General features: G+C 41.2%; 1 protein-coding gene across 1 annotated transcript; it reads left to right on the top strand.

The window, feature by feature from the left end:
- Positions 1-77868: 77868 nt before the first annotated feature.
- Positions 77869-129677, top strand: GPR78 (G protein-coupled receptor 78). Its single transcript, XM_089691518.1, has 3 exons — positions 77869-78935; positions 95610-95723; positions 128824-129677. The coding sequence occupies exons 1-3, from the start codon at positions 78268-78270 to the stop codon at positions 129059-129061; spliced, it is 1020 nt and encodes a 339-aa protein (XP_089547644.1). The 5' UTR covers positions 77869-78267; the 3' UTR covers positions 129062-129677.
- The last annotated feature ends 14502 nt before the right edge of the window (positions 129678-144179 follow it).

Here is a 144179-nt window from a genome sequence, read left to right as displayed (position 1 = left end):
TTCAGATTTTTGGTGCTGAAAGCGGTACCATTATTTTGCATGGAAATATGTAGTTTTTTTATTGTAGGCTGTAATTTTTAGGAATAACTGAAATCTGTCCGAACAAGAGTCTAGTAAACATCCCGGATATGATAAAATTTGAAACACGAAATCATAAATTATAATTTAATAAATAATCATAAATAATAATATAATAATAATACATTTAATTCAATAATATAATCAAACCAAAAACACTGAAATTTGAAATAGAGCGCCAAGTTCGCACATCACTGAGCAAAGTCGCAAAATCGTTTTCAGTGTCTGATGACGAATTTCCCCACGAATCATTATCACTCAATTCTGCAAGTGGTTCTGATTTACTATCGCTGTTCTCTAGCTGGTCTAAAACCGATTTTGACCTAAAGGGACACTTTTTGGACGCCATGGACGTTTCTCAGTTTCCAGGCAGAAAGAACAGACAAAATGCAGACGGGACAAGACAAATCACTAGGGACAATATGTATGTGAAATGGGTTGAAAGAGCAATGTTTTACTATGAAAAATGTGTTTTGAAAAAAATGACTTTTTTTAAATTTTCAAATTTCTCGCCGCTGGCGGCGCCCGTACGTCTCGACGTCACAGGGACCGGAACACAGAAGCCAGATGCCGGCATCGGCCGGAGGAGATGGCTGGGGATGCTGCAGGGGACACATCGCGGGAGCGAAGGACAAGGTAAGCTCTGCAGGGACTCCCTATGCAGCGCCGCTTGGTAAGCCCGAGTGTAGCTCGGGGTTACCGCTTTTGGCACTGACATTTTACCCCGAGCTACACTCGGGAATACCGCTAGGGAGGTTAAGCACTGTACAGGCATGTACTTAGCTGGGGTCCAAAGTACTGGCAAGCTAGGAATCTGATACAGATGCACAGTCTTCTGTCCTCCATGACTACTATAAGGGGTCATGCATAGTGGGTTCAGCACATCCTCATTTCTACTACAGGTAACAATTAACAGACATAGCAGGAAGATATGGAATGTTTCTCTTATTGGAACAGGCACAAACAACAAAAAGTTAAAAGAGAAGTGTGAGAATTAAAAAAAAAATAAAACAAACAATCATGTACACCTAGGTGGATGCAGCATCAATCCATGTGGTACCTGTCCCCCGCCAACACTAAGACCAAGAACTGAGTGATCAAAGACCATTGATCGATCAGTTCTCAGCCTTCAGTGAACAGAGAGCCAGTGACTGTCATTCTCTGGCTCTCTGCTCTGCCCTTTCAGCGCTTACTGGAGCACCACTTACTGGAAGGGCCAGGAGTGGCCGGCTGAGGCTCGCAACGGAATGCTGAGAGGCTGAGTCATCAGTTAATCCAGGCATCTGTAACTGCACTGTAAAGTCGGGATCTTTCCTGAGCCTGGACTGGCTGAGTGATGTCAGCTGACAGTGGGCTTTAGCCGGCTGTCTGCTGAAAATGAGTCACAGAAGTGCAGAACGAAGTGCACTCCCATGATTCATAGGAGAAGTACAACTAAAAGAGCTTTGGCCATACCTCTCCTTTTATGTTTATATTGCTCTGACTTCCTTTCTCTTATGAAACCCACACCCTGTCACTGCTTGCCTTGTTGTTACCAGCACCAGAAATGAAGGAATGTCTCCCCAATGGGGACACTAACTCTTATCGAAAACTAAAAGAAAGAAAACGAAGCATGCATTCTCACTGTTGTGATGAGTTAGCACATTAACATGCTTTGCATTAAGGCGGTGCATTCAACTGAATGAGCTGCCTAAAGCACCAAAACATATAAAAAGGGGATTGCATTACATTATGTAATGCAACTCACCATACAAATTAAGAATGAATAGCACCACAGTGCAACAACATATATAACACAGTGCAGCAGTGTGAACCCGGCCTAAGTTTTTCTGTTAAAGCATATGTAAGCGCTAATATTACATTTCTCTTATTTGCTACATTTTGGTTTGTTAAATATACCACAGAAAGTATTTTATTTTACCTGTTCGACAAGTACAAAAAGAAATTGCTACTCATCTAGTCAGAAATCTTCTGATCTGATAACTTGCTTTACATCCCAGTCACACTGATCCCGACTCTAAAAAATTGTGCAACTTACAGTGAATTTGCATGATTTTAACCAGATGCCGCACGGCCTATAGCCAGATGGCGGCCAGACGAACAGTTTGTCCCACCGGGTAGATGCCATATGGCATCCTTTCAGGAACGTGCATTGCGCATGCCCACAGGGCCACGCTGTGGCGCAATCTGTCACCGGCCGTGTACCTCGGATGCGGCCAATGACAGATCTGTGTACTGGCCCCATTGCCAGTATCATCTGACCTGCTGTGACCAATCACAGCAGGTCACATGACAGTTGTCTACAATGGATGGCTTCCTTTCATGCCATCCATTGTATACAAGTGTGTCTAGCTGTGAATGGTCACAGCGATCACATGCACAAGCTGGGCCAATCACAGCCCAGCTGTGTCATGTGTTTAGCCATGGACAAATCACAGCTAAATTAATCAGTATTCGGCATCCCAAATTACTACAAAATATATAAACCAAACTTGTGTAAAAATCAAATAATCCAAAAAAGTCACACTTTCACCCTTGAAAGTAAATAATATTATAAACCTTTTTTGTGTTAGTCAATGCGTATAAAATAATAAATAATGTCCAAAATAAGTAAATCCTCTGTGTCCAACTTCAGTGTTCCCATAAATCCAGATCAGGTGAGTATCTCAAAAAAATTAAACTAAAATAGTGTATTACCTCAGTAACATTGGTATATACTTTACCAACCAATAAACATATACTTATAACAAATACGTGCAAAAAACAAACCAAGATTCAAAAACGTGAGTAACAGGTTAATCGTGAGCTCACTCTGTGTACACTATAAAATAAATAATTAAATAAATGTGACAAACAGTGTACACTCATAAACCAAAAATAAACCAAAAATATATAAATATATATACCAAAAATAAATTAATAAATGAAATAAATAATAGATAAATAAATAAAAATATAAAATAAATAAAGTATATTAAAGGTGAACACTCCATGAACACTTCTACAGGGCAAAAATGCATACAATTACCCTCTCAAGAGTAATTTCAAGCCTTAACAGAGAACACTCAGGTATTGTAGTTAGTTCTCAGACTGCTACTCCAGAATGCTATGTATGGGATTCCAATCCTTAAGGGAAGCCCTTATCACTCCATCATCCTCATGCAATAAGAGAGAAGAGCCCATGTAGCACAATATAGTGGATAAATAAACATTTAATATTCATTCTTACATTAGGGATAGTACAAACCGTCAATCAGTTCCCATGACTCAGCCTGAGCAGCTTGCTGGAACATTATAGAAGATTTTGCAATAGTCAAAATGGCTGCTCCGCCACTTTTGGTTTGCGGAATTACGTCAGACGTCACGTCCACTGACGCGTTTCGTCATTTCCGGACTTCTTCTGAAGGGATCCCTTTTGGGTGGAGCTCCGCTTTAATGCATTCTATACATAAATGTAAAAAAACCTTCTGGCTGCAGCTCCCCCCTCAACTCCCCTTATACTTACCTGAGCCCCATCTCAATCCAGTGATGTGCATAAGAGCCATGGCTCTCCTGGGTCTCTATCTCCTTATTGGCTCACACAGCATCAGGGGCCATTGGTTCCTGCTGCTGTCAATCACAGCCAGTGAGCCAATGACAAGATAGTGGGGAGGGGGCCAAGATGTGCTCTGTGTGTGACTGGACAATGTCCATTCACAGGCGCATGGCTCAGGAGGCTTGCTATTGGGAGCACTTGGCTGGGGGAGGAGACAGACCGCCAGGGGACCCAAAAAGAAGAGGATCGGGGCTGCTCTGTGCAAAACCATCACACAGAGCAGATAAGTATAACATGTTTGTTATGTTTTTGAAAAATCACTTTAAAGAAAATGGACCCTGCCACTGCTGATAATGACAACCGCTAAGCATCTCTAGGCTCGTTGTGTCATTCCATAATAGCAAATGCTAACTCTCATTTTCTAGTAGTAGTAGAAGATTTAAGCTGAATTAAAATTGTTTAATTTGCACAAGATGATTGTATTTTATTTTTGTAATGAGTGGCCATTATTATTTGCATGAAAAGTAGTGAGTTTTCTATTAGGATTTTTCGCTTTATTAAAACTTTGTGTATGTCATATGCAGTATGTATATAAGTATATGTACCTACAGTACAGGGGCGGACTGACAACTCATGGGGCCCCTGGGCAATAGGGGATCATGGGGCCCCTGTGTCCTTGCCCAAACTCAAAAAAGCCTATGAAAAAGGTACCAGGGGCTTCCATTGGGCCCCCTACTGCCCCCGGGCCCTCGGGCAGTGCCCGAGTTTCCAAATGGTCAGTCCGCCCCTGCTACAGTATATTCATTGCATACAAAGTGTGTGTTTATTTGAATATTTCTGGGAAGGTGGTCCATAGCTTTCTTCAGATTCTTAAAAGGGTCGTGACTCAAAAAAGATTAAGAACCACCTTAGATATTTCTTTACAGGTTCAACTTTCTTTTCTAAAGTACAGTATACGTAAATCCTAACATAAACATCTGTAATTTGGGTTATTTTGGACTGAGAAATACACTATTGAAAGTGTTCTGTTACATCTATTCAATACATAATATGAGTCCTGCCATAAATCCATTGAGCTCAGAACTTCTGGTGTTCTTTGCTTGTCCTGCACTGAATCTCAGTGTCATGTGTTCTGTCTCAAGCACCGCTCTATGCACTGATATACCTCTTTTAGGCTTCATGTACACTGGAAGCTGCTAAACTCGAGTTTAGCTTTTGGCATTTTTTTGCCAAAGCTCCTAAACCCAACTCTATAAAAGCCTATGCGCCCATGTACACATAGGCGTTTAGCAGAGTTTAAGAGCTGCTGCGTTTAGGTGAAGTTAAACCTCCCTCTTCTGAACGCAAAAGAATCGCATTCAGGATCGGAATGTTTCGACCGCTGACCATGGGAAAAACGCAAAACCACAGTTGCCACGTTTTGCGTTTCCCAGCGACCGGTGGTCAGAGTAGGCTCGTGTACATGAAGCCTTAGACCTCGGTCCATCCAGACAGTATGGTCACCTGCTGCCTTCCTTCTGCCTATTTAGTAAAATTGCATTACTATGTTTTATTGGAGAGTTAAGCTGTCTGTGGAAGATGCTTATTTAGTAGGTGACCACACTGGTCGACTGAGGTCTAAAGAAGGTATTCGGTGCATAGAGTAGTGCTTGAAACAGAACATACAAGGGAGGTGTGCACTGCCAAACAGGATAGGTGTGGGGCATGTAAAGAATGTTATTTAGATTCTATACTGTACAATTTTTTTTATAAGTACTTACCTGTTCATACTTGATAATTACTGATAACCTCTGGTTATCCTAACAAAGCCATGTGTGAAATGCATCAAAGTTGGCAGCCTCCTGATCCTACCATTTAATATGATCCAGACTCTTAATATTGTTTTAAACTTGTAAGTATCAAACATTTATGTGGATTAAATAATGAAAAGTGGTGAGAAGGCAGCCACATGAGTTGTCATATAAATGTATTAGTAGTTTTAATTCAGATAATTGTTTAAAATTGCTTATAATATGTGCTGGAATCTTGTATTTGGAATGTGTGCTCTTCATGTCATGTCTTCATGTCTTTTATATTTGTTCTTTACAAATATAAAAACTGCTCTTTTAACACTGACTCACGGAGGCGTATCAATGCGGACCCCATGCGAGGGCCGTGATTACTCACACAGGGATGCACTGGTGCTCTGTGAATCCCCATGGAGGCAGTCATATTGATGTCTATTGAGACGTAGAAGCTGCATGAACACAGTCACAGCTCCCAATGTGACATCCATGTAAGTGCAGGGCCCCTAACGCAGACAATGTGAGTTCCAGGGCACACACCGTATTTATATGGAAGTCAGAGAGTGAGCAGTGGATGTGACCATGCAGCCACTGCTTCACAATAGTCATCAATGGGTATTTCTGCACAATGGTGCACGGAACATCTGTGCAGGTAAATTTGGCTCTCACACCAGATATGCATTGATACACCCCATGTGAAAAATGCCTAAATTATTTACTTACATTTTTTGGCACTCTTAAAGTTTCAGATAGACTTATATGTCTATAAACTCTCTTTTAGAATAATATCAGCAGGCAAAAACATAAAAAGTAAAATGTCTGAGTATGAATGCAGCCACTTCATGCAAGGACTAGTAAGCTGTAATATATTTCATTTGTGTTCTTGGGTTCAGAAATACTTTAAAAATGCCCAGAACACAGAGATCATAAATTCTGTCAGGACCCTGATTTGAATTTATATTTAGCCCTCTCATTTTGCTAGCTCATACATACTTGGCTGGAAGATCAAATTTTTCCCTTTGCTCAGTTTTGCTATTTTTCAGATGGTTTATATTTTTATCTCTGAAAGATGAGCACCATGGATGCGCAACAGATTCTCCCTACAGCTTGCCTTTCTCAGCAGACTTCTCAGAAATCTCCAGCATGCCTAAAATAAAAGCAGTTTTAAAGCGTTGTGTTATAAAGTGTACAAAGCTTGTATTAAAAATGGAACTGACAAAACAAATGTATCTCTTTTAGCCTAGGCCCATTCTAGAGCTGATGCATAGTCATGCATTTTTCAGTAGTTTTTTTTTTCTTGTAGCTTGTTTATTACATGCATTTTTGATGCATTTTAGTATCTCGTGCTTTTTTGTTAGGTGGAGGAGACTGTTTTTTAGGGTCTTGAGTAAGGTAGAACAAATGTCCTCATTCCTAATGTAGCCAGATGCTGGCATAAAAACCCTTTAAGGAAAGTTTAAGTGAACTGCACCACATTGTTTGTGGGAGAACAAGTTCCAGCATGTTTGATTGTTGTGATCCCATTGACTTTCTTATGCTCTCTTTGATTGGTCAGTACTGGATATCCAAGAGGAGATACTGAGAAGCTGAACTATGGGAGTTGTTTTATTAAACAGAGGTGGAACCATTCCTCGTTGGAAGGAAACTACAATTTCCAGGTGTCTGAGCAACCTGGGAGCAGGAGACGACAGAGTCCTTATGAACTGCCTGGGAAAGTCCAGAGAGGAGAAGAAAGCAGATGTCCAGGGTAGAGTGCTGAACCTCCCTAGCACTTGCCTACTAGCATGGCCTATTCACAGGGCCCAAACAACCATAGCTCCCAACTGTCCCTGATTTTGCGGGACTGTCCCTCATTTGGAACAAAGTCCCTCTGTCCCTCCTTCCTCCACATTTATCCCTCATTTTGGTCTGATCAATATAGTTGTATACAAAATGCACTATTGAACTATTAAAAAGTGTTTTACAGTGTTGAATCTTTTATCCAGTTTCTAAATTGCTGCATTTGTAAATTTCAAAGCCAATATACAGGAATAGTAGTGGTAAAAAAAAAAGCACTTGTGGGTCTAACCAGTCATATTTTTTTAAAATTCTCCTTTAAGGGGGGGTGTGCCAGGAGGTGTGTCCTATGTCTACATACTTTTACCTATAGGTGTCCCTCATTCCCATCTCAGAATATTGGGAGGTATGCAACAACACAGAGCAGATTTGACAGTCTACACTCTTCATCTGCAGAGTCATAGAGCGGGTATGTATGTATTCCCTGCATCTATAAAAGCGCAAAGAGGGTATGCTGAAGTTCAATGCATCTTCATTGCAAGTACCTATGGCCGAGGTGCAGGAATCTGGTGAGGGTTGTCATCCCATTTTATGTACTGTACAGCAGAACCGGCAACATTAGTTCATCACTGCCTTACTCTCCTGCTCCTTGGGAATCACCCAACCTATGCAGTCTCCTTAATACCCTTAATACTAACACCTTCAATGTGCAGAACTGCACCACTAACCTAGGATTTCCTGTTGACACGTCACCCCCTCTGAACTCACTGTAGTTTTCACTACTGGTTCATGTCTTACTATGAGTCAACCTCTTCAGTTACTTTTGCTGACAGAAATGACCAAGCTCCATCAGTTCTGCACCACGGTAAGCACCCCAACAAAGCTGGCAGAAGCAATTATTGTCTACCCTGTCCTGTCCTATATTCATCTACATAGACTTGCAATCCCAACATTATGTTTTAGGGATCCCCTATGGTGTGTACAGTAAAGTCTAGCAAGCAGACGTGAACCTAACTGGGTCATTTTAGAAGTCTGATGGCAGCATAGCTTCCAGAGAATTTGTACTATACTTGCCAAGTTGTTACTATTGCACTCCTTGAGATCCTGTTACAGTTTAAGCTGATTTGAGTGTTGGTGAATCCCAGGCCTGGTTATTCCTTGCCTTACTTTCTTCAAACTGCAGCATAGTAGGTCTCTATATAGAGTTAAGGTTCTCTACATTTCCTTGCTTGCTGATTGTGTTATTTTGCCCTTATACACAGTATGTGTAAGGGATTTCCAGCAAGACGAATCGCTATCGGAGATGCGCATGCGCATAGGAATTCCCGCAGGAAAATTGTCAGTTCTCCTTGCAGAATTGCAGAAATGCGCGATCGTGCACACGCACGCACACGTGCACACGCACGGCGGAGATTGGTGCCAGACGGCCTATTTAAGGAGTGTCTCTGCTCATGTTCAGTGCTGACTGGTCTTCAGCTCCCCCGTGTCCTGCTTGTTCCTGTGTGATTCCTTTGTTGCTGACCCGGCTTGTTCCTCACCTGACTCTGATTGCTCTCCTGATTGATACTGGTTCCTGACTTCGGCTCTGCTCCTGACCTTGTCTTCTCCTTCTGATTCTGTAACGTGCTGCCCGACTGTTGATGACCCTGGCTATTCCATGACACTGCTCCTGTCTCTTGTCCTCACTACCTGCGCTGCTCTGGTGCACGCCTGGCAATCTACAAATCCTGCTATGCCTACTACTACTGTGCCAAAATCAGAGGATCATCAGCCTTCCAAGGTCATCATCTGCAAGAGCTGCAAACAACAACTACTGGCGCTCTTGTCCCCCTGGGTCCTAGACTCCCTCTGTTCCAACTCCAGGGGGGTCAGGGCTAGTGACACAAGTGAGGCTGACCTCATCATTTCAGTCTCCCATCAGGTACGTGACAGTATGTACCATCCATTTCACTTCAAGTTGTTTATCTCATTGTAAAGGGGTGTGTCAGAGTGGTCAATTTGGTAAAACAAGTAGCTTGAGCACTAGATTAGTCTCATAGGACCTATCCATTCAGTGGCTCTTTCGGGGTGCGCTACACTAATAAAATTACCTGCTATGTCATCCCAAACCAAGTTTATTCACATACCCACCAAAAACCAGACCACACCAATGTTTGGATACAAAATGGCTATAGCAGCCTATTATTAACATGTAACAAAAATAACAAACCAATTCCTTTAACACAAAAAAATATATTAAGGTTGCTGATCTTTAAAAATACTAAACCTAAATCTGGTCATTTTGTATCTGCAGAACAATAGGCCCCCAGCTGCAACACACCTGCTCTGGGACAATAACCAAACTATCTGCAGAGACCTCTATGTCCCCAAATCCCAGTTAATCCACCATTAACTGGAATGCACCCAAGGATGCCATACCACAGATGGGTCCCCAACCAGATTAACACTGGTTTTTAACACCTCTAGAGATCACAACCGGCAGGCTGCTATAGTGTCAAACCTAGCAACCATACAGAAAACAGGGAGAATGGGTGGCAGTTCTCTTTGTCCAATGACCACTGACTGAGGTATCCATCTCTCTACCTCCTCCTAGCATTTTCAAAGCCTCACCTGGACCCATGCTTCTACCAATCAGGTCAGTGAAAACAACATACAAACCACGCGTTATACCCTTTCCACCCATGCATCCCCAGTTCACCCAATGATCTGTGCCTTTTGCTCATTTTTTTTTTTGCTTTGAGCCTACCTATTCACACTGCCCATACACTAAGGCTTGGTTAACACCTACAGGTGTAAGAGGACTGCTTCAGCAACTAATATGGTTATTTGCAGCTTACACAGTAGCTATACAAGAACATTCAGACCTAAACTTCAGCTTTAGTTTAAAAACTAGCAATGTCTATATGGTTTTTTTACACATTATTTGTGTACAAGCATTGCTCCTGGTGGATGCAGTAATTCATTATTATCTGTACCCAAGCTATATACTGTATTATCTGACCCATAGAGTTGCACTGTGTAAGGCTAAATTTACACTGGCCTCCAACTGTTCTCCGCTCACCAATATCCTTTTTAATCCCAATCTCCCGGATAGTCTGTCCCGAGTGCTCCCTTGGGTCGCAACCAACCTTTTCAAACTACGCCACTTGCTACACCCTGTAACTCGGAATCTACAACCATTCTCAGACCTCCAAAAAAAAAGATCTCCTACCTTCCCAACATTTATATGTTTGTCCTCAGATATGCCACTTCTTCTCTACCATATCTCCCTCATTGACCCTTGGGAAGCCTACTCCCTTTGAACATCTATGTATACAGAGCCCACATCAAAGGGGCATCATTTCTAATACATATAAACTCCTTATGGATGCTTTCCCCCTATCTAATGACACTCATCATTACATGCGCAAGTGGTCCCAATTTTTACAATGTAACATTGTTCTGACACTGTGGAAGAAAATTTGGGAAAGTGCACCTAGATCTTTTGTTTGCGTGGTTTATATGGAAAATACATACAAAAATATGATGTTGTGGTACAAAACGCCTTAAGTACTCCTTGCCTGTAACAAAAATGCTTCTTCTGCCTGCTAGCGCTGTGGGAAGGACTTTGGCTCTCTCTACCATATTTTTTGGACATGTGGATCAATTACTCCTTTTTGGGAAGAGGTTTTGTCGTTCTTACATTTGCTATTGCATACCTCTCTCTCTTTCGAGCCTTTATACTTTTTATTGAGCCTTCCATTTCCGGGCTTACCCAAATTGTCCAGGAAACTCTCCGCGCATGTTATGACTGCGGCCAGAAGAAGCATTCCTATGTGTTGGCTATCCTCTATACCTCCTTCAATGCCGACTTTGTTTAAAATTATTGCTGATGTAAGACAGATGGAATATTTGACCGCTATACATGCTTGTTCAATTGCTGTGTTTGAGGCAGTATGGAACCCATGGGATATCTTTATTTCTTCTCAACCTGCCCAAAATGTACGGTTTTAACAGCCTCTCCACTGTTATTTTGTGACATTATATGTTCTGTACCCATGCAGATTTCTACCATCAATGTGCTTCTTTCTCTTGTTCTTCTTTCAAATGTGATGTATGTATATATATACTGTATGTGAAAACCAATAAAAACTCTTAATTATAAAAAAAAAAAAAAGTCGCACTGTATAAGTTAAGTCCAATATTAAAAAAAGTGCTTTGGATTAAGAAATGCAGGTATCTAGTATCTATATTTCCCAGTATCACTGCCACCCTAATAAACCACATGAAGATCACTTGGTATTTAATACATGCTACCGGGGGGGGGTGGCATATAGGAAGCCTAATTAGCATATGCAATTTTACTTTAGTTCTACTTTAATATCATGTTTAGGTGTACTTTCAGCTTTTACAACATTTATGTACAGAATTAACATTTTTAATTTTTTTTTCTTTACAGGGATGACAGCATTATCCAATTATCGGAAGTTCAAAACTAACTTATAACTCTAAGTGCCATTTCAATGCAACTAATAATAAACTTTGCCCATTCTATGTGTTGGCCTTGACACAAGCATTGGGGTTTTGGATATGAAAGACCTTGGATGCGAAAGGCTTGTGTAGTCTTACAATATATACAGTATATATAATTTGAGTATGTATACAGAGTGCAAGGGACATTTTTAATAGTCAGTGATTCTCACCAGTGTCAGGAGAGGGGTTCTGGGGTAGTCCAGTTGGAGAGGAGAGGACTGATTTCAGTACTCTCTGAATTGGTAAGTCCTCATTTGGGACCCAGCATTTGGAGGCTCAGAGACACTCTGGGTGGGAAAAAGCCTTCAAACCCTGATTACAGGGGCTTTGGTCCTAAAAGGGTTAACCCACCTGCAAGGAAGGTTGAAAAGCTGCAGGAAGAAGTCAGCATATGTCTAGAGGTAGACTGGTTCATATGGACTACCAAGAGACCAAGACTCTTTTTTTCCTGAGCTCCTGCAACTTTTCTTGTGCCCCAAATCAGACAGGAACCTTAAAGGATACGTTCACCTTTGGGAACATGCTACATGTTCCACCCATTTTTAGGGTGGGACATGTAACATGCTCCCATAGCAACAGCCTGATGCCCCCTCCCCCCGCCCTGTAACAGATAACACGGGGAGAGGTTTCCCTGTACTATCTGTCACATTTGACAACAGCGCAGAAGAGCAGGATTTCTGTGAATGAATGAACTGCAAGTCCCGACAGCCTTAGCGGCTATTAGCTTGTAGTTTTCAATGAACTGTGGAGCACCATTGTAGTTCATTAACACTTCCTGTTAGTATATCTGCTTGCTCCTACATCCCATACAGTAAGCAGATATTCTGACAGGTCTGCAGGAGACCTGCATACATCAGCGATCTACTGATCCCTGGTGCAATACTTTCTAGACTTCTGTAGACAAACTGCACTTGCATTTATTATTTTTGTCTAAAAAGTTAACTTATCCTTTTAACCCAAGTGCGGAACTGGTATATTCGTAGTGTAATTTTTTTTTTTTAATTACACCAGGCTTATGGACTATTTGCTTTATTATTGCTGCTCTTTACTGGTTTTGAATGTCCAAAGAAGAATTTTACAAGTGACTGGCTTGTGATCTCGGGCTCTCCAGATTACAATATATATATATATATATATATATATATATATATATATAAAACCTGGGACATACTATACTGTCAATTATGCAAAGTACACTTTTTAAGAGGCATTCAGGACAATTAGAATAAGAAAAGAATTCAGGTTGACAGTTTTTGACAGAAATCTCCTGCCTGGTACCCCCAGTTCTCAGGTCTTGAAAGAGGCTGTGTGAATAGTGTTGATGACAACCATCTAAACTCCCTAATTGTTTGTAAATAGGTAAAACTAACATAATCAGAGCTAGAAAATATAGACAAAGATATAACACTAAAATAGAAAACATAATTGTTGTATTTGGTGCCCTGACATAGCCATATGTACCTACAACCGATAAATTTTGACTATGGCTTTTACAATACGGAGCTCGTACCTATTTGTGAAAAGTGCTTGGGTAAGGTGTAGTGTAGCAGAACAGTGGATTCGTTTTTCCAATTCATAGACAAAGGGAGTCACCCTATGAACTTTGTGATCTCTAGTATTAGGCAACAGGTATATGGACATCTTTATGTAGGGGCCTACACGGTTGGTGATGGATGGTGCCAACAATCACCAACCACCCTAATTGCTTACACATGACTGATCTTCTATATTCATGAACAATATGGTGAAGGAACATCGGGGACTTCTCATAGTACGCTGTCGGGAATTCTGTTTATGAAAATCATCATTATTCACACTAAGAGGATGGTATTAAGAAAAAGTCCTACAAATGAAGTAACCGTCCTGTAAAGAAGATGGAAAAATGAAAGGGACCTTTCCACTTGGAGGCATGTGTACCGAAAAGGGAGATATAAAGGAAGGATTGCCTATTCATGTCTTGAAGTGGGTGTAGGCGCCAAGATCACACACAGCAAACCTGAAGACCTTCCAGAATGTGTGGGTAAATTGACATCCATCTGTGTCTGCTTCTTGCTTTCAGAATGTTCTTTCATATAAAGTCTTTTTTACTAGTTTGTGAATATATGAAACTTTTTCACAGACAAGTCAAGTTTTCTCTGTTAAGTTCTGCTTTCTTAGCAGTCTGCTTCATAATGAAGAATAAGTGCTCAGCTTTTCCTTGAATAAAATAAACCAACTCTCCTATGGCCAAATAACACATCGCACTTGAAACACATTTTGCTGTAAGCTCAGTCACATCATCATCACGAGGTATGTGATGTTCACTTTGGGGACTATGTACAAATATTACCCATTGACTATTTTTTTTAATTAATAAAGAGACCTTTATTGATATGTACATACAGTATGTAAGGAATCTCATTATTTTTACATTTATGGAGCACAGTTACACACTATATACAAATGCAGCATGCAATAAGAATTAAAGTGGGTCTAAAGCCTATTCACACTTACAAATGGAGCCTACAGTGATTACATATGGGAGACACAGCGGGAGATCCCAGTGATTAAGTGCCCTATTGAAAGCAATTGGAAGCTGACAGCTCCTGCAGCTGATCACGGTCTCTCTCATGCAAACATTCTGGATGTGCAGGAGAAATTATTGGTCTTTTCTGTCATAACTGCTTCTCGCTCCCTGTCAGCATTTATGTGCACTAAGCCATGCATGCGCAGCTCAGTATACATTTACAGCACTGCTCTGTACTGTGATGATGTGACTCCTGTCTCTGTGCATGGGAGTGGCAACATCGTGGACCAGCCAATCAAGCAGCTGAAGAGTCTGAACCTGGAAGGAAGACTGGGAGAAGATGGAAGCACCTAAAACAGCCAAGATCACACCGTGACACCACAGCACTAGAGAGTAGTGATGGGCTGAACACCCCCCCGTGTTTGGTTCGCAATCAAACGATCAAACCTATTGAACATTTGACCATGAACATTGAACTCAATGCAAGTCTATGGGACTTTCAAAAGTGCCCATTTTGAAAGCTTATATGCAAGGTATTGGTCGCAAAAGGGGTATGGGGATTCGGGTACTGCCCTGAGGGACATGAAACAGTGAAAGAAAATTCAAAAAGTGCCATTTTTAAAAAGGCAGTCATTTACTATTGCTTAAAGTAAAAAAAAAAATGAAAAATTCCCTTAAATATTATGCCTGGGGGGTCCTATTACATTAACTGCTAAGTTGCACATCTGTACAATGTACAGAACCTGCTGCAGCAGGACTGACAGTTTTTTTTGTTAAAATGACGTTTTAATAATAAAAGAAAAAAAACAGTGTGGTGTCCCCCCCCCCCCCAATCCATACCAGACCCTTTAGGTCTGATAGGAAGGTTTGTAGAGACCCCACAGTAAAAAAAAAAATTAAAAAGTGCATTGGGTTCTCCCTAAAACCCATATCAGGCCTTTCAGGCCTGGTGGGATTTTAACCACTTGCCTACCAGGCACTTATACCCCCTTATTTACCAGGCCAATTTTCAGCTTTCAGCGCTGCCGCACTTTGATTGACAATTGCGCGGTCATGCAACATTGTACCCATATGAAATTTTGATCATTTTTTTCTCACAAATAGAGCTTTCTTTTGGTGGTATTTAATCGCCACTGGGCGCTTTACTTTTTGCGCTATAAATAAAAAAGTTGCAAAAATATGAAAAAAAAAAAAAAGTTTCTTTGTTTCTATTATAAAATTTTTCAAACAGGTATTTTTTCTCCTTCACTGATGTGCGTTGATGAGGCAGCACTGATGGGCACTGATAGGCGGCACTGATGGGCACTGATAGGCAGCACTAAAGGGCACTGATTAGCAGTACTAATGAGGTGGCATGGATAGGCGGCACTGATAGACAGCACTAATGAGGTGTCACGGATAGGCGGCACTAATATGCAGCACTGATAGGCGGCACTGATAGGTGACACTGATGATAGGTACTGATAGACGGCACTGACTGGCATCACTGCTGGGCACTGACTGGTACAACCCCTGGGCACTGACTGGTGGCACTGACTGGCAGCACTGCTGGGCTGCACTGGTGGGTGGGCACAGGTGGGTGGCACTGGTGGGCACAGGTGGGTGGGCACAGGTGGGTGGCACTGCTGGGCACAGGTAGGTGGCACTTCTGGGCACAGGTGTGTGACACTGCAGAGTGGCACAGGTGGGTGCACTGCTGGGCACAGGTGGGTGATCTGCTGGGCACAGGTGGACGGAGCTAGTGGGCGCACTGCTGGGCACAGGTGGGCGGAACTTGCGGGTGGCACTGCTGGGCACCGATCATCAGGGCACTGATCATCAGCGCCCTGATGATCGGTGCCGATCCCCGCTCTGACAACTGCCGGTTCTCGGCAGTACTTTCCTCACGATCTGAAGGCGTGAGGAAAGTGCAGCCGAGAACCGGCACTTGCATTTCCCTCTGATCAGCGTGTCATTGGACACCGCTGATCACGTGGTAAAAGGCCGCTGTGATTGGCCTTTTACCACATCACATCACGTGATCAGCTGTGTCCGTCATATGACGTCCACTCAGAACTGGCCGGCCGCAGTGCAGCGTCATTCGGCTATCTGCGGTCGGCAGGTAGTTAAGGGGAGCCCGACCCCCAAAAATAAGGGGAAGCATGGGGCCCCCCCTAAATTCCTACCAGACCCTTGATCCAAGAACAGGCCTGGCAGAGCAGGAAAGGGGGGAACAATCAAGCCCCCCCCTCTCTACGGCTTACCAGGCCACGTGCCTTTGGCACCAAGACACCCTGTCCAAGTGGTTGTGGAGGTCTGCAGGCAGGGGGGTTCATTAGCATCAGGGTACCGCTTTAAATAAGGGGAGCCCTGATGCTGCCCCCCCCCCCCCTTATGAATGAGTAAGAACATCGAACATTGAGTCTAACACTAGAGGATCGATTGGCAGGTAAGTCTGCCATAATGTGCTAATATGCTGTGCATACTGGTCAGGGGCCATTTTAGAAATGTTTTTAATGTTCAGGTTTATTCCATTTTAAAAGACTTAAATCTTTTAACCTATTGCTGACCATACTATAGCCAAAAGACGACTACAGTGCAGTCTTCCAGTTCTGGAAGGGCATTCATGGATATCCTCCTAGAACCCTGACTGTTGCACGCCCCCTGGGGCACACATCAAGCACACTCTGTGCACGCTATGTCCTCTGCCCTTTACAATGTGATCAGCTGTGTCCAATCACAACTGATCACATGTAAACAGACTTTCTGGTTGTCGGCAGTCCTTTCCTCACATGCTGTGTCTGTTTACACTGATAATCAGGGCACTGATCATTAGTGCCCTGATTATCAGTGAAGCCCCATCAGTGCCCATCAGTGTAGATCAGTGAAGCTTATCAGTGCAGCCTCATCAGTGTCCATCAGTGCAGTTTCCTCAATGCTCATCAGTGCAGCCTATCAGTGCTCATCAGTTCAGCCTATAAGTACTCATCAGTGCAGCCTCATCATCACATTTTTGGTGTTTTTTTCATTTGTTTATCAAAAAATAAAAAATCCAGTGGTGATTAAATACCGCCAAAAGAAAGCTCTTATCTGTCTAAAAAAAATAATAAAAATTTCATTTGGTGTACAGTATTGCATGACCACACGGTTGTCATTCAATGTGTGATAGTGCTCAAAAGCTGAAAATTGGCCTGTGCAGGAAGGAGGTGAAAATGCCCGGTATTGAGGTGGTTACACTACATCAAGCAGAGAGCAGTCATTGGAACAGCAAATGCTCTACTGGTTTATTTTGGCTTTATGCCCCAAACTGGTGAGGGGTGGGGGAAGGCTAAGTGAAGGGGGTCTGGATTTTTTTTGCAGAAAGGCTTCAATCATTCAATTATACAGGATAAAATACTGCATGTGATTTAATTTGGTTAAATCATTTACTGTATATAATCTTGGGAGATAGAGAGAAGTTAAATTGGAGGATTAGAAGACAGCTATAGTGACAGTAGATGATCTCTTTAATGGTTAACTAATCCTATTTCAAGCTTTCGGTATGTAAGTCATGAATGCAGTTTATTGTATAATATCCTAAGTGTTCACACTGAGAAGCTGCAGTGCCAAATATATACATACAAGAATGGCCTTTGTGTTTATACAGGGCAAGTGCATTGTGTGTGTATTTTTTGTTCTTTTTCTGACTAAAATAGCTTGATTTGACAATATTTCACTTACTTTAGTTGGCTTTGTATTTCCTTTCAATTTAACTTGCTATTGTTATTGTTATTTTATTAGGTTAGTTATAGGTGTGGTGTATGCTTTAGGCCCTAAAGAGATCGGATGCATAGGTTGCCTTTATCAGTCTCCCACAGCATTATTCATATGTGCATTGCAATGAGGTTTTAATGCACAAATTAGAAAAAAGACACTATTAGTCCCTTTAAGATAACTTTTTGTGGTGAGTCACTTTAAAGTTGAACTAAACTCTTCTTTTGAAAACATTACTGGCAGCTTGGTTTATTTACTGAAGGAGTAGAGCATGTTTAAGTTGCAAAATGAATTTTTACTTTGCAAGGGAATTTTTACATAGCTAAGTGAATGTGGTCACCTTAGGGATTGCTGATTAATTTGGATTCCCCTATAGTTCTGCACAGCCAGTCTTTCAACATTTTCCACACAAGCTTTTATCCGGAGACAGAAACCAGTCCTTGAGCATTGTTTTTTATATTTATTGAGGGGATTAGAATTTGATAGCGTAAGGGGGGTGTAGGATGCCCAAGGGAACCGAGGACAACTTCCTGAACTATTCACAGACTTCTCCTTCTCTAATGCAGTCTCTGTTGGAGTGCTAGCCAGCAGCTTCTAGTTGTACCACACCAGACCCTAGATGAACTCCTCCTCACCCAGCAATCTTGAGACATTCTTCCTGAGCAGGGGATCTGGCTCCTGTGCCTTTAGTTGAGGTGAACTATCACTAGTAGGGGGCTAATTTGGTTTCCCACCAGAGTGCTCCTTCTCCTTTGCCCAGGGGGTGCAGATGTATTCCCTCTGATCCTCTCCTGTACCGCTTGTGGGATGCCTGCTGCTACCTGGCCTATTAGCTAGGCTGCTTCTTCCCTGCCCTGCCATACATGTGGTTCTGCCTCAGGGGGTCAGTGAGTCCTGAGTTTTCCTTCTTTCCAGCTCCAGGCTCACAGGCAGGCCCCATCTCTCTAGGCCTCCTGGCAGCCTTCCTCCTTCAGTTGCACATCTTCCATCACTTCAGTTCACCTCTCCAACCAAACTCCTGCTACTGAGCAGGCTATTACACTTTTAATGGCGCCCCAGCCCCTTGCTAAGCCTTCTGTTGAGGATTGGCTGAGTTCCCTCAAGTGTGCAGCCAGCCACTCCTCACATCCACCCATTGCCTCCAAGGTCCTCCTCCGAAAGCCTCAGAGCAGGAGGAAATTTCAGAGGGTCATGCCTGCAGAGTCTTTCAGCTCTGACCACAATTTAACCCCTCTGGCTATCACACCTGAGCTGCTAACCAGCTCCCGACTAATCATTAGCTGCACTAGGGAGGTGCCACACAAAGAATACCGAAGTCATGTCAGTAGAGCGTCATTGTAACGGAACCGGACCCCGACTGCACTTGGGTACTTCCGTTAGGATACCGCTTCCCTGTCCGAACACCGACCACCGACACCACAGCACACCATACAAGACGAGACAACACCAGTCTTGAAGGAAACCAGGAAATAGACTACTTTATTTTAACACAGATACAAGATATATACATTCAAAGGAACAATGCCTCCCTCCCTGCATAATGACACAGGGTGGGGCAAACAACATTTAGCAACAAGAGACACATCAGCAGACACCCCGCACCAAGCCAATACACAAACACATACATCCCATAATAGTTTGCTCCCAAGCAAGACACACAATAGAACAATGGGATGCAACCACATGGCATTAAACAATGAACAACCCCCAACCCCAATATTATAATATTTCACCCTGTACCCCTAACAGGCACAGGGTGACTTACGCATAATAGGGATTTGAGGAGCTGAGACAGGGGTCTCCCCACCTGTCAGGGACTATCGCGACGCATGGGTCTACACATGCGTAGGCATCTGTCAAGACGTACAGGTAGCGGGGCACTAGGACCCAGGCGCATCCGTCGTCTTGACAGTACTAGGCAGGCACTGGGACCTAGGCGGTGACTGTCAGGTGCAGGGCTGGCTACTTAAGCCAGCCCTGCACAGATGCTTGTTGCCGAATGGTCTTTTGTATCCTGTTTCCTGTTTGTGAGTACTTCTGATTTGGATTGTCTGACCTTGTTGCCTTCTCCTGTCCTGACCCCTTGGCTTGCCTGACTCTGCTCCTGGATGTTCCCTTATAGATCTGATCTTTTGGTATTGACCCTGCGTGTGACCCGACTATCCTTTGCATATCGTCTTGTACCTCACCGATCCGCTAGTTACCGACCCAGCTTGTTTGACTCTAACTTTGCTCATCTGTCCATCCATCCCTCAGGGATCCCTGGGCTCCCTCACATCAGACTCTTAACCCGCTGGAGCCCTTGGCAGACTCCTCTACCTCTGGTAGAGATACCTAGCAGCTGTGACCTGGTCCCGGAGCGCTCCAAGTCCATCCCCACCATCAGGGGCCCTGGTGAACAAGTGCTCCGGTACTTAGACTCCGCACTCTGGGGAGGCTCTATCAGGGGACTGATAGAGGTACTGTCAGGCGGTCCGTTACAGTACCATTCGGCCATGACTGAGTCTGGAGGGGGGCCTTCTCCCATAGAAGAGATTTGCCGACATTTGTCCACCCTAACCCAGGCAGTAACTGCCCTCCAGGACAAATGCTCCCGGTTAGAAAATCGGTTTGACACCATGACCATGTCTGAGGCTCCTCCTCAGAGCCAGGCCTCAACTGTTAGCCCTGAGGTAGCCTCTGGATCTCCCATAGGGGCTGCGGCTGCAGCTTCACCAGCCGAACCTCGTGTTCCCATGCCTGAACGTTTTCGGGGAGATCGTGCACGGTTTAGGTCCTTCAAAAATGCATGTCTGCTGTATTTTGACCTGCAACCTCGTACCTTCACCACTGAGTCGGTTAAAGTAGGATTTGTGATTTCCCTACTACAAGATGAACCCCAGGACTGGGCCCATAGATTAAGGGAAACGCAGGACCCCCAGTTACAGACCATAAACGCATTTTTTGAGGCCATGTCTGTCCTCTATGACGACCCCCAGCGGGTGGCTTCAGCTGAATCCACCCTCTACTCCCTCCGACAGGGTCGTTGAGCTGTGGAGGAATATGCCTCCGAGTTCAGGCGATGGATGGGGGACACGCGTTGGAACGACGCTGCCCTGCGTCACAAATTCCGGGTCGGACTCTCGGAGGCGCTAAAGGATGAGTTAGCCCGGGTTGGCCTCCCAGAGTCCTTGGAAGATCTGATCGCCCTGGCGATCCAAATCGATCGCAGGTTGCGGGAACGCCGGTCTGAGAGGTCAGGCCAAGGTCAAGGAGTCACATGGGCACCTCCCAGGGGCACAGGTCATCTCGCCCCTACCGATGTTCCATCAGCCATTCCTGTGGATACTTCAGAGCCCATGCAACTGGGATTGGCTCGGCAGGCCCTCAACCCGGAGGAGCGCCAGAGAAGACGCACCAGGAACCTCTGTTTCTACTGTGGAGGAACTGGACATGTCGTGCGGAACTGCCCGGTGAAGGCACGTAAGTCGAGAACTACAGTTCCCTTTTATTCCCTGGGTAATATGAGTCAATCCAGTTACTTAGCAGTACCCCTCTTTTTTGAGCTGCCAGAAAGAACCGTGGAGACCACTGCAATCATTGACTCGGGGGCCTGCAGTTGCTTTTTGGACATTGATTTTGCCCGTCAGCAGGAAATACCTTTACAGGCCAGGAAATGGGGACTTAATTTGTTCCTGGCTGACGGTTCCCAGATTAAATCAGGTTTGGTTGACCAAGAAACTCCCCCTATACTCACCACCATAATGGGCCTTCACCGGGAGTTATTACGTTTTGACGCTATCGCGTCACCCCTTTTCCCAGTGATCTTGGGGCTTCCGTGGCTACAAGCCCACAACCCTCAGATCAACTGGGAAACCGGGTCCCTCAGTTTTCCCTCAGCCTATTGTCGGGAAAACTGTCATGCCTCCGGGCCCCGGGCCCCCCAAATCCTCCTATGTGCAGAGGAGGATTCCAGCTTGAGACAGGTTGTTCCAGTGGTATACCATGATTACTTGGATGTATTTAGCAAACATGGGGCCGACACTTTGCCCCCTCATCGACCATATGACTGTCCCATTGACTTACTGCCTAGATCCGAGATCCCTTTTGGTCGCATATTCCCGTTATCTGAGGTGGAGTTGGGGGTACTGAAAGAGTACATTGAAGAAAATCTCCAGAAGAAATTTATTCGTCCTTCCACTTCACCGGCAGGGGCGGGTATTTTCTTCGTGGAGAAGAAAGATAAGACTTTAAGGCCTTGTGTTGATTATCGGGAACTGAATCGGGTTACAATTAAAAACCGCTACCCTCTACCACTGGTCCCCGAACTTTTTCAAAGCCTAAGGGCAGCGGTTTGCTTCACTAAGTTGCATCTCCGTGGGGCATACAACTTGGTACGCATCCGAGAGGGGGACGAGTGGAAGACGGCCTTCCGTACTCGGTTTGGCCACTTTGAGTACTTGGTCATGCCTTTTGGGCTCTGCAATGCTCCGGCCACCTTCCAGCATTTTGTGAATGATGTCTTTAGGGACTTTCTGGACATTTTTGTCATTGTTTACCTGGATGACATTTTGATATTTTCACCATCCCTAGACACCCATAGAGTCCATGTGATTAAGGTTCTGGAGCGGTTGCGCCTACACGGCCTATATGCCAAGGCCGATAAATGTAGCTTTGAGCAACAGAGCATTTCCTTTCTGGGGTTGATCATCTCCACTGCGGGGATCGCAATGGATCCCCAAAAGGTCTCGGCAATCCTTGAATGGCCGATCCCAACCGATAAAAAAGGCGTCCAACGGTTTATTGGGTTCGCCAACTTCTACAGGAAGTTTATTAAGAATTTTTCAGGTCTGGTCTCCCCTATCACGCAGTTGACTAAGTCAGGGACCCGCTTCAAATGGACATCAGAAGCTCAGGAAGCATTCGAGACCCTGAAACAACTGTTTACCACCGCCCCCATTCTGGGTCCCTCGGACACTGCACTACCTTATGTGCTAGAGGTGGATGCATCCGAGAACGCGGTGGGATCAATTTTATCCCAGAGGGAAGGACCAAAAGAATTGTTGCACCCAGTGGCATTCTTCTCCAGGAAACTTACTCTGGCAGAACGCAACTATGACATCAGGGATCGAGAACTATTGGCCATCAAAACCGCCCTGGAGGAGTGGAGATACCTGCTGGAAGGAGCAGCTCACCCAATTTTGATTTTTACTGACCATAAGAACCTCGAATACCTGAGAACAGCTAAACGCTTAAGGCCACGCCAAGCTAGGTGGGCTCTTTTCTTCTCACGTTTTTCCTTTCACATCACCTACAGGCCGGGTTCAAAGAACACAAAGCCAGATGCCCTTTCGCGCATGTTTGAGGATCCCAAGGAAGAACTCAGGCCGGATACCATTCTGTCATCAGGAAACTTTTTGGCCCTCCAAACAGAGCTGCGTGCTAAGCTGCAAGACGCATCTGGGACTTGCCCCCCTCTACCAGGAATACCACTCTCCCTCAAAGGAGGATTGTTACGAAAGGAAGGATTGATTGTGGTACCGGAAGATGTGCAGACGCAGGTGTTAGGGCACTGTCACGATCACCCAATGGCTGGGCACTTTGGAGTGGCAAAAACGCTGGAGCTGCTTAAACGCACCTTCTGGTGGCCTAACATGAACAAGGATTGCAAACGCTACGTAAAGTCTTGTGCGATTTGCCAGAGGAATAAGCCAACCAGAAATAAGGCTTGGGGGCTGCTACGCCCACTACCCATTCCTGCTCGATGCTGGCAGATGATAGCAATGGATTTTATAGTGGAACTACCCCCGTCCCAGGGCCATACGGCAATCTTCGTTATTGTGGACCGTCTGTCAAAGATGGCCCATTTTGTACCCCTGAAAGGTACCCCATCAGCTGAAGAGACCGCTCGGATTTTCATCAAAGAAGTGGTCAGGTTACATGGGGTTCCAGAAGATGTAGTGTCTGACCGGGGGGTACAATTTACCTCTAAGTTTTGGAAAGCCCTATGCAAGGCTCTGGGCATTAAGCTCTCACTTTCCTCCGCCTTTCATCCACAAACCAACGGACAGACGGAAAGAACCAACCAGACGTTGGAACAGTACCTGAGGTGTTACACATCGTTTTTACAGAATGACTGGCTGACCCTCTTGCCCTTAGCAGAATTTGCTTTCAATAATGCAAACCACTCCGCCACAGGGTAATCACCATTTTTTGCGAATTACGGATTCCACCCCACATTCATGCCTGATCTGGTTGTTGAAAGCACGGTTCCAGCTACCCAAAGCATGATCGATTTTTTTCTCGGATAACAACAAACTGTTGCAGGAGGCCATGGCTAAAGCCCAGGAAGACAACAAAGAGGTGTTTGACAAGAAGCGAAGGGGGGAATTGGTGCTGCAGCCAGGAGATAAGGTCTGGCTGACAACAACTAACCTAAAATTACATTGTCCGTCAAAAAAGCTAGGACCAAAATTCTTAGGCCCCTTCCAGGTTAAACGCATGATCAATGAGGTGGCTTATGAGCTTGCCCTTCCGGAGAATTTTAAGATCCATCCGGTGTTTCATGTCTCATTGCTGAAACCAGTGGTCGCAGACCCATTTCCGGACCGGGAATCCAGGCCCCTGAGGCTATTACAGTGGAGGGACAGGAAGAATTTGAGGTGGAAGCAATTCTGAACTGTCGTAGGAGGGGGGGCCAGACCCAGGTTTTGATTAAGTGGAAAGGCTATGGTCCTGAGGAGAATTCTTGGGAACCTGCTCAAAATGTTCATGCCCCCAGACTTATGCGGGAGTTTGTGCGTGGTCACCCGCAGTGGAGAGATCAGTTGGGCACCCGGAGGATGCCCATGGGGGGGGGGCAATGTCAGGGACCATCGCGACGCATGGGTCTACACATGCGTAGGCATCTGTCAAGACGTACAGGTAGCGGGGCACTAGGACCCAGGCGCATCCGTCGTCTTGACAGTACTAGGCAGGCACTGGGACCTAGGTGGCGACTGTCAGGTGCAGGGCTGGCTACTTAAGCCAGCCCTGCACAGATGCTTGTTGCCGAATGGTCTTTTGTATCCTGTTTCCTGTTTGTGAGTACTTCTGATTTGGATTGTCTGACCTTGTTGCCTTCTCCTGTCCTGACCCCTTGGCTTGCCTGACTCTGCTCCTGGATGTTCCCTTATAGATCTGATCTTTTGGTATTGACCCTGCGTGTGACCCGACTATCCTTTGCATATCGTCTTGTACCTCACCGATCTGCTAGTTACCGACCCAGCTTGTTTGACTCTGACTTTGCTCATCTGTCCATCCATCCCTCAGGGATCCCTGGGCTCCCTCACATCAGACTCTTAACCCGCTGGAGCGCTTGGCAGACTCCTCTACCTCTGGTAGAGATACCTAGCAGCTGCGACCTGGTCCCGGAGCGCTCCAAGTCCATCCCCACCATCAGGGGCCCTGGTGAACAAATGCTCCGGTACTTAGACTCCACACTCTGGGGAGGCTCTATCAGGGGACTGATAGAGGTACTGTCAGGCGGTCCGTTACACCACCTCTCCAAACTGAGCTGTGTTCCATGGGCCCCCCCACCCAAAGTGACTCCAGTCACATATGTCCCCTTTTGGCAGGAGACTAACGCAAGAGTAAACTCCAGACGGGTGGACTCCAAAGTTAGTCTGTACTTCCAGTCCCCCACTGCCAGCGCTCACACAGTACCCCAAGCAAATTGTCCCAAACATAGCATTACTCACCCAGCCAACCTCTACCTCTCTCGTAGAACATACCCGCCACTGGGGAGAAGTATGGACTGGTCCTTCTCCCTGAAGTCCTCTCAGCCACTGGAGAGAAGACAGGGTGGCTGGGCCGACTCCATCATGCTGTTGGGGATCTGGACCGACTGCTCAGCATCCCTGGGGTATCCAGGTGGTGACTGTAGTCTCATCCACTTTGACTTTATGGAAATCCCCCAAATTAAGGCTGACATTCTCCTATCCCAATGCCAGACCCTTTCTGGGGTTGTGTCAGTGGAGACCGAAGTCCCATCCACGGACATCAGCTCAAGCTGCAGTTGTGAGGTGCCGATTGCATCCTTTTCCTGTAGCTCCTGCAGTGCTGATTGTTGTGGGCAGAAAAGTCAATTAAATCCCCAGTCTCTGGAACTGGTGTCTGGGGATAGGGGTTCACCATCTCCTGTCCGTGGAACCCAGAAGATGTTACCAATGCTGGGCAGAGTTCAGCAATGTTTGGCCCTGTTGCCATCTCTTCTGCTGGAGGCTCACCAGGTTGTTCTTCCTCAGCAGAGAAGTCTATCAAATCCCCAGTCTCTGGAATTTCCACTGCCGATTCTTGGGCATGCTGCTGAACATGTTTTAGCAGTTGCTTGTATGGCCTTTCCAGATGCTGTTCTTTCATCAGCAGGTATTCCAAATCTGGTTTAAGCTCTAAGACCCCTGTGAGCCCGATCATAGCCTCTCTGTTTTCTCGCAGGTCCTCGAGGGTAGGTTTTCTTTCATTGCCAAACACAAAATGATCTGTAAGGCTCTCTCACAGCAATCCAGGACCACCAAAATCATATCCCTCCGGACAGCATTTTGTTGTCACCCCTAAATATTTCTGCTCTGAGTACCATAGCAGAGCCTGATATCTGTTGTCCAACTCCATCTCCTGCTGGACCAGGTTGTCCAACTCAGTCACCCATTGCTCCTGGGGTCGCTCTCCCAGGAATGGCATCCGTAACTTCCGATGGTCCCTGGCCCAATTCCCTGGGGTTGGATAGCACTTGCCCTTGTACATACCAGCAACCTGGAGGGCTCCACTCCAAAGCACCTCCTGAATCTGCTGCCTGAGCTCCAGGTACTTATCTGCAGACACAGTCCTGGGGTATGTTGCAAGAACGATCCGCAGCAGCCCAGGGAACTCTGATGCCAGGTTCATATCTCCACTGGGGTGACCGACATCTACTTTCCTGATCTTGAATCCCGGTGGTGGTTTGGACGTGTTCACAGCTTGGAAGCACAATCCCACTGCTGCCACCAATGTAATGGAACCGAACCCCGACTGCACTTGGGTACTTCCGTTAGGATACCGCTTCCCTGTCCGAACACCGACCACCGACACCACAGCACACCATACAAGACGAGACAACACCAGTCTTGAAGGAAACCAGGAAATAGACTACTTTATTTTAACACAGATACAAGATATATAATGACACAGGGCGGGGCAAACAACATCTAGCAACAAGAGACACATCAGCAGACACCCCCCACCAAGCCAATACACAAACACATACATCCCATAATAGTTTGCTCCCAAGCAAGACACACAATAGAACAATGGGATGCAACCACATGGCATTAAACAATGAACAACTACCACCCCAATATTAGGACATTTCACCCTGTACCCCTAACAGGCACAGGGACTTACACATAATAGGGATATGGGGAGCTGAGACAGGGGTCTCCCCACCTCTCCAAATTGAGCTGTGTTCCATGGGCCCCCCACCCAAAGTGACTCTCGTCATCTCATTCGCTAAGTTAAGGGAAATTTCCCTTGCACAGTAATAATCAACTTTACTAAGCGAACAACCTATTTGCCTTTAGTAAATCAACCTCAGTTTGTCTATTTTCCAAAAAAAGTGCCTTGCCTGTCTGCCAGCAATGTTGTTCTAAATGTACATGGAGCTGCAGCTGCGCCGCTCAGTTTAAAATCCATTCATTTGGTTGGTTCTGAAACGAATGAAATGAAAGACACATCATGTTGGGCCAACCAATCAATACAGCTTAAGATGCTGAACCCAGAAGAAGACCAGGAGAAGATGTCAGCATCATTAATGAAACTACAAGGAACATCAAGGCCATTACAGCCATGGGGGGACTCTTTGGCAGCCATAATGAGCACATATACTGCACATACTTGCACATTATGGCACAAACCCTATGCACCAGCGGCAGAATTTCATTCAGTACAATACCGGTTAGCTGACAAAAAATCCATCTCAGTCAATAAATTCTTTCCCCTAACTGGCTTACCCAGAGGACATCCAAGCATATCAGACTTATGAATGTACAGTAAATGGTCAGTTTCTTTTCTTGATTAAAGTTCCCTACATTAGCATCATGATGTCATTGGTCTGGGTGTCCAAAATATCCCTGATACATGAATAGGTGAAATTACCTTTGCAGCTGTAACAATGATCTGTTAATCTAACATAGTATAGTTGCGAAATGTCACTGTGACATTACATGGTATTAGGAATTTCACAGTAACAAACATGACTCACCATGGTCTGATTGTCACGACAAAGCTTTCCATGATCTGAGCCGCAAATTTGATGAAAAAACTGACCATCCATAGAAAACTTTATTTGCTTTTATATTTTTGCTATTGTTTCACTTTTAGCGCCATCTATAGTCCTGGATAGACTAATTGACTGGTTAGACTAATCTTGTTATGTTCTGCTGTGCATTTAATTAGACAAATATTATCACCAAAACAAAGTAGCGTAAAAATAACTTCTCGGCACTGGGAATGCTGAAGTTGTGCTTATGACCAACTGGTGCCAAAGAAAAGTAAAGAGGTTTTCAAATGCACATATATTGTCTTCTCTTTTCTTTTTATATTTAGAATGTGAATATGCAAAGATGAAAACTTTATTGTAGTCTCTCTTTTAAAATGTATTTTTCAAATGTCAGTTCATATTTTTAACAGCTTCAGGACCGCCTACCGCAGATTTACCGAGGCAAAGCGGCCCCCCTGCACCGGATCACAAACATGTACATGATCTGGCATTTCCAGGTAGGGGGCACATGCGCCCGCTGCCCAACCTGTTCTGTCATTCGCTACAGCAGTTCCAATCAATGCTACTCAAGTCATAGCGACCTTAAAAAGGTTACTGTACTACTTTGATGCAAATTCAATGCGGGTTCCATAGACTCTAATGTCACATTAAAGTGGCAAGATAGTCGCACTAGAAATCGCATGACAATAGGGTTGCAGCAGTGTGAACTGAGGCTTACATACACTTCAGCAATACCTTTTATAACTGTGCATTTCTCTTCTCTGGATCACATATCTGATATGTGATCCACCTCTTCCTGATTGGGGGTGTCCCAGCTGTGCTGTGATTAGTTACAGCACAAGCCGATCAGTGGGTCCCGGCCAATGATTGATGGCCGGGACCCGCCAATCCGCAAAGCTGGTGACAGGACAGAGCTCTGTGATTATAAACAACACAGAACTCTGTCATGACAGGAGATGTGCCGGTTTTTGTTTCCCTGCAAAGCAATGCACATCCCTTAGTATATCAGCACACAATAAACACAGTAAGCACTGTTGAGCACACAGTTAACCCTTAGATTTCCCCTACATGTTAACCCCTTCCCAGCCAATGTCATTAGTACAGTGACAGTGTATATTATTAGCACTGATCACTGTATTAGTGTCACTGTTGATGTCAGTGGCAGTTAGTCAGTTCCCACAAAGTGTAAGTTAAATTTCATTTGGATACATGACCATGCAATTGTCAGTAAAAGTAGCACAATGCCGAATAGCAAAAAATTGCCTGGTCAAGAAGGGCATAAAGTGGTTAAGCAGTGTAACTAGCCATATTAATGCTTACTGTCCCAATAGGTGTGCCTCCATCCTCCAGCTTGTTCACCTGTCACCAGTATGGCTCCGACTGACAACTAGAGGGTATGGAAAAATGAATGCCTTATTTTGCTAGCAGTATTAGTCTAAAGGTGCCCATAGATGAAAAGTTTGGCCAGTTCAGCAGGGACCAACCAAACTGTGATCCATCTATGGCCATTCCCATTTCTCAGAAGTCAATCTAGCAATCAAGTTCTGTAGAATGAAACTGTTGTAAAACGTTTGTTAATCAGTTGCCGCAGCCAACTGGCTGTAGCCATTAATCAGTGTTTTCAGACAGTAGAGGAGTCCCGCTGTCAGAATACAATGGCTCAGGCGGAGGATTTCTCCATCCACCTCACTTGTGTGGATAGGGATAGCCATTTTTTCTTTCAAACAGCTGATTACAAAAAAAGAGACATCTGAGGCCAGCCCAAGTGTATGGATAAAGCCAGCAACAGTAAGTGTGGTTGCCTGTCACCTATCTTGACTGTGCAGAAATCTGGCCCCATGCAAAAAAACAGAATTACAGGACCAAGTAAAAGGTAATGATTTGAGATATGGGAAATTCCAGCATTCTACAGATGCAATCATACAAGCAGAGGGAGGGTGTGAGGCAGAAGCTTGTGCTTGTGATAATCATGAAAACTGACAGAGCAGAAATGCTGCAATGTAAGGTGCGCTGGAGGGAAGAAAGCATCACAACTACTAGCAGAGATTCCACAACAAGCCGTCCACCTGCACTCCAATGCTCCACATTTCACAGGTCACAAACTTCAGCTGCTTCTTTTAGACCTTACCGGAATCCATTTTCCTCCTGCCACTCACTCATGAAGATTGTCTACTGAGACAGTGAGCAGGGATTATGACTGCAGCAGGGATTGGAGGCTAATGGGATTTGACATCAGAAAAGTAAACGGCAGGTCTGTAGATTCACCTGTGCAATATAGCAAGTAAGAATGAGAATTCGGCCCCAGGCTAATGTCATATATATCATATAGTAAGACCTACAGTAAGCGGGCACAGGACAGTAAGAAAATTAGTAGACATACTTTGATCATTAACCACTTGCTGACCAACATACAAAAGTAAACATCCTGGTTATTACAAGATCATGGCTGCAGCTGCTGGGTGGCTGTGAACGGTTGCCCCCAGCTTAAATAAAATAAATACAAAAAAAAAAAAATGAAAAGCACCGCATCACCACATGCATATACCACAGCCTATCTGTTTAACTTCATTGAATTACCAGTAATGTTTATGAGCTCCACCATTGCTAGCAGAAGACAATGGACACCACATCAGGAACTTTAAACATCACAGGACTCAAGCTGCAATCTCTAGTTAAAGGGACCTCTTCATTTCTAAGGCCATTATTATTCATATTAGGATACTTATATCTATCTATGTCGGAGTTTACATAATTCTCTGTATCCACCAACACAGCACCGGTGGCCTAGTGGGCGATGCCAAGCTTTTACTTCCCTCTTTTACTGGTATTGCAGTTTAATAGTTGAAGCTTACTACTCATGACTGTATACAGGGCTGGGACAAGGGGTCGGTGAAAGAGGCGGGAGCCCTGTGTGCAACAATTTTCTCTAGGGGAAGGGGCGCAGGGGCAGACTTGGTAAGTCAGTCATGCTAACATGCACAGCCAGCCCAATACAGAGATCATCGTCCACCACTTCTACCCAGCCAGAACACACTGTGCATAGTGCAGCAGTGTGCAGGGGCGGACTGACCATTTGGAAATTCGGGCACTGCCCGAGGGCCCGGGGTCAGTAAGGGGTCCCATGAGATGCCCCTGGTACCTTTTTCATAGGATTTTTTGAGTTTGGGCAAGGACACAGGGGACCCATGATCCCCTATTGCCGGGGGGCCCCATGAGTTGTCAGTCCACCCCTGGCGGTGTGCCAAGTGAGTTCATGCACCCAGCACTAGTCTAACCTGCCAGGTGGAGTGATCTCTGCCTGGCAGATCATTTCTAGTCCCAGCCTCTGAGTCTGAGGTGACGTCATTCAGAGACCGGGAAGGCAGGAGAGAAATAGAGAGTGGCGCCGAGGGAGGGAGCGAGCATGGAAGTAAGATAAAAAAAAGTAGCACACACTGGCTGGGAGATTATCCTAAACTTAATTTGTGACACTTTGACAGTGTTTTCCTGTTTTCCAGTGGAGTGCTGATCTCTTTGGGAAGTGGGGGGGGGGGGGGGGGGGTGATGATAGGGTTAATTAAAAATGCCATTAGTAATGTGCAGCACAAAGTGGTTAATGTACTGCATTAGTGCCACCAGTGTCAGTGTTAATTAACCTCTTAATGTTACAACAGAGTGGCCACAATGCAGCACAAAGGGGTTAAATAACACTGCCGCTCCCAACCAACGGGGATGATATTTGTAATATGATTGCTACTGACCATCAGTGCAAAAATATTAAAGGAAGAAGTATGGCCAAAGCTGGTTTGGTTGTACTTCTCCCATGGGTCACTGCAGTGCACTTCATTCTGCACTCCTGTGACCCATCCTCAGCTGATAGTGAGCTAAAGCCCACTATTGGCTGATGTCACAGAGCCGGTCCAGGCTCTGGAGAGATCCCAACTTTAAAGTCCAGATCCACCCAGATGCCTGGATTGCCAGTTGTCTCAGCTTCTCAGAAAGTCATTGAGAGCCTGAACCAGCCTCTCCCACCTCCCTCCACAGTCCAGTGCTCCAGTGAGCTCTGGAGGAGCAGAACAGAGAGCCAGCAGAGTGACCAGCAGTGTTTGATCAATCAGTTCTCAGTGCAGAGCCAGTGGGGGACAGATTCAGCATCCACCTAGGTGCAATTTTTTCTCTTCTCTTTTTTCTTTAAAATCTCTTTAAAGTAGAATTTCAGCTTTACTGAAACTTTACTAGTCTTAAAAATGCCTCCTCCCACCTCCAAACACCTATGGTGACTAACCTATTTTCAGGGTAATCCAGTGTGGTCACATGATATCCCCTGTGTGAGCCAGCAATGTGTGCAGGGAAAAGGAGGGAACACCAACAATGGCTGGGACATAGCAACCTATGGGTAATTGCACCACTCCAGTCATTGTCAAGCACTCTCTCCTCTCCCCTGCAGGCTGCTGCAGCCTGACACAGGAGATTGTGTGACCAGACCAGAGCGATCTGAAAATGGGTGATTGGCAATATTCCCATCGCACATGTTCCTGGAATAGGCTGAGGGAAAAGCACTGTACTAGGTGTGAGGGAAAAAGCTTTGTAGTGGTGTTTCTTCCAGTGACACCCCCAACTCAGAGACAAGTTTTTCATTTGCCCCATGTTTGTGCACTTATTTAACTTTTCACTGGTACTATTTTGGCGCTTGTCACTATTGGCACCATAACGCTTCCACCCAATGGCAGGGGGGGCACAATTTCTCATCTAGGCACCAGTTGACCTTCTCCCGGCACTGACTGTATAATTTCTTAAACGTTGCTAGCTGATTATTCCTATTTTACCAGTGTTCTATTTTTGTGTGTTAACTGGGGTTGTACGTATATCCTAAACCCAATATTCTTGTGGTCTACTCTTTTGAACACGTTTAATATAGAGGTGTTACTAAAGTATTGTGTCTCTTGCATTATCATTCTCAAGGCTTTTTTTCTCAGAGAATAGCTGCAGGAACTTCCCCCTTCTGAGTCACTTCTTGTCTCTGCCCCCCTACCCACCTCTGAACACTGTCCCATACTTCCACCCCCTACCCACCTCCCAGTACTGCCCCTTTTAGAGAATACAGAGCCAAGTATTATTTTGTGGTACTAAGTAATTTGTATGGAATTTGTTAATGATAACAAGAAAAACAGTAAAATAGACCCCCCAGAGCCAGCAGCAATAGACCCTTCACCCCACCACAAGTAACAATACATCCCCCGGCAACAATGGGTCTCCAAAACAAAATACCACTCCAGCAACAGCAGATCTCCCAGCAGTCAGAAACAACAGTCTCTTCAGCAGCCAGCAACAACAGGCCCCTTCCTCAACAGTAGATCCCTTCCTGCAACAACTGACCCCCCAGCAACAACAGATCCTCCACCACAACAGACCTGCACAGCAACAATAGTCCTCCACCAACAATAGGTCCCCCAGCAGCCAGCAACAATAGATCCCTACTTCAGCAGTAGGTTCCTTTCAGCAACATAAGCCTCCCCCAGCAACAATAAGCCAGCACGCAAAAATAGATCTCCAGCAACAATAGATCCCCATGCAGCCAGCATCAATACACCCTCCAGCACACCCCAGAACCCCTCATCATTATTTACATTCAGTGCTGGAAGTTGCGGAACTACGTTCCCACTGAAAAAACCCTCTATATTGTTTAAATATGTCTGAACCTAGAGTGTCAGAGGTGTCGGGACGCTCCTCTGGGGGTAGCGCTATAAGAAAATAGATACTAATCATGTCAAAATTTGAAAGTGCACAGGCCAGTAAAATGGTAATAATTTACAGTACCAGAAATTGTACATACAGTAGGTGACGCTTTAAAGACTTTACAGCTTATAAATTTTGAGTTAATCGCAAATGATGGCCCTAGAAATATTGTTCTCACTTTGATGTTTGCAGCAATATCTCACCTGGTGCAATCGCTCTTTGCATATGAGTGTGGGAGCTATGTGTGCATTTGCATTTGTGTCTATACATCTAAAGTCTGGTATTTTGCAATACATTACATTTTTCTTCTTGGATTTATGTGCATTTTTACTAATAATTGAAGTTAACTTCAGGGATTATGCAAACTGGCACATGAAGTATATCCATTCACCAAGAGAATACAGCCAAGCTTTCTTCTGTCCAAGTCCATGCAAGGGATGGTGAATTCCCCCACGTGTGTCATGGAAAACACTAAAGATGTGGCAATACTCCAAACACCAAAAATGGAGATTACTGTGTTGGGTAGAGTTCCTTCTTAAAATTAGTGTGATGATTAGGAAATCTGACCATAGTCATGGGAAAGCCAGAATTTGTTTTAGACTAATAAACCAGCTTGTATAGTCTTGCTGCTGTTACATAACATACATTGCATAAAAAGTCAAAACGAGTTTTTATAGAAAAGGACAAAACCTGCCTCTTTGTAAGCTTAGGGTACAGATTCGTCATTTGGCTAAGCAGTTCCTGAAAGTTAAAAGAGAGAACCCAACTTATTTGACACAGTGGGTAATCAGGCAGTTTAGAACCAACATTAGAGATGACAACGGGGACAGTCTTGTGGGCTAAAACAAAAAAGGTGAATCATGAGTCAGATCCAGCCCAGAGAACAACTTTAAACACATTGGGTTTATTGTAGTTTCTCAACTGCTTGGAAAATATAATTCTGTTAAGTATGGGTGTTAAAAACATATACACATAAACACACATGGAGCAAATGTATTCTACATAGAGATGAGTGAAATTTCAAGTTTCATTACAGAACAATTTGAACATTTTAGTGACATTTTGCCATTTTGGCAAATTCCAGAAACAATATTTTAAATCAACTATAAATCAATGTGTAAAACAAAAAGAAAATGAGACTGGGCTTTTAGGTAAAATATAAACCATATGTTTATGTTTTAAACATAGCTATTTTAATATTCATAAAAATGATCAATGTATAAAACATCCATAAAATATATGTGTGGTATCTTTGCTACACATTAGTATTGGATTCTCCTGTCATACAACACCTCCATGATTGTATAAGTAAAAATATAAAAATATAAAATTGGTGCAGCTCTAAACAAATGCCATTATATAAATGGACATAACCCTAAACTAGTACATAAAATAATATATATAACACAAATAAACATGCATGCAAGGATGACCCGCTACCAATCCCCTATGGGGAAAAAGCGTGACCATATATCTATGATGGTTTGTATATATAATCATGCAAAGGGACAACACACTGCAGCAAGTGATAAAGTGAATAAATACAGTCCACTTCAAACAAAACTGTGATTCTTCAAAACGTGAGAGTGCCACTGGTGCCACAATCCTACAATGGTCTGAGTGCCTCCTCACCTCCCCGCATTGACCACAAGGGCCAATACGCCTTGATAATATATAGGGTATAACCCTCAGATGTCAGCCGGTCTCAGATCCACAGTAGATTCCACCTCAAATACTGTATTCCAAAGCCACCTCCAGCCGCTGTTAATGGTGGTAGTATACCACCAGGCGATGCTCAGAGACACAAACAGAAACTTCCCATAGCGTGATACTGTAATGTTTATTATAAAATATAGATACAGAATTCCTACTCACATTTCCACAATAGATTAAAAGCATATAGCAAGTCCTCATGTAATCCTGGTACTGAGGGTGTACCTGGAGTCCCAATATGGCGCGTACGTCGGAAGTGACGTCACCGCATACCGGAAGTGTCGTCAGGGCGTGCCAACGCGTTGCGTCACGGGTACACGTGACTTCATCAGGGTAACCGCCCACAACGACATCGATGCTTTATATAGGCCGCCTGGGTGTCAATCATCCGACTAGACAACCCACGGTGCCCATTTTCTCGGAGCCCAATATCTGGTACTTAGATGTGCCGACTGTAAACTGTAGCAGCCATATACGGACCAGGTAACCGTATACAGGAGAGATTAACCCCCTATATACTGAATATATAGTCTACCCATGATATAACTGAGGAACAAAACAAGCCATACTACAATATAGATACTGCATGGGATAAATCACAAAAACGCATGATACCCATTGCAGTAATCAATACCTTAAAAACTACATGCATATATGTATATATGTGACATACTTACACACATGTGCATGAACTAAAAAAATAAAATACATAAATACACTGGATACAATTTACAAAAGAACCCATATAGCCAGGTGGACTACTTATATAATCAAATAAAATACTTAAAAATCACTAATGAAACAATTCAGGTCGAACTCTACGTTCAAACCTTTTGGCACTTGTGTTTGCATAATATAGATCCACTTTGACTCAGCCTGACTTAAAGATCGCACTTTGTGAGACCCCCTCCAATGCCCCTTATAATTTTCTATTCCCCAAAAAAGTAATGTGGATGGATCCTTATTATGACATAAGGAAAAATGTTTAGAGACGTTATTAGAGATGAGCGAATTATTCAAAAATTTTTAACTTATAAAAAGGGTTTCTAGGCTTCAGAGAGCCTTTAAATTAGTGCAGAACACTGTACCTTTAATTTAAATGCCCTTGGAGATGAGGAAGGAGAAGGAGAAGGATGAGAAGAAGGAGAAGGATGAGAAGAAGGAGAAGGATGAGAAGAAGGAGAAGGATGAGAAGAAGGAGAAGGAGAAGGAGAAGGATGAGAAGAAGGAGAAGGATGAGAAGAAGGAGAAGAAGGATGAGAAGAAGGAGAAGGAGAAGGATGAGAAGAAGGAGAAGGATGAGAAGAAGGAGAAGGATGAGAAGAAGGAGAAGGAGAAGGATGAGAAGAAGGAGAAGGATGAGAAGAAGGATGAGAAGAAGGAGAAGGATGAGAAGAAGAAGGATGAGAAGAAGAAGAAGGATGAGAAGAAGGAGAAGGATGAGAAGAAGAAGAAGGGTGAGAAGAAGAAGAAGGATGAGAAGAAGAAGAAGGATGAGAAGAAGGAGAAGGATGAGAAGAAGAAGAAGGATGAGAAGAAGAAGAAGGATGAGAAGAAGGAGAAGGATGAGAAGAAGAAGGATGAGAAGAAGGAGAAGGATGAGAAGAAGAAGAAGGATGAGAAGAAGGAGAAGGATGAGAAGAAGGAGAAGGATGAGAAGAAGAAGAAGGATGAGAAGATGAAGAAGGATGAGAAGATGAAGAAGGATGAGAAGAAGAAGAAGGATGAGAAGAAGAAGAAGGATGAGAAGAAGGAGAATTCCAAGCCGGCAAAAAGTGTATCTGCAGAGCTCCGCTATTTCTTAGCAGAGCTCTGCAGATACACTTAGCGGAGCTCTGCAGATACACTTAGCGGAGCTCTGCAGATACACTTAGCGGAGCTCTGCAGATACACTTTTTGCCGGCTTGGAATTCTTCTTATTTTCATCCTACTTCTTCTTCTTCATCCTCATCCTCAGAAGAAGAAGAAGAGGATGAGGATGAAGAGGAAGAAGAAGAAGAAGAAGAAGTAGGATGAAAATAAGAAGAATTCCAAGCCGGCAAAAAGTGTATCTGCAGAGCTCCTCTATTCTGCAGATACACTTAGAGGAGCTCTGCAGATACACTTTTTGCCGGCTTGGAATTCTTCTTATTTTCATCCTACTTCTTCTTCTTCTTCATCCTCATCCTCATCCTCAGAAGAAGAAGAAGAGGATGAGGATGAGGCTGAGGATGAAGAAGAAGAAGTAGGATGAAAATAAGAAGAATTCCAAGCCGGCAAAAAGTGTATCTGCAGAGCTCCGCTAAGTGTATCTGCAGAGCTCCGCTATTTCTGACAGTTCTCTGACATTCACTCCATACAGCGGTTGAAACATTGTATCTATTTGTTTCCATAAATGGAAACAAATAGATACAATGTTTCAACCGCTGTATGGAGTGAATGTCAGAGAACTGTCAGAAATAGGCTATTTCTGACAGTTCTCTGACATTCACTCCTCAACCGCTGTATGGAGTATTGAATGTCAGAGAACTGTCAGAAATAGCCTATTTCTGACAGTTCTCTGACATTCACTCCATACAGCGGTTGAAACATTGTATCTATTTGTTTCCATAAATGGAAACAAATATTCGGAGCGAGATTATAACGATTTTAAAAAGGATCAGGTCTTTAAGTGGCAGTCTTTAGCTAATGATATAGAAGCTATATCGGTTAACACCAGTCAAGGCAACTAAAATTGAGACACCAAGAAAACCAGTCATATACCAAGGTGAACACAATAATAAAAATCAGTATAGATACAATAATAATTCTGCCTATCAAACACCAAGAAATGGGTGGAGACCACAGAATGGAGGCTATCCCCAGAATAATCAAAATAAACCTAAAGGGGGAGGAAAAGGGAAAAAATGGAAACCATATCATCAACCCTATAGGCCTAACTATATACCTAGAATGGAAATTTATGCAAGACCAGAACCCCAATATGGATATGATAATAGGCAGTACTACGAGAGGAGTCCTAAGCATTACCAGCAGGACAACTGGAACTATTATTACCATCAAGGAGGAAGGAGTCCGTTACCCACATATAATAGATATGAACCATTGAGTTATGACCAGCCCCAGCGGGATTTTTTAGAAAGGGGATGGAAAGAAAGGAGTCCGGCCATGGAAAGAAGGCGAAGCCCCCCAAGAGTAGGGGATGCAGAGCCGGGTGGAAAAAGCAAAAGGAAAAGAGAGAGCTAGGTGAAGGGGTGTTTAATTTAAGTGGATCCGTCCTCACCAAGGAAGAAATCATGGTGTTGGATAAGGGTCTGAAATATGCCCCCCCTAAGCCAGCATGTAAATTTGATGTTTATGTGGATACGCAGAGATTTATTAGAAAATTAAACCTTAAGAAATACTTCATGGGAGCATCAGGATCTAAATACAGTCCCAGTGTGGATAATAGTGATATAATACATTCCAATTTAAGGAATAAGTCATTGTTCAACCCACAAAATTCACACAATAGCCAGGTGGATACTTTTAAAAAAATGGTGGTCCAAGATTTGGACAAACTTGTTTTACCAAAAATTCATCTTAATATTGGAATACAAATTGGCACAAAAAGGCTTATACAAAGAGAGAATATAGTGATCAGACCAGCTGACAAGGGAGGTGGTATTGTGGTGTTATCTAAGGATTACTACTTGAAAGAACTAGGAGGCCAACTGACAGATTCCGCCACATACCAAATACTCTCAAAGGATCCTACCATTGGGTACAAAAAGGAATTGGGAAAATTGATTAAAAAAGGCACGGATAAGAAAATTTTAAATAATAAAGAATCCAAGTATCTGGTTCCGGAAGTATGCCGGATCCCCGTGATTTACACTGTCCCGAAGCTACATAAAGACCCAATTAATCCACCAGGGAGGCCCATCGTGAATGGGATCGGGTCTATCCTTGCAAGATTGGGTCAATATATTGATATATATCTTCAGCCTTTGGTCAAAAGAACAAAATCGTACTTACGGGATACAAAACACCTTATTCAAATCTTGCATGAGGTACAAGAAGAAGAAAATACAGATATATATTTAGCAAGTGCGGATGTTGCATCCCTACATACTATCATAGGACACGAAGAGGCCATAGAATCAGTAGAATGGGGATTAAGAGAGTACAGTAACATCACCTGGCATCAAAGAAAGTTTCTGGTTCAGTGTCTAGATTTTTGTCTGTCACATAACTACTTCTGGCATGACAAAACGTTCTATAGACAGATCAAGGGTGTAGCGATGGGAGCACGTTTTGCACTCAGTGTGGCTAATTTGTTTATGGCCCACTGGGAGGAAAATGCAGTGTATTCAGATGTTCCCATGGAGTTGTTGGTCTTCAAGCGCTACATAGATGACGTGTTCATTATGTGGAAAGGGGATGGCAATTCGTTAGTGTCTTTTCTTAACAAATTGAATTGCAACAATAAAAACATTAAATTCACATGGGAATATAACAATTCACAGATTAATTTCCTGGATCTTAATGTTGGTATAAACAAAGGGAATATTGTTACTAAGACGTTCTTTAAGAATGTAGATAGGAATGGGTATATTCCGTGTGATAGTTGTCACTACCCTCCCTGGCTATGCAATATACCTAAAGGTCAATTTGTTCGCCTTAGGAGAAATTGTACTAACAAAAAAGATTATGAAGAACAAGTGGAAATATTAGGTGATAGGTTTGTTTCGAAAGGGTACCCCCGTGATCAGATTAAGGGTAGGATCGATATGGTTGGCAATATAGAAAGAGACACACTTTTGAAGGATAAAGTAAGGATCGAGGGACAATCCAAGGATCTCAATAGTAAGAAACAAGTGCCCATAATATTGGACTTTAATGTGCATTACAAGAAGATAGAGAAGATCTTTAGGAAATATTGGCCCATCCTAAAAATAGATCCATGTTTGAATAATATAATACCAGAGTGGCCTCAATTTGTATACAGGAAAGCGCCCACACTTAGGACCAAACTGGTGAAGAATGTATTAGACCCCCCAATTAAAAATAAAACGATCACCTTTTTAGACCAAAAGGGTTTTATCCCTGTAAATCATGCTTTGCCTGCAGAGAGACAAAAGGACAGAATGTAAAACGCAAGGCTTTTGTGTCCAGTAGTAATGGAGTAGAACATCAAATTCGAGATTTTATCTCATGCAGGACGGAGGGGGTGGTATATGGCCTTCAGTGTCAGTGCGGTCTTCAGTACATTGGGAGAACGAAGCGACCAATGTGGAAGAGGATTCGCGAGCACATTCAGAACATAAAGAAAGGCTACCCCAAACATAACGTCTCTAAACATTTTTCCTTATGTCATAATAAGGATCCATCCACATTACTTTTTTGGGGAATAGAAAATTATAAGGGGCATTGGAGGGGGTCTCACAAAGTGCGATCTTTAAGTCAGGCTGAGTCAAAGTGGATCTATATTATGCAAACACAAGTGCCAAAAGGTTTGAACGTAGAGTTCGACCTGAATTGTTTCATTAGTGATTTTTAAGTATTTTATTTGATTATATAAGTAGTCCACCTGGCTATATGGGTTCTTTTGTAAATTGTATCCAGTGTATTTATGTATTTTATTTTTTTAGTTCATGCATATGTGTGTAAGTATGTCACATATATACATATATGCATGTAGTTTTTAAGGTATTGATTACTGCAATGGGTATCATGCGTTTTTGTGATTTATCCCATGCAGTATCTATATTGTAGTATGGCTTGTTTTGTTCCTCAGTTATATCATGGGTAGACTATATATTCAGTATATAGGGGGTTAATCTCTCCTGTATACGGTTACCTGGTCCGTATATGGCTGCTACAGTTTACAGTCGGCACATCTACAGTTGTGACCAAAATTATTCAACCCCCAATGCTGTAAAGGGGTTTAGGGACTATAGTGTACATTTGGAATTGTATTCAGAATCAAATCCTACAAGGACGTTGTAACTACCCAAATGCAACTAAAATGACATCAATTGTTTATGTAATACAGTAGTAAATGGTTCTTATGTGGTTTCTTCATTGCCACAATTATTCAACCCCTTAAAGACTACCACTCTGAAGAACAGAGGTTCATACAGGTGCTTTCCATCAGGTATTGAAAACACCTGTGGATGTCACCGAGCAGCAATCAAGCATAATAAGCACCAATTAGGCAGCTTTAAAATGACTGTGATACTCAGCTCCTTCTAGACATTTACTGGTGTGGTTACAAACATGGTGAAGGCAAGAGAATGGTCCAGGAAGACAAGAGAAGAGGTGATTTCTCTTCACAGGAAGGGCAATGGCTATAAGAAGATTGCAAAGATGTTAAACATACCAAGAGACACCTTAGGAAGCATCATTCGCAAATTCAAGGCAAAGGGCACTGTTGAAACGCTACCTGGTCGTGGCAGAAAGAAGATGCTGACTTCGACTGCTGTGCGCTACCTGAAGCGTAGAGTGGAGAGAAGTCCCCGTGTGACTGCTGAGGAACTGAGAAAAGATTTGTCAGATGTGGGTACAGAAGTTTCAGCCCAGACAATAAGACGCACACTGCGTAATGAAGGCCTCCGTGCCAGAACTCCCAGGCGTACCCCCTTGCTGTCTCCAAAGAATAAGAAGAGTCGACTGCAGTATGCCAAAAGCCATGTGGACAAACCACAAAAGTTGTGGGATAGTGTTCTGTGGACTGATGAAACAAAATTAGAACTGTTTGGGCCCATGGATCAACGCTATGTTTGGAGGAGGAAGAACAAGGCCTATGATGAAAAGAACACCTTGCCTACTGTGAAGCATGGTGGAGGGTCAATCATGCTTTGGGGCTGTTTTGCTTCTGCAGGTACAGGGAAGCTTCAGCGTGTGCAAGGTACCATGAATTCTCTTCAGTACCAGGAGATATTGGATGGAAACGTGATGCAGTCCGTCACACACCTGAGGCTTGGGAGACGTTGGACCTTTCAACAGGACAATGATCCCAAGCATACCTCCAAGTCCACTAGAGCATGGTTGCAGAGGAAAGGCTGGAACATTTTGGAGTGGCCATCGCAGTCACCAGACTTAAATCCGATTGAGAACCTCTGGTGGGACTTAAAGAAAGCAGTTGCAGTGCGCAAGCCTAAGAATGTGACTGAACTGGAGGCCTTTGCCCATGAAGAATGGGCGAAGATACCCGTAGATCGCTGCAAGACACTTGTGTCAAGCTATGCTTCACGTTTAAAAGCTGTTATAACTGTAAAAGGATGCTGTACTAAGTACTAAGATTGAATGTCACTTGGGGGTTGAATAAAACTGATAATGCTGTGAGCACAGAAAAGACATTTGTGGTTATTTCATTATAACTGTTATGTTATATTTGTCTGACCTACAAGTGCCTCTTTAATGTAAATGTAAGCAAGATGACTGAATGATCAAAAGCAATGTCAAACTGGCCAAAACACTCAATTTCAGTGGGGGTTGAATAATTTTGGTCACAACTGTAAGTACCAGATATTGGGCTCCGAGAAAATGGGCACCGTGGGTTGTCTAGTCGGATGATTGACACCCAGGCAGCCTATATAAAGCATCGATGTCGTTGTGGGCGGTTACCCTGATGAAGTCACGTGTACCCGTGATGCAACGCGTTGGCACGCCCTGACGACACTTCCGGTACGCGGTGACGTCACTTCCGACGTACGCGCCATATTGGGACTCCAGGTACACCCGCAGTACCAGGATTACATGAGGACTTGCTATATGCTTTTAATCTATTGTGGAAATGTGAGTAGGAATTCTGTATCTATATTTTATAATAAACATTACAGTATCACGCTATGGGAAGTTTCTGTTTGTGTCTCTGAGCATCGCCTGGTGGTATACTACCACCATTAACAGCGGCTGGAGGTGGCTTTGGAATACAGTATTTGAGGTGGAATCTACTGTGGATCTGAGACCGGCTGACATCTGAGGGTTATACCCTATATATTATCAAGGCGTATTGGCCCTTGTGGTCAATGCGGGGAGGTGAGGAGGCACTCAGACCATTGTAGGATTGTGGCACCAGTGGCACTCTCACGTTTTGAAGAATCACAGTTTTGTTTGAAGTGGACTGTATTTATTCACTTTATCACTTGCTGCAGTGTGTTGTCCCTTTGCATGATTATATATACAAACCATCATAGATATATGGTCACGCTTTTTCCCCATACGGGATTGGTAGCGGGTCATCCTTGCATGCATGTTTATTTGTGTTATATATATTATTTTATGTACTAGTTTAGGGTTATGTCCATTTATATAATGGCATTTGTTTAGAGCTGCACCAATTTTATATTTTTACTTATACACTTTTGGTTTAAAGAGGGTGCTGGCTGCTTAGTTAGTTTTTATTCATCTGAAGCGCAGGAGGTTTAATTATAACACCTCCATGATGCCACCCTATTTATCCCAATCCAGTCCTTAGAAAGTATATATATATATATATATATATATATATATATATATGTGATAGACCGCAAACAGGGATATCCAGAAGAAGCAGAAGTTGAAGAGTTCTGACTGGCTTACATGTCTGCAGGTGAAAGTGATGATGGTTGTACGGTGACAGATGTTCTGCTGCCCTGAGTTTGTTTGGTCCTCCTGCAGTGAACTAGTTTCGGACACCTCAACGTAGGAGATTAAATTCCTTATGTGTCCCAATTGTCCCAGAGCTCAACAGACTACCTCTGTTGCCAGGAACAACACATAGCAACAACTTATGGCCAGGTGAGGCACAGACATATAGGCAGGTGCAGTCTTTTGTCTCCACTGCACAGGTGGTGCTCATCTGGAGTGGTACTGCAGCTGGAGGGGAAGTCTGGTGACCCCTGTGGCTATCTTGGGTCACACAAGGTTTTTTTAAGTCTCTGCCCAGGTTTTTGCACACTTTGGCAAAGTGACTAGTGTAGGAAGAACAGGTTCCAGAGGAGTAGGGTCAGCTCAGGGCATTTGTCTGAATATCAGCAAGCTCCCTTTTGGGTTGGACCAGCAAGGCCACATTTCACCCCCTTCAGCCAGTGCTGTCTTCAGTTCGGACCTATTACCACTAGTCTCCACCGCATTGACTGTAAATTCTCAGTTGGGTGAGCTTTCCCTCTGGGTTGTTGTACTGTTTGCAAGTTCTTCAACACATTGTTTACTGCACTCCATGCCTCTGTATGTTTACGGCCACTGCACCATGCTGCACCCACCCAACACTTGGTGGCAGTCGGCAGGATATGCCCGTATTCACAGTGAGTACAGAAGGAGGAGCGAGGACCTTCATGGCACTGTTAGGAGCGGCCTTGGCCTTGATGCCTACGTTCAATGGATCCAACATTTCCCTGTCGGAGTGGGGCGAAGAGGCTGGAGAGTGCCACCCACCTATACCAGGTTCCTGCCTGACTGATCATGGAGTTGGCCATCAACTCCCTAATTTGGATTATTAGGTAACAGATAACAAAATAATATGAAGAAAATGAAAACTCTCCTGGCATATACAGGGAGCCAACAGTTTTTCTATGAGCCTTGAAACTGCCTTCTCTATACCACTTGTGGCTAAACCATAGGTTTTAAGAATCTCAGGCCTAGCCTAGGTTTACATGCATTACTGCCCTGGGTAAATTAGATTGCTACATGACTCAGCAAAGTGTAATTACTAATTGCTTATTTTATTACTCTATTGAATATTACTTATTACTACACTTTAGGCAAAAGAAGAAAGTTCCGCTGCATTTAACCATGCAATACAATTATTACAAGAATGACAAGATCACAAAAGCCTAAAATTCAAGAAGAAATAATAACACCACCCAACAGTCTGGTACAAATGTTACTATAAGCTGTGGATATAAAGTAGGATATCAGTGAAGGGACAACAGGGAGAAGGCTGATTATTAAAGAACCCTTTAATTTAACTGAGTAATGTAGCTCCCTGAAGGATAAAAGCAATCTTAGATTCCTTCACTTTCATTAGAGCCAGAGGACCCCCGAAATCCAGAATGCTTGACTTTTTTCAAAAAAGTCAAGGCTTAATCTGTCCTCCTACAACTCCTGAAACTCTGTGGATTTTCAACCCATTAAAACACCCATTAAAAATAGTGGGAGACAGTGGGACACAGACCGGGTGGGCAATCTTCTACTTTTCTTGGAAGAAAATAAGCACTTGCATTTTAGATACCAAAGTTTCAGAAGTATTGCAGTTTACTATACATGGCATTAACAGGCAGTTTAGCTTACTTGCTGTTAATTAGAAAAAAAAGTGAATCTATGTAGGAAAGTCAATTACTGGGTAAGGGAGCTACTGGCCAGAGATATCTGTGTGAGAGTTAAAAGATCTTGATTACTCACACAGATACTGACAGTAACTCTTCTGATCCACCAATTAGATTCCCAACATAGATTCACACAGGAAAGCACTCATTTGAGCTCATTCAAGGATCTTGTTTTAACTGAAGCCTTGATAAAAGGGTAGTATTTTCTGACCCCTAAAATGTATTGGCTGTTTTTTAGTAGGCTAATAAATTAATGTGGACTCTTTAATCCTTTGGTTTAGTGCTCCTTTCATTAGTATATGCTTTTTTTCCTGGTAACCAGTGGGGGTACCCACTACAGCAGTGGTCATTAAATGACGGACCGTGGTCCAAACACGGACCGAGCTATGCTCTTATCTGGACCGTCAGCCCGCTAGTCTAAAATGCCAGATCCCTGCCACTCAGTAGTCATTGGTTGCTGGAACTGGGGGCTTCCCAGCAACCAATGTCATCACATGTGTGCCCTGCCCCCTGCAGCTCGCTATCGATGCCTTGTCCCTGCTTGTCCGCAAGCTATAGTCACATGTGCGCCGCACCCTGCCCCTTCAGCAAGGCTCTCGTCACAGCTCCCACCTCCTGAAGCTTGCTACCTCTGCTGTCTCCAGCTCCCTGACTGCCCTCAAGGTATGAAATGTGTGTACTTCAGAGAATTACAGGGGCATGCTGATGAACACTTTATGTTAAGGGGCACACTGATGGACACTTTATGTTAAGGGGTACGCTGATGGGCACATTTTATGTTAAGGGTAACGCTGATGGGCACACAAAATGTGCCCATCAGTGTGCCTCCCTAACATAAAGTATTCATCATCGTACCCCTTAGCATAAAACAGGGGGCACGCTGATGGGCATTTTACATTAAGGGGACACTCTGGTGGGTGCATATTGTGGAAAGGGGCACTCTGATGAGCACACACAATGTAAAGGGGCACATTGATGGGGAAATATGATGGAAAGGGGCACTTTGATAGGGACTCCTGATTTAAAGGGGCACTCTGATAATTAAAATTGATGTGATAGGGACACCCCACTGTCATGGGGTAACCTTATGTAATGGGGCACTCTGATGGGGACAACTGATGTAAGGAGGCACTCTGCCCCCTTACATCAGGTATTCCCATCAGAGTCCTCACTTACCTCAGATGTTTCCATCAGTTGTGTCCACTTACATCATGTTTCTACAGCAGAAGCCCCCCATACATCTGGTGTCTCCTATCAGTATGCCCACTTACATCATTTTTCCCCATCAGAGTGCCCCATTATATAAGGTTCCCCCATTACAGTGACCCCTTACATAGGGTGTTCCGATCAGAGTGCTCCTTTTCTTCAGGTGTCCCCATCACAGTGCTACCTTACATCAGGTATTCCCATCGCTGTGATGGGGACACCTGAAGTAAAGAAGTACTCTGATGGCAACATCTAATGTAAGTGGGTACTCTGATGGGAACACCCTGGTTAAGGGGTCACTGTGATGGGCGAACCTTATATAATGGGGCACTCTGATGGTGAAAAATGATGTAAGGGGGCATACTGATGGGTGACATCAGATGTTAGGGAGTGCTCTGACAGGAATACCTGATCTAAGGTGGCACTCTGATGAGAGCACATTACCTAACGGGGCACCCTGATGGGACACCTGATTTAAGTTGTTAAAAATTGTACATTTCTCATTTTTTTAAAGACATACAGTGACTACAATCTATCTAAATCATAGCACAAACTTGAGATTTGGACCTTGGCCAGAAGAAAATTTTAGTTACGGGACCTCCTTGAATTTTAATTCAATACCCCTGCACTAGAGGGTAGCCTTGTCTGTTGTAAGCAGACTAACCTGAACCAATGAGCTCTCTGAATTTTTATGTCCTCTGATTACTTTGTATGATCTCACATCAAATTCCCAGTACCTCTTGGATACCTTTTCTTCAATGCAGATCTGTTAATGGAGGTAGGGAGAGATAGTTTGACTTTGGCCAGGTGAGCAATATTCCCATAAATATTTAGGCATGTGAAGTATGCACTGGCACTGGATGGTTTTTGTATTTTTTAAAATAAGATAATCTCCCTCTAACCCAATGGACTACTAGCTTGACATATACCTTGGATCTTTAAAAATGTTCCAATGATGAAAATAATTTCTGAATTATTTCCAGAATAAAAAATACTGTTTTACCAAGTAAAAACTTCAAAATAACTAAGGCCAATACTGTCCTTGGGAAATCTAACCACACTACTAATGCATGGATATAAAAATGACTGCAAAGAAAACATTCTTTTAGTTTAGTACGTTTCTCAGAAATACAGAACATAGTGACCTAAGTGAACTGAGAATTCCATTCAGCTCACTGAAAGATCTGTAAGCCTGTATGCCTTGTAAATTTTGGTGGCTGCAAAGAGTGTGCGTTATATTCTTTTTATTGTTATTATTCTGCTGAAGATATAGACAGGATATAGAATCCAGGTCTATTGCTGGTAACAAGTAAAGCATTACATAATTGTTTCCTGACTATGAGTCAATCCTATGGTGCGATTGTTGATGCACAGAGAGATGCAAGAACCAGCAACAAATGATTTTTTATCAAGACTGAACCAAGGTCCTCCTTGAGTGTTTACTAGTTTCAGAGTTTCAGGCATAGCTCTACTGGAATGACGAAAGTATATCTGAATACTTTTTTCATTTTGGATAGGGTAGTTAAGGGTAAGAACAGACATGAAGTTTTTTTGCCAATTCATTTGGTAGATTTTCCTTCACTTCTTGTCCTGTGAACTCAACAGGAAATGAGAGGACATCTTTCCAATATAGGGGGAATTTTCTCTAAGATAGTTACCATCAACGCAAGTGTCCCCATTGGAATATGTCACCTATATTTATGTTCTGGTGGCAACTCAAAAATTAGAGGGTTATTTTTCATTGAAATCATTTAGAAATACTCTGTACAGAGTTTGTGCTTGCATCTCATGCTTTTTTTTACTTTAACACATGTTTACCAAAATGGTGAATAGAACATTTTCATAAGGTCTCGATAAACTAGATCAATGCCATTGGCATCTTGGAGTAGGTTCTAGAAACCTCACTTACAAAAAGATATTGATAAAACAGAACGAATACAGAGACAGGTAGCAAAAAAGGTCTGAGGGCTACAGTAAAACATATCAAGAGCGACTTCAGGAACTTAACATGTATAGTCTGGAGGAAAGAAGAGAAAGTAGAGACATGACTAAAACCTTTAACCACTTTACAACCACCTATAGCCAAATGACGGTTACAGCACGGTTGTCCAGTTCTGGGAGGGCGTCAAAGAAACATTTTGAGACTAGACATGTGGACGACAGAAAAAATTATATAGTTTTGGAATTATTCGTTAAGTAAATCATTTTGTTTTGTCATATTCGTTATGTTAGAATGATTTATTTTTGGAATTCGCTTCATATATTCAGATTTGTTTCGTATATTTGGATTTGTTTTGTATATTCATTGTTACGTTTCGATTTGTATTTTCGGCAGTTACTTTGAAAGATTGGCTTTGTTTTAACATGTTAATTCATTATTTTGAGACATTACTAATGCGCTCTGAGTCATCCCTGCTATTCCAAACCACAAAAATAAATGGAATGATCTGATTGGACGATATTACCTGGAGTCCTGTTGTGCATCCGAAAGTAATGAATGGAAGAATTTTGGATTTATTTGTTATGTTATGTTTTGTAGAATTTAATGAATCCACCTCCATCCAACCTAAACACAATACGTAGGAATAATTTTATTTCACTTTTATAATTTAATTTTATGATAATGAAAAATGTCAATGCAAAATAAAAATTAAATGGACCCGAATCAATTTGGATAATTTGTTATGTCATTACGTTAATTTGGATGCTTCAAACATTAACAAAAGGCCCAAACTATTGCACCATGTTATCCATTATGAAACAAATGAATATGAATGAATTTGTTGCTTAGTTATAATTTATTTTGGATTCATTGAAACTTGTTACTATTGTGATTCGGATGCATCCGAATCTCTGAATAATGAAAATTTAATCTGAATTTTCATCTTCCCTGTGCTTGCATGGGTTTCCTCCCTCACGCCAAAGACATGTTGGCAGGTTAATTTGGCTCCTGTCTAAACTGGCAATAGTATGTGTATGTACGAATGTGCATTAGGGACCTTAGATTGTAAGCTCCTTGAGGGCAGGGACTGATGTGAATGTACAATATATATGTAAAGAGCTGCATAAATTGACAGAACTATATAAATACCTGTAATAATAGTAACGGACCACCATTTCACTGCAATGGATGCTTTAATGCACCAACACTTTCTTTAATAAGGTAACTTAACCAGAGGCATAACTAGAGCCTTCAGGGCCCCGGGGCAAGAAACTATGAAGGGCCCCCCTGACTGGGGCCCTTCCCACTGATCCCGGGGCCCTTAACTCCCTTTATTACAGTCCCACAGCAGGCCATCTTCCTGCCATCTTGGGGCCCACCATGGTGGTGGTACGCCAGAGCTCAGTTGCTAGTGCGACCTTTTCGACCCTGGTAGTTCCGCCACTGGTGTCAGTAGTTTATTTTTGTTTGCTTTTTTATTATTTTTTTACCATTTTATTTTTTTAGGGTTTTTTTTCACAATTTTATATTTTATTATTGTTTACTTAATTTTTAGGAACCCCATTGTCAGGCTTTGGTGTCATATCAGGGGTCTACACAAAAACCTGATGTTTCACTTTTCAGAAAGAGAAAAGGACGGAGGAAAGATTTGTTAGTCTCTTTCTCTACAGCCTCAGCTGCACAGAATGAATGAACAGGAATAACATGGACAGAGCTTACTGTTCACTCATAAACTAAAGCATAGTAAACGTACTATTCCTCAGCTATGAATGAATTTAAATAAAAAACAGATTAGTACCGATCACTATTCATTAAGACAAGGAAGGGGCCGGTAAATGACGCATCGCCTCAGCTATGAATGAATTTAAATGAAAACAGATTGGTACCGATCACTGACTCTATTCATTAAGACACGGAAGGTTCTTTCTTATAAATGACACATTTACCGGCCCCTTCCTACCCTCCATCTTGACAGATACCCGATACCAGATATCCAGACAGATACTCCTGCAACGGGCAGGAGGTGGGACACCCCAATGGAACTGAAGCACTCTTTTAACAATTGGGGAGGTGCTTCCCACAGTATTTGAGTCTTCTGAAGAATCTACATGCTATCAGTATCCTGCCCGCCAGTCCGCATACCAGTATTGACTGTGGAGGGCCTCCCATCTGGCTGCAGATTACATGTTCAGTTACCTCTGGCTCATCAAATGTGGTTTCTCTGAGCTGCTGAGGGTGAAAAGTGGGGAAATATGTACAGAGCATGTCCAGGAACCCACGGAACTGTGGGAAAAGAAGTTAAAGAGGCACAAGCCGAGCATGGTAAGTAACTAGACTTTCCATTACAAGAAACCTTTTGAGGCTTCTAGATACTTCCTAGATTGGCTATTTTAAATTTTTTTCCTATAAAGATAAAGATAAGAACACATCATCTTCTGACCTTTTTATGAGGAAGTATGTGTTATTGAATAATTTATTCATGGTATGTTAAAGTGATTCTAAAGGCTTCCATTTTAAATAACAAACATGTCTAAAGTTACCTGCAGTGTGCTATGGTTTTGCACAGAGCAGCCTAGATCCTCCTCTTCTCAGGTCCCCCACCGGCGCTCCTGGCCTCTCCTTCCTGTTGGGTCCGAGCATCCGAGCGTGTACACTCCCCAGCGGATGCACCATGTGTCCATTCACACATGGAGCTATGACTCGGCTCCATTCCCTAACTCTTCAGATTGGCTCACTGGCTGTGATTGACAGCAGTGGGAGCTAATGGCTCAGTCAATGAGGAGAGTGAGTCCCAGGATAGCTATGTGGGGCTGGGGGGATACTGCACAGAGAAGGTTATTCAGCTTCATGAATAGAATGCATGAAGGTAAAAAACCTTGAGCCTTTATAACCACTATAAATTGAGTATACCAATTGAGGCCTAAGATGTTTTAACTTCTTGATAGCTGCATTTTAAGCTGGCGCTTAAAGTCAAACTGTTGATCTCAAGATATATCCCCAGCAAGCAGTAAATGAACTTTAAATTAAGTCTCATTGAGCTAAGTAGCTGCAGAAACCATGGAACAATGCATCCTCAAAGATCACAGAAGAAGTGTTGAAGTTCCAGCGGAAGTGGGAGCTGGTACCTGTCAATTTCGGGTACACGCTTCTCCCCCCTGCTCCCCAAAGCTGCCAATCCTTAACGGGGAGCGGGGGGACCAGTCCTTAAAGTGGAGCTTCCCCTTTTGGGTGGAGCGCCGCTTTAAGTTGCTCTGTCAGCAGCTCAGCATGTACTGCCCTACCAGTAGTGACTTAACATCCTACTTATCTCTCATATCAACACAACACTGTGGGAGGGAATCAGGGAAAGGTGATCTGCAGAAAGAAAAACTTCAGTGCTTCTGCCATAAACATTGAGTATGAATGGCTCCATAGTTCTTACAACTACATAGGTCAGTGGGGGCTTTTTTGTAAAGCTCATTCACTGCTTGTTAAGAATATGTAAATACTTGAATGCCCAGAGCATGGTCACAGGTTCATTTTAAATTGGGATTTATTCATGTTTGCTAATTTTGCAGAACTGGTTCACATAACATTCCCATATTATCTTAAAATTGTCTCTCGGAAAAAAAATGTTTTGCTACAGTGTATATGCCCTGGCATCAAATGTCATCAGTAATATTGCTTTTTTATCTTGGATCTAGAAAATCAGGTGGCAACACTGCAAAATATCAACAACCTGGAAAGAAGAGTGGACATTACCCAGCAGGTGCTGGCTGGGGCCAGTCTAGAGGGGCGTGGGGAAATGGAGGTACAGGAGCCAGAAATAGGTAGCTGGGTGACAGTTAGAAGTAGAGGTAAAGGGAAAAGCTTTAGGGAGTCTAGCCCTGAATTGGTACATCCCAATAGATATGCCAAGTTGCAAGATGTTGATCAGCTCTGGGGTGGCATTGCTGGAGTGGTCTCCTCCCCTAGCTGCTAGGGGAATGACTGCTCCAGTAAGAAGGGGGCAAGGATAAAGGCAAGGTTAGGCAGATACTGGTGGTGGGGGCTAAGTTATTAGAAGGACAGATAGGGCGATCTGTCACAAAGACCGAGATCGCCGAACAGTATGTTGTTTACCAGGAGCTTGGGTTTGGTGGATCAGATGAACTGATTGGGTGGCTAAACGTTAGCGTAAAAGCAGATGAGATTAAAAATAGCCAAGAAATATTTTAAATACATTAACAGTTAAAAAGTGAGGACAGAACATATAGGCCCCATAAAGAATATGAAGGGAAGTTGGTTACAAATGATAAGGAGCAGGCAACTATACAAAATGCAATCTTCTCAGTTTTTACAAAGGAAAAGGAGGGGTATAAAAATCAAGACTGCATCATTAGTAACGCATCACAGAATGTACTCTTGTGGCTAACAGAAGCCAGTGTCCAAGAAAGACTAGAAACTCCTAACACAAGTAAATCACCAGGACCAGATGGCTTACACCCAAGAATCCCCAAAGAACTAAGTTAGGTTATAGCCAGACCACTATTCCTAATATTTATGGACAGCATACTGACAGGAATGGTACCAGCTGATTGGTGAAAGGCCAAGATGGTACCATTATTCAAAAAAGGCAGAGACATATATCTGTTAACTACAGTAAACTATTGGAGGGGATGATAAGGGACTATATCCAAGAATTTTCAGAAGAAAACAGTATAAATAGTAGTAATCAGCATGGATTTATGAAAGATCATTCTTGTCAAACCAATCTGTTAACATTCTATGATGAAATGAGCTGCTATCTAGATAAAGGTAGGTGGATGTGATGTATCTGGATTTTGCAAAAGCATTCGATACAGTCCCCCATAAATGCTTAATTTACAAACTGAGGTCTATAGGCGTGGACCAGAGGGTTTGTTCATGGATGGAAAACTGGTTACAGGGGCGCGTCCAACGGGTGGTGATAAATAGCGAGTACTCAGACTGCTCTGACGTGGTAAGTGGGGTACCACAATGCTCTGTTCTGGGACTAATTGTGTTTAATTTCTTCATAAATTATATAGAGGTTGGTATACATAGCTCAATCTCCGTGTTTGCTGATGATACAAAGTTAAGAAGGCCAATAATTTCACAGCAAGATATAGAAATCTTACCAGAAGACGTCAATAAAATAAAGGAGTGGGCAAATACATGGCAAATGAGGTTTAATGTTGAAACACATAAAGTAATGCACTTGGGGGCTAAAAATATGAACTCACACAGAAAACCTCTGGGGCAATCTAGGGTGGAAAAATATCTGGGGGTCCAAGTAGATGACAAGCTCAGCAATGGCATGCAATGCCAAACTGCAGCAAGCACAGCTAACAAAATAATAGCCAACATTAAAAAGGGAATTTACTCAAGAGATAAAAATAGTAATTCTTCCAGTTTATAAAACTCTGGTTTGGACACATCTGGAGTATGCTGTCCAGTTCTGGTCACCAATCTTCAGGATGAAGGTGCGAGAGCTGGAGGGGAGGAGTGGGAATTGGAGCGAGTCCAGAGAAGGGCAACTAAGTTAATAAGGGAACTGGAGGACCTCAGTTACGAGGAACGGCTACAAACAATAAACTTATTCTCACTGGAGAAGAGACACTTGCGAGGAGATATGATAACAATTGCAGCACCACCTTCGTAAGGGCAGCTGGTATTTTTGCCCAGGTCTTCCCCCTTTCTCTGCCTAATAACCAGTGCAGATTGAAAGGGAAAGGTAATTTTTAATACCATTCTGTTACAAAATGACTTAGAGTTACCCTTAGAGTAGAGTTACTCTGTAAATAAAAACTAACTATAAAGACAAAAAAATGTCTAGGTGTCAGCAGAAATTGGCATTCTACCTATTAATTTCAGCCAAACGTGCTATAGCTCAAGCTTAGAGAACCCCTTTGGTTGTCTTCCAGGGGGTGAAGACCCGGATGAATGATACTGTATGCTGATCAATGAACAGATGTCTAGCGTTCTTCAAGATTCTCATCCGAGATTTCTTAAGGTTTGGGAACCTTGGATACGTTATTCCCTGCCGTCCCTGTCTCCTACTAGCTATGGCCTCTTATAGTCGTTGCCTGTGCTAGCCCTGCATCCATGACTCTTCTAGTCTTACTTTCTTCCATGTTTTCTCCCTGAATCTTTCTTTCTTCCTTATTTTTTTCTATGTTCTTATATTTTCTTTTTCTTTTTTTCTATCAGTTTTGGGGTTTTTTTTCCCGTATGTTCTGAGCTGATACTTCTCGGTAGGGGTTTTTCTTCTTTGTTTTTTTTTTCCGGTAATATGATGGATTGCTGCTGCTACTCTTTGGTTCGGCTTTTTGCAGTCCCTCCTTGATGGACGTTCTGTTATTTGGCTAATACACCCTGCTGATTTGTATCTGCTTATGTGTGCTATTGTTCCACTCTACCCCAGGGTGGGCGTTTCATGAGCTTGTTGTATTATAAAAACAAAAACTTCTTTAATAAAAATATTGAAATAGCAAAAAAAAGAAAGACAAAAAAAGAAAGTACAGATAATAATAGCTTCACGTGTGTGTTTTTTACCTTTTTTCCACTGCCGGATACACACACACACCTGCTTGTTGTCTTCAATGACCAGTCCATGGGATGTTTGTTTTTGGAGTTTTATTGTAGAACTGGGATAGGGATAGGGTATGTAGTAGGATACTCTAATATCAGAACTATTCACAGGACATCTATCTGATCTCTTAGTTGAGCACTCTTGAGATCCTGGCTGACAGTAGATAGCAGACTTCTATTTAATTTTCAAGTAACAAGTAGTTTAGGAGTAAGCAAAGTCCCTTTTTTGCAGTATTAGTACTTACAGGGCTGAGCTCATCAGGTACAAGCCAGTTACGACAGATTGCAACAGCCCAAAGGTAACTTAGCTGAGCAAAGTCCTTTGCAGTAGCAACAGTTGGATAAGTGCTTCAGAACACTAGCCAGTGTTCCCTTTGCTTTTCAGTCCCCCGCTGACTTTCAAGCACCAGGGGGTAGCAAGCTCACAGAGTCCCTAAATTCCTTAATGTCTGTAGTCACAAGGCCCAAGGACAGAATAGTTGCTTCCTTCCAATCTTCCAAGCAAAACCCTCCAGTGATACCAGACAGAGCTTTGGCAGACAGCTTCCTTCAGTCAGCTTACTGTAGAACCAGGCAAGACTGCCTCCATTCTGGCTTGGTTCAATCCTATCCTGGGAAAGACACCGAACCCATGTGCTCAAAGAACATAAATACCACTCCCTTGCAATTGGCCAGGGCTGTATCCATATTCATGCTGCTCATTTGCCTAGTTTCTGCCCAGGTTCTGAAAGGCTCTCATAGCTTCCTGAAGGTGGGCAGAACTGAAGGCAAACTCAGCAGCACCAGAACATCATGAGCAGACCTGACTAATCAATCACAGCAGTCTGTTCAGTAGAAAACCCAAATAGATTTTCCTAATAGCCTCTCTGTTAAGCAGAGAAACACAGCTATAACTCACTTTTGGTGGTTTCAGCGGGAAGTATTGATAGTTTTAACCTCCCTAGCGGTATTCCCGAGTGTAGCTCGGGGTAAAATGTCAGTGCCAAAAGCGGTAACCCCGAGCTACACTCGGGCTTACCATGCGGCGCTGCATAGGGAGTCCCTGCAGCACTTACCTTGTCCTTCGCTCCCGCGATGTGTCCCCTGCAGCATCCCCGGCCATCTCCTCTGGTCGATGCCGGCATCCGGCTTCTGTGTTCCGGTTCCTGTGACATCGGGACGTACGGGCGGCGGCGGCGGCGGGAAATTTGAAAATTTAAAAAAAGTCATTTTTTTCAAAATACATTTTTCATAGTAAAACATTGCTGTTTCAACCCATTTCACATACATATTGTCCCTAGTGCTTTGTCCTGTGCCCTGCCTGCGTTTTGTCTGTTCTTTCTGCCTGGAAACTGAGAAATGTCCATGGCGTCCAAAAAGTGTCCCTTTAAATCAAAAGCAGTTTTAGACCAGCTAGAGAACAGCGATAGTAAATCAGAACTACTTGCAGAATTGAGTGATAATGATTCGTGGGGAAATTCGTCATCAGACACTGAAAACGATTTTGGGACTTTGCTCAGCGATGTGCGAACTTGGCGCTATATTTCAAATTTCAGTGTTTTTGGTTTGATTATATTATTGAATTAAATGTATTATTATTATATTATTCTTTTTTATGATTATTTATTAAATTATAATTTATGATTTCGTGTTTCAAATTTTATCATACCCGGGATGTTTACTAGATTCTTGTTCGGACAGATTTCAGTGAGTTATTCCTAAAAATTACAGCCTACAATAAAAAAACTACATATTTCCATGCAAAATAATGGTACTGCTTTCAGCATCAAAAATCTGAAATAATCATACCGCTAGGGAGGTTAAAAAACTCTTGGATGGGCATCTTAACGAACACAGTACACAGGTATATGGGCAATGTTTTTTGACATGAACACTCACACACTAACACAGGTTGAACTGGATGGTTTTGTGTCTCTATTCAACCTTACCAAATATGTAACTATGTAATAAGAGAAGCTGTGGTATCAAGTACACTATATTGCCAAAAGTATTGGGACACCCCTCCAAATCATTGGATTCAGGTATTTCAATCAGCTCCATGGCCACAGGTGTATATAATCAAGCACCTAGGCATGCAGATTGCTTCTACAAACATTTGTGAAAGAATGGGTCGCTCTCAGGAGCTCAGTGAATTCAAGCGTGGTACCATGATAGGTTGCCACCTGTGCAATAATTCCATCCATGAAACTTCCTTGCTACTAAATATTCCACGGTCAACTGTTAGTGGTATTATAACAAAAGTGGAAGCAACTAGGAACAACAGCAACTCGAAGTGGTATGCCTCGTAAAATGACAGAGAGGGGTCAGTACATGCTGAAGTCCACAGTGCGCAGATGTCACCAACTGTCTGCAGAATCAATAGCTAAAGATCTCCAAACTTCACATGGCCTTCAGGTTAACACAACAATAGTGCATAGAGAACTTCATGGAATGGGTTTCTATGGCTGAGCAGCTGCATCCTAACCTTACATCACCAAGTGCAATGCAAAGCGTCGGATGCAGTGGTGTAAAGCATGCCGCCACTGGACTCTAGAGCAGTGGAGATGTGTTCTCTGGAGTGTCGAATCATGCTTCTCTGTCTGGCAGTCTGATGGATGTGTCTGGGTTTGGCAGTTGCCAGGAGAACTGTACTTGCCTGACTGCATTGTGCCAAGTGTAAAGTTTGATGGAGGAGGGGATTATGGTGTGGGGTTGTTGTTCAGGGGTTGGGCTTGGCCCCTTAGTTCCCTTAGAAGGTGTCAGCATACCAAGACATTTTGGACAATTTCATGCTCCCAACTTTGTGGGAACAGTTTGGGGATGGCCCCTTCCTGTTTCAACATGACTGCACACCAGTTTACAAAGAAAGTCCATAAAGACGATAGAACACCTTTGGGATGAATTAGAGCTGAGACTGCGAGCCAAGCCTTCTCATGTGACATCAGTGCCCGACCTCAGAAATACACTTCTGGAAGAATGGTCAAACATTCCCATAGACACGCTCCTAAACCTTGTGGACAGCCTTCCAAATAGAGTTGAAGCTGTTATAGCTGCAAAGGGTGGGCCAACTCAATATTGAACCCTACGGATTAAGACGGGGATGTCATTAAAGTTCATGTGAGTATAAAGGCAGGCATCCCAATACTTTTGGCAATATAGTGTACTCATTGCCTGTAGTTGGAGAGAAGTCCTAGTTTATAGCCTGAGCCTCGGACTGGAAATCACGGACAAGCATGTATACTTGCAGGCCACACAAACTGCTGGAACTTAAAGAGTAGCTCCACTTTTGTTGAGAAAAAAACAATTCCCTCTGAGTGATCAATGTACATTACAGGGATTTTAACAAACTTTTATTGCGGAGCCTTACCTGGTTCTGCTCTGAAGAAAAGGTTGATTGTTGTGTTCAGAATGAATCTGAATGGGAGAGACTTTTACAGTACTAATTTACATTTCTAATGAGGAAAATACAGGGTCTGCATCCCTATAGAAGTGATAACCCCGTTTGTAGTATCCCACCAAAAATGAAAGGTTTGTTGCAGAGAATGCCTAAAACATGACTATCAGTGAGGCAATCACACAAGCAGGAAATTACATTTCTGGGGATGTTCCATACCCCTATGGTATATGCAACGCCTCCAGTTTGCCATATTGCATTTGAATTTTACAGAAAATCACAGCTCTGTAGATTGAAAAAGAAAGGTCATTTTTAATAACATTCAATTGCAATTTGGTTTGTGTAGAAATTGTATATGCTATATTGATTTTTTTTAATCTGTATATTTTTCCCACAAAAGTGGATTTAACCTTTGACGATTAATGTTAGTTTGACTGAAATAACAAGTTCACTTTTAATACACGCGTTGGCTGATTTAACTGCCAATGGACCAACAAACCTGTTAGTATCTTCACTGAAACAGAGACATAACCTTCAGGGTTTATGTACAGTGGTTTTAAAGAAAATCAAAGGATGAACAAGTTTAGAGGGGTGCTGTGTGCCCAAGTCCAGCCTGCTACAGGAGCTATTTGATGAAAACAGAATGGAACACTCTGACAGTGCCTGAAAGGCTTACTGAACCATATGGGCAGTCCATCCTGTTCTATCCACTTGCATCAGCCTCTATTCAGCAGTGCTAGTTGTAAAGGGTATGAGGCCCATAAGATTTAATGAAATCTTCACACTGCATTAGAGAACTCCAGAGCAGGGAAAGTACAGGTGCATAAGGGCTTTTAAAATGCAATGTCACATTTTTATGCTTGAAAATAATAATCATAATAAGTAATCATACTGTAGACACCTTCCATCCCGTACACTAAATTTGCAGTTTCTAGAACATTTATCATTTTTTAAAAAATCAATGACATTTAGTTTGCTAGGCACTGTTTTTTTTTTTGCTTTGTTATAAAAAATAAAAATTATATATATATATATATATATATATATATATATACACACACACACACACACACACACACAGTGGGCACAATAATTATTTGATCCCCTGCAGATTTTGTAAGTTTGTCCACTTACATAGGAATGAAGGATCTCTAACATTTATCATAGGTGTATTTTAAATGATAGAGACAGAATATCAAACAAAAATCCAGAAAAAAGCATATAATACAAATGTTATACATTGAGTTGCAGTTCAGTGGGTAAAATAAGTATTTGATCCCCTACCAACCAACAATAATTCTGGCTCCCACAGACTGGCTATGTGCTCATGTGGTACACAGATTAGTCCTGCCAATTTAGTGCTCCTAACAACAACTCATTATGTGTATAAAAGACACCTGTCCACACCTGGCTCACCAACCTGGGCCAAAGAGCTGTCAAAGGATGTCAGGGCCAAGATTGTAGACCTACACAAGCTGGAATGAGCTACAAGAATATCAGCAAGAAGCTTGGTAAGAAGGAGACAAATGGTGGAGCGATTATTCGCAAATGGAGAAATAAAAAATAATCATCAATCGCCCTCGGTCTGGAGCTCCATGCAAGATTTCACCTTATGGGGTAAGGATGATCATGAGAAAGTGAGGGATCAGTCCAGAACTACATGGGAGGAGCTTGTGAATGCTCTCAAGGCAGTTGGGACCACAGTCAACAAACAAATCATTGGTAACACAATATGCCACCATGGACTTAAATCTTGCAGGTCCCTCTCCTCAAGAAAGCATAGATACAGGCCCGTCTGAAGTTTGCCAGTGAACATCTAAATGATTCAGAGAAGGATTGGGAGAATGTGCTGTGGTGAAATGAGACCAAATTTGAGCTCTTTGGCATTAACTTGACTCGCCGTGTTTGGAGCTGACTATGACCCTAAGAACATCATTCCTACAGTCAAGCATGGAGGTGGAAACATTATGCTTTTGTGCTGTTTTCTATGCAAAAGGTACAGGCCAACTTTGCCACACTGAGTGTCCAATGGACAGGCCATGTATGGTAAAATCTTGGATGAGAACCTTCTTCCCTCAGCCAGAATAATGAAGATGGGTCATGGATGGGTCTTCTGGCATTACAATGACCACAAACATACCACCAAAGCAACAAAGGCGTGCCTCAAGAAGAAGCACATTAAGGTCACAGAGTGGCCTAGCCAGTCTCCAGACCATAATCCTATAGAAAATTTATGGAGGGAGCTGACACTTCGAGTTTCCAAGAGACAGTCAAGAAACCTTACGGATTTACAGAAGACCAAAATCCCTCCTGAAATGTGTGCACACCTGGTAACCAGCTACAAGAAGCATCTTACCTCTGTGCTCGCCAATAAGGGTTTCTGCACCAATTACTAAGTCATGTTTTGCTTGGGGATCAAATTATTATTTTACTCTCTGAACTGCAACTCAATTTATAACATTTGTATCATATGTTTTTTTTTACTTTGTAAGTGGGCAAACTTACAAAATCTTCATGGGATCAATTAATTATTTCCCCCAATATATATATATATATATAGAAACAAGTTGAGCATCACTCTCCATCCAGCATCCAGGCTCTAAAAGAGGTAATTCTTGAAGAATGGAAAAAGATAGATGTTGCAGTATGTTGCCAATGTATTCACGCCATTCCTAGAAGACTTGGTGCTGTCCTTACAAATCATGGAGGTCATATAAAATACCAGATGTAGTAGTTTTTGTTGTGGGGTGTATTCATTTTTGCATCAACTAATTTGAGTAAAACTGAATATTTTGTAATCTAAGTTATATTATTAACCTTACTATCATGTAATGAGCTAAACAAATGTTCTATAAAACTCAATTTTGTCACAGTTCTTGTGTTCACACAGAGATATTGATTAACATCTTACATTTTAAAAGGGGTGTACTCATTTATTCTGAGCTGTGTGTGTGCACTATACCTACAAGAAAAGGTTTGCTTTTGTTTGGTTTTTGGGTGACAGGGAGAAGCCCTTCACCTCTGAGAGAGGAAACATCTCATGTTTAGTTAGTGACTGGATGGCAAGGGTTTATTTTGATGTTTGTTTATTTTTGATATGTTGCAAACCTTTTAAATAAAGCTGACAACCCGTCAGATTTTAAGAAAGCCTGCAGTGTGGTCTACCTTTTTCCCAGGGAAGGTGATCCCCCACCTGAGCTAACCCCACAATATATATATACAGTTGTGTTCAAAATAATAGCAGTGTGTTGAAAAAAGTGAATAAAGCTCAATATCCTTCTAAGAGCTTTTATTTCCATACACACAAATGCATTGGGAACACTACACATTCTATTCCAAATCAAAACATGAAGAAAAATATATCAAATTTGTGTTGTTCCTCTAAAAAATTTGAAGAAAAGTGAATATTAGACTGTTCAAAAAAATAGCAGTGTTTGTATTCTTCTTTACAAACTCAAACATTCACTATATAAACTGAAAAATGTTTGAAGATTTTGCTTTCCTTTGAATCACTTAATGAATATTTAGTTGTCTAAGCACTGTTTCTGAGAACTGCTGTACATCTGTGTTGCATGGAGTCAACCAACTTCTGGCACCTGTGAACAGGTATTCCACCCCAGGATGATTGGACTACATTCCACAGTTCTTCTCTATTTCTTGGTTTTGCCTCAGAAACTGCATTTTTGATGTCACCCCACAAGTTTTCTATTGGATTAAGATCCGGGGATTGGGCTGGCCACTCCATAACATCAATCTTGTTGGTCTGGAACCAAGATGTGGCACGTTTACTGGTGTGTTTGGGGTCGTTGTCTTGTTGGAACACCCATTTCAAGGGCATTTCCTCTTCAGCATAAAGCAGCATGATCTCTTCAAGTATTCTGATGTATTCAAACTGATCCATGATCCCTGGTATGCGATAAATAGGCCCAACACCGTAGTATGAGAAACATCCCCATATCATGATGCTTGCGCAAACATGCTTCACTGTCTTCACAGTGTACTGTGGCTTGAATTCAGTGTTTGGGGGTCATCTGACAAACTGTCTCCGGCCACAAGACCCAAAAAGAACAATCTTACTTTCATCAATCCACAAAATGTTGCGCCATTTCTCTTTAGGCCAGTCAATGTGCTCTTTGGCAAATTGTAACCTCTTCAGCACATGTCTTTTTTTCAACAGTGGGACTTTGCGGGGGGCTTCTTGCAGATAGCTTGGCTTCACAAAGGCATCTTCTAATTGTAACAGTACTCACAGGTAACTTTAGACCTTCTTTGATCTTCATGGAGCTGATTGTTGGCTGAGTCCTTGCCATTTTGGCTATTCTTCTATCCAATCGAATGGTAGTTTTTCGCTTTGTTCCACGTCTTTCAGGTTTTGGTTGCCATTTTAAAGCATTTGCGATCATTTTAGCTGAGCAACTTATCATTTTCTGCACTTCTTTATATGTTTTCCCCTGTCCAATCAACTTTTTAATCAAGGTACGCTGTTCTTCTGAACAATGTCTGGAACGACCCATTTTCCTCAGAATTTCAGAGAGAAATGCACTGTAACCAGCATGTACAACATTTTCTGCCTTCCTTCCTTAAATAGTGGGGGTTATTAACTAAAACTGGAGCGTGCAAAATCTGGTGCGACTCTGCACAGAAACCAGCTTCCAGGTTTTACTGCCAAAACTTAATTGAACAAGCTGAAATCAGAAGCTGATTGGCTACCATGCACAGCTGCACCAGATTCTGAGTAGAGAACTGGAAAAAAAGGCGCTGTGGAAAATGCTCTCAGACAAGCACCTTAGTGGAGGTGCATCTTTATTGGGTGAGATAAAGTAGCAAGTATAATAAAATTAACCAGCCTGAAGTGGACAGTGTGATTCCAATGGACGGCCCGTCCGCTCTGAGGGGAGCTGAGATCAAAGAATGCTCCTGTCGACTTCAAATCACGTGGTGTCAGCGTACCAGCGTCCTGGGTGGTGTCACCATGGCAAACGAAGGCAGTGTCCGGCGTTGGCTTCAGCTGGGAGCATATGTGGGGTTACCAAGACGACATGTTTCGCGCAGTTGCGCTTTGTCAAGTCACTGGTAACCATGGCCGGCGGCCATTATGTAGAAGACCATTAAAGGGAAGGCTGGCTGAGTGTAATTAGCAGGGGATGGGGTGTCAATCAGAGCGGACGGCTCGTCCTGAAGCAATGCTGAATACAAATTTAAAGGTACAGATTGCAAGTTATAAAAAATGATATGTATAAAAACAATAGCATTGGAAAGCATGATATACTTTCATCTTTAGTGAAATAAAGGTAATACAATAACAAAAAAAAACAAAAAAAAAAAACACACAAGTTAAAAATGACATCGCTGGTTCATGGAAGCTATGTCAAAAATTGCGTTTACAGTGAGGTAATTATGGGTATATGGGCAAAGAAGGGAGTAGGGAGAAGTGAATGCTAGGCATATGAAAATGACTGTATCAAAGGTATATGAAAATGACTGTATAAAAGGTATGACTAAAAGGAATATAATAAAATCAATCCTGGTATCAAATTAGGTAGCTCATATGTTCATAATTAAATAAATATAATAGATGCGTAATAACATGTATTCGTAATTGAGTGCACAGAATATATACATGGTGACAGTGCAGATTAAAAAACAAGGATTAAAAGAAGACAATACTGTATGTAATAAAAAAAAAAAAAAAAAAACACACTGGAGGATCCTAGTTCCGGGGACTAGAAGTCAAACTTGTTAAATAATGCTATGGATTTCAAGATCCTCATTGAGACCATTGGGGGTCATAGAACCTAATTTGTAGATCCAGAACGTCTCTCTCTTACACAAACGGGCTAGTCTTTCATTGTCAGTAAATGTACCCTTTGGAATATGTTCAATTGCTAAGACCTCAAGAAGACTGAAATTATTTTGATGGGATTGCAAAAAGTGCCTAGGGACACTATGCTTATCGCATCCATCTCTTATAAGTCTTCTGTGCTCCCCTATGCGTTTGCGTAGAGGGCGTGTGGTTCGGCCTACATATAGGAGCTTACACGGGCATGTGAGAACGTATATGACGTGGTCAGTTGCACACGTTATAAACTGACGAATGTGGTAGCTGTTGCCCTGGGAGTCCACAAACTGTGATCTACCATGGGTGATGGACTGACAGGTGAGACAACCTCTTTTGTTGCATCTGTAGATACCAATTCTGTCGTCAAATGTAGGAAGGGGGCCGTTGTCTATGTAGGTGGACAGTGACATTTTGCTTGGGGCTAGAATGTTTTTCAAACAACGGGCTCTCTTGAAAGTTACTTGTGGGGCGCGTGGGAGATTAGGTGCTAATCTAGGATCTAATTGTAAAATGTGCCAGTGTTTGCGAATGATGTTTGTAATATCACGATGTGATGTATTGAAACCAGTGATGAACCTAACCGAGTTAGACTGGTCACGGGCCTGAGTGTATGTTCGGTCTATCAATACGCTATGTTTGGTATATGCGTTTTTTATAAGGGAAGGGGGATAGCCTTTCTCAGAAAACTTTTTTGAAAGGAGAGAACCTTGTTCTTGGTAATCACATAATTTTGAACAGTTCTTCCTTAGTCTTTGGAATTGGCCACTGGGAATATTATTTTTCCAGGCTGGATGGTGACAGCTAGAATAGTGTAGATATGGGTTCCCACTAGTGGGTTTGGTGTAATTTGTACTACAAATTTCATTATCTGTGACTGACAAAACCAAGTCTAAAAAGATTATATCCTGAGAGTTAAAAACATGAGTAAAAGAAAGTCCAAGGTAGTTTGAATTGCAATATGCGACAAAAGATAAAAATTCGTTCAAATCACCATCCCAGATTAATAAAATGTCATCAATATAGCGCCCAAAAAAAATGATATATTTGGCAAAGGGGTTGTTTATTTGTATATATTGTTTCTCCCAAAAGCCCATTGTGAGATTGGCGTAACAAGGGGCGAAATTCGCTCCCATCGCAGTCCCTTTAGTTTGCAAGTAAAATTGGTCAAGGAATGTAAAATAATTATGGGTAAGGCAAAATTCTGTACATTCAATAATAAATTTGGCTTGGGTGGAGTTGATAGAACTTTCAGAAGATAAGAAATATTGAAGAGCCTGTAGGCCTATGTGGTGGGGGATTGATGTGTATAAGGAAGTTACATCAAGTGATGCCCAATGATACCCATGTTTCCACTGATAATGGCTGAGGATTTCTATCACATGACTGGAGTCTCTGATGTATGACGGCAATTGTACAACTAATGGTTGGAGAAAATGGTCGATGTATCTTCTGAAAGTTCTATCAACTCCACCCAAGCCAAATTTATTATTGAATGTACAGAATTTTGCCTTACCCATAATTATTTTACATTCCTTGACCAATTTTACTTGCAAACTAAAGGGACTGCGATGGGAGCGAATTTCGCCCCTTGTTACGCCAATCTCACAATGGGCTTTTGGGAGAAACAATATATACAAATAAACAACCCCTTTGCCAAATATATCATTTTTTTTGGGCGCTATATTGATGACATTTTATTAATCTGGGATGGTGATTTGAACGAATTTTTATCTTTTGTCGCATATTGCAATTCAAACTACCTTGGACTTTCTTTTACTCATGTTTTTAACTCTCAAGATATAATCTTTTTAGACTTGGTTTTGTCAGTCACAGATAATGAAATTTGTAGTACAAATTACACCAAACCCACTAGTGGGAACCCATATCTACACTATTCTAGCTGTCACCATCCAGCCTGGAAAAATAATATTCCCAGTGGCCAATTCCAAAGACTAAGGAAGAACTGTTCAAAATTATGTGATTACCAAGAACAAGGTTCTCTCCTTTCAAAAAAGTTTTCTGAGAAAGGCTATCCCCCTTCCCTTATAAAAAACGCATATACCAAACATAGCGTATTGATAGACCGAACATACACTCAGGCCCGTGACCAGTCTAACTCGGTTAGGTTCATCACTGGTTTCAATACATCACATCGTGATATTACAAACATCATTCGCAAACACTGGCACATTTTACAATTAGATCCTAGATTAGCACCTAATCTCCCACGCGCCCCACAAGTAACTTTCAAGAGAGCCCGTTGTTTGAAAAACATTCTAGCCCCAAGCAAAATGTCACTGTCCACCTACATAGACAACGGCCCCCTTCCTACATTTGACGACAGAATTGGTATCTACAGATGCAACAAAAGAGGTTGTCTCACCTGTCAGTCCATCACCCATGGTAGATCACAGTTTTTGGACTCCCAGGGCAACAGCTACCACATTCGTCAGTTTATAACGTGTGCAACTGACCACGTCATATACGTTCTCACATGCCCGTGTAAGCTCCTATATGTAGGCCGAACCACACGCCCTCTACGCAAACGCATAGGGGAGCACAGAAGACTTATAAGAGATGGATGCGATAAGCATAGTGTCCCTAGGCACTTTTTGCAATCCCATCAAAATAATTTCAGTCTTCTTGAGGTCTTAGCAATTGAACATATTCCAAAGGGTACATTTACTGACAATGAAAGACTAGCCCGTTTGTGTAAGAGAGAGACGTTCTGGATCTACAAATTAGGTTCTATGACCCCCAATGGTCTCAATGAGGATCTTGAAATCCATAGCATTATTTAACAAGTTTGACTTCTAGTCCCCGGAACTAGGATCCTCCAGTGTGTTTTTTTTTTTTTTTTTTATTACATACAGTATTGTCTTCTTTTAATCCTTGTTTTTTAATCTGCACTGTCACCATGTATATATTCTGTGCACTCAATTACGAATACATGTTATTACGCATCTATTATATTTATTTAATTATGAACATATGAGCTACCTAATTTGGTACCAGGATTGATTTTATTATATTCCTTTTAGTCATACCTTTTATACAGTCATTTTCATAAACCTTTGATACAGTCATTTTCATATGCCTAGCATTCACTTCTCCCTACTCCCTTCTTTGCCCATATACCCATAATTACCTCACTGTAAACGCAATTTTTGACATAGCTTCCATGAACCAGCGATGTCATTTTTAACTTGTGTGTTTTTTTTTTTTGTTTTTTTTTGTTATTGTATTACCTTTATTTCACTAAAGATGAAAGTATATCATGCTTTCCAATGCTATTGTTTTTATACATATCATTTTTTATAACTTGCAATCTGTACCTTTAAATTTGTATTCAGCATTGCTTCAGGACGAGCCGTCCGCTCTGATTGACACCCCATCCCCTGCTAATTACACTCAGCCAGCCTTCCCTTTAATGGTCTTCTATATAATGGCCGCCGGCCATGGTTACCAGTGACTTGACAAAGCGCAACTGCGCGAAACATGTCGTCTTGGTAACCCCACATATGCTCCCAGCTGAAGCCAACGCCGGACACTGCCTTTGTTTGCCATGGTGACACCACCCAGGACGCTGGTACGCTGACACCACGTGATTTGAAGTCGACAGGAGCATTCTTTGATCTCAGCTCCCCTCAGAGCGGACGGGCCGTCCATTGGAATCACACTGTCCACTTCAGGCTGGTTAATTTTATTATACTTGCTACTTTATCTCACCCAATAAAGATGCACCTCCACTAAGGTGCTTGTCTGAGAGCATTTTCCACAGCGCCTTTTTTTCCAGTTCTCTTTATCATGCATATGATTAACAAGGCAGCAGTGGTGAGCTCATGATTAACTGTTCACATGTTTCCACCTGGAGTGGCCTCTCTGCGCTCATTTGTATGAGTTTACCAGATTCTGAGTGCACCCGTTTTAGTAAATCTCCCCCACAATGTCTACATATGGAGTGAAATAGGCTTGTTTCTCCAAAGCCTTGCACAATTGGCCGGCCGCAGTGTAGCCATCATTCAGGTATCTGAGGTTGGCAAGTAGTTAAATAAGGGCAATAATTGCCACCTGTGTTTCAAAGAATGAATGACCTCACTGATAGAACTCCACACTGCTATTATTTTGAACATGCTCCTTTCAATTAGTGATTCAATTACACAGAATCAGCAGCATGCATGTCATGACTGTTGGGTCTGTTGGATTTCTATTACTCTACTACACCTGCTAGTAAATTATTTGCCATGTAGAAATATCATTTCTACCAAAAACAGTGATTGATCAGGTTAGTGATGTCTGACTGCTATTATTTTGAACACAACTGTATATATACTTCACACTGTGTTCTGTCTCTCCAATCTAAGCATTGAAAGTGTGATCTGTGTAACTTACAGTTGTGATGAGATCGCAATAACTCCAATCTCAGTTGGATACCACAGTCAGTGACTCAATCGAGATGATATCTTATAGATCTTGTGAAGTTTATTCCATAAACTGAGAGAATCTTACAACCATGAACATCTGATAGATCAAAAGATCAAAATGTCACCTACTTCATGAGACATGAGGCTAGAAGCTGCAATGCCTTACTGGGAAAAGGTGGGGCTATCTATACAGCATTAACTATACTAAAGGAAAGGGAAGAGCCAAAACAAAATACAGAGAACACTTAAAGGCATATGAAAGTCATCTGAAACATGACACACTGTATCAGAGCAGGGACAGCACAGATGTTTTAAGACACTTAAGATGAAACCTTACATTTTTATTCTAGAAAATAAAAATAATAGTAATAATAAACATAGATACCTTAGATATTTTACCTTACAATTACTATAATCTAAGACATTTATCATTTTAAAGTAGATGTAAATTCTAGATCAATGACATTTAGTTTGCTAAGAACATTTTTTTCCTTCTGAAATGAAAAGGAAATATATTTTAATAAAATTATAATTTAGATGGTAATTTGGATGACAACATTCCTTTAAATTATTCCTTTACAGTATTCCATTGATCTATGAATGCGTCACTAAAGTCATTTTTAAAACCTTTCTTTTTAATGTAAGGAAAGACTCATATAGAGTTTAATGAATATTGTGATTATCCAGTCCCTCTCTTGTGTTTGGCTGGCACATCATTATAATGCCAACCACTGACATTTTGTTCTTATAACTACCTCCCAAGGCACCAAAGTGAACTCGTTAGTTCCTTATTAAAAGGGGAGAAAGCTCAAATAAAAGTTGATTAAACATGAAATAGCATTGCGATACATTGACAGCAATAGTTTTATGGACTAAGGCTTACTAAGCCATAAGAGAAAGACAGAGGATTGGCAGTTTAAGTCACCCAACCTATTGACAGCAGTGCTCTGTCACTTGGTATTAGTACTGTCAGGCTGCATGCTGGTTCTATAAAGTTCACCTTTACACATGTGCTAGCACTAAGATATGTGTGGTCCATTCTTCATGTCCTTGGCCATATGTGATTAATGCTCTTCACATTTTGTGTTTCTTTACTTTGCTGTGTCCCTGTAGCCCTTTCCACTTTTTCTATTTTACTGATCTCTATGCGTGATCTCCATGCCCATGGGGCTCCCATTGTTCAGAAAATGGCTTCTAATTGACCCAATGACTGGAAATCCTATACAGTGCAGCTCACAGCAACCTGAGCTGCCAATGTACATATATATGCAGGAAAGTTTGATGTTGCTATTTTATTATGTTGATCATCCTTCACACACCACCAGAGGTATATATTGAAATTCAGTAAGCGTAAACCAATCACTATATGCTGTATATAACCTTGAACATGCTAGAGTATTTGAAAAGTTGTTTTCAATTTCTTTAATTCTACGGCTTTCATCTAAAAAAGGTCATTTTGAAGGTCGTTTGAGTACTTTCTGTTATAAAATGATGTTCTGCACCTGTCCCCCAATTGCTCCTCCATCGTTACATGAGCTTCCAGTGCCGGTGCTCACTGAACAGGTATGGTTGATTTATGGTCACCATTGGTAAACCTGCTATGAGCAATGGCAGCCAGATGACTCAGGAGTATGTGCATGTAGAGACTAGAGAGCCTGGAGATCAGCAGTTCTTAGATACATAAAAAGATTGAAGTGGTTGTAAACGTGAATAAAACATATCCTTCTATCACGAGAACTTGACTCTATCCAAAGCACCTAGTGTGCTTTTTGTGTCCTCTATCATTTTTCTACTATCTGCATGAGTTGTTTCTGACAGTCTACACCAACAGCAGGCAATCCCAGGAGATGTCTATGCCGCCACCCCAGCACACAGCAGGTGAATGACAATCTCAATGGTGCATTTTTCTGTATAAGTCTGTGTAGAAGAGGGTGTATCCTTTCCCTCCACTCAGGTTTCAGATTACACTCAGCTCCCTGATCTATGCTGTCTAAATTCTGCACTTTGGAAGGCTGTAGAGGAAAAAGGGCTGCAGATACAGGTGCAACTTATGTAGGAGGATTTGTTTCATCTATCTTTATCACCTGTGACTAGTTACTTCTCTGGGTATATGTAAGGGTTTACAACCACTTAAAAATTAAAATAGTATACACTGTATATCTTTGTGTCCATTTTACTATAATTCTATACTTTCTGTACTCTTTGTCACCTAAGTAATAGCACGTTATATTAACATCTACTAATCAGTTATGCAATCTCAGTTCTGCAATTTCACTTTAGGAATATTGTACAACGATTAAGAAAGGCAGCTTCTGTTTTTTTTAATTAGCTAAGATCTGGTACAAAGACAGTAGAAAAAAACAGTTGTAGTAATGATTATATTTTCTCACCCCCACCCCATGTTTCCACTGTATGACATATTACAAGGTCGACTGAAGATACATTTTTGATTTGATCTTTTCTGCTCTAATCCAGTTTTTTGTGACTTTTTGACTGAAAGAAAAATGTCTTTTGATGTACATGCATAGGGAGGAATTTAATATCCACTTGAGCTCCAGAAGACTTTACCCTCTGCATGGCCAAGACATTTTTTGCAGTTCAGCACTGCGCTACTTTAACTGGCGATTGCTCAGTCATGCAATGCTGTACGCAAACAAAATTGCTATAATTTTTTTTCACACAAATAGAGCTTATTTTTGGTGGTGTTTGATCACTTTTTTTTTGGGGGGGGGGGGGAATATAATAGAAAAAAGACCCAAAATTTGGGAAAAAAACAAACAATATTTTCTACATTCTGGCATAAAACATATCGAGGGCGATCAATAAGTTAAATGTGTGCCAAACAATGTTTAGTGTGTGTACTGTGTGGTGTTTTACTAAGAGATATGCTGGTTTTTACTGGCACATAACTTCTGTATGAAGAGAGCTCTGTGTTGTTTACCAACACAGATCCCACTTCTGTCATCTACTGAGCTGATCAACAGGTCCCAGCCATAAATCACTGGCAGGGACCTGCTTTTGACAGCAAAGTCATCTGGGTCTGTTTGCACATGAGGGAGTGGACCCGTAAGAAATCTGCAATGTACAGGTACGTGATTGTGACTGTACAAGCCAACCTGTCGCAGTAAATGTACTGCAATGGGTTGGCAAGCGGTTAAAAAAATGGATATAAGTAATTACCCACAAAATTTATTTGAATGAATCCAAGCCCAATTAATAAAATCTTGTTTTAACATGTATCTGTGATTCCCAAACTTGTTTTTTAGTCTTTGTTAAAATTAAAACTGGTGATCCCTTATTAGAAGGATTAGAACACTTCAGTTATTATTGCTGCCCCTTCCCTGTTAGTAAGATTTGCCCTCTTTATTTTTCATATTTATTATCACTGGGAGTGAAAAAGAAAGAAAGTTCCAAATTTTGGGTTGTCACTAGGAAAGGAGAGGGGAAACCTACCAATATTGACCCTGGTGTAAACCAGGGATTCACTCGCTTTTGATGAATTTCATCTCACTTCCTGGTTTAGCCATGGGGCAGGAAATGAAGAGAAATCCCTCAAAATGGAACACAGGAAATGGATTAAAGCGGCTGCAGCAGATCAGCAACACTGAGATGAAAAAAAGCTCTAAAATAGTAAAACCAGTATTTTGTTTAAAAAAGTAGTATTTGCTTGTACATTTTAATATTTATAATTTTATAAGCTTTTACATATTTATAATCCTTTACAGTAGAATATAGAGTCAGCATGTATACACTGTTAAATAGTAATATAGCATAAAAGGCATATTTATAAAGGGTATTAGGGTTTGGCTGTTCAGGGTTTATAATCCAATAGGCTACAGGGCATGTTATTAAAGCTTTATTTTAGGGCGGAAGGACAAGTCACTATATCCCAGTAGATATAAAAACAGATGTTTATACAGGATGTGTCTAGGGAGGGAAGAGCATAAAATAAAAGAAAAAAGCACACACATATTACATTAGGACATGAAAAAAAATATTTAACATATGCTTCCAAGGTCACTGCATCAGGTCGAAAAAAAACCCCACCTGTTAAATAAAAAAGTCACAGGGAGAAAGGCACTCACGTGTCTTGAAATGCAACATCGTACATTTTGATGAGGTGCAGCTTTTTATTTCAATAAAATATAAAGGTGTACGGTTCTACAATTCAAGACTTACAAGTGTCTCTCCCCCTTTGATTTATACATATGTAGTTCAGCAGTGCACCCAGGCTACTCCACCCTGTGTTTTGTGAGATGACCATATATATGCTGTATATATCTATATATATATATATATATAGATATATACTGTATGCACACAAAGTCTAGGAGGGTGGACATCACCAGCAACCATCTATTCATGTAACCCAAACAAAACATCCAAATGAATGAATGAAAGGGGTTTAAGCACAGTGAGCATATCTTATATCAAAGAATATAATCACTGCAAGCATCCCTGCCCTTACTGATTACTAACCTTCACTATGTAGTGGAAATGGAGATGTGTGTTCAGGTCCTAAATATCCCCTATACATACAACGCATGGGGATTGATTTACTAAAACTGGAGAGTGCAAACTCTGGTGCAGCCTTGCATTGTAGCCAATCAGCTTCTAACTTCAGCTTGTTCAATTAAGCTTTGACAATAAGTCTTCAGACACACCAAATCTGACTTTGAAATCATGTGACTTCAGTTGAAATCGAGAGATTTCAAAGTCGGATGTCAGTGTGATTTTGGTTACGACTTGAAAGACATCTGTGCGACAGATGTCTCTGCAAGTTGCACTTGAACTTGCAAAAAGTGGTGCATAAAGTACTTTCAAAATCGGTGCAACTCCAACAAAGTCGGAATTGCACAGATATCACTGCTTCAATTGCAGACAATAGGGTACGGCTTCTCATGCAATTTGAATCTATCAAATCGCATGACAAGATGCACCGGTGTGACCGGGGACTAAAAGATGGAAGCTGATTGGTTTCTATGAGGAGCTGCAGCAGATTTTACATTCTCCAGTTTTAGTAAATCAACCCCAATGAGATACTAAAGAGGTGTAGCCACTAATTAACTCATTCATAGCAAACTCTCACTTACAATAAAAATAATGTATTTTATTTATTTGGGTGTTTTGTTTGGGAACACACTTAGCTGTGTGCATTGATGATTGTTGATGCTGCCTATCCTCCTAGCCTTTTGTGTATTTTCCCATTGCGGACATGCATTGCTGGATTTTGGTCTACAGCTCATTTCCTCTCCAGCTGTGTCTGTTTGCCCCATATTGAATTGCACCACATTTTGCACTCTCTAGTGTTAGTAAATCAACCTCTACATGTCCACGCTGTTGGGAATACACTATGTTAACAAATAAGAGATTGTCAATTGGCAAATAGAGTAGGAACTGGCCAGGGAGGGATCACTGGACAGCTAGAACATGTACTGTAATATATGCGAACTAAGAATCCCACTTTTGATATGCAAGAGTTGCTACTGTAGAGTTGTATTTGTAAGAAGAATGGTAGAATAAAGGTGAATTCATTGGATGTGCTGCCAAACAGATGTTTTTCTTATTTGATGAGCCTTCCTTGTCATAATATGGTGCAGTGTTTCTTATTTCCACACAATTATTTGTAAAGAAGCAGCAAACTACTGCTTTTCATAGTACTGGCTGCTGAAATGTGCATCTTTGTCCCACCAAATTGTTGGTGAATAAAGCCTTGGATTATTTATGCTCTGTAAGTGCCTGGACCTTCATTTACCCCTTACAGTGTGCAACAAGACTTTAGTAATCTAACATGTATGGGGATCAACTATTGCTCTAAATATATAGAACACAAAGTATAGAGAGCATTTGCTCCTATTAAGAAATAATACAGCAGCTTTGAATCACTTCAGGCATGCCTGCCTTTTTAATCACTGACCGGCACTATGCTGTGGAAATAGAGGCACAGAGGGGGTTATGTACTAAAACTGGTGAGTGCAAAATCTTGTGCAACTCTGCATGCAAACCAATCAGCTTCCGGGTTTTTATTGCCAAGTTGTAAGCTGATTGGCTACCAAGAACAGCTGCACCAGATTCTGAGAGCTCCCGTTTCAGTAAATGTACCCCACTATGTCTGTGCTCAGTTTCTAGATGACTTCTGTATATATAAAACATGGGATACTAACAAACTGTAACTGCTTGTTATTCCTTAAATATTCATAGCAAACCCTTGTTACAAAGTTGCATATATTGCAATACATGTTCGAGCTGACTAGCTGTATGAACGTCATCCCTCTCTGGCCAATTACAACTCTTCCTCGCAGATTGACAAATTCTTATGTGCTAAATAGCATTCTCTTAAGAGTGTAGGCATAGAGTGCCAATATGGAGCAAACAGGCACAGCTCCACTACAGACCAAAATCTAGCAATGCACCTCCACCATACGAGAAAACACAGAAGGGTTGATTTACTAAAACTGGAGAGTGCAAAATCTGGTGCAGCTGTGCATGGCAGCCAATCACCTTCTAACTTCAGCTTGTTTGATTAAGCTTTGACACAAACAAAACTGGAAGCTGCTATGTGCTTCCTCAAGCTGTACAGTGCCTTGAAAAAGTATTCATGCCCCTTGAAATTTTCCGCATTTTGTCATGTTACAACCAAAGACGTAAATGTATTGTATTGGGATTTTATGTGATAGACCAACACAAAGTGGCACATAATTGTGAAGTGGAAGGAAAATGATAAATGGGTTTCAAAATGTTTTACAAATAATTATCTGAAAAGTGTGGCGTGCATTTGTATTCAGCCCCCCGGAGTCAATACTTTGTAGAACCACTTTTCACTGCAATTACAGCTGCAAGTCTTTTTGGGGATGTCTCTACCAGCTTTGCACATCTAGAGAGGGACATTTTTGCCCATTCTTCTTTGCTGAGTCGCTCAAGCTCTGTCAGATTGGATGGAGAGCGTCCGTGAACAGCAATTTTCAAGTCTTGCCACAGATTCTCAATTGGATTTAGGTCTGGACTTTGACTGGGCCATTCTAACACATTAATATGCTTTGATCTAAACCATTCCATTGTAGCTCTGGCTGTATGTTTAGGGACGTTGTTCTGCTGGAAGGTGAACATCCACCCTGGTCTCGTCTTTTGCAGACACTAAGAGGTTTTCTTCTAAGATTGCCTTGTATTTGTCTCCATCCATCTTCCCATCAGCTCTGACCAGCTTCCCTTTCCCTACTGAATAAAAAGCATCCCCACACCAGTATGCTGCCACCACCATGTTTCACAGTGGGGATGGTGTGCTCAGGTTGATGTGCAGTGTTAGTTTTCCGCCACACATAGCGTTTTGCTATTAGTCCAAAAAGTTCAATTTTGGTGTCACCTGACCAAGGACTGGGATGCCATTAAAGTTCATGTGTGTATAAAGGCAGGTGTCCCAATACTTTTGGCAATATAGTATATATATATATATATATATATATATATATATATATATATATATATATATATATATATATGTAGTCCTGGATGTCACATCTTTCAATGTGCTATAGGTTTTTCAGTGAGTATGGAGCCTGCTTGATGTGGATGTCTGCTTGCCCGATTCATTTTTCAAATGTAACCCACCCTTGAGGAAAAAAAAAAAAAATTATATATATATATATATATATATATATATAAAATAGAAACAGAATAGGTCCAATCTGCAACACCTTTTAAACTTATTAAGAGAGGTAAAAACTCATAATTATTTATGAGTTTTTACCTTTTATTAAATGTGCAAAGTGCTGCAGATTGGACTTGTTCTGTTTTTCCATAGGTTGGAGTTTTGTGTGATCTCCATTGTCCGCTCTGCACCTAAAGGATTGAGTTCCATGATGGGTGTGTGCTGCCCTGACCTGTTTGTGTATATATATATATATATATATATATATATATATATGTGCTAAAACCCTGTGAAAATTACATGCAAAAAAAAGTGCTGAATAACAGCCCCTTGGGCTGGTATAGATCTGAAATAGATCTGAACTCTTCATTCTTGATACCATTAAAAAGGTCAAAAAGTATAAGAAAGTAACAATTTACAGATGGATTACATAGTGGATAGCCCTTAATGTGTTATGTTTGTGTTGGACTATTACATAATATCCCAACAAAATACATTTACGTTTTTGGTTGTAACATGACAAAACATGTGGACAATGTGAGAGAGAGAGAGAGAGAGAGAGAGAGAGAGAGAGAGAGAGAGAGAGAGAGAGAGAGAGAGAGAGAGAGAGAGAGAGAGAGAGAGGGGGGGGGGGTATAATTTGCTGTATCTGTGACAATTGCATAAAAAAGAAATGTAGAATAATAAAAATAGATGTGGTCTATACACACCCTGGGCTGCTATCATTCTACATTCTTCTTAATGCAATTACAGAGTTATAAAACATAAAAAATAAAAAGTCATTTACAGATGGACTACATAGTGTTTTTTGATGTGTCTGGAGGTCTCCTTTAACCATCAGGGAATGTGTTGGCTGCTGTGGTCACTGGTGAGCCTCCCTTGTCATAATGTGGCATTGTGTTTCCCACATCCACCCGATTACGTGTAATGAAGCAGCAAAGTAGTGCAGCTGATAGTAGTGTGTGCTGAGATCTTCTTTGTCAGCGGTCCTGCCCTGCGCATGAGTCAGTGTTCCCGGCAGAGACGAGAAGGTGTGCCACAATTGCTGCGCTGGCTCCTCGGCTAGACCTGTGGAGGAGCGCTGCCTGCTCGGTCATTGGAGGAGCGCGGAGCTCCCGGTCATGGTGGAGGAGCGCTGAGCAGTCGGTGATTGGGGGATGCCGAGCTCTCCCCTGGACAGCAGTCATCCGCCGGCGCTCCGATGGCTTCCCCGTCCGCAGCGCTCCTGATTTCAGCACCATGGACAGCAGCTCCATAGAGAACAGCGCCGGGCGCGCCTCCTCCAGCACCAAGCCATGGGGCTAGCAGGCATGTAGGCAAGCCACCCTGGTCTGCATTCAATGAGGCAATCCCTGCTGATGGATATAAGCTGAGAAATGCACTTGCCAGAGATTCTGCTGGCCCTGTTACTCATTGTCGTGTTTGTGGTGTCCCTACTCGCCAATCTGCTGGTGCTGATCTGCTTTTTGTACAGTGCCGAGATCAGGAAACAAGTGTCTGGCATCTTCCTGGTCAACCTGTCCCTGTGCAATCTGCTCCTGACTATCCTCAACATGCCCTCCACTTTCCTGGCCATGCTAAGCCACCAGCAGCCCTTTGGTGACTGCCTGTGCAAGGCTCTGGGCTTCTTGGAAACTTTTCTGACTTCTAACACCATGCTCAGCATGGCAGCTCTCAGCATAGACAAATGGATCGCTGTGGTTTTCCCATTGAGTTACACCAGCAAGATGAGGTATAAGGACGCAGCGATCATGATGGGCTACACCTGGCTGCACTCTCTCACCTTCCCCTTGGTTTCCTTGTTCCTCTCTTGGTTGGACTATAGCAGCATGTACGCCTCTTGTACCTTACAGGTGCACGAAGCTCCGGAGAAAAAACGCTTTATGGTGTTCACCATCGTTTTTCACGCCGCCAGTTTCGTGCTGTCGCTGGTCATTTTGTGCTTCACCTACTTAAAAGTGCTGAAAGTGGCGCGGTTTCACTGCAGGAGGATAGACATTATCACCATGCAAACACTGGTGCTGCTTGTAGACATACACCCCAGGTAATTCACTCATGCTTATCTGTTCACAGATGACTTGTGGCTGAATTTGTATCTAATACATACTCCTATACTGTGCTTTTTACTGTTGATGGCACCAATTTTTATACCTTCAAAAGGTAACACTTGCAAGCACAACACACATTTCCAAAACACAGAATACATATTAACTGTTGATCTCCTACAAATATAAAGAGAGACATTTAAGGTATTTGTACTATACACTGTCTCTTGGGACAAATAAATATCAAAAGAGATTCACATTTTAGGGTTATGTATTATACATTTTTCCTCTCCAGCCTTTCTTTACCAGGGCCCATGGAGCCTTAGGGTTCCTCCAAGAATTGTTAGGGGTTCCTTGAACAATGAGCAGTCTTTGCCTCTCTGATAAATAACTGCTATCTTGAATAATATTTTTAGCTATCTGTAAAAAGAACATTTTTCCACCAAGCGCTAGTGTAAAGGGGGCCTTCTCCCAATGACTACCTATATAAGGGGACCCCTTCTCCACTGACCACAAATGAAAGGGGGCACCACAGGGATATGTATTATTCACCTTCTCTCTCTAGAGAGCATGCTTTCTCATTCAGGGTTCCTCCAGAGGTTGCTAGGGGTTCTTTGAGCAAAAAAAAAATTCTGCCTCTCAGATAGGTGACCACTTTGTCCAAAGATCTTTTTAGCTATCTGTTTAGGGAATTCATCTCACTAAACTAAAGGGGCCTTTCTTCGCTGACCATTAGTGAAAGGGGTCACTTCAGGGATATGCCCTATACATTTTCTGTCTTTAGACCAGTATTTTTCAACCATGGTTTCTTAGAACCCTAAGGTTCCTCCAGGGGTTGCTAGGGATCCCTTGAACAAGGACAGTGTCTGCCTCTCGGGTAAGTAACCAACTGTCTTCAAAGATCCTTTTGGCCATCTGTAAATGGAATTCATCCCAACGAGCACCAGTGGGAATTCTCCCAATGACCACCTATATAAAGGGGCCCTTCTCTACTGACCATTAATGAAAGGGGGCACTTCAGGGATATGTAATATACACCTTCTCTCTCTAGACCAGCCTTTATCAGTCATGGCTGCAGGGGTTGCTGGGGATACGTTAAACAATGAACAATTTCTGCCTCTAAGTAAGCAACCACTGACTTAAGTTATCTTTTTTGATCTATCTGTAAGAGGAATTCTTCTCACCCAGCACTAGTGCAAAGGGTCCATTCTCCCAATGATGACTAGTGTAAAGGGGCCACTAATAAAAGGGAGGCTTTGCTGGCCACCAATGTGAGGGAGCACTACAATTTTTATTGCCTGCATGTCTTCTTTTTTGGCTGTTATTAGTATCATCATTATTGTCATTATTTATGGCATTCATAATTGTATTATATTACTGAAAATATTTTGAAAATGATTTTTTTAGCAGGGGTTCCTTAAAACTTGAACATTATTTTAAGGGTTCCTCCTTGTTATGAAGGTTGAGAAAGGGTGCTCTAGACAAAAACATATACATCTATATAAAGAGAGCAAATATTTAGGTATTTGTACCATAAACAAACTGTTCCATTATAATATATATATATACACAAACACACACTAAATATCTGTAGATTCATACAGTAGATATAAGCAAATGCCAACTAGCCTTGAAAATAAACCTGTAGTAAAGAAGAACAATTAGTCATATCAAAGAGCAATGGGTAAAGTCAACAATCAGTTATCATTTTTTTCCTTGCGGAGAATATTCTACATTTAAAACAGGTGAGGTCAAGATTACTGTTCTACACCAACAACAGGTAAGGTGAAGATGATGGGTGGCTTTGGAATATAGCACTTTGCGTATTATCATTACACTTCACACTCTATAAATCCAATCTATAATAACATAGAGCATCAAAGCAAAGGATTGGCAGTTACCATTAGCTTCCAGATTTCAGCTTTTAAAAATATAGAGCCATGGTCACAAAAAACTGAAGGTAAAGCCTAGCACACACAATCAGAAAATCAGATGAAAAATATCATTTTCGAATCGACCGTACGATAATCTGATCGTTAGTACACAGCTTTCATCCGAAATTATTTGAAGGGACAAGCACAACATTTTTCTCATATGATACCAATTCGTACAAATTTTTTTGTTTAATCAGTACAGTTTTTCTCCAAAAATACAATACAAATACAATACAATATATTGCATCATCTGAATTTTCTTTCTGTCGTAGAAGAATTTTTGTAACTTTAGTAACTTCTTCACTTTCAATATGAGACTAGCATGCAAAAAAAAAAAAAACGACGACCATTCATCCACTATTCTTCTCATCCTGTGTAGGGGGCTTTACAATGCTTTACACATGACTATTTACATTGAATTTTAAAAGCAATGGTGTTATAACAAAACAGAGGGTGCCATAGAGAAGATTAGGAGATTAGTTTTGGCAGAAATGACACAGCAGTTGTACTTTGTAAATGGACAGAAATGAATAACAGTATTATAAAGGTCAATACTGACTCATATATTGCCACCAAAAATTACCAATCAATGTTATTGGAATATATTTCACAGAAACACTGGTGATGATTTGTTGTAAATGAATTACAGGCTGAGGGTAGCAACTGAAAAAAAGGATACTAAAAACTGGAGGGGGATACTAAAAGGAGCTAAATATTTTGCTCAAAATCAAACCCATGCATAAGTATTAAGTCAGATATATATATAGGCTGATATATATATATATATATATATATATATATATATATATATATATAATAGTTGTGTTCTTTACCATACTAAGGAAATTATGTAAATTATGTTTCATTTAGTCTATAAAACACAGAAGCAGTCAATTAGTTTTGACTTGTGTTGTAATGGACCACACTAAAATGTTCTTGAAGATGAATACAGCATCAAATGAGAATTGCAGTATAGAGTAGAATTTTATGAGCTGTGCTTGAAAACTATATTCTGCCGTGTGAAACAAAATTGTACCTGAAAATGAACATCATTCAGCATTTGGTTCTTATAGTTTATACAAAGTTTATAATATAATGGTTTTAAAACACTGTGGTTACACCATTGAAATACAGATAGTAATTAGCCCTAGAGTGCCTGTCTGAGCAGCAGATAATTTATTTGCATTTGTATGCACGGAGTTACTTGCTTCCTTAACAGCACTGTTGTATGGATTGCCCCTTCAGAATACTCTGACAATTTTAACATTTCTTACATTTTGATTAGCTTCATCTTTCTGATTATATTTATTTTGATAGCAAAATCATCAACTATGCAAACATCATTTAATACCTCTCTTGTTCCATTATGTTTAAAGTTTCTCCTCCGCCCCCACTGCATATTTGCAATTATGTATGCTAAGAGGGAAATGTAGACTATTATATACTTATCTGCACTGCCATATCCACCTAAAGACATGCCTAACTATATTTGTGAAAAAAAAGTATTTTTTAAGTAAGCAGAAATCCTGTATTTCATTGGGCATCCCCATTATTAGTAGTAACATGGGGCAATTCCTACACTTCATGACTCAGTACCAGGGGCGGACTGACAAATCATGGGGCCACCGGGCAATAGGGAATCATGGGGCCCCCGTGTCTTCGCCCACACCCAAAAAAGCCTATAAAAAGGTACCAGGAGCATGTCATGGGGCCCCCTACTGACCCCGGGCCCTCGGGCAGTAGCCCAGTGCTCAAATGGTCAGTCCGCCCCTGCTCAGTACCAACACCAGGTTTACATAATAGTGTTTCTATGGGGAATCATCTTTGCCAAAGCATTGGAAAGCAACAGGTTCACTTTAAAGTAGAATTAGACCTATCAATGTAACAGCTGCTCAATACAGATTCAAAGAAAGCCATAAATGATAATAGTCATAGTTGCTTGTGTTTTTAACAGAATTGTCAAGCCATCAGATGGCTGGTGTTGTAACTGATCACATGTGCAACTGCAGATCAAACAGAGCCTAAGATGGCAGCTTCCAGGGCTGTAAAGGATAGGGTTTAGTTCCACTTTATCCCCTTCTCATCCATGGTATACTCAGTATACAGCCTCATGTCCATTCTCTACTTCTGGGGAATTTATCAGAAACTTTCTGTGGTCACTGTGTACCTTGGACACAACACATCACAGTTCTGGATAAAGGGCAAATCACAGGAGCCCTTTACCACATGATCACTGTGTCCAATCACAAGCGGTCACAGATGGAAACACAGCAGGTCTTTGCTTGTTAACAGCTCTCCTTCCCTCGCGCAGAGACCTTGTGTGAGGGAAGGAAAGCCATGCTGGAGCAGTGTGTTTTGATAGTTCACAGTGCTTTTACAATATTTACAGTACTACACAGTGCCCTAATCATCAATGCAGCCTCTTCAGTGCCGTGATTATCAGTGCCCATCAGTGCTGCTTATCAGTGCCACCACATCAGTGCCTACCGGTGCTGCCTCATCAATGAAGATTGTCAGTTCACCTCATTGGTACCCATCAGTGCCACCTCATCAGTGCAGACTCATCTGTGCCCATCAATTCAACCTTATCAGTGCCCATCAGTGCAGCCTCATCAGTGACCATCTGTGCAGCCTCATCAGTGCACATCATTGAAGAAAAAAACAAATTACTTATTTACAAAATTTTATAACAGAAAATAAGACAAATGTTTTCCTATTTTTTGAAATTCTTAGTTTTTTGTTTATTTAGCAAAAAATTAAAAAATGGGCGGTGATTAAATACCACCAAAAGTAATCTCTATCTGTCTCAAAAAAATACAAAAAATGTCACTTGAGTACAGTGTTGCATGCCTGAGTAATTGTCATTCAAAGTGTGCCAGCGCTGAAATCTGAAAATTGACCTGGTCAGGAAGGGGGTGAAAGTGTTCAGTATTGAATTGATTAATGGCCCCTCCCCAGCAGTACATACTCATCCTTACTTTGCTTTTCCATTGCTTTATTTAATTGCCATGAGCAAAGAAAATACCTGGTACTGGGTATGAGGACTGTGTCACTCACACCTGCTCCTCTCATGTGACAGTGGTGGTGCTTGGCCTAGTGCAGGAGAAAGCCCTTGTAGACTCTTTATAGAGTAACTCAGAACTTGAAAATGAACAGCACAGTCTTTAAAATGTTGACCCACCCCCACCGTCACCAACAACCACCCTATCCCAAGTTTGCCACTTGTCTATCCCTGATCCATATAGATCTTAGCTGTGGGGCCCCTGGAAGCAGCACATCCTCCCTTTAAAAACTATTCTGGGTGAGCTGTGCGGTAGATTTGACATTCATCCATTTGGGAAGGTCATTGACAACTGAGCCTAACTATTGCCCAATTTTCTTTAAGAATAAATAAAGACTCTACTGTACTGTGCATCTGCTGTCTGGCCAGGATGCCTAATAATGATAGACCTGTGGCTACCATTGACTCCACAGTGAAAATCTTTGTTGATGGTGGACCAGAATGGGGCAGACATTGGGAATGGGTCATTTGTAGAGGGTAGGAAAACATTTTAAAAATTATTTATTAAAAGTGCAGTATTCTTTTATAGCGCCTGGTGGCTGAACAGAGTGGCAGGAAAATGAGAGAAACTATGTGCAACATTAAACTGAAATTGTTGCATTCCTCTCCACAGGTCTGCTTTAAGGTTGTGCCACGTTACCAAACTTTGTTAGCAGATGGTGCCACCTGAGGAATGTAAAAATGGAGGTATTTGATGTGATGCTACAAGGAGGAGCCCTGAATAGAAATGGGTTTCCATTTTTTTTAAATATCAGGTTTAAGTCCCAGCGAGAATCGCTAAATACACCCCTAATTACTCGCCCAACTGCTTTAGAGGCTGTGCTGACCTAGGAACACACTACCATATATGGTGGAATTGCCCAGTAGCTCAAACCTTCTGGGTTTAAATCTTCAACATGTTATCCACACTTAGCACTACCAAGCTACAACCTAACCCGATAACCGCCCTACTCAATCAACGCCCTCCTGGCATCTCTAACTCGCAATTCAAACTCCATCTGCAAGTCACCACAGCAGCCAAACAGGTCATTGCGAAATCCTGGAAATCCCCCTCATTAAATATTAAAGTGGTTAAAACCAGAATAACGCAAGCTATGATACATGCAAAAGTGGAAGCCACAATTCTCGACATGATCCCTAAATTCTTAAATGTTTGGAGCCCCTGGGTAGAGTGTTTTCTCCCGCCTAACTTTGACGAATCTCTCCTTCTCCCCTGATTTGTTTGTAGTACACCTTGGACACTGCCCATGTCCCACCTCATAGGGTGCATAGGTGTCGCCATGTTCCTACCTACCGCTCATGGAGTCATCACTGTTGCCCTTTCTCTTCTCCCCCCCCCTTTTTTTTCTTTCCGTTCCCGCCCCCCTTCGATCTCCCCCTAAATTTCTCCAACCTTTCATAATGTTCAGTGAGCCATTATCCTAACTGACAAAATTCACGAAATCTATCGCTAACAACTCCCATTCACTAGTAATCACCAGAAACTTAGCATTGTTTTTGTGATCCTCTCTTTCCTCCTTACCATAAGGACATTGATGCTGTGATTTTCTATTTCCTATGTTTTGTTGTCAGTACAGTGCCTATTTTATGCTGGTAATGACTCTGTCCCTGTTACATTGCTTCATTGTCAATTAAATGTTTGAACAAAAAAAAAAATAGGTTTAAAACAGAGATTCTTGGATAAAGAACAAGAAGTGCCTGTAAAGCTTGGCAGTTCTGTTTCAGCAATGTCTTGCTTGGCCAAGTTATACTATTACCACAGCATTATAATGCAGAAAATGTTGTGAGAAAGCAGTCTGTTCCAGGTCAATTAAATAAACTGCAAGGATTTCCAAAAACTTCATTGTAGATTACTTGCTTATGTTTTGTATGTATTGAGACAGGTCATTTCAATGACTTAAATAAGATATAAGCAGATATAATGCCCCATTTAAAGTGTTACTAAACCCACAATACTAAAATCAGTCTGTATATGCAGTAAAGCATGCTTGTTATACTCACTGTGGAACCTAAGAGGTTAATCCTCTGCATTGTGTAAAAATGCTGTTTGATCCTGTCTTTTCTGATCCTCCCCTTCTTCTACTGTCCCCAATCCATCTGCTGATAGTACAGAGTTCTAGGATTCACTCTGCACATCAATTTAGTGTGTATTTGTAGAGAGTTTTTTTTTCTTTGGGAGAGTGCATGTGATCAGCACAGGGCCAATCAGCACTGTCCAGACAGAGGGTCAGGGGTTATGCAGCCTCATAGGACAGTCAAAGCAGAATGATTAACCAGTGCTCAGTTGGACACTGATAGAAGTCACAAGACTGCTTTATACTGCTGATGAGAAAAGGTATTTAGTAGTTTATATTTTCTAAAATAATTGCATTTCAATGTTTTGTGTACTGTGGGAGACCAGATATAATGAATGCAGGGTCCTGGGTTTAGTAACACTTAGTTACTTTAGTAACACTTTAACTCAGATATTTATAAATTAAAAAAAAATTTAATTGTATTTTATTAAACTGTTTTATATTACCCTTCTGTACATTCTTTTATAGCACGATTACAACTGGAGTTAAACACATTATACAATGGGGACGCATGGCAGACCTTATCAGTATATTGCTGCTACTTTACGTTCCAATGACAGGATGAGGTGGTCTATGACTAAACTGCATTGTTTTAACTTAAGCGAAAAAAAGCTCAAAGTACTGTGTCATAAGAATTTCAGGATTAGAAAACTCGCTAAAAGAAAATGTCAGTATTTCATTTAGAAAAGACAATTTAAATGTATGTAATTGTTTCTGTAAATTCCGCTATTGTCTATTCTTCCTCTTTAAAAAGACACTGTCATGTTACCCTGAATCCAAATACAAGAACATAGATTTTCTAAGGGTCACTGAAATTGTCATTGGGCACACTGGTTCCAGTTCAACATCCCTCCAAAAATGAGGACCCCCAGTTACAGGGAAAGGACCCAGAGTTGAGAACCTACTTACAGTGCATGGTACAGCTCCAGCTCGTATAACCAAATTTGTATTGCAATATTAATCAGTCCTTTTTTGTGGATGCAGTGAGGCTGGTACACACCTCCATATATGGTAGCCATGCCCTTTAATCAAAATGTTCTGAGCAGAAGTGTTTAGTATGCTGGCCATGATATGTGGGAGAGACCTCTCCCTCGATCCTACTGTACCTCTCCTCAACAAAAACAGAGCACAGCTCACAAACTCATAATTCAAATTACTCATGCAGATTACCGCAGTTACTAAACAAATGGTCGCTAAGGCCTGGAAGACCCTGAAACTGTTTCACAGAGACCAAAAATAGAATAACATAGGCCATGATCCATTGGAAAATAGAGACAGCCATACAAGATAGAATACCCCAATATATAAAGTTGTCTCATCTGTGAATAGACCATTTTCTATCCCCAGGCTTTGACGATTCCCTACTGGAACCCAGAAGATTGTTTGGTATGGTTCCTATATCCCAATCTTCCCTTTCATCATATACTCACTTCCCCAGGATCTCCCTTTTATCCCAGTGGTGTATTTTGGTTTTGTGCTGCTCTAGGCAAGACTAAAATCAGGCACCTCCCTGCATCTAAATTTGTCCCACCCCTTCCTGTTTACAATCCATATCTTCATCTGTAAACTCTACCCCTTCCTCTTTAGGCTCCACCTCTTCATATTAGAGTTCCACCCACTTTCAACAATGATGGGGCGCTATTTCTCCCACTGACAACAACTGTGGGGCGCTATTCCTCCCACTGACAACAACTGTGGGGCACTATTCCTCCCAGAGACAACAATGGTGGGGCACTATTCCTCCCACTGACAACAATGGTGGGGCACTATTCCTCCCACTGACACCAATGATGGGGCACTATTCCTCCCACTGACACCAATGATGGGGCACTATTCCTACCACTGACACCAATGATGGGGCACTATTCCTCCCACTGACACCAATGTTGGGGTACTATTCCTCTCACTGACAACAACAATGGGGCACTATTCATCCCACACTGACACCAATGATGGGGCACTATTCCTCCCACTGCCACCACTAGAATCACTAGTCCTAGCTGTTGTTATCAGCAGCCCAGTTGGACTTTCTTTGATACTGCATGGTATCCTATCTTACCAATGACATGGTTAGTGGTGTTCTATGTCTATATAAAAATGTACGCAGAATTTTCACATTGTCCTGTCTTGGATGTATCTCTTCTGTACTAAATAAAATCCTTGAAAAGGAGAACCTACATGCATACAATCCAATGAGAGCACCAAACAAATGTCCAAGAGTCCAAGGTTTATCCATAGCAGAAAAAAATCCAACACAGTTTGGGGGCCAAACACTTTCATCAGGGCTTAGGAATTTTGACTGTGCTTACATTGACTCAGGTAAGCAGATACCAAATACTGTCGATCTGCACTGTGATTTACTGCTTGTAACAGTTTCAGGAATGCAGGTTAAGCCAGTATAAATACTCCCTGTGTACTTCCCATGACACCACTATAAAATTTAATATAAGAAAAAAACAATAGCAGCGCTAATAAGTAAACTGCAAGATTTGAATAAAAGGACCAATGTGCTATAAGCTAGGGGGAGCAGTGCTACTCTGCAACCCTCAGGGGAGCCAGTGTGCATTCACCATGAGTGGAAGTTACATCACTTGCAGTAGCTCCACCCCAATGCATTTCGTCATATTCAGACATCTTCAGGTAGCCGTGACGCCACTTCCACTCATGATGGAATGCACAGGGTCCCCTGAGGCAGCTGCGCTCCCCCTAGAGGCTATACTAGTCATTTGTGGGATTTTAATTCAATAAAAGGTGTTGTGAGATGATGCTCTTCCTAGTCTGTTTTTATCATATACATATGTTTAAGTGATGTGGAAGATGGTTTAGTACACCTTTCGGATTTCTCCCTGGTCTGTAGATTTATGAGAGAAAAAAAAGGTTCCAAAGAGTTCATGAAAACCTGTGAAGGAAAGCAATCTGGTGGGAGATAGAGATTTACATCTAAATGTGCTAACTGACCATCTTACTAATGAGAGGTCAGTTAGGTATAGTGAGTGATTTACAATGTACTTCAAAGGGGGCATTAGCACTGAAGCACAGAAGTCTTTTTTTGCACAAAGAACTTATAAGATTTTCCAAAACCTCTAGTGCTTTGGCACTGTTTTGCACGGAACTGAGATCAAGTTGATAATCGTCATATAATTTGACCGTTTATTATTTTTTTAATGTAAATGCTCATTTTATACACTCATCGGCCACTTTATTAGGTACACCTTGCTAGTACTGGGTTGGACCCCCTTTGCCTTCAGAACTGCCTGGCATAGATTGAACAAGGTGTTGGAAACATTCCTCAGAGAGTTTGGTCCATATTGACATGATAGCATCACGCAGTTGCTGCAGATATGTCGGCTACACTTCCATGATGCAAATCTTCTCTTCCACCGCATCCCAAAGGTGATCTATTGGATTGAGATCTGGTAACTGTGGGGGCCATTGGAGTACAATGAACTCATTGTCATGTTTAAAAACCAGTTTGAAATGATTTGAGCTTTGTGACATGGTGCATTATCCTGCTGGAGGTAGCCATCAGAAGATGGGGACACTGTAGTCATAAAGGGATGGACATGGTCAGCAACAATACTCAGGTAGGCCGCCGTGTTTGAACGGTACTCAATTGGTACTGAAGGGTCCAAAGTGTGCCAAGAAAATATCCCCACACCATTACACCACCATCTGCCGGAACCATTGATACAAGGCAGGATGGATCCATGCTTTTATGTTGTTTATGCCAAATTCTGACCCTACCATCTGAATGTTGCAGCTGAAATTGAAACTCATCAGACCAGGCAACATTTTTCCAAACTTCTATTGTCCAATTTTGGTGAGCCTGTGTGAATTGTATCCAGTGTTTTCTGTTCTTAGGTGGCAGAAGTGGCTCCCGGTGTGGTCTTCTGCTGCTGTAACCCATCTAGTTCAAGGTTCGATGTGTTGTGCATTCAGAGATGGTATTCTGCATACCTTGGTTGTAATGAGTGGTTATTTGAGTTTCTGTTGCCTTTCTATCATCTCCAGTCTGCTTATTCTCCTCTGTCATCAACAAGGCATATTCGTCCACACAACTGCCACTTACTGGATATTTTCTCTTTTTTCAGACCATTCTCTATAAACCCTAGAGATGGTTGTGCATGAAAATCCCAATAGATCAGCAGTTTTTGAAATACTCAGACCAGCCCATCTGGAACCAACAACCATGCCACGTTTGAAGTAACATAAATCCCCTTTATTCCCCATTCTGATGCTCGGTTTGAACGTCAGCAAGTCATCTTCACCATGTCTAGATGCCTAAATGCATTGCGTTGCTGCCATGTGATTGGCTGATTAGCAATTTGTGTTACCAAGCAATTGAACAGGTGTACCTAATAAAGTGGCCAGTGAGTGTATTTTATATATATATAAATGTATATATACACTATATTGCTAAAAGTATTGGTCGGCTTCCCTTTACACGTACATGAAATTTAATGGCATCTCAGTCCTAATCCGTAGGGTTTAATACTGAGTTGGCCCCGCCCTTTGCAGCTATAACAGCTTCAACTCTTCTGGGAAGGCTGTCCACAAGGTTTAGGAGTGTCTATGAGAATGTTTGACCATTCTTCCAGAAGTACATTTGTGAGGTCAGGCAATGATGTCAGATGAGAAGGCCTGGCTTGCAGTCTCTGCTCTAATTCATCCCAAAGGTGTTCAAGTTAAGTTCCTCCACCCCAAACTCGCTCATCCATGTCTTTATGGACCTTGCTTTGTGCACTGGTGCGCAGTCATGTTGGAACAGGAAGGGGCCATCCCCAAACTGTTCCCACAAAGTTGGGAGCATGGAATTGTCCAAAATGTCTTGGTATGCTGACGCCTTAAGAATTCTTTTCACTGGAACCAGTGACGGCGTGCTTTACACCACTGCATCTGACGCTTTGCATTGCACTTGCTAAGGTAAGACTTGGATGTAGCTGCTCGGCCATGGAAACCCATTCCACAACTGTTGTTGTGCTAATCTGAAGACCACATGAAGTTTGGAGGTCTTTAGTTATTAACTCTGCAGACAGTTGGCGACTTCTGCGCACTGTGCACTTCAGCATGCGCTGACCCCGCTCTGTCGTTTTACATGGCCTACCACTTCGTAGCTGAGTTGCTGTTGTTCCCAGTTGCTTCCATTTTGTTAGAAAACCAGTAACAGTTGACTGTGGAATATTTTGTAGCAAGAAGATTTCATGGATGGACTTATTGCACAGGTGGCAACCTATCACGGTACCACGCTTGAATTCACTGAGCTCCTGAGAGCGCCCCATTCTTTCACAAATGTTTGTAGAAGCAGTCTGCATGCCTAGGTGCTTGAGTTTATGGACCTGTGGCCATGGAGGTGATTTGAACACCTGAATCCAATGATTTGGAGGGTGTCCCAATACTTTTGGCAATATATATGTATATATATATATATATATATATATATATATATATTATTTTTTTTTTGGAGATACTTTAAGATATTTCAGATATACACAGTAAAGGTTTTCGGTTCTATTTTACTTATTTTTTTATTTTGCAGAGTCACATGGAGTAATATAAGTGTTCATAGTTTATTTGCACTTGTATATAAATCTAGCACTTTACTTATTAGCGCTGCTAATTTCTTTTATTCATGGTTAAGCCAGTGCTAGTGCATTCACTAACACTGGGGGGAGGGGGGGAAGTGTTTGGTCCCTGAAACATGTTGGATTTTTTTCTGCTATGAAGCAATTTTATCATTAAAAACCTTGGTCCCTTTGTTGTTTGGTTATCTTATTGGATTGTCGGTATGTTTCCCTGAACTATGAGTAAGACCTTAATAGGTTGAAACGCGTGTTTTTGGAACATGTGTACTCCTTGGACGAAATAAAGAGAAATTTTAATTATCCATTATATATAATTATATTTAATTATCTCTTCTGGTTGCTGACTTCACCCTGAATGCCTTTGTAAAGGGCTCCTCCTGCACCATTTATGTACCCAGCAGTTCCTTGCTGATCCTGTCTCCATCACAGTTGGCAACGATTCCTTATGCTTTTGAGTATGGTGGAGCATGTCCTGTCCTGCCCACACCCTCAAAGGAAGTCGGATATGATGAAACGTGTCAGTGCGTGACCATCCGTGATGTCAGCACGCATGCCAGGACCACATGATCATTGTTTAAGATCTCAGTTACCAGTGTGCGGTGAGACTGTCACTAGCTGCTGTGAGCGGCGGCCATCTTATTGGAAGTATATATACAATGTGCAGTACCATGAGAGTGCTTTTCTTAAGGGGGGTTTTCTATGGCAATAAATTATTGTTTTTACAGTATCACGCTATGTGGCTGTTTTATTTTGCCCACATATGGAATTGATATTACCCAATCTGAATGAGGAGATTGGAGTATGATATACTAATAATCTATTGATTGGAGGTTCCTTTGGGCTGCTGGCTGATTATCCAGTTCAAGATTTCACAACCATTCATTATTAAGGAGATTGATTGAATTTCTACTAATATTCCACTGCTGGTTACTCACCAGCTTCTGGTGAGTGTTGAATCCAATGGGGTGTTAATCACTGCAGGATATCATGGATGGTGCATTACTTGGTCTTAAGGAGATATTTACCACTGGAATGAATTGAACATTTTACATTATATTTTTATTTTTTTATAATTTTTGTTGGATGTTTTTTCTCTCTTTTGTCCTTCTATATTAATTTGATATTGTTTTTTGACATGGCACTGTTTATGTGTACTCTTTTTTAGTCCAAAGACAAACAAATGAAACCAGCGCTCAAATCTTCAGAGGAATTCAAAGATTCAAAGATCGGGAAATCTGGATGCTACTGGACAAAGAACAAAAAAGGGCACACTCTCATTGTGCATTACCGTGGTATACACCGTGTTTATTGTGTAATCAAATAGATGTATACTCACAAAACCAAAGGATAATAAAAGCAGTGTGAATGGTCCGCAATGGTGGTCAATGCAATGCTGTGCCCCAATTGGGGATGAGCTGACGCGTTTCGGGAGATGAACCCCCTTCCTCAGAGCTGAAGGAAGATTACACAATAAACACGGTGTATACCACGGTAATGCACGATGAGAGTGTACTTTTTTTAGGCACTGCATATTGATGTCCTGTCCTGTGACAGTGCTTAGGTCTAACAGCCAGCTTCTGGGACCAAGCATTGTCATATGACCAGGGGAGTGCTGGTACCATTTTCATTGCTATCTGACACCAGCTAACTCCCTGGATTTCCATGTTGACTGCAGTGGCAACAGAAGCTATGGGGGAGCACTGGCTAAGTGAGAATAATTGGGTTGGGGGCCCTTTACAAAGTCACTATCTCTATGTCCCATATGGGTGCATTGACAGTGTCATTTTAAAGCACAAATATAGTTTAAAGATGAAAAAAAAATCTATTCCCTCCCTAGCACCCCAAAGTAATTATAGCTAGAGCCCTCCATCCCTATATACCCAGCTGCCTATTATCTCTTCCTGATGGCACAGTTGCCCTCTACGGTGCAGTAGACACTAGGCGTATGTAATCATTCAAGTCTATAGGGAGTTATTTTAGAAGAAAATGTTATCACTGAAGATTTATACAGCAGAGGAGGCCACTGCTATCAGGAAGGGTTATGTAGGTACCTGGGGAAGGATCCTGGCTAAGATTTGGTAAAGTGGCTGTGGGGAAAGGGGGGGGGGGGTATGGTTTTGTTTTGTAAGTCCAAGCTGTTGCTGTTGTTGAAGTGAGTGGGAATGTTTAGTGGATGGGCTGCTGTTTCAAAATGATATAATCAGTCCAGCTGATGTAACAATAGAAATAATGCTAGGAGATGTAGTGAGCCAATTTAAAATTTAAAAAAATTGATTTCCATAAATTTCTATAACTTTTTTAAACAAAATTGAAGTTTACAATAAATTTGTTTATTATAACCTGTATACTACATGCATATCATTCTGTAAACCAGCTGTAAAACCTGAAGCATCGAGAGCATGATAAGCAAAGCTGGGACACTGATGAGAAAAAATGAAAATACAAATTATCTCTAAAATCCTTGTAGCGCTTTCAGTTTAACAGAGTTGCTGTTTGAGTATACAGCAATAAACATTTTACCACTCCCCACTGGGTACAATGAATAGATAGATGGAAAGTCTACTGTGTCTAGAGCAGGGGTGTCAAATTCAATTCCATTGCGGGCTGCATCAGCATTATTGTTGCCCTCAATAGGCCAGTTGTATCTGTAAGACTAGATGTCCAGAGCACCCCACCCCCCCTTTACATCAGATGTCAAGAGCCCATCCACCATCAAAAGTCCACCACCCTCCCTTACATTACAGTGCACCCCCTTTACCTTGTGCTGCTACCAGGAAGAAACTGGGGGTGGAGCTGGAGAGCAGAACATGCAGTGTCTGGAGGAGAACCAGAGGAGGGCTAGAATCAGCTGCTGGAGTCTGCTGAATGCTGAGATCAGGGGAGACAGAGACAAGGAGTATGCTGCAGCTGCACAGAGAGGTGCAAGATCTGTAGGAGGTGTTCTGTCCTCCTCTCTGCTGCTGACTGCTGAGACAAGGTGAGGGCAGAGACAAGGAGGGGGCCACAGCTGGAAGAAAGGTGTGAAGGCCAGATTTGGGACACGGGCCTTGTGTTTGACACATGTGGTCTAGAGAATGCAACACATATTATGTTTAGAGAGTATCCCATTTTATTCATTAAATGTTTTCTATATGCACACAGCTTCATACAGTAGATAATGGGGTTGATTTATTAAAGGCAAATAGACTGTGCAGTTGCACTCTGCAAGAACAGTTGCTCCAGAGCTTAGTAAATGAGAAGAAGCTCTACTGACATTATCCAGTCATGTTTTCCTTGCATGTGATTAGGACTTCTTTGCAAAGTAAAGCTTCACCTCATTTACTAAGCTCTGGAACAACCACACAACTACTCTTGCAAAATGCACAGAAAGATTACACCAATCCCCATTCGGCACATACGATAATGCGTATCAAAGCATAATGAAACAAGATATATAATAAATAATGTTTACAAAAATAAATGAAATAAGCATTCCTACCCTTGCCTTACAACACTTTTATCAGTTTATCAGCTAGGAGAACTTGCTGAACATTTGTTTTACTGCTTTGGGTTGACAAGTATGGTTTACATTATCCACTAGCATTCTAAATTTAGGAAGTCCTCAGCCTGGCACTGTGCCATGGGCATCAAAATGTCAAGCAAACCTGTCACAGTATTATTGCTGCAATCTGTAATAATATGTTATAAAAGAATAAATACAGAAATAAGAGTGAGACTTCACAGATGGGGGCACAAAACAGGGAATTCAACTACAGAGAACTAGCTATTGGAGTGTGTGGAACATAAAAGATGCTCATGGGTGATTCCGTGTACCCGTCACCCAGGATTTAAATGTTCATTTTGAGTGATATTGGAATTCTTAGAGCAACCATTCCTTCTGCCTATTCACTTGTAGCTTGCTGAGTTGTCACCTTCTAGCTCAAGGGCATTGCTATATTTCCACCATATATTTTGACATTCAAGTCCCCTTTCTGGTCTTCTATCTTTTATTGTGTAATCATACATAGTATCTGCCTTGCAGTGTGAAGCAGAGATGTTTGAGTGAGCAAAAGAGAAGACGGCAACGGGCGACAAAGAAAATCAGTATTTTTATAGGGTCGTTTGTGGTGTGCTTCGCTCCATATGTTATCACAAGGTCAGTATAATGTATTTTTCGTCGTTTCAGTAAGTCAGTGTCTAGCATCTGTTATCACTGTCTATGAGTTAGGGAGAAAAATGTGTGCTGTTAAAAGGAAACTATAAAAGATAATGGTCACTGTTATTTTTCTTTTTAAGTTTTGATGTTTTAATTTGATGGTATGTACTTGTATGAATTTTTTATACATTTTGTAATACAGAGTACACCCATGACATTGAATTTGTGCAGCATTCAAGGTTTTATAAAGATAAAAACACAGAAATAGCTTCTCCCTTTGTGACTATACAGCATCTCTCTAATTGAAACTACATATAGAGGTATACATAGCAGAGGGGGATGGGAGGAGTGAGCAACTACTCTGGCTCATTCTGCTGCATGTGTAATCTAAATTTCAGCTATTGAGCTCTGTAAACAACAAGATTTTTCACCAAAGCTGTTCAAAGAACAATTTTGCTTTTAGTGTTTTAAATCTTCCCCTACTTTTTCAGTTGAAGGCTCCTACCTACACCTTCAAACCCACATCAAAGATCTTCACTTTGCGACCCTAACCAATGCTGCACAGCCTTTACATAAAAAGGTGCTTCCTCCATCTAGCTCCTACTAACTATACATTTTCTTAAAGATGGCTCAACCACCAGTTTACTTAATCCATTCAGCATGGTCTTATCTGTTTGTCTCTAATTTGATTATAATTTTCCACTTGAAGTGATATAAAACCTTACATAGTTACATAGTTGGTCCGGCTGAAAAAGACAAAAGTCCATCCAGTTCAACCATTTAAAAAAAAAAAGTTATAATCCTATACCCACAGTTGATCCAGAGGAAGGCAAAACAAACCAGCAAAGCATTATCCAATTTGCTCCTGCAGGGGAAAAAAAATCCTTCCTGATCCCCCGGGAGACACTCGGATATTCCCTGGATCAATGTTAGTATCCAGTTATATTCTGTGTATCCAAGAAAGAATCCAGGACTTTTTTAAAGCAATACATAAACATTATATGTATAAAAAAATGGTTCAAGAAGTCAGACTTACAAATATATATATTCTTCTTCCTGAAAAATGTGCCGTTCTTTGTAGTCCAGCTGGGCCTTGAACCACTGCCCCCACCTCCTACTTTGTGGGCATGTGTGCTCCTGGCCAGCACTGTGTCTTTCCATTCACACAGAGCACCCATCAAGCCACATCTCTGCTCCTTCCTCCCAGAAAATTGACAGACAGCTGCAGGAGCCTATTGCTACACTAATACGTACCTGGTGAACACTGGGATGTTGTGAATGCCTCCCTTGCACCTCCTGCCCAAGACTCCTAAAGGTGGAGACAAAGTAGGTGAAGGCACGGAGTGGGATGAGTGCTGGAGTAGCTGGCTGGTGTTGTCCACTATTTACATTCACAGTCCTTAGATGCAGGAGCAGCTTGGCACCAGAGCAGAAAATGGAGGCAGGAGCAAGGGGCAGGCAGCGGTCGGTGACAGTCAGGCAGCGGGCGGTGACAGTCAGGCAGCAGGGGGCCAAATCAGCAGGCAGAGCCAAATTCAGTAACAGCCTAGCAAAGCAATACAGAATCAGTAGGCAGATATACTGTAAGTCGAGTAAACAGACTGAGGTCAGAATAATCAGGCAAACAAGGGTGAGGCAGGAGCAGAAGCAAGCTGGGTCATACACAGATAAGCAAGTATAGCAGAATGGCTCTCAGAAACAAGGGAACAAGCTGTAGCCCATTCAGCAACTACTCAAAGTAACAGACCAGTTTAAATAGGTCACCGGGCACTAGTTAAGCATAGGTCCGCACTGGTTTTCTGGTTCTGGGAATCCAGTTTACCTTACAACTAACCTCACTCTTCTATAACCTTGAAGTTTAGGGAATTGCAAGGATCTTCCTGGACCTCCACATGGTGGCAAGGGACAGTAGGTTAGAGGAGAATTGAAAATGTCTAGGGTAAATTTTTTACCTTTCTATGAATGTACTAAAGTAAAAAAAAAAGCAATTAGTACTACTTTAATGCCAGGTACCTTTATTTATTTTACCAGTGACATTTATTTATCTTTTTTATGTTTAATATATAATTTTTTAATTAAAACAACCCACCCAAAACCAAAAAGCATATCACTTTATTGGTACCAGAGATTACAGACACATGTATATAAAGATATACAAAACATTTAATCTAAATATTGTAAAATCACAGCATTAAAAACAATCCAGGGCCATAGCCCGTATAAAGCAATTGTTCTATGCTTATAATTCTATATGTCAAATATATTCCAAGTTTCAAAGCCTCCAATACTGGTCCTTAACCCAGTCCAATTCATATAAACAGCAACAAGTACAACTAAATATCATGAAACAACTATATAATATGTACATACATATTATATGGTTGTTTCATGATATTTTGTTGTGTACACGGGCTATGGTTCTGGATTGTTGTTTTTAATATAATTAAATGGAATAAAATGTTTGTATATTTTTTATATACATGTATCTTTCCTCTCTGGTACCAATAAAGTCTTATGCTTTTTGGGTTTTAGAGGCTTTAAGATTAATAGATGTGGTACAGTAAATAGCAGTTCCAAGTTTAAATACAAGTTGATTAAAAAAAACACACAGAACCCCTAAAGATATCAGGCCTGATAATCAGGCATTTAGGTTGGTCTCTCCATGGATGGAGATAGCCCCTTTAGCATCAGCACACTATGGACATTAAAGTTTTTACATATTTCTAACAAGCAGGAAAATAGTTTTTAAACAAGCCATCCCTAACATCTCTAGCATCTTGTAGTTTGAAATAGTTCATAATCAAAGATCAGAAGAGAGACTCAAACCGGTTTCAGTATTTTTTTAATAGCATACCAGCACCTGTTGTTTGTTCTGGTAGGGACTGCTTCTTCTTTTTGCTTTATGTCTAACCTCTAAGTGATCTCACACTCCTAACCTCTTCCATTCTTTTGTTCAATCCTGTTTTTCTTGGTGCTTGCCGTCTGCTGTCATGCCACACTTCCCACAACCTTGCATCCCTCCCCACCATAAAAATTCCATGCAGATACCAACCCTGCAATCATACTACACTTTCAGCAGCTCTGCATCCCTCACCACAGCGCATTCCCCCAGTGGTGCATCCCTTCCCAGAAAATCAAGTTCTTGAAAGACATCACCTTTTTCACAGCTGTGCAACTCTCCTAGCCTCATCACAGTGCCAAAGATATCATCCCTTTCCAGCAAATTGAATCCATAAGCACTATCCCTCTTTGTAGCCCCACATCCTTCCCAAGCAAATTAAACTCCCAAATGATACCATCTCCCACCCAAAGTAAATCCCCCAAGGGCAACATCTGTCCAACAGTTCTAAATCCCTGCAGCGCACCATTCTGACACCACCTCTTTTCCTTGTGTGTGGCCACCTGTCCTCAGCTCTCTGCTGTCTCAAGATATGCTGCTCCCAGAGCTTTCCCTCCCTATCCTTGCAGATCTTCATCCCTCCCTTCAAGATCAAATCATAAAAGGACTCCATCCATCCTCCCACAGCTCTGAAAAATTGGCAAGAAACAGGGGCGGACTGACAACTCATGGGGCCCCTGGGCAATAGGGGATCATGGAGCCCCTGTGTCCTTGCCCAAACTCAAAAAAGCCTATGAAAAAGGTACCAGGGGCATCTCATGGGGCCCCCTACTGACCCCGGGCCCTCGGGCAGTGCCCGAGTTTCCGAATGGTCAGTCCGCCCCTGGCTAGAAATCACCACACTAATCAAAGAAATGTATTTATTTAGCACCAAAAGTGTGCATTAATCAATAACAAAACAATATGTTACCACTATTCACTGATGTGTGTTCCTACATCTACATTAAATACCTAAAATAAAAGTGCAACGCAACTAAAACAAAAAATTATATATTCATATAATCTCCTTATATATAAATAACAATATAAATACATGAATTCAATACTGCGTTAAAAACTTGCTAAAAATTGAATGCAGTGCAATGTCCACTGCATCCACTAGTTCACCCCATTCCAGTACCATCTATATTGATGTGTACTTCCTCCTGTGTAGCTGCTTGTTCCCAGAACAGTGCATTGACACAGTCTGCTGTGGTCACCAAAGAAAAACTGTGATGTTCTGCTACCCCTAAAGGGTGCACTCACCACAGGAATTTCCTACCGGTATCTACAGTATGTGTATAATTCAGGGAATGAGAAAATAGACAAAGTAAGGGAGAAACTGTGTTTTTGTAACAACAAAATAATGTAATTTTATTTCATGGACAGTGTCCTAGAAAACTAAGTATTCTTTTGTCAAAGTTTGGTTGTACTTTAATTTTCACCAGGTCTCCTCTTCAACTAAACCCTTAATCCATGGAAATATTTAGGAAGCAAAGCTCCTATTCCTCTTTCCTGTGTAGTCTCCAGCCTCGTAATGACTGATGAAAACTCATAGCAATAATACTTACAACTTGGAGTCATGACTGACTCTCACACTGCCATAGCTAATTGGTTTATTCATTCATTTGGAACATTTGTGGTTACCTTTTATATACTTTTCACAATTCAGGTTTAAGGTGTTCAGACTGTAATTTTTTTATAGTGATGTTCTGAGATGAAAAATGATAGTTGAGCCAACTGGACCTATTTTGTCCATTGAGTAAATTGCTAGAGTTACCATGGTGAAAAATAGTATGACATGCACAAAGTAGGCTTCTAAAATTCAAAATGCTTTCATACACTGCCTTCACCACAGAAGCCGCTGGCTGCATTGGATGGGTGATCCACCTTGTCAGCTTGGGTACATACTGATGGTTTAACCAGCTTATGGGGAAGTATTGATCAACTACAGAATAATATATATATATAGTTATATGTACACTGACCACTTTATTAGGTATATCTTGCTAGTGCTAAGAAAATATCCCCTACACCATTAAACCAATACCAGCCTGAAGCATTGGCATAAGGCAGGATGAATCCTTGCTTTCATGTTGTTTATTCCAAATTCTGACCCTACCATCTGAATGTTGCAGCAACCAGTCTGCTCATTCTCCTCTGATCTCTGACATCACCAAGGCATTTTCATCCACAGAACTGCCGCTCACTGGATATTTTCTCTTTTTCGGACCATGCTCTGTAAACCCTAGAGTAGGTTGTGCGTGAAAATACCAGTAGATCAGCAGTTTTTGAAATGCTTAGACCAGCCCGTCTGTCACCAACAACCATGCCACATTCAAAGTCACTTAAATTTCCTTTCTTCCCCATTCTCATGCTCGGTTTGAACTTCAGCGAGTCGTCTTCACCACATCTACATGCTTAAATACATTGAGTTGCTGCCATGTGATTGGCTGATTAGCAATTTGTGTTACCAAGCAATTGAACAGGTGTACCTAATTGGCCGGTGAGTGTATATTTACAGTTTCAAGTAGAACACAGTAATGTAGGTAACCATTATGCTAAATACAGTACTCTGTACTTACATAAATAGAGAACTACAGACCATATACAATATGTACAACTACATATAGTCCCTAACCCCTGAGCAAGCAATAGAAAATTTCCCAGCACATCTACAAGCTAGTCTCCAACCAAACCAAATTGGCCCTGTCTAGAAGTTTGCATTAAAACCGGAGTTTTAGTTCCACACATTTGAAAATATATGTGAAAGCTACAGTGCTTTTCTAAACTCATCTGTATACTGTGATCCTCACTCTGAAGGTGTCCCGCCATCAAATTCAGTGGACAAGCTGTACAGATAAATGGTAACCACCCCAATCTATAACTAGCCTTTACAGTAAGGTACACATGGAAGGGGCTTTGCATGTTACAAACAACAGTATATTTCCCAGCACACTCACCAGCTAGTCTGCAACCAATTTGATGTGGCCCTGTCTAACAGTTTGTGTTAAAACAGTCCCATCCTTGACAAACTGGCCAGTGGACTACGTGGTTTTTCTTTGGCCATCATTGGGGCCCTGACTCCTGTGCTAGAGCCTTCAATAAAAGAATCCAGGTGGCCACAAAGCCTCTTATCACTCCTGAAGGTTCTAGAGTACCCTTCTCTGACATAGTAAAAGATACTACTATGCTTATTGGTGATGAACAGAATATTGGCTACCTCCTTGAAGAATGGCCTCATTCTGAAACAGAAGTTCACATACTCTCTATCTAAACACTGTGATGAGATGTACCAGCCATTGCTTTGGAAAGTTACATAGTGCCTGAGAATGCTTCGCAAGGCGCAAGTACTCACAAATAACAAGCTCAGTATCTGTCCTTAGGATTAGGCAGCAGTAACCCTTCCATGCACAGCCACAATGCTCTAGCTATGCTGGGAATTGTAGTCTCTTTTTCTCCAGGGAGTGCAATGATGTAGCAAATTTATCCCCAAAAAAAACTGTTTGCTGTAACGGATTATAAAGTATTAGCTGGTGTTTGGCATCAATTTGTTAGTGTATCTAAATCTGCTAGTATATCCAACAATCCCCTCCCCCCAGACTGACAATGCAGCTCTCCAAAGGTGCCCCCTGTGCTCCTCTGGGGCACTCTAATACAGGAGGTGTGTTACTAATCACATTGTCAGGCGAAAACTGCAATATTACATTTTTGGTTTTGGATTTCATACTATTTAAAGAAAAATGTGATTCACATGTTGTATGATTCTTTGAAAGGAGACTGAATATAACAATAAAAATAACCTCACTGGTTAATATGATTATAAACTGATTTGCTCACCACCATGTACAGCAAATCAGATTTTAGTTTACTGATGTCAGATCAATGGAAAATTCTGATTGGTTGTTATGGATTACATTAAAGTAGAATTAACGGTAAAACATATTTTTCCTGTTGGATAAAGCAAGGGAGGGTTATAACCCCAGTAAGTTTTTTGCCATCCATGTCCCATTGGGGAGATTTCCCTTCACTTCCTGCCAAAACAGGAAGTGAGAGAAAATCCTTCCCAAATGGGGGAATCTCTGGTAGTCACCAGGGTCCCCATTGGAAGAATTCCTTTCTATGAGTCTATGAGTCTCGGATCACACTACTGCCCCCTGAAAGTCGCATGGCTTGCAGTGTGACTTTGCCAGGCAACTTGAGTACTACTTTGAAGCAACTCTGAAGCAACTTTCATGCCTGGGTAATCTTCCTGTAATGTCGGGTGCAAATCACATCAACATAGATGAGTATCCGACTTGGAGGCGACTTCTATTAAAGTATATGGACACGAGTCGGATAGAAGTTGCCTTGAAATAGTACAGGAACCTTTTCTAAAGTCAGAGCGTCTTCAGTAGCGCTAATTAAGCTCTCATTGACTAACATGGGATTTCACATGTCATGCGACTTGGGGGTCTCACAAGTCAGATCTCAAGTAGCGGCAGTATGAACCGAACCTTACTATTCTGGGAACAACCAAAAGTTTGGGATTTTCTTTTACATTCAATGATAATGGTAAACATAACATATAGGGGGAATCTCCCTAACAGGGACACAGACAGCAATAAAAACCTGACAGGGGTTCTAATTAATCTCCACTCTGTCTAAACCACAATTTAAAAAAAAACAAGTTTTGCCTTTAGTTATACTTTAATGCTTGCCAATTCACTACATTGTAATAAATTACAGACTTGTTTAATAGGCATAGCAGAGATAACAATAAGATGAAAAATCGAATTATTTATGCAAACAAATATGATTTCAAACTGCTGTCAGAGCAGTGGAAGCAGAACTCCAGGCAAACAGACTAAACACACAGTTCAAATGCATGTATGTAAATGAATCTTACTGCCAAAAGTTTTGTAATTAGGTTCAGCTAGTTTTGTAAATTAACCCGACTCTGCCACACTGCACAACTAAGTAGGAGGCACCACTATGTCAGTAAAACAGCTTTCTGGACAGTAAATAAACAGTGTAAAATGCTATTGTGTTAAACAATAGACTGATCAAACTAAAGTTAAAACCCTTTGAGAGATAAAATAATATATACAGTAGTTGTTGGCCCTTAAAGTGTTACTAAACCCACAACAGTAAAATCAGTCTGTATATGCAGTAAAGCATGCTTGTTATACTCACTGTGGAACCTAAGGGTGTTATTCCTCTGCATTGTGTAAAAAAGACATTTGATCCTGTCTTCTCTGATTCTCCTCTTCTTCTACTGTCCCCAATCCATCTGCTGATAAAACAGAGCCTTGGGGGTAAGCTGCACATGCTCAGTTTGGTGTGTACTGCTAGAGAGTTTTTATTTTCTTTCTTGGGAGAGTGCATGAGATCATCACAGGGCCAGTCAGCACTGTCCTGAAAGAGGATCATGCAGCTTCTTAGGACAATCAGGGAAAAAGGAAAACTCCTCCTAGAAGCTCTAACCAGTGCTCAGCTGGACACTGATAGTAGTCACAAGACTGCTATAAACTGCTGATGAGAAAAGGTATTTAGCAGTTTATATTTACTAAAATAATTGAATGTCCATGTTATGTGTACTGTAGGAGACCAGATATAGTGAATTCAGGGTCCTGGGTTTAATAACACTTTAAGCCAGCAAGTCCACAGCTAAATCTAGTGTTTTTTGCTCCTGGGCTGTAACTAGCCTGATCTTTGTTTACAGTTGTGCTCAAACGTTTGCATACCCTGGCAGAAATCAGGACATTTTGGCATTGAAATTAAAAATATAACTGATCATGCCAAAAAACTGTATTTTATTTCAGGATAGTGATCATATGAAGCCATTTATTATCACATAGTTGTTTGGCTCCTTTTTAAATCATAATGATAACAGAAATCATCCAAATGGCCCTGATCAACAGTTTACATACCCTGGAATGCGTGGCCTTGGTACAGACACACAAGGTGACACACACAGGTTAAAATGGCAATTAAAGGCACATTTCCCAGATATTTGACTTTTATTTTTTACAGGTACTTATATAGCGACATCACTTTACGGTGCGCTTTACTTATATATTGTACACATATACACACTAGGGATAATTTAGACAGGAGTCAATTAACCTACTAGCATGTTTTAGGAGTGTGGGAGGAAACTAGAGTTCCCAAAGGAAACCCACGCAAGCACAGGAAGAACATGCACACTCCAGGCAGGTGGTGCTGTGGTTCAGGTTTGAACCAACAATCCTAGGGTGCCAGGTAGAAATGCTAACCATGTAGCCACTGAGCTGCATAATAATAAATAGTCAATAAGTTTGTTAGTTCTCAGGTGGATGCACTGAGCAGGCTAGATACTGAGCCAAAAGGGGAGCAGAAAAGAACTGTGTGAGCCCTAAAGACATGGGGAATTTTGTGAAAATTGATGGCAAGATGAATCCAGCATATTATCAGAAAATACTGGCACACAATTTGTATTCTTCCGCACAAAAGCTGCTCATGGGACAATCTAGGACTTTCAAACCCAACAATGACCCTAAGCACAAGGCCAAGTTGACCCTCCAGTGGTCACAGCAGAAAAAGGTGAAGGTTCTGGAGTGGCCATCACAGTCTCCTGACCTTGATATCATCAAGCAACTCTGATGAGATCTCAAACGTGCTGTTCATGCAAGATGACCAAAGACTTTACATTACTGGAGGCATTTTTCCAAGACGAATGGGCAGTTATACCACCTGCAAGAATTTGCGGTCTCATGGACAACTATTACAAAAGAATGCATGCTGTCATTGATGCTAAAGGGAGCAATAAACAGTATTAAGAACTAAGGGTATGCAGACTTTTGAACAGGAGTAATTTAATCTGTTTACTTGTTGCCAGGGTTGTACCGAGACCGTTTTTTTTACTGGCAATTACAAGTATCGATACGTTCGGTGCCGATACCGAGTACCTATACCTTTGTGGTGTGATTGGAGCCCATACAAAACGATTGGCCTCAAATCGCACTGCAAAGAATTTTAAAAAGAAATGCGGTACAATTCCTTTCTGAATGGCATGCAGTTTTCCACACTGCTCCTGTGTGCACCCAGGTTTGTTATAGTGACTTTGAGCTTGAGTTCACACAGGAGTGATGAGAGAAACCTCCCTGCATGACGGGTTCCATCAGCAAAGCTCAAGCTCCCGATCTGACTGTCTCCCCCCAGCCTCCAGCAGTTCAAGCCATCCACTGAGCCCCCTCCCCATCCCCCCTGGTCCCACTGTACCAGATTACCATGATTCCCCTCTGTCAGACACCAAAAAGCCGCTTCACCGTACCAGGATTTGAAACCCCAATAGCTTAATCTCCTGTCTGTACTGCTTAGCCAATATGGACTACAGGGATTCTAATTAGTCAGCACCATTACATGGATGGAGCCGTCTAGCCCGTACTGTCAACACTACAAGGAGAGGAGAGAAAGTCGCCTGGGATTACAAATCAACAGACCAGTGAAGAGGCTATTTGGTGTCTGACAACAGGGGATAGCGAAAGAGAATCTATACATGTATGAGTAGAATAAGGCCAGCTATAGATGGAGAGACTTTCTTTCCTGAAACCAGGATGCAGGAAAGAAAATCGCTTGATTCCCCTTTCAACACTGACTGCTGAGACAGTCACCACTGACCATGGAGCTATTGTGTTCTCCTGGCAGGGGGGCAGGGGAGCTGTCCCAACCGGGAGAAAACACAGTGATTATTGCAAGCGGCTAAAGCCATTGGCAATAATTGCATAAAAAATCTGACATACTGGTTGTACCCAAGTTGATAGATCAACTTGGGTACAAACAGTCTGCCCATACATAGTTCAAATGTAGGCCAGTACCTGCCGAACCAGCTGAGATTCAAACCATTTATGGCCAACTCCAGTGAAATTTTCTAAATCCTATTGTGAGCTGTGCATGACTTGAAGTTATAAGTCAGATAAGGATGAAGATGGACAAAAAATGTGAAATAAAAAAAATGTCAAGTTGGAGCCCAGTTTCAGAGCATCCAGTTCTTCTAAAGTGTCAGATCCGTAAACCTTTGAAAACATATTTTGAGAGTAAGCTGTTTCATGGCCCAAAAAATAGATCTAACACAGGTGCCAAGGACCAAGAAGTGTAGACGAGTTCATGTAGCTATCTGTGTAATTAACTGAATTTTGTGGAGATCATTATTAGAGTAGAGGAAAAAGAGTCTAGTGAAAAAACTAAAATCACTGTATATAACCAGGAAAAATGTAAAACACAATTCAAGGCAAAAGTCAATTTTATTAGTGAACCTTTACATTATTCAGAATCACTATGTGAGTCCCTTAAATTTCTGTTTAATTAATTGCTGTCTTGGTTACATAAAATGGTAGTAAAATCTCTACATCTTGTTTTTATTTGGTTTGTGCCATAATGTGTTAGTGTGCACCACATACTAGCACATTATGACAGACTTATCTTACAAACAGAAACCTCCAGTGCTGAGCTGTCCCCGCTGTTTCCCGGTGATTCCATCTTTGCTCAGCATTCCTTCCAGGTTCAAGCTTTCCAATTGTTTGAATGGCCAGGCAGCAAAGACATCATTCCTGTGTATGCATACTCTCTGCATTATTGCATTATGCAGAGCATACAGCACACACGCAGTACCATAATTGGCTGGAGCCGATGTAAATATCTATTAAACGGTACAAATTTAGTAAATGTTCACAGTACCTAGACTTACTACAAGCTTACTTGTGGGGCAAAATTAGTTTTAAAAGTTTAATATCACATTAAGACCCTCAAGGTGCTGCAGCTTCTGGTCACATGGCTTGTACCTTGAAAAGCTCTCTGGAGGGAACTCCCTGGTTTGAATGGGAACACCTAGCCTACATACTTACAGAACTGAACAGTTGGGGTTCCCAGGCCCTAGATTATAAATAACAAGTTGGCACTTTTTTTTTTACAGTTGTCCCTCCGTCTGATTGGCATATTACACATTCCTCTGTGTGGCCTCTGGCAGTGCAGTGCAGCTGGTTGCCCTGACAAATGGGACGGAACATAGAAGGAAGGATCAGGGCTTTTCAGCTTTTTAATTTTAACACAATACTTTGCTAATGCTTAGGAGACCAGCTCCAATAATATTATTATTATTAATATTATACAGGATTTATATAGCGCCAACAGTTTGCTCTGCACTTTACAATATAACGGGAGACAATACAGCAACAATACAGTTCAATACAAGAGGGATAGGAGGGCCCTGCTCCTTGGAGCTTGCAATCTAGGAGGGAGGGTCTAGTGGTACAAAAGGTAGTAACTGTGGGGGATGGACTGGTTGGAAGAGTAGAAGATTCCATTATTAGCTGAGGGCAAGATAGGCTTCCCTGAAGAGATAGTTTTTCAGGGATCGCCTAAAAGTGATCAGAGTAGGCGATAGTCTGATAAATTGGATGGGGGAAGCTCTGGAGAAGTCCTGGAGATGAGCATGGGAGGAGGAGACAAGGGAGCTAGAGAGCAGGAGGTCTTGCGAGGAGCGGAGAGTACGGTTTGGGTGATATTTAGAGACAAGATCGGTGATGTAATTTTGGGCAGAGTTATAAATGGCTTTATACGTTATTGTTAATGTTTTGAATTTTATCCGTTGGGCAATGGGAAGCCAGTGGAGGGATTGGCAGAGAGGGGTGGCAGATACAGAATGGTTAGTAAGGTGGATGAGTCTGGCAGCAGCATTCATGATAGACTGAAGAGGGAATAGCCTGCGATTAGGTAGGCCAATGAGGAGGGAGTTACAATAGTCAAGGCGAGATATAACAAGGTAGTGAATAAGTTGCTTAGTGGATTCCGAGGATAGGAACGGGCGTATCTTGGAAATGTTACGGAGGTGAAGTCTACAAGATTTGGACAGTGAATGGATTTGGGGCTAAAAGGACAGATGGGAGTCTAGGATTACACCTAGTACCCTGGCATGAAGGGAGGGACTTTTGATTGTGTTATGGATCTTGATGGAGAAGTCATGGGAGGGGGCACGGGCTGGGGGGAATACTAAGAGCTCAGTTTTGGAAAGATTGAGTTTGAGGAAGTGCAGTGACACCCATGCCGATATGTCACTTAGTAGGTTAGTAATGCGAGAGGAGACTGAAGGGGTGAGGTGAGGGGTAGAAAGATAGATTTGTGTGTCATCAGCATATACATGGTACTTAAAGCCATGGGAGTTTATCAAGTGACCAAGGGAGGAGGTGTAGATGGAGAAGAGAAGGGGTCCAAGGACAGAACCTTGAGGGAGCCCTACAGAAAGAGGTAGTGAAGAGGAGGAGGCAGCATTTTAGGTAATGCTGAAGGAGCGCTGTGAAAGGTAGGAGGAGAACCAGGAGATAGCAGAGTCTCTGAGGCCAAGAGAGTGGAGTTTTTTTTTGAGGAGGGGATGGTCAACCATATCAAAAGCCACAGAGAGGTCAAGAAGTAAGAGTACGGAGTAGTGACCAATGGTTTTAGCAGCTAGTAGATCATTAGTGAGTTTTACTAGGGCAGTTTCAGTGGAGTGTAGTGAGCGAAAGCCAGACTGTAAAGGGTCAAGAAGATTGTTGTCAGTGAGGTAGGAGTTCAGGCAATTGTAGACTAAGCGTTCTAAGAGTTTCTTAAGTTGCTCAGATTGGTGGGGTCCAAGGAGGGTTTTTTAAGTATGGGAGTGATGTGCGCATGCTTTAGAGGGGAGGGGAAGGCACCAGTAGAGAGGGAAAGATTGAAGATGTGAGTGAGGGAGCATAGGATGGGATAAGAGGGTGACCGTAGTAGTTGTGAGGGGACAGGATCCAAGGGGCAGGTGGTGAGATGGGCTTCTGAGAAAACCTTAGTGACCTCTTCAGTAGTAGCAAGGTCAAAAAAGGAAAGTGTTGAAGGAGGTTTAGTATAAGGTATGCTAAGTGGGATAGATGTCTGTGCAGTGGTGATGCCCCTACTAATTGCGTCAATCTTGTTTTTGAAAGGATTTGCAATCTCATGAGCAGTGAGTGAGGTACTGGGTGGAGGTGGAGAAAGTAGAGAGTTAAAAGTAGAGAAGAGACGACGAGGACTGGATGACGAGGTATTAATAAGAGTGACAAAGTAGGCTTGTTTGGCAGCATGAAGGGAGGAATTGTATGTTAAGAAAGCAGAATGCTTGTTGAGATTAGGTTTTACTCCACAATCGCTCCAGCGCACGACTATGTCGTTTAAGATTTCTGTTGTCATCAGTCTGCCAAGGTTGTAACGGTCGGGGCCTCATGCTTCGTGTTGTTAGAGGAGCAAGTGAGTCTAATGCGTATGAAAGCGAACTGTTGTAGACAGCAGTGGTGAGGTCAGGGCAGGACAGGGGAGAGATTCTGTCATAGAGTTGGTCAGTTGCAGAGTGGAAAAGAGCAGGGTTCAAGGTGTGAAGGTTTCTGCGGGTAATTGTTTGCTGCTTGGAGGGATAAGTGTTTGAAGACAAGGACACTGTGAAGGTGATGAGATTGTGATCAGAGAGAGGAAAGGGGGTGTTTGTGAGATTGTAGGGAGTGCAAAGATGAGAGAAAACAAGGTCTAGTGTATTCCCATCAGAGTGAGTGGAGGACTGTATATATTGTGCTAATGCAAAAGATGAGGTTATGTTGAAGAGTTGGGATGTAGCCAGGTTGTTGACATTAATAGGGATGTCAAAATCTCCGAGAATGATAGTGGGTAGTTCAGAGGAGAGAAAGTAGGGTAGCCAGGCGGAGAAATCATTAAGAAAGTCAGGTTGTAGACAACAGGTGATTGTTGTCACCCACTCCTAGAAATTTCAGCAGGGCTAGGCAATGATGGAGATGTGTGTGTGTGGGGGGGTTTACCTTTCTACTGATACAGGTATCTTTTTCTCTCTTTCACAGTCAACTTTTTCACAATCTTAAAGTGTATCTAGACCTTAAACTTTTTTTGTCATTTTGAGTTGAGTAGGGAATGATTAAATCTGCTGTGTTTTTGCAATCTATGTGGTTTCCCTTCAAGTGGAACTACTCTGCATCTTAGCACCACAAGCCAAAAATGCTATTTAATTCATTTTGAATGTTCAAAGCAAGCTCTCCAATCCATCCATGTCTCCATGCTTTATTTCTCTGAGAAATCACTTTGAAAAACACCAAACGTTTCTAGCCATGGCCATCTTGAGTAAGGGCAGATGATTCATGTATCTTTTACTTCCTGGAATCCATCTGCTCTAAGCTCAGGCATAGGCTAAGCTGAGAACCCTCCCCTCTTGAAGATTCCTGGGATGTATGACATCATTTGCCTAGGCATGGAAAACAGGAGGCAACTGAAGAATTGTAAAAAAAAGTTTAAAACAAGTAATTATGATATACTTTTGTATCTATTTACTAATGCTAGCAGTTTAAGGATTACATATAGTCCATGTTGATTAAGAGAGTGATGTTCAACTTTAACTTCTTGTCCCATGAACATGACGGGAAGTGAGAGGAAATGTCTCTAAAGTGAGGACAATGTCCACTTAGTTGTTCCTGAACCCTAAACTCAAAGCAAGCGATCTCCAAACTGAAACCCATGGGCCAGATGGACCGGGTCCTTTGCTTACCTTTATCTGGCCCTTGTAGCTGTATTCCTTCCACTGACACAATTTCTCCCTCTCATAGCATTGATAGGGCACTATTCCTCCCACTGACACACATAATAGAACATCCTCTGAATAACCACAGGCACAAGGTAATTTTTTACTCCTCCAGACAATAGAACATTTTCTACTCACACTGCCTAACTCTGCTAAAGTTTGAAGCACAGTGAACTGTTTCTTCATTTCAAAAGTTTGGGAACCAATGTTCTAATCCCTCACAACTGTCAAGAGTAAAATAACTTTTTTACATTAGATACACTATAAAGCAAAAATAACCACCTTACATGTATGGACAGGTATGTTCAGCAAGCATCTATTCAATACCTGTTGATTCTAATACATTTCTGCAATTAATTTTAAACCCTTTTTTAATTTGTACATTTTCAAGGATTAAGCTTTTAGAAAATGCATTAGTTGATGGGTTTAATAGGTAGAAATACACCAAAACATCAGTTTTCATCACTGGAGTGCAAAAACTTTGTGAATTTTGCTTGTGAATAATACAATATATTGTCTATATATATTTACCAGTATAGTCTTACTGGTCTGGCTGGGCATGAGTAGATACATTCTGAAGTCAGTTATTATATATAAAAATGAATATTACATTATTATTATTATTATTATTAATAATAATAATGGTATTTACTAACTTTCAATTTTCTGTTGGTAAAAAGATTTTTACATAAATACAGTTCCTTTTTAAATATTAATAGATTATGAAAGAATCATATACTGTATATAAAAAGATGAGTGGGGATTTTTATTATTTAGATTTTACATCTAGTCTGAATTACACTGCTCAAAAAAATTAAAGGAACACTTTGAAAACACATCAGATCTGAATGGGGAAAAATCATGCTGGATATCTATACTGATATGGACTGGGTAATGTGTTAGGAATGTAAGAACGCCCCATCGTGTGATGGAAATTAAACGGATCAACCTACAGAGGACTGAATTCAAAGACAACCCAAAAATCAAAGTGAAAAAATGATGCAGCAGGCTAGTCCATTTTGCTGTAATTTCATTGCAGCAATTCAAAATGGTCCTCAATAGTTTGTATGGCCCCCACGTGCTTGTATGCATGCCTGACAACGTCGGGGAATGTTCATAATGAGACAACAGATGGTTTCCAGGGGTATTTCCTCCCAGATCTAGACCAGGGCATCACTGAGCTCCTGGACAGTCTGAGGTGCAACCTGGAGGCGTCAGATTGACCGAAACATGATATCCCAGAGGCGTCCTATTGGATTTAGGTCAGGCGAGTGTGGGGGCCATTCAATGGTATCAATTCCTTCATGCTTCAGGAACTGTCTGCATACTCTCATCACATGAGGCCGTGTATTGTCGTGCACCAGGAGGAACCCAAGACCCACTGCACCAGTGTAGGGTCTGACAATGGATCCAAGGATTTCATCCCGATACGTAATGGCAGTCAGGGTGCCATTGTCTAGCCTGTAGAGGTCTGTGTGTCCCTCCAGGGATATGCCTCCCCAGACCATCACTGACCCACCACCAAAACGGTCATGCTGAATGATGTTACAGGCAGCAAAACATTCTCCACGGCTTCTCCAGGCCCTTTCACGTCTGTCACATGTGCTCAGGGTGATCCTGCTATCATCTCTGAAAAGCACAGGGTGCCAGTGGCGGACCTACCAATTCTGGTGTTCAATGACAAATGCCAATCGAGCTCCATGGTGCCGGGCTGTGAGCACAGGGCCCAATAGAGGACGTCGGGCCCTCAGGCCATTCTCATGAAGTCTGCTTATGATTGTTTGGTCTGAGACATTCACACTAGTGGCTTGCTGGAGGTCATTTTGTAGGGCTCTGGCAGTGCTCATTCTGTTCCTCCTTGCACAACGGAGCAGATACTGGTCCTGCTGATGGGCTCTATGGCCCTGTCCAGCTCTCCTAGAGTAACTGCCTGGAATCTCCTCCATGCTCTTGAGACTGTGCTGGAAGACACAGCAAACCTTCTGGCAATGGCACGTATTGATGTGCCATCCTGGACGGCCTCTGCAACCTCTGTAGGGTCCAGGTATACCCTCATGCTACCTGTAGTGACACTGACCCTAGCCAAATACAAAACTAGTGAAAAACCATCAGAAAAGATGAGTTGCGAAAAAAAATGCCAGTGGCCTCCACCTGTAAAACCATTCCTGTTTTGGGAGTCGTCTCATTGTTGCCCATCTAGTGCACCTGTTGTTAATTTCTTAACAGCAAAGCAGCTGAAATTGATTAACAACCCTCTCTGCTACTTAACTGACCAGATCGATATCCCAGGAGTTTAATTGACTTGATGCTATACTCTGATTAAAAAGTGTTCCTTTAATTTTCTTGAGCGGTGTACGGAGACTGCTGCAACATGGAACAACTGCATGTATTTCTACAACATTTTAGGTTTTAACTGGAAAGCCTGTTTTTCTTGGCAAGCTGTTGCAGTGTTACAGATTTGTTGTTTCATAAGACCTCTACCATAGCAGATCTGCTGATTAAAATCCGTAACCCATGAATTGACATGAAATTTGCTTTTGTGTGTTTATAAATGCTAATCAGAATGTGTGTGATTCAGAGATTCAAAGAGTAGTGGGTGTAAAATTTGTGCTTCTGCTAATCCACGTGTTCAGTTTATTTCACCTCAGGGGAGTACAATTAGGCTGCTTTCACACTGATCCATTTTTCTTTCGCTTTAGCTTTAAAAAACGGAAGAAAAACGCGTGACCATGTATTTCATTTAACTATTCACACTGATTCATTGTGGGTCCAGAGCGTTTTTCGAAAACCTGTTTGCTGAATTTTTGGTGCAGGTTTGGTAAGGTAAACAAACACATAAAAAATGTACCTACCCATTGAAATCAATGGAAAACGCATTAAAAATGCACCCACATTTTTTGTGCGTTTTTTGAGTCACTTGTCATGTTAACAATGCACCAAAAATGCAGCAAAAACACAGTAAAAACACAGCAAAACAGCATATGCATTTTTGCTGCAGATCAGTGTGAAAGTAGCCTTAGTGATGTGATACAGTCCATATTATTTAGATTTGGAGAGATTTGCATTATCTCTGCATGAGACACAGTCCAGCTGCCTATCCAGGGTTTTTTTTTTGTCTTTTGTATCATCAGTCACAACTTCATAAAATGCATTGGTAAATACACCACTGATGATACATCATGACATGTCACACTATAGTGATGGTGGCATCATCTCAATGGCCATGACCATGACCGCAAAGGTGTTTTCACTTTGATGTCAATTTTTTTTTTTCAATTTAATTGAGAATTATGGTAAAAGCACAGACTTCAGGAAACAAATATGGCATAAAATGTATTATGTAGGGGTTGATTTACTAAAACTGGAGAGTGCAAAATCTAGTGCTTCAGCTTGTTCTATTAATCTTTGACAATAAAACCCAGAGGCTGATTGATTTCTGTGCAGAGTTGCACTAGATTTTGCACTCTCCAATATTAGTAAATCAACCCCATAGTATATCTGCATTTTTGCTTTGCAATAACAGAAGGGAGAGTTATTCTTAATTCAAAGAATAAAAGGACTCTAAACCTAGGGGTACTAACCAAATACAAATCAATACAATAATATATTACATTTATACTAAATTCCACACTGTGGAGTATTTTTTAAAACTTTTTCATATATTCACATAATCACTATTTAATAGTGAATATGGAAACAGTGATTATGCGAATATGTAAAAAAGTTAAAAAAAAATCCACACTTTGGAATTGATTATAAGTAAATTTTGTTTAGACTCTGATGATGATGATACTATAGGTTCCTGCATATCATGCCTCGTAAGTGATAAATACTTGCTTTTTTAAGCTTAAGGGCTGCCCTGTCCCTATGCCAAGCCTCCTGCATGGGAATTGGCCAGACTCCCTAAAGTGTGCAGATCAGCCCCTCCTCACCCCCACCCACTGCCTTCTGGAAACTTCTCAAGTCTCTAGAGCAGGGGGAGGTATCAGGGATCTGCAGAGCCCTCAGCCCTGACCCAGCGTAACCTGGCTGACTCATCCCAGGCTGCTATCAAGCCTTTATTACGTCAGTGCAGATAGTCTCCAAGATACAAACAAGATATGTTCTGTAGGTTTGTTTTTAAAATGAATTTGTATGTAGGTTGGAACAGGTACATTTTTGAAGTTTAAGTTTTTTGGATAGCATAGGGAAGGGTTGACACTCCTGTAACATTTGTTTTGCTGTCTGTGCCCCAGTTCATAAGATTTCACTTCACTTTCTGTCCCTGTGACAGTTGGATTTTTAAAATTCTGGGTTGTTTTGGATACAAGGATTGGTGAAGGCACCTTTTTCCAATGATAACTTTTACAGGGTGAATTTCCCTTCCTAGGGGTAGATTTCCTCTCTCTTCCTCTTGTCTCCCTCTGTTTGTTTGTATGAGTCGTATGTAAGTCAGATGTATGTTACCCGGGGACGGCCTGTATAGGGACCTCTCCCGGTTGGACTAAACTCAGTGCTAAAATGTTTACTGATAACTTCGATCTTGATTTGGTCTTGATTGAAGCACCAGCAAGGCCTGCTTACAGTTGTATGGAATTTCTAAAGCAAGAACTTGTTATAATAATGGCATTAATGTGTGCTTTCCCCACTAGTGTGATACACACTAATTAGGATTTGGAGATGGACGTCTGGGGACCCCTAGATAGTTTTTGAGCAGCTGCCTTTAAATGGAAATCAACTTGTGTTTTAACTGAACATACATTCTGGGTTATAACTGGAAAATCCTCCTGAATGTAATTTTACAACAATTAGACCAAGAAACTCACGGGTACTGCCAATCCTCAATAAAAATAATATCAAATGAGAAAGGCTTGCTGCAAACACCAAACGTTTTCCCACCTAAAACATAAACTGAATAATAAATAAAGTGGCGCGCTGCCTCAAAAAACCAGGAACAACAAAGAGAAACGACAAAGCACACTACCACTTCAACCCAAACAGGGATGGTAAATAAATATATAAATAATACATAAATACCTTACAGCCCTTCAAACCCAATGATGTACAAAATACTTAAAACAGAATAATAACTAAGAACCCCATGAATGGGAAAAAATAAGTGACCAGAGTAGTAAATAAAATAAAGTGTCAACAAAAAACAAATAAACAATACATGCAAAAAAAAATAAAAATCAAATGACCAGTAAAGCACATATAATAAATACAAATATATACATTTATGTGAAACAATATATAAGGTGAAGGGATAATCAATAGAAGCAAGGTTGTAAACACCTGACAGCCCTGCTAACCCAATAAAGTGCAGATGAATAAAATAAAAAACAAATGAATAAATAAATGAATACATTGGGCACCTGCTAACCAGCCCAAACCCAATATAGTGCAAAAAATCAAACAGTAATAATTATAAATGAATATATAAATAATTCAATGGTGAAAACGAATGTCAAAAGTGCAAATAGTACAAAAAAATGGAGTATGCAATAAATAAATTAATACATTGGGCACCTGCTAACCAGCACAAACCCAATATAGTGCAAAACATCAAACAGTAATAATTATAAATGAAATATATAAATACTTCAATGGTGAAAACGAATGTCAAAAGTGCAAATAGTACAAAAAAGTGGACTATACAATAAAGTCCCACAGAACAGTCCAGCCTAATAACTTGAACAAGGAGAACATAGGTGTTCCACACTCTTCATGATGGATATCACCAGTGAGTCCCACAATGCTGTGCACCTCCACCACACAGATTGCACGCTCACCTTAGAAATTGACATATGCACACACAGGTCAAATGCGCTCTAAATATGAATCCAGTCCCCTTTAAAACATCACCAGTAGTCCCAGGTATAGATGTCACTCAAAAGGAAAAAACAAAAATGTTTTTAAACCAATAATAAGCAAATAAAAATGCACTTCCAATGTAAAATTGAGTCAATGACTCTGAACAGCATATATAAAATGTCAGGGAATCTCACATATGGTCCTCACTCCGAACCAGAAATGATGTCACCGGCCTCAAGTCACAAAACACGTGACTTCCTCAGGAATCATTTTTACAATAATACTTTCTCAGAAATCCATTGAACATTTGTAGTTCTAAGCTACCATTCACTTAGCCAATGGAATCAATATTTCATCTGGAAATGCTTACTCTGAGGAGGTAATTTACTAGGAGTAGAAACTATTCACTTTGCAAATGGAGTGTTCACTGATAGACGAACCCAACCCTGTTCACTGCAAGCACTGTGTCAACTGCAACCAAGTTTTATTCCAATGACAGCATACCACTCACTTCCACTGAAAGCCATGCCCCCAACATGTTTCACCCACAGCAGGCCCTGACTAAGGAGTGCAGTTAACCTCTTCAAAGTGTGGCCCATTGTTTGGTGAATGATCACTGAGTTTATTAAATAAAGTAGGGTTGTGTTTATTTCAGTCAACCCGCTAGTGCTAGTCAGAGTGATTGTCACTGAAACATAAATCATACATTATTTTGCACTGCCACATCACATAAATGTGGATGAATTTGGGGAACTCGTCAGGTGTTTTACTAATGGAATAAAGACTATTAAAGCAGTATTAAATCCCTCACAAATATATATATTGCAGCTTACCAGTCCTTCAATGGTAACTCCAATTTTGTGGAAAAAATAGCTATTAAAGCAAAAATCATATACAATCTCTACACAAGTCATATTGTAATATAATGTAGTAGCCCTCCCCCCCCCCTCCCCCTCCCAGGAACCACTTGATAGATTGCGTTTTCCATTCCTCTGCCTCAACTCTGAGAATAACCTCAGCCCCACTGACACACCAGGTGAAGCAAATGGATACTATACTGCTACTGGGAGCACAATACAGATATCCTGCACATAACTAGGGTTCAGTATCAAAAATGAAACATCAGACTGGTTAGTGGTAAATGAACCCAATAAATTGTCATGCGTTGCAGTAAATAGCATTATGCACAAAATTCAGTAAGTAAAGGATTAGGCCAATCACAGTTCACTAGACAATATATTCACTAGGCTATAACATAGCATAGAATGGAGTTCTATGCAGTTAATTTAGAGTAAACCTGGTGATCCACAAAATCAGCAAAAAGTAATGGCATTAGAAAACAGTAACAGAAATGATAGCAAATACTGCGATAACTCCTCTGTAAACAGTAAGCTATATCCACTTAGAGTGCACTCTATATGAATGGCAGCAATGAAATTTAAGACTCCCTAAAGAGGTACCTCTTACTATGGACAATAGGCAAAGTTCTTGTGAAGCAGCTGAGTAAGCACTCTTTAGCCATATTTCTTCAGTCGGCTAACATTAGGGCCCAGTCTTTAAGGTGGTGCGCATGAGTACAGTCCCAATAAAGTCTGCATGCAGTAAATAATGCTGCTAGTTAGATGGCCAATCACTACAGCATGTGCTCAGTATCTGTTAGCAGCAACAGGTTAATAGCAGCAGTGTCCTCTCACCAGTCCCAATGACTGGTGTCCTGCTGTTCAAATGTCACCTCACTTCTAGATCTGCCTGGAACGACTCCAGTCCTTAGCACATGGCCACAGGCTTGTAGCAGGCTGATGTGCACTCAAGAGCAGTGATTCAATGCTGCCAAGCTTCAAGTCTCTTGGGGTCCTTCTGTGTGTCAGCTCCCTCTGATAGATGGAGGTAAAGTAGTGTTAACTCATTCAGCTGAAGTCTATTAGGAACACGAAGAGCACCACAGCACAGAGTCCTAAATCAAGTACTGTATAACTAAGCACCAGGTGATAATGTTTTAAACAATGACCTTTCCTTTTCAATGTGCAGATGCAGTATTTTCTGTAAAATTCAAGTATGATGGGAAGACAGCTGTGAAAGCAGACACCTCTTATGACATGGGCCATAGTTTCAGATCACTCAGGATACATTGTACCTCAAAGTATACCCAAAGTACAGAGCTGCCTTCTTTGTGCAAGTTACTAAAAAAATTAGCCCTCTCAAGTATATTCATCTCCAGATTTTTGAGGTGGGTCTTAGGTTACATGGCCTACGTGGGTAGATAATGCAACTGTGTGCAAGCTAAGAAAAGAGAACATGCCCAGCCAGCCACCTCACATTTGGCATTACCAATCTTCAGAAGAAAAGGTAGATCCATGGGTCCCCTCTGGGAGCAACCACCCAGTGTGACATCAGAAAAAGCTTGATTGCTTTTTAAAAGGAACTTCCGTTTTTCAGTGGAACAGAATACACATTTATTCTCCCAGTTCAGCAATTTAAAGTCCACTCTTGAAGCTGCTTTGTTTCCAACAGTCTGCCAACAGGGAGTGGATACAAGACCAGCCACCCTGCACAAGGACATAGAGCAGCAATGACTGGTCTTTATTACAGGAAACTGTAACTCCACAGAAACAAAGTGCCGGAATTGTTAAATGCTGGATTACTGTACAGATCCATCTGGAAGAAATATCTAGCAAACTAGATATTACCCCTAGGGAGAGATTTACTAAAACTGAAGCACTCTAGTGCAGCTGTGCATGGTAGCCAATCAGCTTCTAACTTCAGCTTGTTCATTTAAAATGTTACTAAACCCCAGACCCTGCATTCACTATATCTGGTCTTCCACAGTACACACAACTAAATACCTTTTCTATATATATAGCAGTATATAGATGTCTTGTGACTTCTATCAGTGTCTGACCAAGCACTGATTAATCTTGTAGGAGGAGTTTTCATTCTCTTCTGAATGTCCTATGAGGCTGCATGACCCCTGACCCTCTGTCTGGACAATGCTGATTGACGCTGTGTTCATCACATGCACCGTCCCCCCCAAAAAAAACTCTCTAGTAATATGCACCAAACTGAACATGCTCAGAATGTCTTCTAGGGCTCTGTACTATCAGCAGATGTATTGGGGACAGTAGAAGAAGTGGAGGTTCAGAGAAGACAGGATCAAACAGACTTTTTACACAATTTGGACGATTAACCCCTTAGGTTCCACAGTGAGTATGACAAGCATGCCCAGGGGTGGACTGACAACTCATGGGGCCCCTGGGCAATAGGGAATCATGGGGCCCCTGTGTCCTTGCCCAAACTCAAGAAAGCCTATGAAAAGGGTACCAGGGGCATCTCATGGGGCCCCCTACTGATCCGGGCCCTCGGGCAGTGCCCGAGTTTTCAAATGGTCAGTCCGCCCCTGAGCATGCCTTACTGTATATATAGACTGATTTTACTCTTTGGCACTAAAACCTGGAAGCTAATTGGTTTCTTTGCAGAGCTTCACCAGATTTTACACTCTCCAGTTTTACTAAATCCACCCCCCCCCCTCCAAAGTCCTATCCAACAGTTGCACCTTCCCCATTCACAAATTGCATTGGTGAAATCTTGTTATAAACTTTGGTGAACAAATTTTCAACATCTATAGTGAACTCGGTGTAGGGTTAGTCCCTTGAGGTCATCACAGAGGACAAGGGGGCACTCTTTACGTCTGGAGGAAAAGAAATGTAATTGCCAAACACGGAAAGGTTTCTTCACAGTGAGAGCTGTGAAAATGTGGAATAGACTCCCTCAAGAGTTGGTTCTGTCCAGCTCAGTGGATTGCTTTAAAAAAGGCCTGGATTCTTTCCTAGATACACAGAATATAACTGGATACTAATATTCATAGGTAAAGTTGATCCAGGGAATATCTGATTGCCTCTCGGGGGATCAGGAAGGAATTTTGTTCCCTGCAGGAGCAAATTGGATCATGCTTAAGCTGGGTTTTTTGCCTTCCTCTGGATCAACTGGGGGTATAGGATTATAACTTTTTTTTTTTTTTTAATGGTTGAACTGGATGGACTTTTGTCTTTTTTTCACACAGACTAACTATGTATCTAAATCACTATACTAGCAACCGCAAAGGGAAACAAATATGGAAATAAGGGTGTATGATCTGTTGGTAATTACCTAGATTGGAGTTTTTGCTTTTGTATACCGACAAAAATGTACAATATGTATTATATTAAGCACCTAATTCTGTCAGCTCTGGCCCCCGTTTTTTGTCAGCTCTGCTGCCGTGTGTAAACTATCACAGGTAGATAATTCTGCACAACACTTAGAGCAATCACTAAAAACAGCTTTTTCTTAGCCATTACTACAATCGCCACGCCAACCTTTCTTGAATCTAGGCCATGCATATATTTTACCTTGTTTGTCATATTTTTTACATGAGCACTGTTTTTCTCTTTTCTAAAGATAATTTAACAGCTATTTATTTGGATTCTGAACCTTGAGTCTGCAGGGAGTTTTTAATGAGGGATTTAGCATATTGATTAGTTAACTAGCATGTTAAGTGTTGTTTGTGCCTGTTTGTCTAGAAAACATGTTTAGAATGATGGAATTTCATCACAGTGACTGGTATGTGAAGAATTTGCCTTGTAAATCCAGCATGAGGCGAGGGGTTTTACAGAATCTTTTTCATCAGTGTAATTGTGGGTGCTGCCTTGAATTCACTAATGGCTTGTGGGAAAGAACAAAATGACTAAAAGAACAGCTGGAAATCCAAAGTGTTGTAGCTAAAAGAAAATAGAGACACAGGCAGGATCGCCAACCGTCAGTAAATTTACGGAGAGTTTGTAAAAACCAGTGATTGTTACAACGGTCTGTAAATATCAGCGGCTGATCATTTGTCATGCTGTGTTGACTCATGTAAGTGTAAACCAGTCAAATTACTTGTTATGGGTATTGTCAGTGTTTCTATATTGTGTTTATACTGTTTAAATATCAATTGTTTTAGTTTTTAATGTATTTTTCAGGTTGTTGGTAAAAAATGTGCTCTGTCAGTAAATTTTCCATGTTTTGTCAGTAAAAATGCCGTGGGAGGTTGGCAACACTGGGTACAGGCTAAAAAAAGCCTACCTCCTCTATATACCTATATACTGAGGCTGATTTCCTGAAGGAGTTAAGAATCTTCTCACTTTAACCACTTCCCGTCCAGCCTATGTATATAAACGTCCGGACGGGAGCAGTGCAGGAGCAGGTGGCCGTTTATAAACGTCCTCCCGCTTCCCTGTCTGTGCGCGCTCCTTGGGATCCAGTGCCTGCTGTGTCCGGAGGACACAGCGGAACACCGATTGCTGTACGAGGTACGAGATCTGTGTGAGGTCCTGATTCCCGATTCATGTGATTCCTGATTCCCGATTCATGTGATTCCCGATTCATGCGATCACTGATTGGCCAATCAGTGATCACATGAATAGTAGTAAGCAAGATGTCACTTCCTGACATCATTGCTTACTACTAGTGAAATCTGTGAATGATCACACAGGTCACATGGTACAAGGCTATTCACAACAGCCTTGTGCCATGTGACAAGCTGTGACCAATCGCAGCTCTCATGGTATTTTCCAATGGCTGCAAGAATGCAGCCAGGGAGAAGGAGAAATGATTGCTTTTAAAGCCTTTATGGGTGTAAAACAATCAGTGTACCAAAAAAAAAAAATATCCATTACCCCCCACAAGTGGTACAGTGTCACTATGTACTGCAGTACACTGTACTGCTAGGGTGACAGTATATTAAAAAACAAAACAAAAAACAAACATAAATAATAATATAAAAAATAAAATTTAAATGCAAAAAATGTTTTGAAAAATTATAATTTTTGGTTATAAACTAATTTGTTTTTTTTTTGTTTTTGTTTTTTACTAAAAAGATAGCTGAATACATTTTGGCCAAGATTTATGAAGAAAGATGATTTAATTGCAAAATTTTATAAGAAAAACACCTTTTTTTCAAAATGTTTGGACTTTTTCAGTTCTATAGCAAAAAAATGATAATCCCAGTGGTGAATAAATATACAGAAATCCCCCTGCACTCCACAGAACCTAGTGAGTTAGCTGCTATCACCTAATTCTCTATACCGCAAGATATGTAAAACAAAAATAATATAAGTGGTGAAGCGCTCAACTTAAATAATCAAAAACTAGTGCAATATCCCCATATATAAATATCACATCCCTAGAAATAATAATAATATAAATAATAATGAATGAAAAACTAGTGCAATATCTTCATATATACATAATATATCCCTGGTGATATAGTGATAAACAACTAATATCTCTTAGACTGTGCAAAAGTGATACTAAAATACAATTAATAATACCAATTTACATGAAATATTAATTACAATAAATTAAATAGTGATGCCACACTGTGCAAAATTATAGAAAAGTGTTCAAATAATGTCACTCCATGCTACAATAGCGCTCTTCGTGAAAATCTTGACGTGACTCCCCTCAATAGCAGAAATGCCCCCTCACCTTCCACATTCGACCCTTGCGGGTCACAGAGCTTTTTATATATATATCTCTGACAGATATTAATCTCCTCCACTGCCTCCACCGACCTTGATCCTCCTCCAGGCAGTAAGTAACACTCCAATAACTCCCCTCATACAACGAATTCAAGCATCAGGGCAGGCCAGAGAGCTTCCTTCGTGTCCCAGGAGAGCTTGTTTGCACCTAGTCTGCTGCAGTCAATTAAAGCTGCCTACACAAAGAGCCTCAGCTGCGCTCAGCATTGAGATATCACAGTGGTGAATAAATACCACCAAAAGTTTTATCTGTTTTAAAAAAAATTTACATAGCAAATAAAATAAAAATCCCAATGGTGAATAAATACCACCAAAATAAAGCTTTATCTGTCTCAAAAAAATACTAAAAAATTCATATGGGTACAGTGTTGCATGACCGCGCAATTGTCATTCAAAGTGTGAGAGCACTGAAAGCTGAAAATTGGCCTGGACAGGAAGGGGGTGAAAGTGTCCAGACTTGAAGTGGTTAAAAAGATACTAAAATCTTGTTTTTTTTTCTTAAAAATAACAAACATGTCTATACTTACCTGCTCTGCGCCATGGTTTTGCACAGAGCAGCCAGGATACTCCTCTGCTTGGGTCCCCCACTGGCACTCCCAGCTCATCCTTCCTGTCAGAGTGCCCCCATAGCAAACAGCTTGCTATGGGGGCACCTGAGCAGGTGCGCTCCCGAGCCACAGCCCCGCCCCTTCCATTTTCCTGTTTAGCTCACTGGCTGTGATTGAAATCAGCGGGAACCAATGGTTCTCGCTGCTGCCTCAGCCAATCAGGAGTGGGAGTCCCCAGAGTACTGAGGCTGTCATAGACATTGCTGGATCAAGAGGGGCTCAGGTAAGTGTTGAGGGGGCTACTACACACAGAATGTTTTTCATCTTCATGCATGGAATGCATGAAGGTAAAAAACCACGAGACTTTAGAACCACTTTAATTTTCCAAATAATAGTAGATGAAAAAAGTAAGCAGGGATTTGCTTTTCACATGTTTGGATAATTTAAGTGAATATTAACACTATTTTGTGAACTTTCACAACTCCTGTATTAAATCAACTTAATTATCAATAGTAACATATATTAAAGTTTCAGTATTTACAAAGGAAACCTAACTCCGCACATATTTTTAAACTTCTTTAGGATCGTCTGCCCACATTGTACTGTGAACGGGTGGTCTGTACATCGCTGCCTGTTTCCGGGTCCAGGGCATGCACATGTGCCCCCGTCTCCTGTTGTGTCCTATCACATTTTGTCAGCAGGTCCTGGCCAATGATTCATGGCTGGGACTTGCAGATTGGCTGTGTCCAATCACAGCCCAGAGTCCTGTGTTGACAATCAACACAGGGCTCTGTATAGAGGGAACAATCTCTTTATTTCTTCTCCCTGCAAAGCAGAAGAAATAAACATATTTTTAGTAAAAAACAGCACACATTACACACATTAACAGTTATTACATATACATGTAACCTCTTGATTACCCCGAGATGTTAATATATATATATTTATATATTTAATGAAATATACTTTGAAATATATTGAATATGGCCAAAATTGTAGCATTTCAAATATATGGCAATATATTTGAGAAGAATATTTTTAAAAATATGTTTCAGATATATTTTTCTTCCATGTCAGATTGCCCGCTGCATCCCACACTAAAACAGTCCCACTATAAGTATAAGCTGATCGCCGTCATCACTACTAATTTCATTTGGGTACAGTGTTGCATGACTGCGCAATTACCAGTTAAAGTAGCACTGTGCTATGTTAAATTGCAAAAATGGACATGGTCATGACAGGGGTAAAACCTGCCATAGCTCAAATGGTTAATCAGATTTTTTTTAAAGATGACATTTTTTTTTCATTTACAAAGTAACATAGAAACAATGTCATGCAGGACAGATAGACAAAGGGAGAAGAAAAGAAATAAAGTAGGACCAAAATACAGCACTGAACACATGAAGACCTATCTATAGAAGGATTCACCACCTTATTACCCTGGATTGAGTCCAAAAATCAGCACAACACATTTAATAGTTATAGTAAGTGAAAGCATAATCATATAAAAAGGAACTCAGTAACCTCCAGGGGAACATCCTATGATTTAATTTCAATGGAGGCACAGCTGTCAATCTTCTCTATGTCAGTGAAATCAAAGGTCCTCTAATAACAAGATGAGATGACCTGACCATTTGATAAAAAGTAGGCAAACTGTGCACATGGATAAAAATAAAAATTAAAAGAAAAATTATGAAATGCTTTTCTTTAATAAATCTCCCCCTTCCTGTTCTGCAAAAATAAGTTTGTAAAGCATGACTCTCCCTTGCCATTCTCCACACCTGTCCATTGCATCCTCCTCTGGCCTCCAGCACAGGTCCTCTTTCTGGTTGAATGATGTTCAACCAAATTCCTGGTGGCCCAGGGCGTCAAGAACACACTCCATGGGGATGCGGCTTTATGTCACCCTAGGCTCACAGCATAATGTTGAAAAAGTAGCACCAATGTCATAATGTCCACTGAAACCACTGGAGGTCCTAGGACACCACATGACTGTCTTGAAAAAAACTGTAAAAAAGGATAAAAGATAACATAAAATATGTTGTAAAATAAAAATAATATAAAATAATTTTAAAAAATCAAACAGGAAGAGGGGGTAACCCAAATAATAATAATATGTTGCGGATGTGCAGGCCCTGGAATTAAAATGTAGATATTTCTCTAAAAAGTATGAGAAATTTTCTGGTGGGTTACTCCAGCATTTGGCAAAAACAAAAATATCACCTTTGGGTGGACTGGCTGTTCAACGTCAAAAAGAATGTAGAAAACCTCTGCAGTTTACTTTCCTCTACCCAGCACAGCCGATTAGTAGGTTACTCAGAATCTTTACTGATGAGTACTTTCCACTTGGCTCTTTGACCTCCCTTGGAGACCAACTACTTTTCAGTGGCTTTTCTTAATGGCTAAGGTCACCTTTTTTTTCTAAATGCCAGCTTCCCTATGTATCAGTATACCATTAATGTACCTATGTTGCAGAACCGAAAAAGCTTTCTCTGTCTTTTAGGACAGGCCTAACCTCAGCCTCTAGCTTGCTGTAGAAAAATCCTCCTTTTCCTATCCTGAATTTGGTATATAGGATGGGAAAACCAGAAGGTGCTTCAGCAGCTGACCTCCTTAACACCCTTCCAGGAGATTGCTCCTGCCCACCTCTGAAGTTACATGATTTTCCAATGTCGGTGAGCTTCTTCCTCTATACACAGCCATTGATTGTTTTTACTTTACCTTCATCTTGCATAGATCGTTCATTTGGCAGAGTGTGCAGGAGATGAGCGATTACATAACAGCCTATGTGGAGCAGAGCTATAGTATTGAAAACACGAGAAGTGTATCCCTGGATATACAATCAGATTGTACAATCTCCTTTAAATCTACCATCAACTATGTAGTGCAAGGACCTACCTGACTGGATACAGAGTGATTGGATAGTGTGTCTTCCTATTATATAGTGTATGGCCACCTTTATACACCTAAAATGAACTAGTCGCGCTTCCGGTGCCATTATTTGTTAACAGAACCCCCCCAACACAGATGCAAACACACATTTTGCAACAGAAAAGAATGAGTATCAAATGCTGCAAACGCAAAGTAAAAAACATGCAAACTGCAACATGCCAAAATGTCTTGTGAGCTACTTTGCCACGTGTGACATCAATGGGCTGTCCCATGCGTATCGTGGGAAGAACTAGCCAAAAAAAGTGCAAACCCAATACACTACTTGGTAAAGTAGAACTATCGAAAAACAATTATTTTAATTTTGTATAGAACAAGGGAGGGTTATAACCGCTGTCAGATTTTATTTTTTTGCCTTCTGTGTCCCATTGTGGAGATTTTCCTTAATTTCTTGACCCATTGCCAAACAGGAAGTGAGAGGAAATCCATGAAAATTAAGGGAATTCCTTGGGGACCCCCAGGTCATCGGAACTAGTGTCCCCTTTGTAAGATTTCCTCTCTATTACTTTTCTGGGAACAACCCAAAATTTGGGATTTTATTTTATTTTCAATGGTCACGGTAAGCAGAACAAATAGAGAGGGTGAATCTCCCTAATGGGGAGACAGCAATAAAAACTAGCAGGTGTTCTAATCCCTCTCCACTCTGTCCAAAACTAAAAAAAAAGTTTTTGTCTTTAGCTATACTTTAAGATACTTTTACAGCTCTGCCGCAAAAACACATATGTGATTTTGCTGCATTTTTGCTGCGCTTTCTGAGCTTTTTTAAAGGACACGTGACTTAAAAACTGACCCAAAAACGGTTCTCGAAGGCATTATTGAGGCGTTTTCCATTGGTTTCAATAGGGAGAGGCTTTTTTGGAGCGCTTTTTTTTTAAGTGAACAAACATGCTACACAGTTGCTGCAAGCAGGAGTCTTTACATCGCAACACCCCAGTGTGAAAACATACATTGACATACATAGAGAAGCATTTTTCTTGAACATTTTTCATACGCTTTTTTTTTTTTGCACAAAAGCATTTCAACAACTCCTCAGTGTGAAAGTAGCCTTAATGGGGCTTGAAAGTGAAATTGGTGTGTTTACATAAGAACAATTAGGCTCCATTCACATCTGCACGTTTCTGAACACACTGCACAGAATACCTGCGCTTTGCCGTAAGTTTTTGGAAATGTGCTGGAAATGTATCACACTTGTGTTGCCATTAAATGTTAACGGCACCCCAAGCATGGGTAGCAGGAGCATCAGCAGTGCAACAAATGTGCTGCAAGCACACCAAAATATGCAGTAAAAAGTGCGCCACTCTAAAAAAAAGGTCTGGTGAAACCAGCGGCTCAGCTGCCTGTTTTTACCATCCCACCCAACTGTCTGTTTGAACTAAAGCCCAGCAACACTAAATTAGAAAAGGGATGCTATTGCTATGGCAGGGTCTCTACAGCTGCTATTATTTTTTTTTATTCTGTCAAAGAATATTATTCATAGTGAGAGATAAACTTTTAATGGAAAAAAGTGACTTATGCATTCTTAGTATGGTATAATTTCCTTTAAATACAGGTTAGTGCGGAATTTTTAAATGTTCTGTCACCTTGTGCTATTCTCTGTACTTTTTAGTGAATGCTAATATGAAAATCCCTTTCATTGCTTACTATGTGTAACTGTGCATGAAATGACTCACGCTGGGTGAATTTTCAATACTGCAAGAATGGTTAGAAAGTACTCATTTCATTTGGCTCAGAGCTGACTATGCCTAAGCCATGCATGTCTTTGACCAAAAGAACTTATTTTCTGCTCTCTTGTTCTTTCTAGGTTGATAGAGCTTCTTCCGTATGTAAAAATAAACAACTACTGGGGTATGGCAAGCAAGTGCCTTGCATACAGTAAAGCTGCGGCTGATCCCTTTGTTTATTCCCTTCTCCGTCAGCAGTACAAAAAAGTCCTACTCAACATTGTCAACAGGATACTGAAGAGAGAACTCTATCCTTCATCTGGCTACAACAGCTCTTTGGACACTGAAAATGACTATTGCGTGCACAGAACAAACTAAGAAGATATCACAAGCCTGATGTCTCTAAAGCAGCTCTGGACAAAGTTTCAGCACTTTGAGCATTAAAGCGACTCTTTCCCCGGAGTAATTTCAAAATAAGGTCTTCTTATAAAGAAAAGAAAAGGTATGTCTAAGCCTAATAAAAAAAATGAATATATGGCAGCTTACTAGTCCTTGGATGAAGTGGCTGCATTGGTTTTGTTGTTCAGGTTACATACATTCTCCACGAGTACAGAAAATACCAGAAATCCAGTGTCTTTGTAGCTTCCTGTGCTCTGAACTCTCGAACAATATAGTTACATAGTTAGTCTGGCTGAAAAAAGACCAAAGTCTATCCAATATGACCATCCTTTTCAGTTCTTCCTTTTGGACTACAGAACACCTCATTTTGTTAAGGAGATAAGAAAGTGTTTGCAGTACAAATCAGGAGAGCGGCCAATGGTGACAACGTTGCTTCTTCTTAGATGCAGTACAGTGAAGAAGCGTTGTCATCCTAGGACAGGAAGATCACTGTGCAAAAAAGAGGAAAAAAGAAAGTGTTGCGCGTAACCTCCCGTCACCTATGGGACACTAGTGCATAAGCATGAATTTGCATTAATCTTTGAAGTGCAAATCCAAACAAGGAGATAGTTGACAACATAGTGACATCTTCAATGATAATTCCTTCATTTGCTCACATGATGAGCGATAGTCCAAAAAATTGTCTTTTTTGGACTGGATCTTACTATAGGAGCAAATAAAGGAATTATCACTGAAGATGTTACTGTGTTGCCAGCTACCTCCTTGTTTGGGATTGCACTGTGAAAATAAAGGGGAAAATGCCTGAAAAAGGAAAGCAAATGCAACCACCACATCCAAGGACTGGTAAGCTGCAATATATCACATTTTTTTTCTTGGGTTTGACACACAGTAATACATACCTGTCCCACTGCTGATACCATTGATCTTCACTACAAATTTCTGGGCAAAAAAAAAGTCTTCCCATGCAGAGGGGCTGTGCCCACACTGCATGGGTTAACTGCTCGTTTTTGTATAGGAGATTGGAAAAAAGAGATATGCTTACATAATCCTCTGATCCTCCCAGCACAAGACTGGCCCAGCACCCCCAAGCTCCAGTGGTCATGAGTTGTGGACTGTTCATGATGTCGTCAAGCCCAGAGCAGACTGCAAAGACCAGGAACAGTCAACCGCTGGACCATTGGGGAGCACCGCTTTCCAGTGGAACGGAGGATCGGGTGAGAATAGGCTTTCTCTTCAACCCTAGGTTGACCCATTGAAGTGTGGGCACAGCCTGACTGCATGGGAAAACTTTTTTTGGCCAGATTTGGACTTTAAAGCACTAAAGATTGATAGAGAATCTTCAGCATCCCACTTTCAGAAGGATCAAATGAATAGTCCCCCACTAAGCACTGTGGTATGGCTGCTACTGTGTCCTGTCTTGACATAGGGGCCAGCAGATCTAACAACAGGATGCAAAGGGGAAGAGAGCATCTGACAGATCCAGTACTGGTGGATACCAATTTTTTTAAAATAGGCTTTAGTTCTTAATTATCACAGCTCGGAGGTGGGACAGGTAAGTAATAAGTCTTTTCTTTACAAGGAGACCTTTTTTTTAAAGTTTTTATAACATTGACAGAGTCCCTTTAAAGTGCTTTTGATATTCTGAAAAAACAATATGCTGTAAAGTAGGGAAGGTAGGGAAGATACCTTTTTTAATATGTATGAAGATTATATAGGGGGAGATTTACTAATACTAAAGGACTCAGAATCTGGTGCAGTTGTGCATGGTAGTCAATCAGCTTCTAACTTCAGCTTGTTTAGTTAAAGTGGTTGTAAACCTCAGAAATGAAATATGAACAAAGCATATCCCTCTATAGTGTGCACGTGTTTCAATTAGAAGCACTAAGTCTCATTTCTGTCTGATGACTCTTTCCTCTTCTATCAGCATGAATCACTTATAACAAGTTTTTCTGACACCAAGAGAAAAAAAGAGGACAGGGGAGATCCAGCTGATTGACAGCCTCAGTTCTGTTCCTGTGAGCTGGGTGAAAGGGGGGGGGGGGTCCTTCCCTCTAATCAGCTACCAGAGCTCCCCTGCAGTGTGTAATTTCAACTCCCTTCTCTTTTTTCTGACAGCTCAGCTTTATAAATTCTTTGAACGGATGTAGAGAAGAGAAGTCAGCAGGTAAACAGGTACAACGTATGTAGGAGGATTTGTTTAATCTCTGTGTATCACTGTGGCCAGTCACTTCACTGGGTATATGTAAGGTTTTACAACCAATTTATACTTTCAAAATAAAACCTGGAAGCTAATTGATTTCTATTCAGAGCTGCAGCAGATTTTGCACTCTCCAGTTTTAGTACTACAACCCCAAAGTGTATTTTTAAAGAGTGATTTTAAGCTCCACTTCTTTACCATACTTAGAATCCATGGCATAATGCTCTGCCCACTTTGTATATCATCTTTAAGGAAGCAAGGATTAAGAAGAGTTTCAGTGATGTTCTGAGGTGGAAAATGACAGTTGAGTAGGTCACGACTATTGCTGGTCACACAATTTACTGTCATCCTTCAGTTCAATAGCAATATTTTATCTCTCTTTTTGCTTCTTGAAATAGTCCTACACACATATTTTTTTGTGTCACGCTATTGTTATTTATTAAATAGAAATGAAATATCTCTTTAATGCTTAGTGTAATTATCTGAGTTCGCCTTGATCTTAGATTGTAAGCTCTAAGGAGCAGGGCCCTCTGATTCCTCTTGTACCAAATTGTATTGTACCTGTAATGTCTGCCTTCATTTTGTAAATCGGTGCGCAAACTGTTGGCGCAATATAAATCCTGTATAATAATAATAATATTAGCCTCTCGAAATCCCCTGCACTGCAGCACTCTCACTGGGAGAGTGAAGAGCAGCATTGAGAGCCAATCAGGGGTCCTGTATACATGTATATGATGGGAGGAATGTGAGTGGTGCCTCATTAATATGCTGCTACATTTTGTTGTACAATCAGCAGACTGGAGATATGTTCTTGACCTTTCTTTGCTAATGCTGTAATAAGTAAGGGACTGGCTGTGATATCTGGCAGGGGTACCTGGATCACAAGACTGGCAGATATCACAGAATTAAAAATCCTTTAGATGATAAATGTTTCCACACCTGTACTTGAACTGATTGTTCAGCAGCCTGACTAGAGTTCATCTTTAATATTCCATTTAAAAATTAGGTATCCCATACTGTTGCGAAAACACAAAATACCAATGTCACCAAAAGTTCTCTGTGCCCAATACAATTCTGTAGTCTATAGGCATTTTATATATTGGCCAACTGATATTTCATCTGATCTAATCTGATCTGTTTGGAAAATGATTGGATTGGATGATAGCCGAAAACTCTAACATACTGAAATTAAAGCAATATTAAACCCAAAGCTAAAAATGAAACCTCTAGGTAAGCTCTCTCTAATTGTATTTAACAGTGTATGTTCCAGGGTTGGTTCCTCCACAGATGAGGGTAAAACCACAATGGACAGAGTTGCCAAAATGTACAGAGGTGCATGGAGTATGGTTTTTATACCTATGGACAATAGTATGTCACTGAGACCTCTGACCTCTGTTGTTTAACCTTCCTAGCAGTAATCCCGAGTGTGACACGAGGTTAATTTTCAGTACCAAAAGAGGTAACCCCGAGCCACACTTGGGATTACACTGTAGTCTTTGTCCTGCGATCCTCCAATCCTTACCTTGTCCTGCGATCCCCCAATGTCCTCCCGCTGTGTCCTCCGGCCATGTCCTCGGGCCGATGACGGCATCTGTCTTCCGGGTTCCCTTCCCTGCAAGCGTTGTAATGCAGGGGGGTGGAACCAACAGGAGATTCAAAAAAGTAAAAATATGACATACACTCAATACAATACATTGTAATCTGTTAGGATTACATTACTGTATCAAACCATTTCACCTAAATTTTGTCCCAAGTGCTTTGTCCTGTGCCCTGCCTGCACTTTTACCGTTCTTTCTGCCTGGAAACATGAAAATGTCCATGGCATCCAAAAAGCGTCCCTTTAGGTCAAAAGCGGTTTTAGACCAGCTAGAAAACAGCAATAGTAAATTAGAATCACTTGCAGAATTGAGCGATAATGATTCGTGGGGAAATTCGTCATCAAACACTGAAAGTGACGACAGCGACGATTGCTCAGCGATGTGCAAACTTATTTATTTATTTCAGGTACTTATATAGTGCCGTCAATTTACACAGCGCTTTACATATACACCGTGTTCCAAATTATTATGCAAATGATATTTTTTTAATTTACCTAAATAATTGCTGTAAAGAACAGTCAGCATAATTCTCATGTTATCAACTATTAAGAGTACAATAAACATTTTATTGAACAAACCTCCTAATGATAACAGGATTTTTTTAAAAATAAAAAACTTAGAATGCACTGTTCCAAATTATTGCGCACAGTAAGTTTCAAAACCCTTTATAGGTTGTAAAGAACTGAAAATTGTCATTTGTTGTGTTTGCAGCATATTTACTGAAATCAAAAGCTATTTCAGTCAAACGTTTAACAACATTTTAACTTTGTAAACATTATAACAGGTCACGTTACATTGTAACATAGGACCCCTTATTTGATAGCAGCTTCACAAGTCCTGCATCCATTGAACTTGTGAGTTTTTGGACAGTTTCTGCTTGAATTTGTTTGCAAGATGTCAGAATAGCCTCCCAGAGCTGCTGTTTGGATGTAAACTGCCTCTCACCCTCATAGATCTTTTGCTTGAGGATGCTCCAAAGGTTCTCAATAGGATTGAGGTCAGGGGAGGATGGAGGCCACACCATGACTTTCTCTCCTTTTATCCCCATAGCAGCCATTGATGCAGATGTATTGGTTATTGGTGGCCGAATAGAAGGTTTATGCACAGTTGCAAGACTCTAGAGGACTCTACACCTTGATGTCCGTGGGACTCCAGAGGCACCAGCAGCTTCAAATATCTGTTTGCTGCTATGTAATGGTATTTTAGCAGCTGCTCTCTTGATCCAATGCATGGATCTGGCAGAAATCTTCCTCAATGTGCCTTTATCTGCACAAACCCGTCTGTGCTCTGAATCAGCCACAAATCTCTTAATAATGCGATGATCACGCTTAAGTTTTTGTGAAATATCTAATGTTTTCATACCTCGTCCAAGGCATTGAACTATTTCACTCTTTTCGGCAGCAGAGAGATCCTTTTTCTTCCCCATATTGCTTGAAAATGGTGCTCTGCTTAATAATGTGGAACGCCCTCCTTTAGTAGTTTTTCCTTAAATTGGGCTCACATGCCAATCTAATTATCACAGGTGTCCGAGATTGTTTTCAGTGATCAAAAGAGCCCTGACACACAATGCCATCCATGAGTTTAACTGAAAAACAAAATATTTAATCTTTGTGACACTTAAATAGAATTTGCATAATAATTTGGAACAGGCTGTATATTGTACATTCACATCAGTCCCTAACCCTCAAGGGGCATACAATCTAAAGTCCCTACTTTACATTCATACATACACATACTAGGGCCAATTTAGACAGGATCCAATTAGCCTACCAGCATGTCTTTGGAGTGTGGGAGGAAACCGGAGTACCCGGAGGAAACCCACGCAGGCACAGAGGGAACATGCAAACTCCAAGCAGGTGGTACCGTGGTTGGGATTCGAACCACTGACCCAAAGTACTGCCAGGCGGAAGTGCTAACCATTTAGCCACTGTGCTGCCCATATATGTGGTGCTCTATTCCAAATTTCAGTGTTTTGGTTTGATTACATTATTGAATTAAATGTATTATTATTATATTTTTATATTTTATAATTATTTATTATATTATAATTTATAATTTGGTGTTGCAAACTTTATCATACCCGGGATGTTTACTAGACTCTTGTTTGGACAGATTTAACCTCCCTAGTGGTATGATTATTTCAGATTTTTGGTGCTGAAAGCGGTACCATTTTTTTGCATGGAAATATGTATTTTTTTTATTGTAGGCTGTAATTTTTAGGAAAAACTCACTGAAATCTGTCCGAACAAGAGTCTAGTAAACATCCCGGGTAGGATAAAATTTGAAACACAAAATCATAAATTATAATTTAATAAATAATCATAAAAATAATATAAAAATAATAAAAAATTTAATTCAATAATATAATCAAACCAAAAACACTGAAATGTGAAATAGAGCGCCAAGTTCGCACATTGCTGAGCTCAGTCGCAAAATCGTTTTCAGTTTCTGATGACGAATTTCCCCACGAATCATTATCACTCAATTCTGTAAGTGGTTCTGATTTACTATCGCTGTTCTCTAGCTGATCTAAACCGCTTTTGACCTAAAGGGACACTTTTTGGACGCCATGGACATTTCTCAGTTTCCAGGCAGAAAGAACAGACAAAATGCAGGCAGGGCACAGGACAAAGCACTAGGGACAATATGTATGTGAAATAGGTTGAAACAGCAATGTTTTACTGTGTAAAATGAAAAAAAAAAAAAAGACTTTTTTTAAAATTTTTAAATTTCCCGCCACCGCCGGCGGCGGCGCCCGTACGTCCCGACGTCACAGGGACAGGACACAGAAGCCGGATGCCGGCATCGGCCGGAGGAGATGGCCGGGGACGCTGCAGGGGACACATCGTGGGAGCGCAGGGTAAGGTAAGTGAAGAACACATGCCGGAGCAGCGCCGCATGGTATTCCCGAGTGTAGCTCGGGGTTACCGCTTTTGGTACTGAAATGTTACCCCGAGCTACACTCGGGAATACCGCCAAGGAGGTTAAGTGAGTTATTCCTAAGAATTACAGGCCTACAATATAAAACAACAAATTTCCATGCAAAACAATGTACCGCTTTGACATTCAAAAATAGTGGCATAAGTAGACCACCAGGGAGGTTAAAAGATTACTATTTCTCTTTGTTAATTACCTAAACACTAATACTTATATATATATATACAGGGAGCTGGACAAAAAAATGGAAACAATACATGAATTGCAGGTGTGAAAATTATGACATGTTTCACGTGGAGCCCGGGTTCTCATATATGCAGTGCGGTACATCGCATGTGATTAGCACAGGAACCGCACAGCATTCCTGTGCAAATCAGATGCAAATTGTGTGCGGTGCGATTGGAGTCATACATTATGAATGGCTCTAATCGCACCGCACCTGCACCAAAAAGGTGCAAGACCCTTTTTTTGGTCCGCACTAGAATCGGATCACATGGGTATTCACACCTCTGCAATCCGATTCTGCACATTGCACCGCGTTTTTCAGACTGATTTCGGGGTGTTGTTAACACACACATCCACAGTGGTTCACATGAACGGGGTGCAATTCTGATGCGGTGCGGAATTCGCACAGAAAACACTGCGAATTCCGCACAGGATCAGTGTGAACCCAGGCTAAAAGCGGAAGTGATGTAACATTATTTTACTTGCGCTGTGTGATGAGACACCCAGCTAACAGGTGGGAAGCCTCACTTTCATCATTCACTGCATGCGCTGCTAGTAATATGGATTCATGTCAGAGCTTACTGAGCTTCAAAGAGGGCAAATTGTTGGTGCCCGGTGATTGAAGTTGCCATTGAAGTTGCCAATAGTTGAATAATTTACAGGATGTTTCTAAGAAAAGTTAAAAAAAAAATCTTTATTATATTGCCCTTGACAATAGTTACCATAGGCGTGTGCACAGGGTGAGCTGGATATGCCTGAGTACACCCTAATCACCGGTGAAGATTCCCTCTTTCCTCAATCCCTTTCTCTGTCTCAAAAATGAGACATCAGGGGGTTTATTTACTAAAGCTGGAGAGTCCAAAATCAGACTCCCTTCTGCATAGAAATCAATCAGCTTCTAACCTCAGCTTGTTCAATGAAGCTTTGGCAATGAAACCTGGAAGCTGATTGGTTTCTATGCAGAAGGGAGTCTGATTTTGGACTCTCCAGCTTTAGTAAATAAACCCCCAGGTGTCTGTTTAAGTCCAACAAGGCTCCTAAAAAATTGTAAAAAAATAATAAAAAATAATATTGTATAAAATAAAATAATAAAATCCTACTGACACCGTCCACTGCCCTACAGACACCATTATCTGGCCTACTGACACTGCCTACTGCCCTACTGACACCAATCTCTGGGCTACTGACACCATCCACTTCCCCACTGACAACAATTTCTGGCCTAACACTGTTCACTGCTCTACTGGCACCATCCTCTGAAGTACTGACAAAGTCCACAGTCCTACTGACACTTTCCACTGCTCTACTGACTGACACCGTCCACTGTCCACTGACACATCCACTGACTGCTCTTTTGATAGCATCCACTGCCCCACTGACAATGTCCATGTATTAATACATTTTAAAAGTATGTGTCTGTGTATTTTATATATATACTGTATACACCCACACACACACGAGCGCGCGTTTACAGTATTTGTAGACTGACACTGTCCCATAAACACAGTAGTTCCCTTGGAGAATCAATGTTATTTATTGTCATTTGCAATACTACTTTCCACATACCCCAACGCTGTCGCATTTGATAGTATACATATATAGATGATAATATATATAGGTTATACGTATATAGAAATTACTTTGAATTGATACACAATTATGCATATACTTGTTTATTATTTATAACAATACAAAACATTTACAACGGCTAAGCCATATAAATGCTGTATAGCTTTGATCCCACTGTCTGACGTCAATACATCTTGATATTCGCAAACTGGGATAATTTTGGTGTAACAAGAGTTTTGTCAGTATTGCTGTGATCTGTTGCTGGATTTGCAGATGGTAAAGTATAACTAAAAGCAAAACGTTTTTTAGTTTTGGATTGAGTGCAGACAGATTAGAAAACCTATTGGGATTTTTATTCATGTCTGTGCCACCATTAGGGAGATTTACACTCTAAATGTGTCCTGTTTACCATTATCATTGAAAGTGAAAGTAAAAAAAATCCCTCTTTTGGGGTCGTCCTCAGAAAAGTAATAGAGGGGAAACCTTCCAATGGGGATACTAGTTCTGGTGACCTGGGGGTCCCTAAGGAATTCCCTTCATTTGCAGGGATTTCCTCTTTCTTTCTGTTTGGCAGGAAATAAAGGGAAACCTCTGCAATGAGACACAGATGGCGAAAAAAAAATTTGACAGGGGTTATAACCCTCTCTTGCGCTGTCCAAAATGAAACAAAAAGTTTTGCCTATAGTTCTACTTTAAGCAACACCTACTGCACTGTACGGCTAAAGTTTGTGGTCATCCATCTATCACACTTACATAGTCTTGATTCCGAAACCATGGGCATTAAATACAGAATTGAACCCCAGGCTGTAGCAGCCTCCAGTCTTCTGAGAAGGTTTTCCATAAGGCTGATGAGAAGATCTGGCTTGCAGTCAGCATTCTAATTCTTCTCAAAGGTTTTTAGTAGGGTTGAGGTCAGGGTTCCCTGTAAGCCACTTGAGTTCCTCCACACCAAACTCTTCCAACCATGTCTTTATGAAGATGGCTTTGTGCACAGGGATGACAGTCATGCTAGAACAGAAAAAGGCCTTCTCCAAAATGTAGCCATAATGTTGGAAGTGCCCAGTAGTCTAAAATGTCTTTGTATACTATATCATTAACAGGATCCTACATACTTTTGTCCATATAGTCTAGCAGTGATGGCCAGGTGATGTAGTGTATTTAAGCCAGTCACAAACAGGGCCATAAGGCTATGTGAGAATCTAATTTCAGGTGATAACTTCTAATGGTGACTTTGGATGGATTTATCCTCACCTCAGGTCTTTTCAACTACATCTAAGAGGCACTCCGATCATGCTCCTGGGAGGTGGGGCTTAGTGCAGGGGGCAGAATTTATCATGGAAATTTGGGAAGCAGTTTTAGAGCTACAAGATTATTTACACTATTTAGGAATTCTACTCAGATGAACAAGGTGGATGAACTGGACTTTTATATTTTGTAACTATGTAAAATACAATGTTAAAACATTACTTGTGGAAAAGACTTTCTGTCGGTAAATTGAAACGTGACAACAGATTTTGAATTACTAGTGTTGTATTTATAAAACAAGAGGGTTCTATGAACACTGGTGTCTTCATGTGTACTGTATATTATTAATATAGATGAACAGATACATGTTTCTTAGAAAAGAGTATATTATTTTTGCTAAACATAGTAGTTCATAGGCTGCAGAATACTACGGTGTCCTTGGATTTTTTTGTGCAGCTTATTTTTAATGAGTATATTTAGAAGAAAATGGATATCTCAGGCTTTCACAGTATTCCTACATCCTGGCTTTCTGTATTTGTACAAATAGACTCCAAAGAAAGTTTCATTCTTCACAAAAACCCAGTTAAATTGAATGTACTGTCATTTCATTTTGTTGTTTTAAGTATTATATTTGTACTTTTTTGGAGTTTGCATATACAATTCATTATAGAACTTTTGTATTATAAAGGAAAATGATGATTTGTTATATATATAGGTCTTATTTTGCACTAACCTATTATGTTAGCCCAGCTAATATTAATTTCTTAACTTATGGTGGGATAGTTTTGTAAATGGTATTAATTGATCTTGTAACCTTTTACCTGTAGACATACAGACAAAAGTAAAACACCAGTATAACATTCATGCTGTATTGGTAGAAATGGATTTCTGAAGGTTCTCAGTTTAAATAAAGATGTAATGTCCTACAAAGTGTAAAGCTAGACATATTGGTAAAATGCAGGCACCAGCTACCTGTGTTAATTCTTGTGTGCCTTGGAAGGAACCTGGATCCCAGGTTCAGACTTTTATCCAAAATGACACTGGGCATCATCCTTCACTAGTGCTAAACACTAACCGCTTATCAGTCCAGTGCAAGATCTTCTACTGGGACAATGAAGACCTGGCACTGGAATGTTAAATAAGTGTATGTCCATTTATACAGAAAGTAGCAAGGATAACAAATGTTTAAGGTACCCATATGATATCATATATATAAAATCAATCAACATTTTTAGTCTCACATTAAAACTAATTAAAACTTCATTGCTCACAATAATAGCTATACAGTATGTACTACCTAGGGTTATATCCCTCCAGCACCCATTAGCCATCTTGCTGTTGATACATTCTCTCAGATAGTCATAAGATTCAGCATAACACTAGTATAGATTTAAAATATGCGGCGGTGGAATGAGCTATCCCAACATGTAATTTCACTTATTCAGTAGTGTAGTTAGGGTTACTTCCACAATAAACATAATTATCGCAAGGCTTTATAAATAAATTTTTCACTGTTATCATAATTTTCACACTATATTCATTAGATACGTTTATGGCTGTAATCGGTATTGAAGTATAGTCACTAAAAATACCTCTTGGGGTGAGCATTGGGGTACCAGAAGAGAGAAAACTTAATGCTTGTGGTCTGCCACAGGTTCACGTGGGTTCTGATGAAATAGTAAATCAGTCAATGTACATTATGCACTGTATCCCCCAGCGCCACAGTTATCTACAATACATATTCTGATCTTAGATTACTATACTTCAAGACAACTGATCAATTGGGATTCCAGTCTGTCCTCCAATGGTTTGCTATTGAACATGGTTCAACTGACTAACCATGAACTGTGAAGGGTAAACCAACCATGCAAATATTATCTGTATCTTCTATAATGACCCAAGTATACTATATAGCAAATAGTGTTATGGTTGTCTTAGTCCGACCTTCAAAAGGGATGGATAATACTCCAACTCCTCTCATATATATTTAGTACCCTCCATTACACAAAACTGGGAAATGTCGAATTACATCAAATGCCATATCTAGAAATTAACCATTGATATATACGGTATATATCTAGTGACATTGGGGTTGATTTACTAAAGACAAATATACTCTGCAAGTCCAGAGCTTAGTAAATTCGGTAAAACTCTGCTGAGTTAAATCACCCAGTCATGTGCAAGCAAAATGCATTTTATAAAATTTTCCTTGCACCTGATTGGGTATTCTTTGCAAAGTGAAGCCTTACCCATAGACATTTACTAAGAAAAAAGAATGCACAGTCTATTTACCTTTAGTAAATCCACCACAATGTGTGTATGTGCTGGTTTTGGCTTGGGTACAGCAGGGGAGTTTTTAGTTTTACTTAGTTAACAACTATATTATAGTGAAATATACATATTATAGTGAAACTCAAGAACCCCTCTCCCCAATTTGTGTGTACTCTTTACAAAAGCTGACTCTCTAAGGGAAACAGTTTAACGCTCTCCATACCTACTTCCTCTGTCCCAGAACTAGAAAAGCTAGGCTGCTTAGACCACTCAGGAGCCTACTGGGATGTAGCATGACCAGAGTAGTCCAGAAGGACCTCTCTTTTGCTTTGGTTAGATAGATCACTAAACACAGTAGTTGAGTTTTCATAAAGAGGCTCTCAGCTACATTTTCCCTGTGCAGAATACCAACACAGGCATCATGGGCATGCTCAGAAGAGGAGAAAAAACAGCACATGAGGAAGTCAAATGTTTGATTTTTCTGTTAGTGGGAGTTTTCCTGTTGTAAGGAGGCACAAAAAATACGTGTTATAGCATTGTATTTTTTAGTAATTAAAATAAAATCAGTGTTTATCTACCAACAAGTTTGCTTTGCTAAATAGAAGTTTATATTTGTATAACGCTCTATGTTCAACTCTTCTGCTTAGCATAGTCCCCTCTATACAATCACCCCATCCCCTTCCCAGAGGTCTGTGCTAACCTCCATGCACTGTTGCTCCTGCAGTACGGGTATGTCCCATTCATGTCTATGGGGCCTTAGTGCGCAGGCCTTAGTGTCTGGCACTAGATTTTTACTGACTAGGCTGCAAACAGTACAGGAGGCAAGGAAGAGGTAAGTACAGACCCGCGGTGGAGGGACACGGCAGATTGTATTGTGAAGATTAAGGAAGGTGGCTGGGGAGGTTTTTTTTGTAAGCATGATCTTGTACTTTAAAGTGATAATAAACCCTTACATAAGCCCTTACATAAGCCCACTAAAGTGGCTAGCCGCAGGTGACACACAGTGATTAAGTAAATCCTCCTACATAAGTTGCTCCTTCGTAGCTTTCCAAAATATTATAGATGGTCTTTCTTAGCTGCCATGGGGTGGGGATCTGAAGTTACACTTTGTACAACACAGAGCACAAAGCTGTGTGTAACCTGAGACCTGAGTGGAGAAAAGGACACCCCCCCCCCCCCCACATGGCCTCAGTGAGAAACATGCACATCTGAGGCTGTCCATTATCTGTTGTGTGCTTGGGGGGGGGGGGGCAACTCTAAGGATTGCCTAGTGTCTAGAAGAACTGTCAGAAGTGATTCATGAAGTTAGCAGGAAAGACAGGATCCACACTTGGTGCCATGGGCTAAGCCTAGTACACACCATTTGTTCACTTTTTATTTCAGAGGTTTACAACCACTTTAAGGACAGAGTCTCAAGTTTTTTGGTCCCCACAGACTTCAATAGGAGCTCCTGAAAAGCAACTAAAAATTAAATTTTTTCAAAATTTCTTACCTCTTTTTTCATATTAGCTTTCCATTTGATAAAACAAAACTCCTAAAAATTGCAGGTGCAAGTGTACATAAATGAACAATCCAACAATACTTGATGAAGCTCAAGTGAGAACTTAGACCAAGATATTAAAAACTAAATACCGTATGTTTTGGCTCTTGGTGGGAACATATGAGTTTTATCTTTAGGAAACCATTCCTGTATACACAATGGACCTTGTGTTGTCTATCTGTATGTTAGTGCTATGAAATGGCTTTGCTTTCTTACAGCCACCAGTCATCAAGATTAAAGATTACAAATGTCTTTGCAGGACAGGTTTGAATCTGATCAATGGCTGCCGGAAAATAAAAGTGATTTTTGTACAATTTGTGAACAGCAAAGTTTAAAATATATGCTCTCATCAAGAGCCCGTAGAAGCACCAGGGAATAATATTTAATAAATATTGCTTGCAAAGTTGATTAATTACCTATTCTGTTTTACACAGTGGAATTAATTAGACAGGAGGAATTGGCTTGTAAATTGTTCCCAATGCTTAAAAAAACACTACATTTTAGGTAGTTGTCAGAACAGAAATATGATATCTGTCATTGCTGACTTGGTTTAAAACAGAATACCAGGGAAGGAGAGTTTTAGTGGCTTGGGGAAATTCACCTTTAAGAGAACCTGTCACTTTGACCTTTTTGAGCCCTACTCAGCTTAACTACCGAGTAAGTCACTAACCTTAAATAAGAAGGCAGATTAGGAAAGTCACTGTTAGGCCAGAACTCCTAATCTGTACACTTGTTTAGCCCAGTAAATCAATGTATTGAGGCAACAGAATCCGCATTAAAGCCAGGCAACAAACACTTCAGTGCTTCAGTGAGAGCACTATTTTGTGATGAACACATCATCCAAATATGTTAAATTGACATTGACATGTACACATGATTGGAACCAGGGGCGGACTGACCATTTGTAAACTCGGCACTGCCTGAGGACCTGGGGTCAGTAGGGGGCCCCATAAGATGCCCCTGGTACCTTTTTCATAGACTTTTTTGAGTTTGGGCAAGGACACAGGGGCCTCATGATCCCCTATTGCCCGGGGGCACCACGAGTTTGCAGTCCACCCCTGATTGGAACATAAAGTGACTGAGAGTTTTTTAAAAAAAAATGCCTTATTATTAACAGTAATAAATAAGGACCTCATTTAAGTAAGTGTCTATAAGAACTGTTTGTAATACTACCATTTAGAATCAACAAGAATTTCCATATTATGTATACAAATAATGAAAAGAATCCTAATGACTGCAATGGTCTATGTACGTTGTGGAAAGGAAAGTCTGGTGCCTTTTTCTTTACTAGAAATTTTCACTATATGTTATATTTTTGTGCTAAATTGTGCACACGTTTTTTCTAACATTTTTATTTTCCACAAATATGAAAGAAATAAGAAATAAAAAAACAGGAAATAAACTATTAAACTAAATAAAAAGTATGAAAAAAGTCAAGGAGGTGGTAAGTCACAATCTATCATTTTGCATATGTTGTAAAAGTTGTAGCAGAACAGTTCTGGGAAACTTGTAGAA

Source organism: Staurois parvus, unplaced genomic scaffold (assembly GCF_062004578.1).
Source record: "Staurois parvus isolate SC_StPar_1 unplaced genomic scaffold, SC_StPar_1.0 ptg000564l, whole genome shotgun sequence".
Classification (NCBI taxonomy): Eukaryota; Metazoa; Chordata; class Amphibia; order Anura; family Ranidae; genus Staurois; species Staurois parvus.
Note: the sequence above shows the minus strand (reverse complement) of the source record. Positions and strands in the feature narration are given on the sequence as shown.

Bases quoted from the DNA above. Each gene is read 5' to 3' on its own strand.
- GPR78 (XM_089691518.1), top strand. From the start codon at position 78,268: ATGCACTTGCCAGAGATTCTGCTGGCCCTGTTACTCATTGTCGTGTTT. The intron at 78,936-95,609 runs GTAATTCACTCA...TCTGCCTTGCAG, and splicing joins CTTGTAGACATACACCCCAG to TGTGAAGCAGAGATGTTTGA. The intron at 95,724-128,823 runs GTCAGTATAATG...TGTTCTTTCTAG, and splicing joins GCTCCATATGTTATCACAAG to GTTGATAGAGCTTCTTCCGT.